This window comes from Poecilia reticulata, linkage group LG13, assembly GCF_000633615.1.
Source record: "Poecilia reticulata strain Guanapo linkage group LG13, Guppy_female_1.0+MT, whole genome shotgun sequence".
Lineage (NCBI taxonomy): Eukaryota > Metazoa > Chordata > Actinopteri > Cyprinodontiformes > Poeciliidae > Poecilia > Poecilia reticulata.
In genome coordinates, this window is record NC_024343.1 from 20,219,924 (window position 1) to 20,352,574 (window position 132,651).

Below are 132,651 nucleotides of genomic sequence, written 5' to 3' on the forward strand. Positions count from 1 at the left end.
CCTTGCTCCTTCTTCTCTCTGACCTTCAGCCACCTTCTCAATAGAAAGCGCCTGCGTCGAGGAGACGCACTGGGGGTGGAACAACTTGACCAGGAAGATGGGGCATCTTCATCACTGGATGGTGTGATCTCAATGGAAGGCAACTGCAGGTATTCCTTGGAGCTGGACCGGGATCTGGCTGTGAGCTGAATGCTGGTGAGCTGTGCTCTAGTGTTCTCCCTCTCGCTTGGCACATTCCTCATGCGTCGCATCTTGAAGCGCTTGCGTCGAAGAGTCGGGGTCGAGGAGCTGGATCGCACAGAACCATCTGATACGGCATTGTTCCCTCCATCAGAATAAGCCGGGGCATCTTTTGGGACACTCACCTGGAGCGAAGGAGGTCTCAGAGTGTCACCCATTGCTCCAAGTCTGACAAAGTCCAATCAGCCCCAAACAAAGTTCCTTCAAGAGACCTGGATTCTCTAGTTCTGTAGCTTGAAGTTTTAGTTTAGTCCTTGAAAGATCAAGCACAAGCCAGTTTTTTTAAAGTCCTCACATAGCCTTTTATATTCTTAAGTCCATCTTGAGTGCTATTCAGCGGTTATAAAACAAGTCCAAATATGTTAGACCAGACAAAGTTCTCTTCGTGCTCCTTAGCTGCTGAATATGCATCAGTTTGGCGTCTGGCTGACAGTCTGTGAAGAACAGTGTTGTTGCAATAAACTCATTCACTCAGGCTGGGAAGAAGAGGGCTAGATTAGATAACAAAAGGGGCTTCTGTTCTGAGAGCAGCAGATGAAACATGCATAAGGCCTGTCAGAGAGTGTAACACAACTCCTTTGCTGGTCCTCCCCAGAGACTGACAGGCCAAGTTACAAACAGTGGCTATGCTACTAACCAAGGAGCTGGAGTAGGTGCCTTAGCTGCTTTTTATGTTAAAGGCAAAGGCACCAGATGTCAGCCCTTGAATATTGATGCTGTGGTTCGGATTTGGATATTGTTCTCACTTGGTTCTTATTCTGGCATCCCTGAGGCAGAGAAAGACACAGTTGGGCTCACTTGTGCTTGTTCTGGTTGTTGAGGTCCGTCCTGGGCTCCAGCTCATTGCTGTTTCCACCAAGTTACTGCCTACGGGCTAGAGGAAGGTGATGGGGCTGCAAGGTACAGGTAAGGCTCAGGGTGATAGAGTTAAACAAGCCTCTCACACACATCCCATACACAAACTGCCACACAGACAGACAGTGGGACAAAACATTATGTACAGAAACACACACAGACACAAGCAGAAACCAAGATAACAGGCCACAGTAAACAAGCCAATCTTCAAAACATACACTGCACACTCACCACCATGCATCAGCCTAAGTTTATCCATTCTTCTGACACTCTTAGTTCCTATTAGGACTTTCCTAAGATAGTGTTAAGTCTATATACAAGACCTTTAAACTTTCTGTCAGGATGCACAAACAAACTAGGGATATCTGCAGACACATACAGCAGGTATCCAGGACAACTGTGCACATTAGATATTCGGCAGGAAGTAACTGGTTTATGTGATAATGGAAAATCAAGGGAAACCAATACACTTTTCCAGTCCTATCAGCAAGTTGACTGTATTTGTTAGGGGAGGCAGAGATGGTTTATGGTTTTTGAGTCAGGTTTTACTTTGACTTAGTTTACCTTTGTCTATCTAAGTTGTCAAATACTACTGATAGATAATCCACTATTTAAGAAATCGTTTTGCTTTAAAGATTCCTTAAATTGCTACACAGAACAAAAATGGTTCATTGCCATTCTTTGGCAAATCTTAAGAAACAGAACATGTTTCAGATTAACTGACATCTTTTCCCCAATAATTCATGGCTGCTTCACATGCAAAGACTTAAATTACTGAAATTTAGAGACTGTATCAATCAAAAATACTGATGTTGCTTGTACAATAACTGAAAATAAAAGAATGACAATGGCTTCTGTTTCAGTAATGGCTCTAATTGTGCACAAATTTCAAACCCATTATTGTTTATGTGCTGCTTTATGCAGGGTTGTACAAGGTGCCATCCCATCTTAAAGGTAGCAAAGCTCTGTGAAAATAGAAAATAACTGTGTGAGACTAATCAGCACAAATGCCTGAAAAATCTGAAATTGATCTATTCATACAGTTGAAGCATTTAATGTTATTAATGTTTTTTGTCACTAATTTCAGAAAATGAAATAAATATACTTTATTTTATTAGAAATAGAATAAAATAATTCAAACCTTTATTTTAAATAATTTAGATTAATTTGGCTTGTACATGATAAAACTCTCAAATTCAGTGTCTCAGAAAATGTAAATTTTGTGAAGATGTTATTGTGTAGTTATAGAAAATGAGTAAAAGAAAAAGGTTTGGGGAAAAAAGGTGCCCTATCAACAGGGATAACTGCAGCCATGACAGCAGTGCCATGCAACATCCTGTCAATAATTTGTAATTTGGGGGAGCTTTATAAGGATAGGACTACGGCTGGAGTCTGTGCATCAAGAGCCACTGCGCACAGATGGTCTACCAATGGTACACTTCTTCTATCAACTCACTCAACCAGAGACAATGTTAGAAATGTCTTTCATCAATGGAGAAAAAAACTGACCTTTCCTGCATGTCTTTCCCCTCTCTCATGCTCTGCTTTCCTGTATAACAGCTCTCACCTAAAGGCCACCACAGCCAATAAAAAAAAAAGCTACAAACAATGGCCTGTTTCTGTTTTAATGATAGTCCACAAAACAAAATATAAAAAGGCCAGTGCAAAATGGCGAACACTAAGACAGAATAGCTTGCTTAACCCTTGTGCATGCGAGGACTAAGGCAAACGTAGAGGACTGTGGAAAATGATACAAGTTTTACGTGTGTGGGGTCAGTTGGACCCCATTTCGACATACAAGGGTTAAGCGCAAAAGAGATGCTGCAAACATTTGACACCCGTCACACAGTATTAAGTTTACACTTTTATTTCCCACAAAAGTCCTCACTGGTAGTATTGCCTGTTTCCCTTATATGAGCCTAATGATTAATATATGTTTAAGGGCAAGTTTCTATAAAGGGACTTCATAATCTATTTTATTTGTTTATTTATTTTGCATATTTAAAAATTTATATTAATTTCATTTTAGAAATTAGTTCATTGATCTTAGAGAGGGTGCACTTGCATTATTATGCCATTACTGTTATATTGGTTCAATATGGTCTTAAAATGACAACGTTATTGTTTATCACAATAACTTCTTATCATCCAACAAAATCTGTTATCATGAGAAATTAGTATCCTCATACACTCTCGTAGGAAAGCCATGACAAAACAACTCAGAGCTTAGAAGACAATGTTTGTGGTGTGGGAATAAAACGTGCCAGAAAGCACAGGTGGACCATTGGGTGGACTATCAGAAAGGCTGCAAGCTTCACATCTAAAAACACTACTTTGTGCTGAAAAAGGTTTTACTGCGACATCTCACCAAAGATAAATGAATGCATAAGAAAAGCTGCATGACTCTCACCAAGGTGCACTTCAAAAGGCGAGTGGAGAGCCTCTTTCTCTTTTTTTATTTTACTATCTCATCCTTATGAGCACTCTGGTGCAAAGATTCCAAAATAGCTGGTTTTACATTAGTCTGGGTTCTGTATAACAGAAGAAGATTTATCCTTTAATAAATCCTTAAATAAAACAAAGGAACTTCCAAAGAACTGAAACGATACAGATATTAATGAAGATGCACCATGTAAATTATTTACTTGACAAGATACAAAATTTAGACAAGGAAGAAGTAAAGCTAGTAATAAAGAAGATATGAAATACAGAAATTACTGATAAATTATAGTAATTTCTGTTGAAATGTAAAGTTTTATTATATTTGTGAGTAAATACAGTAATATAAAAACATATGGAGACATATTCAATAAATTAGAATATTAATGAGAAGTTTATGTAGTTCAGTAACTCAACTCACAAATAAAACATATTGTAGAAACTACACAAACACTGATGTTTTACAGCTTTTATTTCTGTTGCTTTTATTTATGAATATTTCTTGCTTAGAATTAAAATGCAACATTTAAGATTAGAATATTACATTAGAGCAATAAAAAACTTTCTTACTCCAGAAATGTGGCTCTAATGAAAAATACGTTTAATACCTGAGTAAAGGTTTTTATTTTTGAACATGTACATCTAATCTGACAAACAGTCCCCATAGAAACGTATATTCTAATTTAATGAATATGACAAGGAAAAATGTATAGATCTAAATACTACCCTCGCGGAAAGATATACAACTATACAATTTATATTATGTATGTATGTATATGTATATATATGTATAGAATATATGAGTCATATTCTAGCATCTCTTATTCAAACATCTTATACTGTAGCATACATACAATATCTAAGTATATATCTTAGATATGTATATCTAAGGCTATTTTTTGTCCAATTCTTTAGGAATACATCAAAAAAATTCAGTGGCATAACTTCAAGATTACCCACACTACACACATTTCATATACTACACATATCCAGCACTGTCTCAAATTTCAGGTAACTGCCATGCCAACTTTGCAGCAATGCTCTAATAATATCACCATATACAAATGCTCTGTCTGGACTAATGAGGTTTCACTTAACCAGGCCTGTTGAATGACAGAAGTTGCTTGGCAAAGCAGGGTAGGGGAGGACTTCCCTTATATTTTCTGATTAGGCAAATAGCCGCCACCAGATATGGCCACTCATACACTATGAGACAATTTTGGGCTGAAAGAATTAATGTTCAATGCTTTTAATCCAAAATAGTCAAGTAGATAAAACAAATTATGTGTTTTTTCTTACAAATAATAATTAAATTGATGTAATCTGTCATATTAAAGATCATATGTTGTTGAAGGACAAACAGCAGAATGCTAAAAGAGGAACTGGTGTCATTAAATACCAGCTGTCATTCTATACAGTGTGAAGTCCGGCCTCGTTGCACACAGGCACAAAGACTTGGAGTGTGGAACATCATGGATTAATCATGAAAAGACAACGTTTCCTGTTACAGTTTGACACGTTTCAACATTAGCACATCGGGTCAAGCTCTGTCACTGCTGGGCTTAATCCAAGAGCAGAGTGAGCAATTGTTTTTTTTTTTTTTTTTTAGCACAAGGGCAAGACTGGGACTTTGTTTAGAGAGTATTGTTTCTAATAGATTATCCTACTCAGCTCATTACTGCCTCTAGTGTATTCATTAGATTAGTGAATAGACAAAATTGCAATGACACTTCTGGTGAGAAAAGGTGGGACACCATTTTTTTGCATGGTAAAACTCGCCGGTGACAGGAAATGTTTGCAGTTTAATATAGTTATTATTACTCTGCCAAATTGTCCTGTCAGCTATTGGGAGGTTTAACAGGATTCTAAGTTATGATCATAAACAACGTGATGCTTGGATCAGAAACGTCAGCAGAGTTTGTCCTGAAGATCTATATGCACAGGTTTGCATTGCATGTAACTGCATCATCTCAGTTACATGCTGCACCTGCCATTTGATAATAAACTCACATCCACACTTCTTTGATTCAGCTTCGGCATAAACATTTCACAGGTACGCATTATTTATAAATGACTTGCAATATTTAAGATTTTTTTTATTATTTTTTTTAGTTCTAGATTGCATTTATGATGTTTATCTGTTATAGTATTGCGTGCAACTGTCTTTTATACTAACAAAAAGTCTAGATCATTTTTTTTTAAATCACTGTCTGTTTAATGTTAATAGATTCGGCATTGAGCTTTCCCTTTTATTTTGCTTTACGTTGATCAATTTTAATTATTAAAGTGGCATACTCAGTAGAGATCAAGATCACTTGTGTCAGCTTTCATTACAGCTGGAAGGCCTAAAAACACAGTGGCTGGATGATTGAAATGTAATTTACAGTTAAATATCTAGAACAAAAGTTTTGCCCAACCAGAGTTCCTTTTTCCTATGCTGTGTTAGTATTTTACCAAAAACAACTATGTGTTGGCGGCGATATACTATATTGCCAACATATCGATACCACTGATATGTGGTATTGATACTGGATGGTAAATATGTTGAGACACCTGCAAACTCCAATGATTTAAAAAATAAAACTCAGAGAGGACGCAACGGGAAGGCCCAAAACATCTGGACATCTTTTGTAGGGTGCACTTTGTCATGCGTTCATTAGAGGAGTCAACAGATGGACCTACCACAGAGGGGACTCTGCTGTTACAGCTGAGACAGAGAGCACAGTTTTCCATCTCCGTAATGACTTGTACACAGAACAGAACAGCCATGTGATTGCTTGCCTTTCACGCATCATTACTGACAATCAAAGTTCACCCCTATTGTTCGCTGTATCTCTATTCTTAGCACCATGTCCCTGTCAGCAGAATGTCAAAGACTGCGGACAGATTACGGAGGAATGCAGATGCTGATTAACAAACTCTTAGGATAAAAATATGCAGCACAGATTAGTCAAATGAATTCTGAACAAGGAAGCCAATAACACAGCATGAAGGACATGGAGGGAAATTCACAATGGTTTACCACGCCTGAATTACAGACACATGTTTATGTCATTAGGTATCATTTTTCCTGTCTGTCTATATTATGATTCTGAGCATCAACTTGAGGCAGTATACTGTAGATCTGAAGTGCAACTGAAAAAATGTTGATGAGGCAAAATATTCTTGATTGTGTTTTGTTCTAATAACCGTCACTTGTTATACAATAATAGATGCATTGAAACCAAACATTGATCTCTTAATTATTGCACACATTTCTTTACCTCTGGCAATGCTATTCATTAGCTCGCCATGGCATGAAGAAAATTTGTCCACAATTCAAACAACTGAAGAAAAGAATGCTAACATAAACTGATGACAAGTACGGTATATGGTTATGGGATTACAAGATTTGGCATTTGTCCTTTCACTGCCATTTTATTCTTTGTCGCACATATATTTTAATATACTAGTATAAAACTGTGCAACAGTAGATCAACGAAGCTCACGAGACAAAACGATGCACAGGACTGAGTTGATGAGAATTAGACAAGGTGAGATATCTGCAACATTTTTTGGGAAAACTATAAATCTATAATTACTGTAAAATAATCCAGTTCAGGTTGGACTATAAATTTGTCCATGTAATTAAAAGGCAAAAAAAAAGCATTATTAATACCTGGGGAAAAAAAAAAAACTTTAATCTGGCTACCCAAACAAAATGTTATATTACTTAGGTCACTAATATCAGTTAATTATAGCATTATATTACAGTCATGCCTATGTTTTTTTTATTATTACAGTTTGCCTTCCTTATTAAACATCTATGTCTCCATTATAAACTGTGACACCAACCATACAATGTTGCAATCCTTTATAAGCCTGAGTCTGACTGAAAGAAAGGGAGTGTTAACGTAACACTTAGAAAAAAGCAAAGTGGCATTACACCCTGACAAAAATGAAAAATGTTTCAGGTCTTCATACATTTTTTTATGTGTTAATCAGCATAAATCCAACCAGTGCTCCAGTACAGTTGTAAGAATTACTGTAAAATGAAAAAAAAAAGGAAAAAGAGGAGCACTGCATATGACTGCATGGAGAAAAGACCAATCTTGTTGGAGTTCAAATCCTCCACTATTATATTCCACAAATTAAACTTTATAATGCTCTATAAATGACCTTCATGAATTTAAATTCAGAGGCAGGATTATCGTTTTGTTTTACGCTATTGAATATTCACACAAAAGTTGTACTAATAGCTACTAGGCTGAAAAAGCCTGCTGAACGTATCCTCTGAGGCATTCTCACAATGTTAAGGCATTTATTTGCCTTTCATAGCCAAACTGCATACGTCTTAACTGAAGCTGGCAAACAATCCTATGTCCCACAGCTATCATCATGGAAAATGGGTTTAATCCCTGTTCTCTTTAGAGACTAGCAGAAGTGATCAAAACCCAGGCTTTCATCTCTTATTCAGAAACACTGAGTCCTAAAAATAGCTTTGTTACACTATGGAAACAGGCGCAGCTCCACGGCGTGCTATAAAGAAAAAGCGATCACAAAAGGGTTCAGAGTCAAGAGACAAATGTAGACAAATTCATGCCACCAGCATCAAAGAGTGTGGTTTGTTTAAAAAGAATCATTATGTTAGCTATTTAGTGATAGTGAGTGAGCCGGCAAAAATCAGTCACACCACTGCAGAATGAAACATTAGAAGTCAAAGCTGGAGTTTTTAGGGATTTCCAAGCTGCAAATCAAAACATTTGAATTCAGTCCTGTTGAATTACTGAAGGATATGTTAGCATTCTATTAAATAATGCCACTGTGTAATTCCTAAGTAAATTATCCATTCATTTATGAATGTGACATTAATTATTTCCTTTACCATTTAGTCTATAAACCACTAAATTATTTTTACACTCAAAAAACCCAGGAGCTTTTGGGCATAGAGTGGGAACCCCAATGCACAGATGCATATTAAATCTTAATGAAGCCGTCTCGTTTTTTTGTTTTGTTTTTGTTTTTCAATTTAATTTATTTTACCAAGTAAGTGGGTTGAGAAAAATTCTAATGTTCAACAATGAACTGGCCTGGGTTCAGTTCCCAACCTTCGGTCTTTTGTTGCATGTCTTCCCCCACTTCTCTCTCCTGTCTCTTGTTAGACTACTGCAAATAAAGGTTACTCATGCCACAATTTTTTTTTTTAAAAAGGCAGAAAAGAAAGACCAGGAGACAAATCTGACTCTAAGCACTGTGACTTATTTTCAATTAGAGGTAAGAAGACATCCCGAGAATCAAAATGAGCTACCAACAAAATCAGAGCCTAAACTTAACAATCAACTAATACAAATCTACACAGTTATTGATTAGAAACAGAATTAAAAAAGCTATTCAACCAACAAAGAACATTCAAACTATAATCTACTGAGAAGCATCAAATGGGTCTGAAATAATGAGAGAATGTTCAAATGATTTTTGAAAAACAAAAAAAAAACTTTTATATAATAATACAATGAAAATATCTCCACTTTTCTGATTGGTATCTTGTCCAAAAAAAAATGAGACAAAGGGTTTAAATTTCTATCTCCCTCGCATGTGCTTTAATCCAGTTCCAAATAACCTATTCCCATCTGATGCACATGGAGACATCAGTTCTGATCTTACAGTTTTTATCTAGCCTTGGAGAGTAGCAGCACAGTATCTTTTCTTTCTCTCTTCTAAGGGGTTTTAGCTATTGTCTCCAAGACTGCCCTGGGTCATCTCTAAGGCGGGTGAACGGGCAGCAGCTGTCTAACAGTCAAGGATCTCTGGGTGGAATGGCTGTTTCGGATCCAAGTCTGGACCCAGTTTTAGTATCATAGCTGACAAATGAAATGTCATTTGCCCGAATGTGCACATGAGGTTCCCCAGTTGATAAAGACAGACAGTCTCTTTAGGAGACACATTAATCTAGTCTAGAAGGCAGAGGTGGGCCATCATGGCCTGCAAGGCCTTCTCTGCTGACCTAAATACTAATCAGAAACCCTAACATACAACCGTGCTTTCTCTTCTCTTCTTTTCTTCCTCTTCCCCTTTTAAAGTTAATAGCTCCACCTTTCTCCCTGTTCTTTCCTTTCTCCCTGTCATTTTCGTCTGTCTCCTTTACATTTGAAATAATCCAAAGCAATACACACATATACACATATAAATCATCATTGCATGTTCTTGCCAGTTGTCCATGTGTTATGTAAAATCACCAGAATAATGATAAACACAAGCCAATTCTCCATCTCAACTAAATTCATTTCCTGTGGGGCGAGGAAACATTTTTCCCAGGCCTAACAACAACTAACCACTTTAGGAGAAGAGGGATTGTCGGAAAAGTCGGAGACATGCGACTGTGAGCTGCATTCAAAGCAACTTCATTCAGAAAGAGCCGGGCGCCAGCAACTCAGCATATTCACAGATCCCGCTAGAACATGTTGTTCCCATTGAGCAGAATGTCGTTTTTAAGACTATATTACATTCAAGGTTAGAGTACAGTAAAAAAAAAAAAACATGACTGAAATACTAACACCTCTTTTGTTTTATTATGCCAAGAATGGTTTGTACATTAAGCAAGTGAGTTGTTGAAAAGTTTTACAATTACTGCCATAAGCAGCGATAACATTTCACCTGGCTGTTCACTTGGTATTGACAAAAGGCTTTCAGGTTAGGGAGACAAGTTCTCTTTAATTTGAACATGTCCAGTGTTCGATCTATGGAAACTGAAATATACACGCTCAAACTCACAGACACTGAACTGAGTTCGCTGTGCCACATGGGAATAAATTGCATATTCAGCTGCAAGCGCCCTGAAGATTTCCTTTCTCACATGCCGTCCTGCATGTGCACTGCACAGCAGATGTGTCCTCTCAAGAAGATGCAGCACCACATTCTACGTCCAACCAACCAAGGATTGTTGCCTGTCAGTGTTGGTTACACAACATTTTCACTTTCCACAACATGTTTATGTATCCAAATCTATTTTTATCCCCACTCTCACTATAGCGCAGCAATTTTTCAGCGTTGTGTACAGTATGTTGGTCCGTACGCATTTGTATCGAAGTTACACAGTCCTATCTTAAGACTTTACTAAAGCAGAAAGTTTACTGTATGCAAAAAACTAAAGTATGTAACCGTACATCCATCCAACCACATAACTTGTAAAACTGTGCATATTAGCAACAACAAGAGAGTATGGCGACCACAGAAAAGCCAGAGACTTACGACTCCTTACAATAAGTGGGTTAAAACATCCCACAATATATATATTTTTTACAATAAAATCACAATGACATTTCTATCACGATTTTCCTACACAAAAGCAGAATTCTTAAAGAAAAACAAATAATGGGACAGATGGCCAAAGTCCATTTCTAAATGTATTTGAGTGTGCACAATTTTGCCAAATTCTGTCAGGCAGCATAATTGACATTTGATAACTGGATTAAGAGTTATACAGTCTTAAATACTCTGTCTCAAAAAGTACTACAGTGATCAATGAAACATTAATCATTTTAATTGTGATACAAAAGAAATATGTTTATTAAGGTGAAGGAAAAGGAGGAAAACAAAACCGATGTTTCTCATCATCATCATAAAACTGGAATACTTAGCATAGAATAGATGATCCCATTATCTCACTGCTTTGAAAGACAAATAAAATGAACAAAACTAAAAAAAAGTCTAAGTCCAACTGCAACTCGTTGGTGATACATGGAAAACTGGATATTCACTGAGGTGGTACTTGTTGTGAAATAGTTTAAGAACCACTGTTCTATAAGTCCAAGACTGAGTAAAATTTTGTATAGACACATCATTTTCATCTAGCATTGCAAAAACAATCAAGACACACCATGTCTTTGCTCACTGCGGGCAGTGTTTCTATCTAACCTAGTGAGGCACTGAACATACCAAGGTTCCCATTTCCATCAGCAACTTCTAATAATTTCCCTTCAGAAAGCTGAATCTCAATCAAAATCAAAATTTCACTTTAGCACTTGAACAAAAGCAAAAATCAAATGTCTAGACATCAAGGATGCATGTGAGTTACAAAATAGATTCCTGAAAAAGTGCATGGAACAGTGGCTCAAAGACAGAAGAGAGCCAAAAGTAGCAAAAAGACAACAGAAGAACAACAGAAGAGGCCATTGAAAGACCCCAGCAAAGTTGCGAGAAATGTTTCCATGTGTAACACAACTTATGTAACAAAAAAAAAGTACATAACCAAACACATTGTATCAAGAAACGCAGAAAGGTTCTCCCATGAAGAAGCTGCTAAATGATCAGAATGTGAGAACAAATTAGAAGAAATTGCTCATAAATGATGGTGATCATGCTTATCTAAGAGCTGCTGATCCAACGTAGGTGCCACTCAATCATTAACAGACATGTTTCCGCTACATTAAGACAAAGGCTGACACACAGTGGCCTTCCATCCGTCTGAAGCGGCAGACAGCAGGAGGAGCTGGACAAGTGCAACACAGCCGCTCTCAGCGATGCAGGAAATTACAGCCCGCAACTCACTGCGAATCGTGGCAAGTCTGCGAGTTGGAATATTTAGAAAAGTTAATTGGAGCTTTACAACATCCTCAGCATCGTAAATGACAGTGAGACAAAGTTTAATCTATCTGGGGTTTTTTTATGTATCGACAGCAACTCACGTCGGTCCGCGAAAATCCGAGATTTGTTTTACAAACGCGAAATAAGCGGCGTTTCATTTCTCAACTGAGCGGCCAACATCAGAAAACCACTGTCATGGCTTCATCTGCTTAGAAACAGGATAATTTTACCTTAAATGGTGGGGGGGTTTTTTTGTTGTTGTTGTTTTTTTTTTGCTGTCGTCGCCACAAACTTCCACAAACTTAGTCGTCCACACGGATCAAGCATGGGCAGATCCAGGGAATAAGTTCATGACCTGCTTCCATCCATGATGGCAGATGAAAATAGATCCGATGAGGTCTGTAGCTTCGTTTGACCGAGCGGAAAAAAAAAAACAAAAAAACACCAACGTGAAATCAGTGCATCTTAGAGGAGGCGGGAGCCGTTACTTCACGGATGAGAGGCGCACACAGCAGACCACTGAGCGGTGACCTATCAGTGTCTGGACAAACACCACCAGTCGACTCCCCGCTTTTAACCTCTTACTGCCCTCAGTCGTGCCTCATGGTCGATCTTTATTTATTTTATGGACTACTTATTTACCTATTTGTCCTGGCTCGTCGTCAGTGGTGTGTTTTAATATCTAATACAGAAAGATTTCAATAAATAACATGAGAGAAACGTTCAGTAATTCAAGCAAAATCAGTCTTGGTATGTTTATTACACAGATGATGAATGAAACAAAACTTATTTTGTTGGTAAATTCTAATACTAAATATGGCCTAACAAAAAATAAATAAATGAAATGAATACTTTGAATCCACTATTGTTATTATGTCCAGGTTATGACCATGCTGGAGAGTTGTTCAGTCATTCACACCGCCCAGAGGACAAACCACAGAACAGCATTACTACTGTTAGGTTGACTGGTCACTCTAAATGTTCCTTAGGTGTGAGTGTGTGGGTGCATGATTGTCTTTCCTAACTGCCTCCCGTTGAGTGCCGGAGACAGATAGCCGCCTTTACCCCTCTCCAAGAGTGGATTGCTCCTGTTTGTTTTTTACCCCATTAAGAGCAGAAGTGCTGCCGCAATTTTCAAGAGGTACCAGTTTATAGTTTTTTGTAATTGTTTTAATTTGTCCAATGTTAGTAATTCGTTACAGTTCAGCTTACACGTTGAAAACATAGTTGCTCCATCAATTTATGAGAATCTGCTGAAATTTTGATAAAAAAAATTAACACAACTAGTTCGATTCATCAGTAGAGTAATCCCGGAAGTGTTCCATGCAACAGGAAGTGTTCCTCTTTTATATCATAACAGAAGTATTACAGCCTTCGCTTTAGTCATTTCCTCATGAATTGCAGACTGTGTTGGATTAACACTGTCTATTTGTACACATTTTGATGCTCTACATGACATGTATGTTACTCGTTCAGCACTGTAAACTGCCCAAGTTATTGAGGAACGATGAAGAGCAAATATATCAGTGCTCAGCAGCTTTTTTGTCACAGAGCATTAGTTCTGATCCTGTCAGAAATCAGATTATAGTTTATGGGCAAATTTTCAAGGAGCATTTGTGTACTTCTGCATTTATGTCAGTCAATAAGTGCAACATTTTCTGGAGAGTTTGTTCGGTAACTGTGCTAAAGACAGCTGTTTGGCAGAAACAACGTGCTTCTTGGTGTCTGCTTTGAAAAGGAACAGCATCTCTATTCAATGAAGCTGACAAAGAAAAAGAGGCAGACAGTTTAACAGATGAGACAAACACATCTGCCATTTCCATCAAATCCCTGTTGCAGTCTATCAAAAATATTTTTTTACGAGAAAAATATCTTCTGCAAGTCTGACTAAAGACAAAACACCATCATTTTTTGAGCCAAGCAACAAATGACATGCAATTTCTGTACAGCAATTCTGTGCACAAATTAGCCGAATGTTTTTTTTTCTTTTCCTTTTCGTACTTGAAGTCTCCCAACTCCTATTATCTTACGTCAAACATTGACTCATACAAATTTACAATTGTTTTTAAAGATATTTTTATTTATTTATTGCCAGGCATACAATTGTAGCTGTTATTGGATTTTCACAACTATTATCTATGTGGGCAAGGAGAACAAGATTATTAAATCAAATGAGTCAAATGTTTGACTTCAGTTCAGTCAGTGACACACAGCAAATGCACATTTAGTACTTGCAACCCTGCAACACAAACAAGAATCAGCAATACGATCACTGCATGTGTAAACCTTAATACTAGTAGTTTAAAAACTGTGACTCAAGCTCACAGTAAGAGCAAACTCAAACTGAATGGATGAGTTTTACAGAAAAAAAAATCACAAAATTGTAACAAAAAATATTTTGTTACAGTTGTTACACTCACTGCTTGGATTTAGAATCAGATGTACAGTAAAGCAAACCTGAATGCCAGGGTCTGAGTGAGCGTATTTTTGATAGGAAGGTTTGCAGCCCTTTTTCTTGTGCTCTAGAATGACGCAGCTGTTGTTTGATAAGAATCCAATTACGCTGTGAGAGTGCAGTGTTCCAGTATCTGTGTGGTTGGAGGAACAGGAAATCTGTGTAGAATCTCCCATTGCAGTGTGCAGTCATTGAATGTAATCCATCAGCCACACTCAGTGACAGCTCTACCATTCGTACACACTGCAATGTGTGCCAAATTGGTGGCCTGTAATGCGTAAAGGATTGTCTTGGTTATCCATTGACCCTTTCCCTGTCTCTCAGTGTTTTTGCTTATCAGTAGCCAAAAAGGAACATGTCTGGTGTTGACGCAAATGAATGACTAGAGTACTAACATTATTCCGCTCCCATTTTATTGTAATTGTTGGTCTTTTTAGATTGTAAGGAAATCCATAAGATAGGTAAAAGGAAAAAAAAAGATTTTAAAATAAAATTATTCTTAGAAACACACTTGTTATTGATAGGGAACAATTACGCTGGAGTTTTCTCTCAGAAAACTAAAAAATGCAATTTACCTTTGAAACACTTTTTGACGTAGACAAGCCAGTGATTTCTCAGATTCTTGAATCATGGAAACTCTTACGGATTCCATGATTTCTATTGATGTTTAACACTATTATTATCTATTGACCTGTATGCACAGGTCAATAGATAATAATATTCACAAAGACATATTGTGTCTTTGTGAATTTCAGAGTAGAATATAATGTCTATCCCATTACAAAGCCCTAATAGCCTAGCCCCCATCTTCTCTGAAAGAGCTTATTGTTCTCTATTATGCCACTTGAACTGTTCTTTCACCCTCAACTTGCCTACAGCTTTCAGAGTTTCAAGATTCAAAATTGGAGGCATTATTTTTTTCCTTTTTTAATGGTGTCCTTGTTCTGTAGGGGTATAGAAAAGAGAAAACTGCAAAGTTTCAAACTAAACTTACCAAACCTATTTGGTATCATAAAGGAGGAGTATTAAGTAAAATTTATTTTTTTAAGCCTTATATCATGCTTTATATCATGCTATAATGTTATTCCCTCATCGGCTTGTCTGCCTCCGGCTCATTAGCTGAAGGTAGAGTGTTGGAAAGAGCAGGAGCTTCTCAAAAAGACAGGCCAATTTCAAGGTGAAAATCCAAAGTCAATTTTATTTAAAAGTTAAGTTTGAGATATACAGCATTTTATAACAAGTGAAGGTAACATTATTGCTTGATTGTGCTATAAATGGCCACTGTGTGCCTGGAAAGAACAAAATGTTACCCTTTTAAATGTCATTCTTCTGTTACTTTTTGTATATTTCTAATTTCTCCTTTTTTCAAACATAACTCGCCACAATGTTAATCTGAAGCAATGACATACCAGGACAAAAAAAAAACAAAACAAAAAAACAACAACTCGAGCATGCCCACATGTCCACATGCCCAGTTTCCTGAGGACAGAAACATTATGTCAATCTGTTAATATGCGGTCTTGCCTTGCTCCAGGTAGACACTATGAGCATGAAATTCCAATATACCTGTTTACACGACCTGGCCTCAGGTTTACAGTCTGTTTGAATTGTAGTGCTGTATAGTTGAACAGTATAATATACCAGGCCTTCTAGAGTGCATGCAATTCATTTAACTGCTGCACACAGCTTTACTACTGTATGATTTAATGCAATGTAAGTGTAAGAATGGAAGTGAAGGAATAAAAGGAGTGTTAAACTGAAAGAAGGAAAATTTAATTATTGAAATGTTGGGAGAAAAAGAGGAACACAACAGGGGAGAATCCACAGGGTTTGTAGCAGACTTGGTGAGGTAATTACAGCGTGCTCCAACTTTACATCCATCTTCAGCTGCACATATGGCAGTTCTAGGCAAATGGACAGAATCTGCAGCTGTTCATTATTTTCTGTTTCTAGTCCTTCTGCCTCTTTTAGAAGAAGTCTTATACAGATTTGGAAGATATATAGGCCGACACATTTATTACAGAGACACAGAAATTCATAGCGGAGGTGGGAATATCAAGATGTAAAATAGAACAATTATTTTTCATAGTGCCGCAAATGTAACTTTACAAGAGGGTAGCAAAAAGGAAGGAAGGAATTTGAACATCCGGTTTAAAGCATAAATCATGAAAAGGACAAAGTACATGTGTTGAAGAAAGGGGGAAATATTTTTTTGAATGACAATATATGCAAAGTACTATATGCAGCAGAAAACCCCCCAAACCGCTTTTACCGCATGGTAAAATGCTGTGGTGGAAACACAGCAGATGAGAAGATGAAACTGACAAAAGCTGAACATACTTGAGAACACAATCTCACCCAGAACTTTTTCCACTTAGACCCCAAACAAACAAACAGCTACAAAGGAATGATTTAGATCAAAACGTATCCATGTTGAAATACGTTTTGACCTGAATACGATTGAGAATCTGTGGCAAGACTCTGTAAAAAAAAACAAAAAAAAAACACCGTTTACAGATGTTCCCCATCTGAGGTTGAGCTGTTTTACAAAAATGTAAAAAAAAAAAAAATTAACTTTATATATTTTTCTTCCACTTCAAAACATGCATTAATTTGTGTTGGTCCTTCACACAGGATCCCATAAAAAATATATCAAAACTTGTAGTTCCAACATGATAATATAAAAAAAAAAGAAAAAAGGTCAAGAAGCATGAATGCGTTTGTGAGACATCTCATTAAAAACAAGATTTGTACTTTGCTAAAATAATACAACACAATTCATAATGATGATTTAATTTAAATTTGCCATCATTTTGTCTCCAATAAATACTCATGTACTGTGACTGCACAAACATGTTTACACACACAAGACATGCAAATGAATGAAAATATGTTTCTGAAATCTGATTGTGACTAATATGATATTAATGTGTGAAACTCACAAGCAGTTCTGTGAGCGTGGGTTAAAGAAAATCAGATGGTAATGGTATTTCACTCACAGATTATCTGGATCAACTTGCCAAATGTCCTTATCTGCTAAATCTTAGCTGCACTTGTTGCCACTTTTCTGAAGTGGCAACAAGTGGAGATGAGTGGGCTGAAAGGAAACATGTAATTAATTTGTGCTGTAAGTTTTCAAAATGCAATTCGTTTATCAACACAGCTGAAACCTTGACAGTAAAAAAAAAAAAAAAAAAAACAGAACAAAAACAACAATTTCTCTTGCTTCTCAAAGTGAACAAATTTTTATGTAGATGATTCTATTATTCGTCTGTTCATCTTTTCGACATACTGTTAATCCTCCTCTGAGGGGAAAAATACTCACAGTGATACCAAACCTATTTACTGCAGAACTTAGATACCGGTACATAAAGTGAATAAAGCAGAAGTATCAAACGTGCCCTCCGAAACTTTGACCTCTGCTGAACAGCTGATATGGTTTAAGTAATAATGATTAGGGCATTAAAATAATCTGATGCAAAATCTTCAACATATTGACACCCATTTTACATCGTGGTCGAATTATGTTTTTGCTCATGAACAGAAGATGAAAATGAATATTCTTAGCACGTCATTATCTCATCAGCAGAACAACATGTACTGAATCAGTTGCAGATGAAATAGCACTCCGACAAATCCAACTGCATTTTCCCCAGAACAGGAGGAACAAACTACTTTATCACTTCATGTTCAGGTGTCAATGTGTCAAGGGTGAGGGTATAGCATGAATGACTGATTTATGTGTCGTTCCATATTTTTCTTCCCTTTGCACAGCACAGTGGACTGTAGATCATAAATCCTTGACATTACAGTAAAATGACATTCTGATGTTATGCCCTGCCATGGTTATAAATGAACAAGCTGCGTGTCACTTGCTAGCAAAAGAAAATCTATCACTGCTTCTGTTCAGTGACAAAGCCAATATGTTCTCACAGTGGTTTGCCAATGAGTCAGTGTCTTTGATGAAACTTGACTTCACAAGACCAAAACACAGTGACATGTCTTCAGAACAGCAGGAAGTTGGCAGACTTTAAACCCACAGTGTGCGATTTGTGCTTGTGTGACTTACAGCATCAAATCCCACAACTTGGGAGTAGAGATGTTATACAGTTATTTACAAATGGCGTGTTAACGTATTTTAATACTACATTCTTTGCTGAAAATCATTTTCACATTACTTTTTCTTTTATCTCTGTGATTAAATGGCTCTGAGATGAAATGCCTCTGCACTGAGAAGCTAATACTTACATGAATTCATCCAGTGTACAACACTGACAGTAGCAGTTCACACGTTTTTACTCATATCTATTCTGAGTGAGTTATTTAGAGAAGTTGTCTTTTAATTGGTCAGTCCATGGGACAGGCTTTGTATGTGTGTAAGTCTCAGTTTGATAGTCAGGGTATGCGAACCTTATTTTTAAGGTTCACAGACCCTTATTTATGGTTTGGATTCTTCTTACAACTTTGACTAAACTGCTGTAGCTGCTGCTAAAACATGATGCAGTCTTGCTACCATTTCCCACAGTGAAAATGCTGTGCATAGTTGATTTGCCATGTCAGGATCACATCTTATTAATTTTACCTCTAAACCAACGACTGCCATTTTGGTCTTCTATCTTCTATGACTAGTGTAACATTTTTAGCATGTTGGCTTTGTGCCCTAAAAGGCTTAAGGCAAACTGTACAATTCATGTATTTTTTCAAAGGTGGCTTTCTGTCCCTCTTGCCTTAAGTTTTGATTTGTGAATCAGACAGCTGTTCACAGATTTATTGTTAGGATGAAAATCCTAACAATAATTAGTTCTCTGCAGCTCCTTAAGTGCTGCCTTTTGATTGCTCCCTTGATTAATGCTCCCCATTCCCAGTTAGATAAAGGAGACGACCTTGTCTTGGTAGACATACTCGTTCATCTTAAGACAATGTATTGGACAGAGTTCTATGAGATATCACAAATTTTGCGTTGTCTGTAATCCATCCCACTCCAAATTTATCCACAACTATATCCTCACCTGTTTGGTGTTTTTTTTTTAACTTTACAAAATCTCTGAGACCTTCACATAACAGCTGAATTTATGCTGAGATTAAATAAGTAAAAGCATACAGTGATCTGAGTTTACTAAGACTCAAATTAGGGGATTTCTAAGGGCAGTTGGTTGCACTTGATTTTATTTGGGACTATCAGAGTAAACAAAACAAATGCATGCTACTTTTCTGACTAACTTTGTCAGAAATTTGGTATTCTTTTCCTTGTACTTCAAACTTTGATGGTTAGGGTTTAAATTATTGAAGTTTGTGTTTGTAAACAGATATTGAAACTGCATGAATCCCTTTGCGAGGTGCTGTGCATGGGGAGTAATACGTATTTATCATGGAATTACTTGCCAATAACAGTTTCTTAAAGGTTCTGACTTACTCATTAACACTGCTGTTAATGAGTAAGTTCAAATGGCATAGATTTAAAAACATATTTCCTGGACTTTTTTTGTGGAGAAAACAGTTTTCAATGTCTTCCGAGCAAACGTTATTAGCTAAGTTAGTCATTTTATACGTGAAATGTGAACTAGCAGCACAACTAAAAATAATCCTGTTTTTATACTTCACTTCAGATTTTCTAATACAAACATGGTAAATGCAGTTGTTCAGTTAATCTCAATGTAGTTTTATTTTCATTATCAGGTTGTTTGAAGTAACCCCTTGATGGTTCAGTGTGAAGAGAAACAGAGCTATGGCATTTCATTAAGAAGCAATCAGATGTAAATAGCCATCTGGAAACAGCAACGACTAGCTAATTAGTGCAAAAATAACAGACATTTCCATCTGACGATAAAAAAATAATGTAGAATTCAGCTTCTTTAAGGCTCGGAGCTCAAAGACTGTTTTGGCAATTACTAAAATGTTTTTTCTTTTTTGACACTATGGAGAATCGTGATGAATCTTTCTTAAAACTTTAGTAGGTAGATTAAAGTTTTAGGTAGATAGTAGATTTATAACACTATTCAAAATAGCTCAGGGCTTACACATACAGAGAATAGTAAAGAGAAAAGACAAAATTAAGCAACAATTAAGAAACCTTTTTGAATAATACAAAAGGACTTAAAAGGCAAGAAAAATCTACATTTCCCACAAACGTAAAAGGTGTCAGTAACATAATTTAACAAATCAATAACATTCAGTACTGAAGTACTCTAAGACATTATGCAAAACCTAAAGTTTAAAAAGCATCTAAACCTTTACTTCTTTTTCACAATTATTCATTAGTGTGTGTACTTCTCAGAGAAAACTATGAGGACGTTTGTATTTGCATCCTGATAAAAATCAAAACCAGAAAAGACGCAAGCAACACAAACGATTTAAAGTCATTCAACATTACGCTGATTCTATTATTTGTTTCTAGTTGAACACTATAATAATGACCATATGTTTCAGTCACAAATGTTCAGACGTGGAAAATGCAAAAAACTCTTGTTAAAATGTGTGTAGTGATGGATGCTAAGTCTAGGGTGGCCTTTAGGTTCCACGGGTTCCAAATAAAGCAAAAACATTTTATATTCACACGCCTGCCCCTACATTTGAGGTAGCAAAATGCTAAAACATTAAAACATTCTGTTTTTACACTACAAAGCCATGCTGCTTCCTGTTATGTAATAACATTGTTTTTGACCAGCCTCGGTCAAAGAGAATAATATATGATGGTGTAAGATTTTTAAAGGAAGATCACAGGGATTAGCCACAGGCTCTTTAACAAACATGATGGTCTGAGGTATGTCATTTTTAAAAGGTTAGTCTTCAATTATTACAAAGAAAAACTTTTCTTTCCCTGAATGAGTTGAGCAATTTTCCTTAGCTTCCTTGGGAGAAAGAAATTAAGAAATTCTTCATGTTTCATATAATGAGAGTCTCATAAATTGTAAACTCCAATTACAACCCACTGCACGAACTTAATTTGCTGGTACAGATCTGTCAGCAAAATAAATGCCCTCTGAGACAAAGTGAAAACATGATGATTGCTTCCCTTTGATCTCAAATGCATATGAATGCATCTGAACTGCGCAGTCAAGCAGAGTTTTCGCCCTACAGCCAGAGACATCCCATAGTTTTACTGTGATACTTTCATATGGTGTCAAACTTTATCGAAAAACAAAAATAACATCTATCACAAATACAAAAGTCAAAGATCTGTAGTGTTGATATTAAAAAAAAACAAAAATTCAATTTGCATTTGCTTCACAATTTTGTGAGCACACAGCACTAAAGATTTAAAGGGAAAGTTAAAATGAATCTGTCATTGTGGGAGTAAGATCTCATAATGAGTAATTTTGGAGAAGTTAACTCCATAATTTTCCTTTATTTAGTTAGGCAAGCAAATCTAGGTTGGGAAATGAATTGTTTTTTTTTACAGAATAAATGTGAATGAAGCATTTTAGTTTGTTCATGTTAACCAGACTATGGAGAAAATTTAACCAATATTAATCTGTCTGACTGTTTCTTTAAAATTATAAAGACAAGAGAACATGTCACTCAAATATGGCAGATATGTACTCATCAAAAAAATCTGAAAGTATTGTAATGAGGTATGACACTTGATTCATGCTTGATTTTATATGCACTTCACAATAATAATAATAATAATAATAATAATAATAATAATAATAATAATAATAATAATAATAATAATAATAATAATAATAATAATAATTTAAAAACAACTGGAACTGTGACAAACAGGTCAGGACAAGAAGTCACACACCGTAAAGAGTGGCTCCTTGCACTCAGTCTAGGTTACAACAATTTAACCTTTAAGCTTTTTGCACATCTTTATCAGTAATGGCAATAATTTGGAGAACACACAGATGTACATTACGCATTCAAGCTATATTCGGAAATTGTGATGACAAAATTAAGAAAACTGCGTTCTCGTTTCACTGTATTAAGTAACTACAAAAATAAGTCATTCATCGCTCCATGGATATATTCTGTTCTGATGAAATTCTGATCCATCTTGGTCTGCTTTGAGAGTTGCAATCACCGCACATCAAAAAGCGACAAACCAGACCAGAAACTGATCCTAATTAAAATGAAAAATATATTTCCCTTGTAGATATCATTAGTACCAATGGCAATGCATCATTTATCATTTATTCAAGTAGGCAAATAGTACTTTTGTTTAAGTATTAAAAATCCTAACAAGTACTCCCTGGTAATACTTAGAGAGTTATTAGGGATGTCCATGTCAGATCTTATGTATTGGCTTTTATGCAAGACGTATTTGATGGTCAGAATCCAGTCCAACAATTTTCTTAAACAATATTCTCATTCTTAGGTGTCTGAATATTGATTCTGATGAATAACAGTTCTGTCTTCACTGCATTGTAAAACCACTGACTTTTGAAGAAAAGTTTGTGGCTAAATTAAACTTGATATCCTTTTGTGTTTATATCAAAGTAGGCATCTACATCGCCTATTCTTCAATGACTCAAATCAGCATTTGACAAAAAAAAAGAAAAAAAAAACAATCTATCTCATATGTGATACCTTATGCAACATAAAAAGTAACAATCAAGTGGAAAAGGGAAAATTTAGAGCCAGCACTTCAGACATTATAGCACAGATGACTTGAGGATGTTTTAATATTTTTAATTACAAATTATTAATGAATTATATTGGAAAGGGATCCATAGGTTATTTTGAAATAATTTTAATTTCTTGATTAGAGAAAAGTTTTGCTAATGTATTTTTAAAAGTATATTGATGGCAATATCTTATTAATGATGTGAATGGCCAATTTACAAAATAGTACCTCTGTTAGACACGTTTTTATGTTGCATATCAACCTTTATCTCACTTCAATAGCACAGATATGTGCAAGTTTAAATAAATGATAGCGTTAAAAAGGCTATGCTGGAGCTTGTTACGAAATGTGTTCTCTAATTGCTGCTGCCACTAATCTGGAAGAGCTGAGTAGGGAAGGCATGAGGGAGGCAGGGAGGGAGGGAGGGAGGCAAGGAGGGAGGGGTGCTCTGTGAGGTGAAAGCCTCACTACAAAACTACAAAAATGTATTATTGTTGTTAATATGTCAACAGGAAAAAAAGGTAGCTTAGAGGAAAGAAAAATCTCTATATTTCTTCTGCCATGCAGGCATCATGTTGACAATTTCTAATTACTGCATGTGCTGCGCAAACCCCCTGCTTGTTGTTTTTGACGCCCTCTTTCTCTGGAGTGACAAGCAGGAAGTGACTTTTGCTTGCTGGCAGTTCTTTAATTTCCCTCAGGTAATGTAGTAAAGTGATTTCATTGCATCACCTAAAGAGTCATTATGTGTCATAACTTCTGCTCTAGTATGTTAAAGACAAGATTGAATAGAAAGAACAAAGAACAAGACACAGATCTGTGATCAACAAACCAAACAAAGTCCCCGATTTGAAAAGAGATACAGGAAATGCACCTAAATTAAAACAAAAACCTGCTGAACCTGCTGTGCCATGGATAAAGCAAATATACTGTTAACAGTACATATCACTGTTCTTTACCCTGTTCTAAAATATTTACACAAACTAATGTAGGTATTGGTTTTATAAGTGAAATTAATATGTCATTAACTGCACAAATAAAGCACTTTGTAAAAGTTTGCATTCTTCTTAACAAAAAGAAAATCTGGCTTGCAGTAATACCTTCTAATACCAGTGAAACATGCCAAAAATGCAAACCCCCTGAGTGCATGAGGCTTATTAAGAAGGGAGCAAGAACTTGGTTTTGAATTATGAAGGAATAACTGAACTGACAGGGACAAAATTGCATTTAAATCGTATGTTACATTCCTAAAAAACTAAGAAAGAACTAATCAGTCAACTAACCACTTCACTTAAGCAGAATACAAGTTTGGGGCCCTTCTTCCTGTTAAGAACATGACCAACTTCAACCAGGGGAGTCAGAAGCTTGGGGGTAGGGGACAGACTGAGTAGGACAGGAGTGGCTGTTCACCAGCCGCTGGTGCCTTTTATCACTCTCCTGTACGGCTTGTGGCGACTTGACTGGCCTGTCATGGTTCTTATTTTAACTGAAGATTGAGAAGTATTTTACTTTGAAAAATAATTTGTTTTGGAAAAAACAAAGTCAACTTCTGCCTCTGTTTGAATTCTTTCCAGAGAAAGTTTAAGAAAGCAGTCACTGATAATTGATTAATATTTGCTGAGACGTCTTTGTGAACAAACCAAGCACAAACACAAATATTAAACTAATTTTATGAATCTCTATCGTGTTACGAAAGTTTATTTCTAAAGAGCTTTGTCTCTTACATGTGCCGTCCTAAAAAGGTTCTGTGCAGTCTTCGAGGTAATGTGACTGAATAGGATCTGTCATCCTGTTTGCAGTTTTAACTAAATATTTGATAAGCCAAAATACCATTTTTGTCAAACTCCTTAATGCACTGGCTAAGATTCATAATGCTTCACTAGACTTTACTTTCTATAACCAGACATGACTAAAACTGAATTGGAAGGTGTTGAAAGTTGCAGTATGATTCGACATCCTCCTATTTACTAACAGCAGTTATTTACATAAGTCTCTGACCAGGAAATCCAGTTGGTGATTCATTTTATTACTAATCCTAATATTAATAGCTTAATGCCTTTAGCATTCATTACATTGTTATAAATTTTAATACTTTGGCATTTCAATATTTTTTATATATTTGTTGACTGTTGGTACAGTCAATGTTGTCCATTTTAAAAACTGGACCTGGAATTACTCACATGAATATATAATTTGACTACTTACATTGACGTTAATTTGACTCTAATTTATTCAAATGACTGACTCAAATGGGACATGCTAGTTCAGTATTTCAACTTCCACTCAGGAAAATGCCTCTCCCTACAACACTCTGAGAATTAACCTGCAAGAAAATCTTGAGCATGTTTTATTTATTCACTCAACTATCATTACTCTGTAGCGACAAGGACTATTTTTAGTGCATCAATTTTCATAAAGCTATGGAAACTTTTTGCCTTCATAAAATCTATTATTTTTATTTTAACATTTTACACTTGGTATGTCTTACATGAGATGGGATGAGATCTAAAATCGGTACAATAAGACAAAAACCTCTACTCTCTTAATGCCAAACTTACAAGGTCAAAACATTTGTTAAATCTGATATTAAACCACACAACACAGATAAAACAAACATTAGTTTGCTTGTTTCTTCAAGAGTTCAAAAAATAATTCAGAATTACAATTAACAATTATTTGAATCATGAAGACAGAATGAAAATGTGTAAAAAAAAAACAAAAAAAAAACCAACTCCCCCCCCAAAATACAATGCCTTATATAGTATGTACAAAATCCAATAAGCAGATTTTCATCCTTTTGCTGGCTCGTCTGACTAATCATCTGTCATTCATACATTAAGCCTCAGAGCTCTAAATCAGCAAATCCTCTCATAAATCTATTGTACCAGTGCTGTTGCAACCTGGTTTGCAAATTCAGAGACGGTAATAGCAGCTGGTTGACTTAAACCTCTTAACACATCAGACCTTTAAGAAATCATGGGTAAAAGGTATTAAAGAAGAAAATTAAGTAGTTTAAAGGTGCAAGTCTTGCTACATCTTTAATGTGTGTACTTTAGAAGTACTCATTGTAAAGTACAAAATTAAAAGTTTTTAATCTTCCTTAATATGTAATTTTTATCGTGCGGTCACAGCCTTGTACATTTCTTGTTTCCAGTGTCACATAATTCTCTTTGACTGCCCCCAACTGGGTAAGACAACTGGGCAAAAAATAATCAGAAAGCGTCATGTTACGCTTCAAGCATTCTGCATGCTCAGGTGAGTGAGGTTCACAAAAAAACCTCACTCACCTGCAGGTTTTCTGCACAGAAAATATTAAGTACATTTTGGATTAAATAATGTTCTCATTGGGCCTTTGTTCTCATTGACGTCTCAGACACAGTTGCATTTATTCTGCAGTGGTGGTAAACATCTGTCTTATACATAATGCAAGCAGCAACACTCATGGCACAGAACTTCTCAATATGCCCAAGACATCTGTGGCAGCGAAGCTTATCTTGTGAGTGGATGATAAAGTATAGAAAGCACAGAATCACTTTTGGTTGAGAAAATAAGGGACAACGTAAACAACTGTCTTGCGCTAAAGTTATGTAAAAATATTTAGAACAGCCTTTGTTCAGCCTATTTAAAGCTTGGGTTGTTACAGATGATGGAAATTCCTTCAAAACCGAGGCTTGATTTAAGTGGCCTTTTATGATTTCCCTATGAAACTATTTTAAAGACTGCAAATAAGGGATTAGCTACTCTGCCGCAAAAATAACAAACTGTAAATTGCTTTTAATGAACAACTTGATCTGAACATCTTCACTTTTTCTCATCATCAGACTCACGCTGAAGTCAGGGGGCCTGTCGAGTCGAGAAACTGCATGTTTATGTATACGTGTCAGAGAGAACAGCTGAGCGATTTATTACAAAGACCACACTTGGTTACGTGGCCATTGTTCCCCTGACAAACTTCCCTACATTCAATCTCAGGTTTTCACTAAGTATTACAGTCTCTCATCTATTTTTCAAAGGAAATTTAAACAATACAATCCCAACAGTGGTGGCTTCTTAAGAGAAGTTAGAACATTCTGTTTAGAGTATTAGTCTTGATAAAAAGGGCCTGTCCAGAACAAGAAATGGCCAATAACCAGAACAATAAGATACATACTACGGTACAGACACTTCAAGTGAAGAATGAATGTAAACAGAAACAAAATAATTTTGAAGTTCTTTCATTCAATTAGGGTTTTTACCCTAGAATTTTGGCTATTAAACTGAATGTATGAATATATTCACTACCATCAATCGTATAGAATCTAACGAGGCAGCAGTCAGGATATTTTTTTTTATAGATTGTAATTATTCAACCTCTCCAAGTGCCACAGCACAAATGCAATTTAAAAAAAACAAAAAAACAGCACACATCTATCAGTGTGCTATTTGGAACACAACACCTGCTTCTGTTGCTGTTTGTGGCTCTGCGATTTGTTAAGTCTGCCAGAGCTGGTTGAAGCAAAAAGAGGAGAAACATCAGTTTTATCTGGGAAGGGAAGCTGAGCGTGAGGAAAAAAACAGAAGTGCAGGTGGTTGCAGACGTAAGGGAGAAAAAAAAATGCTGGCTGCAAGTTACTGCCTGACTTCCATCACCAACCCTGGACCTTAGGCTGACACTCAGTCAGATAGAAAAATAAAGGCATAGCTCTAGTGAGGAAGACAACTGAAAAACTAAACTATGTTTAGAATTTTGACTCCAACTAATGCTGATGTGGTGGTGACTGAGCTCACACACAAACATTTCAGTCATACATGCATACACTCTGAGCTGTCGTTTTATTCACGCTCAATCACTCACATCCAGTGCAAATAATGCAGTAACAGTCATGTGTAAGCATGCGGTTTTTCTGCAAACAAAAAGGAAGAAGAAGTTGACATACGCTACCTCAGTGAGCGAAGTGAGGTATGGTTCCCGGGAGGGAGTCAAAGATCATCCTGCCGGTGCCATCTGTCAAGTGGGCTGGCTACAAAGGCTGTAGAGGGAAGTGTCCCTCTCCCTCCCTCCTCTTTATCCCCTCAGTTTCAAAACAAACTACTGTCTTGGATCAAAGCAGAAAGCCATGCTCCAGGAGCAGGGGTATCCTCCCCCAGCCTTGAAGCCAATCTGAAGCAGCTTAAATCCCCAAAGAAAAGAAAGAAAAATGCTCCTCCCTGCCCGACTTGCTCCTGTTCTATCTGCCACCGCACAAAACCGTCTGTCCGTGTGTTTCTCCCGTCTGCTCTGCTTCTTTCCCTCCCCTCTCCCCTTTCTGATCCCGCTCCACTCACACATTCCGCTCTCTCGCTCACTCTGGCAAAGCACACTGTACCCACTGAGGCTCGCACAGACTCACAAGCCCCGTCCTGTGCAGATAAACATATGCAAATATCACAGATAAATAAACACATTCACACAGACGCACACATTCAACCTCTACAGGCAGGGTTTTGTGGTCTGCGAGGTTTGCTTCCGCCCCCACTGTTGTAGTCACATAAAGCAAAAATATCATAGCTTTATATGTGTTCCTGTCAATGACATGATCTGGAAATGAAAACTGAAAAGCCTCTACAGCTAAGAGAAACACATGGTTGCAGCTTCGGTTGCCAAACGATTCTCACACATTCAACCAGGAGAGTTGTGTGTGTGTGTGAATGCATCTCAAAGGAAGTGAGGAAACTACTGCTGTGATGTAACAACCGATATCATGACAGACTTGAAAGATTGTGTTGATTTCTAGAGAAAATCCTATTTTTTGTCATGATTACATAAGACAAGCCACATTGTGTGTGTGTGTGTGTGTGCGTGTGTGTGCGTGTGTGTGCGTGCGTGTGCGTGTGTGTGTGTGTGTGTGTGTGTCTTTGTGTGTCTTTAAGAGTACAGAGTAAAGCAACACTAAGCGTAACTGCACGCTCTCTAAAGATGTTCTATTTTCAGCCTCCTGTCGTAATGCACAACAGAAGAAAGAGGACAGCAAGGCTCTATTATGAGAATCTCCCCTAAATCTGCCCCCTCCTCCTGACACCAGCGCTGCCTCCACCTTCTTATCTCTCTCCCTCCATGCTGAAAGCCTCCACACTTACAGGAGAACAGCAGGGGGTGGGGGGGATGCCGTTGTCAAAGAGATATAAATAGTCTGCAAGTGACCTGATCCATTGATGCTCAAGCAGCTAATGACAGGTAGAAAGTAAACTTTAAGTGATATGCTGGGAATAGTTTGGAGTCGGGGGCATAATCCAGTAACTTGTGGTGCCTTCATGAACAGATTTACTTTTTCAGTTTAATTAAAAATGGATTTGGACCAAGCTAATAATGTGACCTTTATCATATAAACTAACCATATTAGTGCAGATAAAACTGTGCAGCACACTGGCATTTTGAGCCACGATTAAATTGATAATGAAAATCCAGAGACTAACATAGTTTACAAAATGACAAATCCAAAACTTATTTTGATTCTTCTCTCCTTGTCCTCGTTCACCATGAATAACAATGACTATATACAAATATTTACTGCTTTGGAATATGGAATAAATGAAATACAGTAAAATATGCTTTACTGACGAAAAGAACTGATGACATAACCTACGAAATGAAACATTGGAGGTTTCTGACAGCAAATTAAATTGAACAAGTCAATTTATTTTAGCACATTGAAACTTAATAAATACACGGTCTTCCAATCTTGTTTTTCATTGAAAAGAGGTGTAAGAAATTCCGTATCTTTATGCAAAATTGTATTAAAGGAATATGTTTGCTGAGGTGTGACTGATGGGTCCAACTTTTTCTCTCAAGCTTTTAACACTCTGACACAATTTTTCCAGGAGGACACTAGAGCCTTATTACTGGCTCATGAGGGAAAACCTTGCTATAATGCCGTGCCAACTTGATCATGTGACCATTAAATAAATAATATTATGAACCCAGGTCCATGAGAGATTTAATGCAGATCATGTGCATAATTAGACAATTACCAATCTATGTTTTATTTCTCACACTACTTTGAAAAAAGAAAATGGTCTTGGCGCTTTGTGAATATGTTTAAAAATAAATTAGTTTCTATATTGTGTTTGATTTCAAGTTAATTTTTTGCTCCATTTCCTCAACAAATGATCTTGCTTCTGATTATCCTGATTATCAAGCAGTCACAATAACCCCATGCTTACAAATGTATTATGAAGCACAGACAACAACACTTTCGACAAACTCTGGATTTATTTCAATTGATTTTATTTATTTGGTGAAATTTCAAAGCTAATGGAAACCTAGAGGTCTAGTTCATGGTCAATTATGAAGAATCAAATGAGGGGAAATTCACTTAAAGTCAGTCCAATTGATTTACACAAAATCCTGACATATAGTCAGATTCAGATCCATTTATGCGCAGTCCACGTCTGTCCAAATGATGATGCGGTCAATTTCAGTTAAACTTGAATTGCATGTTGTTAAACGTTATGTAAGGAATCCATTCAGTTATTCTCTTTGTACCCATCTCTCATTGAGGGCAAGAATGCATTGATAATACTACTAACCAATAAATTGTTAAAACAGTCAATACACATCAACTATGTTGATAAGGTTCCATTTATTATGGTTCAAAAGCAACTCTGAAAAGAAACATCTTAAATGTATTTAAGTGCTAAGCCGTTCAGTGACTTATAGACTAATGGAAGTATTCTGAAGTCTTTTTGTTTCTAATGTGTAATCTACAAAATAGAGATTTGAAATAAAAATATCAAAAAGGGGCTAATATCTAAAAAATAGTGACCTTAAATTATTTCGGTACCATTTACAAACAGATCAAAGGTATGATTGCCTCTTTGGTAGTTTATATATGAGCTTGCAGTAGCACCTCATTTAAAAGGGAAAGAAGCATTTATTATGTCAGGTTGTTTTACGGTGAATGTTATTGTGGACAGAGATATATATACATATATATATATATTTTTTTTTTATTTTAAATAAAGATAAAATAAAGACTGCACAGAAATGCAAATGAAAATGTATTTTTAATATAATTTTGAAATTGAATATACTCTGAAGCAAGGCTGAATCAAACCATATCCATGCAACCGATTTTGTTTGGTGTGCAAACTTTAACTAATGTAAGAAAATATTGGTTCATAACACAAAAGTCAGTATCAGCTTGACTTTTTTCTGTGTGCTAATTTGAAAAGGTTATTTCAGTGTTTTTAGTAAATCTAGCAACAGTTATGCAACAAAACTGTTGCAACAAAAACTAACTACATTAGAGCCAACTTTGGTAGATAAAGTGGGAATCAGTTCAGTCAAGATAAAACTTATTTAAAAAAAAAAGTAAATATAAACAAGCTGTAGTTGCAGCATGTAAAGCTACACAGCTTTTGTGTTTTAAATATGAGTAAAAATCTGCCTTAGAAAATGTGTTAGCTAAAGGCAATAATAATACCAAGAGAAACACATTTGATTTGCATATGTAATTATTCTTTGACCAAAAATGGAAGCACAAATAAGAACCAGTAGAGACCTTGATGCTACACTTCAATTGACTTATGTTGGTTTATTAGAGTGATAACTGAAAACTGCTTGGAATGGTCATCCCAGTCTTAACCTCAGCTGTGTTTTGTTACTGGATTTCTGTGCAAGGCACTGAATGCTCATAACAAATAAACATTTTCAAGAAGAAGGGGCTTCATTAGTGAAATTTGCCCCAGGCAACCTTGGGCCAAACATTGGTCATTGATTTTATGTTGCAATACATATTGTATGCTTTGGTGAAGAGATGTGCAGAGATGCCTGGTTGTACGTTCGGCATGATGGTAAGGCAAAATGTCAACTTGTGTCACCTGGAGAGCAGAGAGTAGAGCCTGATATTGAAAAGAACGTTTTAACGTGGTTCAAACATCTGATTGGAATGCCTCCGGGGTGCTTTTCAGGCCACATCTTCCTGGGAGTAAACCATATATTATATATGATGGGAGAGAAATGTCTGGCTCTACCACCTTAGCTTATTGCCCCAAGCTGCTCGACTTTATATAAGAAGAAGAAAAACACATAAACAAACAGATGGTGTCAGAATAAAAAGGAGTTAAATGTAAATGCATGTAACTCTTTTGCAATTTTTAATTGTGAAAGAAATTGTAATGCATGTGTCACTTTTATTCAACTTCTAAATTGCTTGCACCTTTGTGTTAGTTTACTATATAAAATCTTAATAAAATACTTTTAAATTTGAGGCTGTAATGTGAAAAAAAAGGTTTGTGTATGAAAACTATGGAAAAGTATTGTATTTTTTGGGTGGGTGCACTAAATGGACAAAGCAAATTCTGAGCCACTGCAGAAAGGAGTTTTCAGGTTTACTTTGGTTGTATAATGGCCGCACACTTCCAAGCACAAGACAGAACAGTTAAATATTTTATATGATTCTTCCATGCTGTTGCCCGGATTCAGAAAATTAATAATCTGGATGTGATTTCCTACTGTAGGGCTTCTGACAGTTAAAATGTTCTGCTGTATTTTTATTTTTTTTATTATTCGGCAGGCATGTAAAACTACTGCACTTCCTTTAACTAAGCTTGCTTAATTTTATTTCGATTTATTATTCATGGCAACAAGGGAGTGCACTCAAAGCATCTTCTCATTTGTAGTCTGTGGCATGTCTGTCCCTTGTGAATGCGGTTAAAAAGCAGTTTTAATTTCCTTTTTGCTATTTTCTATTTATCCTTCGGAGCTAGGGTCCATACACTCTTCTCTGTGTGTGTGTATGTGCTGAGTTGTTTGGTTTAGCTAAAGTTAGGAGAGTATTTCTCAGACACATGAGTTAGACCCTGTCCTGATAACGACCCAACTTCCTACCTCTGCGATGAAACAACCCTTTTCATCAAAACCTGAGTTCTTACAACAGACAACCTCACAATAATTTATAGGAACAATGCATAGATCCATTGTGCCACCATGTGGACATCAAAATGCACCACACCACAGATACAAAAATGGAAAGAAATGAGGAATAAATAAGAACTTTTATGAACACAAAATTTTGTTTATTTTAAATACTTCCTGTTTAAAACTAATACGTTTTTCATTGGTTTCCACTTTCCTCAGTGGAGAGGAAATATCCAGAGAGAGTTTGACCAAGCCGCAACCCGGGGAGTTTTTTTTGTGTTTTATCTTCGAACTGCACCAGATGCAGAAAGCGAGGTGGAGACTAAATCAATTTTAGCTGCATCGTCTCATTAACTAGGGCCCTTGGGTGAGCCGGGCTCCATGGTGATGCCCTTGCAGGAACAATGTGGTGTCACTTACAGGAGAAGCGAAGCAGGAGACTAGAAATGTAATTACAGGTGTTAAAAATCCCTATCTTTAGCTTAGTTTAAAGCAAAATGTCATCACTTAATATAACCGCTTAATATTTATTGTAGATTGTTACCAACGTCATTGAAGAGTCTTGCTTTTAAATTGATCTTTAAACCTTCAGCCCCACCTAAGAAGGCTGCTGCAGTACAGCTTACAATTCTGTGATAAAAGATAGATGAAGATGAATATGCTTATTCAGGTTATTAACTCAAATGAATAATTTAAGGCTTATTAATAAAAAAAATATCCTAAAATAACTGAAGACAGACTTATTGTGCAATCACTGATTAACCTTCACCACTTGCTGCTGAAGAATATGCTATGCCTTTCCTGCCTCTTAGTACTCTTAGTATTGTGGAAACATAATTATATTCATCAAACTGATGGGCTAAAAATTTATTATAAAAGCCTACAAGTACTGAGATAAAGAATTAATGGTATTTGTTATTTTCTGATGATTCTGACATGTAATACAGGAGATTTTTTTCGTGTGCTCGTTAATCTGTAGAGAGATTTCAATAGCTACACTAAAACCATAGACAATAATTAAAAGATCTACCTATTTTCAATTTCAAAATAGTTAAATGTTTTGCTAGATTTAGCTATCCTGCAAACGATAGTAAGATAATTAAATCTTACTATCTTTTGTAAGCTTTACAAATGATAGTAAATCTTACATGAATCAGATTTTCTATTAAATCCATAAATCTGTAATCCACTGTAATTACAAACACCATTCTTGAAAATATGCATGTATTATAACTCCTTGAAAATGCTAATTTTGTTCCTTTACACTATTGTCATCATAAGGTATTATTTACTGAATAAGTTTGCTGGAATATTTGGCTACATAAGAGGCCAATGCATTGGCAGCTATTGAAAGAACTCCTATCTGATTCATCATGTGCCTAACGACTGGAGAAAAAAAACCATAAAGCCCTACTAGTAGTTTATTTGAAAAGAACAAGGACTTCAGCTTCTCCTTTTTATTTCTGGAGTGTACATGGTGCAGTGAACCTGAAGCTCAGGACAGGAAACTACAGAGTACAAGAAATCTCTGTGGCACTTCAGCAAGGTCAAATGTCTGCTCTTCTGCCTCTGAAGGCTGCAGTCCCTTAGTGTATGTGTCACCCTGCTGTGGATGTTTAATTAGCAATGGTGTCTTGTGCCTCTTTCTCACTTGTGTCCTGTTGGGTCAAAAGCCTGAAGGTGGATGAAGCCAGAAGAAGACTCAACAATCTTATTTGGTTATAGAAGAGTGGAGAATGTAAAAAAAAAAAAAAGAAAATTGGATACAACAGAGAAAATTCTTAATTTTACTTCATCATGTCTGTAACCCATCTTTTTACAGCTATGACAGAATGATCTGAAAGAAAGTCTAATTACAACCAAATGTGGAAATCAATTCTTTTTTTCAAAAATTTTAAATATATTACTCATAATATTTGAAATTTCTTTAGATTTGATGCAAACAACTATTACAAAACCCATAAACTCGTTTGATGAATAACATTCCAGACAGCAAAGTCCAGCATTGAGTTCTTATTCAGACATATGGCATAACATAAGTGAGGGTAAACTTGTTCCCAGTGATCCAATAAACAGCTTAGTTTTCTAACCTCGGGGCTTGCGGTTTGTAAACAGGTCTGCCAGTTAAACACCAACAGAGTGCTGTGAATTTGAGCAGGATTATGTTGTTTTGTTGCTTGGATTATCTGAATCTTATTATCTTGGAGGAGAGCTTAATGGAGTCTCTGGCTCATCGCCTTCTTGGTTTTCTGCCTTGCTTGTTTGCTATGGAAACATTTATAGACTAAGCTGACCAGTGGAAATTTATTAATTAAACTCTTTCATTGATTCTCATTATTATCTATGATTCTGACAATCCTTAATTCATGCACATGTCCCTGGCAAAGATTTAGAGTTTTAAGTGAATAGCACTGCTACAATCTGTTTACCTAAACAGACATTAACCAAGAAACATTCCTGAATTAGCCCTTGACACAGCTTCAAATGTTATAACAAATAGGATCAGCTATGCCAACACGCTATAGCATACAACCCCATGCAGAAAACAACATCACCATCTCTCTGTTAAGGTGTCAAAGAAAGATCTCAAAGAAACATTATCACTCAAATACATTTTCAACCGATCCTCCTGCTGTTCATTCTGACAGGAAGGGTCAGAGTAGACTCTACTTGCTGAGGAGTCTGAGGTCTTCTGGACTGCAGGGGGCGCTCCTGAATACCTTTTTGACTGTGGTGGCATTATACATCTTCTAATGTGCTGTCTGTTGGAGCAGCAGCTTATCTACCGCTGAAGATAAGCTAATCTAGAAGATCAGCTCAGTGCTAGGATGTCCTCCCCTCACACCTCCCACTCCCCCCAACCCAGTACAGGTGGTGGGAGATAGAAGAATTCATCACTTTTGGACAATGTCTCCCACCTCATGCATGAAGCTGTTGCTAAACTGAAAAGCTTGTTCAGTGACAGACTGGAGCATTACAGCAGGTGCTTCCTCCCACCAGTGGTTGGGCGTTAAAACTACCAGTTTTTCCAACAACTCTCGAGTCTAAAAAGCTGTTTTCTGGGATGTTATCTCAGATAACATTCCTTCTGTTATTTGGGTATCTCAGTTTCTTGCACCAGCTTTTTCATTTCCTGTGAAGTCAGATTTCTATATATTTTTTGCAAATATATATTCATGCATATCTTGTACATTTCTCCTACCTAAATTATCTTATTCAGCGTCACATTACTTTTAGTCTGAGTGTGGAATTTTTAATACCTGCACATTATTACTTTTCTTAGGTTGTAAATTTTACTTACTGTACAGCCTGTTATGTCTGTCAAACTCGGGGATAGTCAAACAGCAAATTAAGATCTTGATTTAATTATAAGTAAAGTGAGCCAGAGGAAGTCTGATTATTGTCATTCTGTTTTTGAATCATTCAAAAACAGAATGACGGATTTTTTCAGTTCATCTGAAATGGTTTTGTCTTCCTTCCTTCTTAGTATTTAATTTGCAAAAGGATTCAACTTACTGTACTGCTTCAGCCATTAACCCTCCATCTGTTTCACTAATTAACAGAAAAAGAAGTTTAAAGAGTAAAAAATGAAAAAAGGTTCATGGGTTCCACAAAAGTTTCACAAAGCATTCATGCAGGAATTTAAACGTCTCTTTGGAATAGGTGGGTCATCGGTTTGATCCTGGCTCCGTCCATCTCTGTCGACACTTTACCCACCTTACCTGCTGCCTGGTGGTGGTCAGAAGGCCTGATGGGGCAATATACTGTAGCTGCCTCGCTTTTGTCAGGCTGCCTCCGGGCAGCTATGGCTACAGTCCAGTAGCTTGCCATCATTGTGGAATGTGAACATGTGAGTGAATGACAATGACTGATTTTATATAAAGTGTCCTGAAAATCACCCTTTAAGTCTGACGTAATTTAATTTCATTCAAAGAAAACAAACACATCTTTGTGTTAGTTGAGATCGAGAAACTTCATACACGTTTTCCTTCATTGTGAAGTTACTGTTTGCAACCTCACAATGAACAGCTTCTCACTGTATCCAAACAATCTCAGAAACCAGAGCTTCACTGCTCAGATCTCAGCTGTTTGTGAATTATTACGGAGGACTGGATTCAGCTGGAATAATGAAATGAATACATTTGTGGGACTTAAACTTGGCTGTGGCTCATTTTACAGTCACAGCTTTTGGACTGTGTCCTCATTAGCATCCTCATACATAAGCTGGCATCCATTTAAGGCACTGCAGCGGAGAAGAAGGTTAGAATTAGCCACAGCACACAAACTGCCATCATTTAATAATTTAAATCAACTCTGTCCCCATTTCACACAAACACACAAACAGCAGACAGGTTTGTAATTGCAGTGCAGAGAATGCATGCAAGCATAAACTACATCATTTATGCTTGCATGTTTTACTTTGTACACTGGCACCATTTATCCGCCAACCATTGACAACAGGATTGTTTTAACTCTGTGAAGTCTAAGCTAAAGCATAGAAATTATTTACACAGATCAAACAGAATTCATGCATCGCAACATGTAGGCATTACGCTGGCAACAGCGTTTGTTCTAAAGTTTACTTTCAGTCATGATGGGCACAAATAAATACCAAAGGTTTGGCCGTTGCAATGATTCGTTTGAGCCATTGTTTTTCTGGGCAAGCAACAGGCTGAGATCAGAGTTGTTTCTGATCGTTAATGTTTAGCTGGTTCCATATTTCGGATTTTTTCCATGAACCAGCAAGGCTCAAGCCAATCAGCTGGAACACTGGCCCCCATACCGGAGTGAAGTGAGTTTAACGTCAACATGTTAACTAAAAGGGAGCCAGCAATGAAGAGCCAATCGTGTAAGAACTGCACCTTTAAGCATGAGTGAAATTTGCTGCTTTGCACACGAGAAAATTCCTTTTGGAAAAACATCTTTAATGTCAGATGACATGAAGAATTGGCAATATAGGCAAAATTGCATGTCAGTCAAGCATAGTGGTGGCAGCATGATACTGAGGGTCTGTTTATCATAGCACAAGGTGGTTGGAGAAATGAACGAAGAAGACTACCTCCAAATTCAACACTATTTTATATCAACTGCTAACTGAAGCAGGACAGTGTTGTGTTACATCAGGTCAGTGATTCTAAGTGCTGTTCAAAGCTGGTTTTTGGATTCAACCTATTAAAAATCAGTGTACTATGGCTAAAAGCTCCGTCTGTGCCAGGAAACAAACCAGCTTAAATTAACTTTACAAAATATTGGCCAGAATTATGCCAGTATTATGTTTCTGGCTACAAATGGTATGTTGTTTCTCTGCAATTTGATAAGAAACAGTTAAGCAAATACTAAGGGGATTGTATTTATTTACTAGAAAGTGGATGTATATTTTAGACCCTATTAAGATTATAGGAACTTCCTGAGAGTAAATGCAAACTTGTGCAGCCATTTCTTGTTCTGAAAGTTACTGGATACATGCATGTTGTATCATCATTTCAAGCTGGGAAAAAAAAGAAAAACTTCACTGCTTCACCCTAACTCTGCCCCATCCCTTTCGTGACAACCCAGCTTATTAAAAATACACCTACATGCACACTTTTTTTTCCATACCGGATCTACTGAAATAATTTTGAATCTTAAACAGCAGGACATCCATCTCAAAAGTAACTTTCTGGCTTTAGGGTTCATCCCCTTTGTAAGATTGCATGTTGCCGCATCATTATTTGGTCAGTGATAGCGCTTGTATTTGCGGCCAATAGATGTCACGGATATCCAACTTGCCCTTAGCGAGATACAGCAGCATTGTGACGTTCTGAGCTGCAGTGACATTTTTATTGCACTCTGCTGCCACAGACACTGCCAGCAGGGCTGGCACCACAATTATATACAACCTAAAATTATGCCCTCTTGAGACTAGCTCAGGCACCTGACAAGTGAGCCCATTCAGCGGAGCTCCCAGTGTCCTTCAGCTCACAGTTTTACAGCTAATGGCTGTCATCCACATTCCCTATTAAAGAGGGATTGTATGTTCTGGTAATGACAACCTTCTCAGTTTTTTTCCTGACGTTTGCAACAGTGAATCACACCACTATAACTTAGAAAATGACCTGATAATTCACTCTGTGCATTAAGGTTGTCTCTGTGACGTGAATGGAGAAAGAAGAGGCTGGTGTGTGACTGGTTTGATTAGAATAAGCTGCTGGGTGATGTGGGAGCAGTCATTCAAACACAGAAGACGCAGCATTGATTTCTGTCCCTGTTAACACAGTTGCAGAGCGATAGAAACCCAAACCTTCCACCAGCCCCTCAGGGCACACAGCAATCCTGAGAATTTCATCCCACACTGAGGGTATGACATAAGAAATCTGGCACATTTCACTCTTCAGGTCAATCTCATTTCAGTAAAGAATAAGGATTTTTTTTTTTTTTTTCAGAGACTGCTGTCTTTAGATCATACCACATCATTAGACAGATGCCCCTGGTTCTCGAAACACTTTCACTGAGCTGTGTAATTTGGCTCTGACACAGTTGGCTCTCATTGCTTGTACCCAGAGAAAGACAGATTCATGACATTGGAGGGGCTGATTACTGTTCAACAGAGGAAGACATGGAGGCCTAATCACCATACTGCTGTGGCAGCCAATAACCAGGTTTCATATTCTACAAAGCCACAATTAGAGACTAATTGTCCCAGGTGAAGGCTTCCATAGCAACAGGCAGGGATGTCTACTTTATCACAGCAATAGTTCACACATAGCTTGTGTCATAAGATCTGGAAACAACAGGAGCAGTGATAAGTTTTCCGACACTTGGAATGAAGAAACTTGGAATTTATTGAATTTTGGAAGTAGTTCAGAATCACTTTCATTAAAACTTTTAAATATATTAATGGGTTTAGTAGAGACTTTCTGTGAATTTATTAATTTTCCATTTTAAAATGTAAAAGTTAGTTCTGACCTCGGATCCCCTATGCAAAATGTTTAAAAATCCATATAAACTGGTTCTTTCTGCTGTTTCACACATATGGTGGCTCCACAAGTTTGTTCAGAGTCAACCTAATGTGTAGCACACACAGGTTTTACAAGAACCAACATGCACAAAACCTCTGGGCTTTTGGACTACTAGTTGTACTTGCAATTACACATTTAAGACTTTCACAAAGTACCTCTTAATCATAAAGTGAAAGCGACAATATAAGACGTTCATTTTTTTAATAAATATTGAGAAGGTGTGGTAGTTGTGCTCTCTGTACTCTGATGTCCATAAGTAAAATCAAACGCAACCAATTAACTGCCTTAATTTAATGCAGTTAATTGTCAATAAATAAAAAGCCCATTTGTTTGTAATTAGCAGCTGTTCTGTAAATGCATTTTGCTGACGACTCTCAGCGATCAAACAGCATCATGAACATACACATAAGGCTGTGAAGAACTTTAGACAAGGATTGGGTTATTAAACAAAATCTCAAGCTTTACGCATCTCACAAAACATTGTCCAATTCCTACAAATGTTCAAATGTGGTAATCTTACACTAATTGTTTGTTCAATAAAAAACAACAACAAAAAACATTTCTCCTTAACTGTTATGTGATTAATATTTTGGTCTGCCACAACGACGTTTGTTCTCGTAAACTTATTAATTGTGCAACAGATTGGAATGCTGTTGCAAGATATTGTAGTCTTTCACTGCAGACAATTGGAGGGAAAATTACAATGGCTTTGTTTTGTTTGCTTTTTTGGAAAACTACAGCTTGACATTCTTTCAGTGAATAGTGGTTTTGCTTAAAGTAAAAATCCATACGCTATGAGTCAAAGCAGGACATGCTTTGGGGTAAGGTTAGATTTTTGATTAGAGTGGCTGAGTTTTCTTTGTCAGGTGACAAAAGAATGAAAAATGATCACTAACATTTTGGACCTCAGACATATCTATTTTTTTTTTGTCAAAATACATTTCTACTTATACAACAGTCATTTTCTCAATTTAAGAAACACCACAAAATACATCAACTTACACTACTTTTTACCGTATTTAGTGCTTTTGTTGAAAAGGATGATGCAATCTCATACAGAATTTCATTCAGACTAGTTTTTGCCTGACTGTTACCTGACAGCAGCAGAACTGTACAAATGATTATGATGATGAAGAGGAGGAGAGAGGAAAAAACAAAGCAGGAAGATTACTCTGTGATGAGACTGATGAGGATTAGGTGTTGCAAACAAATTGTCAAGCTGGGATCTGGAGGAACACAGTCACAGAAATTCTCACACACATATATCTTAATATATATTAATATGATTAATATTACAATCACTTATATTATTCAACAAGCAAAACTAATAGCTCTCCCATTCTGGATACTAGCTTTATATTCATTTTCTTCTTAGTTTATACTGAGACAATGTGAGTGAGTGAGTGAATTATACTTTCTAGATGGAGCATTATTGGATAGACTAGCAATTATAAAAAACAGTTACCTGATGTGACATAAACACACATCTACTACAGGATACAACTCGCTCTTATTTTATGTTTTTCCTCCAAATGGGAAGTTCCACCAGGGGGCGCTTTAAGCAAAGCTTCACAAGAGCTGCATCCAAGGACAAGTTTCCACCTTTGTCTGGTTTGTGTTGCGGTTCTGTTCAACTTAGTTTCATTCCTTTGTATATTTAGATGTATGTTTTTTATTTTATTTTATTTTATGCACATTTAAGGTTTTACGTAATAATTAATTGTAGCTTGTCCACATAATCTGGGTTAACAAAGGTTTCATGAGAGATTTCAGACAACTAGTCTCAAGTGATGATGTTTGATATGCTATTCAGGATTTAGCCAGTCTCATTTAGATTCTATCTGCATCACAGATTACACGAGAGCTATCGCCAATCAGCACCAGAGGGTGCAATTATTTTGGCGACTTCTTTCACAAAAACCTTTGTGAAGCAATCTACTGTTATTTATTTTGCAGATTACAGAGGGACGCCTAAAGAGAAATGGAAATCTGTAATAACCGAGTAGAAAAGCCACCTCAGAGCCAAGAGATTCTTTATCTCTCCTGTATTTGGCCCTGTTAGAGAGTGAATGCCCTTATTTCTGACTTAGTATTAAACCTTTGAATGATTTTTGTAGCCAAACACAATTAGACTCTACTAAATGGGTGATCTAAGAAGACTATTTAATACTGTATTTTTTTTAAGAGTATCACAATATAATTTTATTGAGCTATTTTGTGCTGATCTGTAAAAATTAATTCTCAAACAATACAGCAACATTTGTGGTGGTAATGAAACAACATTTGAAAAGGTTAAAGGGATATGAACACCTTATTTGTCAAAGTGATAAACAGACGGTTGAAAGAAGAAGGTCGCCAATACAACCAGCCAAAATTAGTTTCCTCCTCTGGGTGTCTGGACTCACCCCTAGAGATAGGACGAGAAATTCAGTCATCTGAGAGGGACTCAGAGAAGAGCTGCTGCTCCTAATTGTCAAGAGCCATTTGAGGTGCTGAGATGCTTCCTCTACACCTCCCATGGTGTTCTGGGCCCGCCCCATCGGGAGGAGATCCATAGGAAGACCCAGGACACGTTGGAGGGACTATACTTCTTGGCCAGCCTGGGAAAGTCTTGGGATTCCCGTGGAGGAGCTGATCCAAGCGGCTGGAGAGACGGAGGTCTGAAGCTCTCTGCTTTGACTGCAGTGACCTGATCACAGGTCAAGTAGGAGACAATGAATGAATGGATGGATGATTGTAGTTGGACATGACCCAGGTGAAGAGGAAACTGTAGGTTGAAATCAAGCGATTTAATAAAATAAAGAACTTACAGAAACACATGGAACATGGAACACTGAAGCATGACAAGGTAACAGAAAGATCCAGTATCAAACAAAAATCCAAGAGCTGGAATACTGAAGAGGGGCAGAAATGACAAAATAAGCCACAAGAACAAAGCAGAGACAGAATGCAGGCAGAGGAAAATCAAGGGACAGAAAACAGCAGTACAAGGGAGCATATTGGCAAGAGGGAAGGTGAATAATAAACACTGGAGAAGAACAGAGAGTAAAGCAAACCACAAATCACAGGTAAAAGAATAACATAAATCTAACAGATGAAAATTCAAATGTATAACTACAAAGTGCAAAAAAAAAACTAAATGCATAGAAATGAATTTATGTGAAAAAAACTTTTTGAACAATATAAAATACAGAGGACTGAACAAAATATACAGATAAACTGATAAATGAACAAGAAAATAATCAAAATTCAAACACAGACGAAAATCAAAACCCAGACAGATAGCGAGTTTTACAGCAACTATTCTCTTAACACAGAAGGGCTGAAAAAATATACCTTATATGCTGTTAATATAACTTCTTAATTGATGTTTTTAAAGAGAATTTATAAAATCAGAACCACCACTTAAAAAAAGAGATTGCAAATTGGAAATCAAGTCAAACAAAGTTCTGAGAGCATCACCATGAATACAATTTCTAGTTGTTGTTTTGCTGCAGATCTGTTTTATGTATGTGGAAAAGACCCACGCATGTTTAGAAACAGCCACTCTAAACCTTTGAATTTTTTCTCAACTGTATATCTATGTTTGACATTAACATATCTACATATGAAATAAAGCTTTTTTGAAAAATACAACTTAAACATGAACTTGCTCACTGCACACACTTGGAACTTCATGCTATGAGGTCAATGCATTTGTGGAAATGACAATGCAGGAAATAAGGAATAATATCCAACAGAGACATGAAGGATACAGATATGAGGTTACAGAATGTCCCAATCTGTTACTAAAATGCCATTAAGGTAGTGCAGGCATTTGAGTGTGCACAGTGTCTAGGCATGCGAGAGAGTTTATGACAGTCTCATCACACATGGTTAATCATGTAGAACAATGAGAACAGAGGCATGAAAAAGAGGGTGGAGAATTGTGTTCTGGCCTTGAAAATCTGATATTGCTTTGGATGCTTTTTTTGTTTGTTTAAAAACAACGCACACATCACGTAGCCTGTAGCCAGCTCTTAAATGTATTAGCCTCCATGGATGGATCACTTGGCAAAGTGCATTATGCATGCTTTTGTGAATTCCTGCAACCTTCTCCGCATGTCCTTGAAACAGACAAAACCACCATTTTGCCCTTTGCAAGGGTTTATACATACTGTGTGTCTTGGCAGTTTGGTAGCTTGCCAATATGAAGAAAATTTTTCAGAGGAAACAGATGAATGGCAGTCAATATGTGGCTGACTGTAGAAGAATAAGAGCAATCTCAGTGCCCAATGATTTATCCTCACATTTTGAGAAGCATTGGGTCCCAGCAACTGAGCAGAAAAAAATGTAAATTGGCTTCAAAATATTATAGGTGTGAGAAATAGGCAATGTCTAAAAAAAAAAAAAGTTTAGTCTTATCTTTCCTAAGTTAGCTGACACATGCCAATTTTGAACTAGCTAGCATATACACTTAAAAGTTATCCTGAAGCCAGCTACACTAGAATATAGCTAATCAATCACAATATGAATGAAATTATGTGGAAAAGCACCTCCTGCCCACTGAGGTGATTGAAACATGTGATGCCGTGGGTCCTTTTTTCCACAAATTCCCAGGGAACATTTGAAATACCAAGAGATTTAAAATACAAACCTAGTAGACTCTACCAGAATCTTGAAAATGAGTCACCTCTGGGTCTTTATCAGGAACGTCATGAAAAAAATAAAATATTAATACAGACACAGACACCAAATTAATTATTTGGTGTCAATTATTCTCTCATTCCATTTCAATGGGAAACCTGTAGATAAGCTGAAGGCAATAGAGTACCCATGTCAGTGGTCGATTGTTCAGAGGAACAGTTAAAGATCCTGCTCTCTGTATTCTCCAACCTTGTGACTACGTGCTAATCTAATGTAAAAAAAAAAATGGGCTGCACAAAGCCAATGGATTCAGATTATGCTAAAGCAATGAAAGATTAACTTATTCTCAGGTATTTTACACATCTTTACAAGTGGCGACAACTGTTCTGTATTGTCACTGTCAAAAGCCGATATTTTATAGAGCACATCTTAAATACTCAGCTTAAAATAAAACAAAACAAACAAAAAAAAACTTGTTGAACTTATTAGTCAAACTGTATAATGCTTAAATATGTGTCATACTGAAATTATGCACTGCTAATATTCATGCTTTCTTAGGCTCTGCAGGTTAGATTCTCCTGATAAGCAGACAATAAAAGTAATTCTTTTTGACAGCTGTCAAATTCTGGTACAGTCAGCTAAGCAGACCAGACTGACCGTTTCATAAACACATACGTAAAGCGTGCAAGCTTCTACTAAGCATAAAAGCTCTGACCTTAACATTTCCCACACACCAGCAAAGGATGAGAGACTTTGGAGCACTAATAAAATATTCACGATTTTATAACTCTAGGAGTCTACCTCATTCTAATTCAAAAGGAAGATGTCACAAGACCAGTTAGGTTGTCATTGAATATTTTATTTGCAAATGAAAGAGTAATAACTCAGAAGTCGTAAAAATATACATTTTTTTTTACTCGTGATATTTACAAGGATTGTTTTCATCAAATGAACAAAGCAAAAAAAAAAAATCCCTTATTATTTTAGAAAACTAAAATGAAAATGCACATCAGAAAACAGATGAGAGTAAAGTAAACAAAAGTGTTTTACATTTCCCTTTAGTCGAGCCATGCTGAGCCTGTCTGCCCCTGACACTGAAACAACGCAGTCAAGAGGAAACAGCCGACCACACAGAATCAACACACACCGGTGATGAGCATAGCACACTGAAAAGTGCAAAGTACATGGATAAACATTTGGAAAAAAAAGCCCCAAAAAACAAACAAACAAAAGTAGACAAAAGTAAAGCTTCAAAAATCAATTAGTGTCGATATATTTACAATTTTTGATTATTTTTTTTTTGATTACTTTTAGTTGATTACAGTTATGTTACATCAAAGCAAAGCATTCCCGTTCATCTGCTCATTCTTATGACATGCAGGTACCTCTTACAATCTCTCTTCGACTTCCTGGAGGTTGAACCGAGCCTCGTTCATCTCCACTCTTAAAAAGCAATAATACATCACATTCTCTTATACTGACAGACAAGGCCAAACCACAGATTGCCCTGCTCAATAGCTTTAATCAGAAATAAAACGCGACTAATAGAACATAAAACACTGTAGCTACACGAGATTCATTCTCCCATCACATACCGCAGGATAACCATTAACCATTAAACTGCACCTTTGAGTGTTGGTAACAAGACAATGTGCGGTGCTGCTGACTGATAATATTGCACGTGGAGCCGACGCGCTGAGCTGTGGGGCGTGTTAAGACTTTTTCCCTCCTGCGCACACTAAACTGACAAAAAGCGACTTAGAATTCATTTGTTGGAAAAAGAGCGAGTTTGTTGGGTCACAAAGAAGTGTGCAGCGCAAGGGCTCATAAACTGGGGAATCTGCCACCTGAGACTTGCCGACGCTGGAAAGCAAATCAAAAAAGCTTGGAGGAATTTAAAGCTGGAAGACTTGATTCCCATCCTCCACCATCACTGCTACTTTCATCTGTGGAGGAGGGAATTTCAATGACAAGAGCCCACAGCCCTGGCTCAGAACCAATCCTGTTATAACTCTCTTGTTTCCCGGTACCACTCTTGTAAATTCCCAAGCTGGGGGGAAAAAATCTTTCAGCATATGCCATCGAGATCTTTAAGATGCATAGCAGTGTCTGGTTTAGCGAGTGCTTCCAAGTGTGTGTGTGTGTGTGTGTGTGTGTGTGTGTGTGCGTGTGCGTGTGTGTGCGTGTGTGTTTTCTTACTGTATCTTTTTTTTTTTATGTAAGTGTGTGCACATGTCCTCTGAGTGATGCCACGTCCCATTCTGTGCCGCATTTAGTATCCGGGCTCCATCAGTCAGCCGTAATACCTCCAGACATTCGATCCATCAAATTGATTCTGAAGAAGCAGAAATAACAGGGAATGCTTGTCTGGGCTTTTGTTTGTGCAAAGGGTGTCAGTTTCTGTGAGGTGTGCTTGCGTGTGCACACAACTGCATTGTCATATGCATCTCGCATACGATACGTGCACCTGTTGATGTGTACGTATATACAACTTGTAACTATGTGTGTCTGTTTGGTGAGATGCCACCGAGACAACCTGGGCAAAGTGCATTCTGCACAGAGGCAGCAGGAGCGTACCAGTCCCCTCCAGAGCTGAGGAGAGTTATGAATTATGAACGCTCTTTGTCTCGAGACGCCGCCCCCACAAGCAAAAACATGACTGCTGCCTGTGAAGCAAAGTTCAGTAGGCATATGAAACTAAGCAAAAGCTAAAATCAACACTGCCAGTCTTCAGTCATGTACATTTAAACAGAGGTTCCCTTGCTTGACTGCATCCTTCGCCCTCATTGAAGGGGTAACATCAGAGTGTGTGGGTGTGGCCCAAGGGCAAATACTGAATTTACATGCATACACCCACGCATACACGTTCACACACAATTACAAGTGTATTCGCAGACATGCCAGTACGCAGGTTCAAAACTGCTCTATTACAAACATAGAGTAGCCTCCTTGGTCGAACACGACACGCTGCTTTTAGTGAAACGATACGAAAAAAATAAAATAATAAAAAAATCCCAATTACCTCTGTGGTTAAGTCATGTGTGAAATCCAATGTGCGAAATCAAACAACACATCCTTTCCTGGCAGATGTTGCAGATTTAGACTTGAAATATGACCAAATTTGCTCTAATGATGCAGAGCCATGGATGATGGGAGTTCTAGGCTGTCAAATAGCACAATAGGACACAGTGGCTCTAATAGCTACCCTGGTAAAAAAAAAAAAAAGAAAAAGAAAAAGAAAAATGTAGAAATACAGGACAAAGATAAATGTAGCTTTGTTTTATTTTATTTAATTTATTTATTTATTTTTTTTCACAATTCTGGTTGTTTGAAATGTTTGAATTATTTACCTGACTACAGATGTGAGCAGGATAAGACTAGAAATTTTCCAAAGGTTGAAACCACAATGGTATTTGTGTGTGATCACTAAAAGGTTGTACACTTTGTATACTGAAACTTCACCTTTCAGAATTAAAGTTTAATTGTATGTTGAAAGGACTAGCGGATTATGTCTGGATGGAAATAATTTTTCAAATGTAGCAAAATAAATTGTTACAATTATATTTGGATTTGTGCAGCAATGAAAACAATCTCCTTTGTGAACACCTTCTACATGTACCTGCCAAAGTTATTGAGAATAAATGTACAAGAAATTAGTAAAAAAATTACATATTTATATATAATATTTATATATGTTATTAATATGTTAAGGTCAATGTTCCTTTTTTATAACAAGATGACATTTTATTTCAATAATTAAATTGTACCTTCAAAGCAGTTTAACTGTCACTGACTCATGTCATGTTTGAACACAATGGTGGTCTGGAAAACGTGTCTAAGTGTCTATAGATGTAGTTTTTTTCTATAGTTTGTTTTTCAGAAACAGAAAATATATGGTAAGTTGGAAGTGGTCATATAAAATGTTTGTTTCACTTTAGGGTCACTGACAATATCATTGTCATTTGTAACTTCAGGAAAAAAAAGGCAGTTTGACTTCACTTTGGATTTCTCACTTGGCATTATTTTGTGAGGAAACATTTTCCTGACATACCCTAATTTTTAAGTTGAACTGACATCATGTGCGTATAAGCTATCTGTATGTACAATATAAAACAAGACTGATTACAGAATGTACAGTAAATAGTCTTGTGGCATGGGATTGCTTTCTCACCACTCACTCTGCTTGGTGCTTCTTCGGCTGCATCCGTTTCTGGAACAGTTCTTGTGACATCGAGTGCTTCCTGCTGGTGACCCTCAGAGTTTCATGTGAACAGAGACTTAACCGCTGGTACACTGAAGATAAGGACCAAGGGAGAGGGGTGGTGAGGGGTTTAGAAAAGAGAAACGAAAACATCTAAAGGGAGAGGGATTGCAAAGGCACACTAGATAGGCTACTTGCCCTTTTTTCAGCTACTTTCAGTCAAACTGCACTTTGTCTCTCAGAGGATACAACAAATAGGTTTCTTGCTGACAACAAGCATTAACCAAGCAAGTGATTGGGCGAAACAACAATCAAGTGCCACACTGCTGTTACGGATCCAAGGAGAGTGTTGGATTTATCTGAAGTCACACTCCTTGTTCCCCATCTTTACACAAGCTAAAGTAAAATTTGAAAGTCATGTGCCTTAGTTTGATATTGTACCCTGAAGGAGGCTGACAATAATGGACTCCACCATCTTTGTAAATCACACATTCATCTCAACGAATTTTGGCTTCAGTTCAGAAATGTAGCAGGTAAACAAAAACAAAATAATAAGAAAAAAATACCAATCATAACCCATCCTGGGGCATTGGTGGCACTTCTTAAAATGAGGGACTGGACACATGGCTGCCTTTGACATTTTGTAACCCGCACAGGAAAACGAGACAAAAGAAAACAGAGACAAAACCAAACAAAGATCCTAGCTGTTCTAATAGATGCTTACCTCTATGTTTAAAGAATCGCTATAGGCCTAATAAATGCTACTAAAGTACTTAGGAGAATATTTGGTAGCAGTACAGGAGTTTAACAATGTAGACGTGGGAGGAACGATAACAAGTCCATTGATTTGACTGTCAATGCTACATCCTTGCTCCTGAAGTCCCTTCCGCCCCGTATGCCGTATGAACAGTGAAGCAGATGAGGCGTTCACGAGCCAGCTGAGTCAGTCTGTGGTTTCTCACGGGTTCCTCTGCGAGAGCACAAAAGACCGAAAGCAACGAGGCGGATGATGCACACGCTGCGCACCGTGTCTGTCCACATGGATGGGCAAAATCGGCCAGGCCCATGGGGGGAGGCAAAGCGGTTTGTGGTTTTAGAGCAAGTAGTTGGAAGCAGCCAGACAGAGGTGAAGAGTGATATGAATCAGAGAATCACCCCCTCCTCCCTGGTCTCCAACTTTACAAAAACAAAAAACACCCAGCTTCCCAGACAGTCTCCCACTTTTCCCCTCTTTTCCGCCCTACTTATATTCATCTTGTTTAACTGATGGCGAATGTAAGTATGTTTTTAGTTTCCTTTTCTCACTCCGACTGCATGCCTAAGCCTTTGATTTGATAAATAAATAAAGCTCTTCAAGGGGGCGCCTTCCACCTCAATGCACATGGTGCTTCTCTGTGCCATCTGAAGCAAAAAGAAGAAATGCAGCAAAAAAGTTCTACCTTCAGCCATGGGATCGTTTTGCATCTCAAGTTTCAGCTTTTTTGTTTGTTTTTTATTTTTTGAATCAGTAGGGGCAAGCATGTCTTATATTTTACCCTTTAAGTTATGCATTCATTAAAAGTACTTTTGGAATTATAGTATTGATTTTTTTTAATTACATCCTTTAAACTAGTTGCATTTCTTTGTTTATGGAAGAGTCTCAGTCTTTGGGAGAGAGGGTTATGGGGCCTCAGGGAGGGGTCGGAGTCTTACATGGCTGCAGGAAAGGGCGTGGCTTTCAGTCCTACACAGTCTGAAAGGCCTTGGTCTGGGCTGGGACCATGAGAGTTGGGGGTGTGGGTCCAGACATGTTCCTGGAGTTGAATTTTGGAGTGACAGGGGGCTCAGGGGTTTTGGGGGGCACCACTGTGGTGTAAGCAGGAGGGGACTGGGGGAAGCCTGGAGGCTGTCCATTTTCCTTGAGAGCTGCCACTGCAGGTGGACGTGGGCGGTGGCCACGTTGGGTGCTGTTGTGCACCATTGATTGGGTGGAGGAGGCGCCGGAGCGTGAACTGCCAGAGCGGGACGAGGACAGCGAGTTTGGCTTCACCAGTTTGGCCTTGGGAGCCTCAGCGTCTTCCCTGTATGTTGGGAAACACAGCGCATAAGGACAACAATATTTATTTGATATAAAACAAGCAACTCTGGAAACAGAGAAGAGAACCCTAACACAATAACAGCACAGCAGAGTGTCCCTGCATTACACTATTCCAAGGTCTAAAGCACTGGGGACTTGTAGTTTGCCAGAGTTTCATGTGATTCATGAGATACCCCCTAGCCGTAGAGTTTTCTGAAGCAAATTTGCATGGAATAATGAATTCTGCTAGAATCACTGGTTCCCCAGATGCAACTGTTGAAGAAAAAAAAAGGCACTGAAAATACAATGAAAACCATCCTAAATAAATCAACTTCTACTTGAGTTCTAATATGACATGATAAAAGTCTCAGAAAAATGGTACCTGGCTGCCCTGATGTTATTAAGAATAACTGACTCAAAGCAATAATTCTTGTTTTTGTTTCAATTTCAAAAGCAACCTATTATAAGAAAGAGTGTTAAACATACAGGAAGTTTGTGAAAAAGTTCTTGGTCTATACACAAAGTCCAATGATGCTTGTGAACATACAGAGTCAGAAATGCACATTTTAGGCAGGGATATAATTCTAATGCAGCCAAAATTATTATTATTATTAACAAGAAAATGGAATGGATAACATTTTAAGCTTTATCCATTACAAATTCATACAAAAATATCCACACAGCTCCATGCAGAGAACAAGGTTCACGTGCATAGTGTAAACAGTTCCAGAAAACTAAAAAAGTATTTTTTTTTCCAAGCAAAAATGAAAATAAGTGGCAAATTCAAGCTTGAGATTATACTACATTCTTTCATAAATAGGTGTAAAGATTTCTGCATTAGGACAAAATTTCCAGCTGATGTTGACAGAAGCATAAGACCTATAAGCTAGGCAATGCGGTGGCATGGTGATCCTGAGCATGAAGAGCTGTTTCACACTATAATAGTATTTATTTTAAAACATTTTGTGTCCCGAATTTTAGTGAGTTATATTTTTAAATGGTAAAAACGATAAAAAAAGAGAGACGGACGACAAGAATATGACTGAACCTGATCTCATTTGGGGTCTCCTCCTCTTCGTACTTCTTTTTTTCTTTCTTCCAGAAGACGAGCCAGATGATTATTATGACAATGAGGACACCCAGGGATATTCCCACCACTACTCCCGCTACCGTCCCAACATCCCTCACATCTGTAGATGAAAAAAAGAAGAAAGCGATTAGAGATATATTCTGCTTTTCTCTCTGGTAAAATACTATTCCATTTTCCCTGTTAGTCTTCAATTTATTAATAATCATTTTACATGCACGTTCACCAGAAAAAGACTCGCTTCTTTCTTTTGAGTCCCTCCATCCATATTTAATTTAAGGACATTAATTTACCACCAAAGACTAAAAAACATTTATGCTGAGCTGATAGATCTGTCGTTTTTTTTTTCTCCCCCCTCCCCATACATGACCCTGTCAGGAGACTCTTGAGGAATGCATCATTTTGACAGTGAAACGTGGCATTTAAAACAGAGAGGCCATCGCCACGGGTTTACTGCATTCGATGGGAGGGTAAAGGGGAGTAGAGGCAGGGTGAAGAATAAATGTATTTGCAGCTGTAGTTTTAAAACAATAACCATCAATCAGTGTGGCAGTTTGGTGTGAGGTGAAGACTGCGAGGTCAAGTTCCCCTCCACAACTCACGCTGCATCGTGACCTCAATGGTGCAGTTTTCCTCTCCCACGTCGTTGCTTGCTGTGCACCTGTAGACACCTGTGCTGTCCATGGTAAGATTCCTCAGGGTGACAATCTCTGGGTTCTTCAGATCTGCCCCAAAAAGCATAAGATGTCATTTATGAAAAAAGGGGCCTATTCAACTAGAAAGAGCAAATAGGAGTGGAATCGGGGGAGGGGGGGTGTTTTCCAGTGGAGGTCCATCACAGTCAGGAGGATCTGAGGAGAGAAGCTGGAGTGTGTCTGACAGGGTGACTGAGACCCAGAGCCCTATGGGATATTTAGTCATCTGCACCACTGACAACCATGTGGTATTAGCTTTCACTAGACCCATAAATAATGGCTGCTGATGCTGTGTGTTATTGTCCCATGAAAAGTAATTATACTGAACAGGTGGTGCTTGGTTGATGCCACTAACTAGAGGGTTTTTGGCCGGACATGTACCACTATTACAGTAAAAAAAAAACTAATAGTGGTACTTTATTTATCCATCGTTTGGTTTGTTGATTGGAATATAGAAAAAAAAGCTGAAAAACCTTTCAGTGTATTGGATTTGATCTGTATTTTTCCCACTTCAGCTTCACTCCCAGAAAATGCACACACTGCTTTAATGTGTGTGCTCGCAACTGTGATTCACTTGAGGCGGCTTGACATTTCAAATTCACTAAACCCGGTTTCAGCACAAATTCTCGTAATAATGCAAGTAATTCTGACTGAATAAAACCACAAATCACAATGTTGTGCCATTGGATTTCCTGAATAAGAATAAATAGAACTCATTTTCATGGTTTTAGGCTTATTGGTTGTGTGTGGGCAAAGAATCAGAACAATCCAAGCATATTAACTGATTGAAGTATCAGTGGATGAAACTGGGAAAAAAATAAACGCATGTTCCCTTGAGCCAAATGTTGTAACTTTTAATAATTATTGTGAAGCTGCTAAAGGATCTACAATGGGAGAATGAGGTTTGCCTCGGTAGATTTAGGTGCCGGTGTTTTACAGATGTTTAAGATAATAGAGGAGGCAGGTTTACAGTGGTGTCCTTTGCAGAAATCTCTCTGGGACTAATGCAGCAATAAAAAAGAAAGAAAAAGTCATTAATATAAAAATGAATTATCATAGCATTTCTGCGAAGAGGAACTGAATCGTGAATCAGCACATCATCTCAGTGTAGTGTTATCTCTTTCTCTTTTTTTAAAAGTCTTTCTAAAGCAGTATTATTTCTTACCTATCAGTGCCAAGTTTGGAAGCTTGCCCAAACTCTTCCCTTTGTCAAGCACTCGCTCCCACTTGTAGCTAATGGGGTCTGAACCATCGCTGGATTTACAGCTCAGCTTGACATCCTTGCCCTCCAAGAGTTTTCCATCCATCCGGCACCTTGGCTTGGAGGGCTTTTCTGTGAGAAACCAAAAAACAAAAAAAAATGTGCCACAGAGAAAACAGAATTATTTCTCTTTTAATGTTAAAAATAGCAGATACAGTTTTCAAAAGATTGCACACTTCTTAGAATACTAAGGTTTTTGTTTAAAAAACAGGCAGGCAGGCAGCTTCCCCATTTAGGGGAAGCTGCCTGCTTACATGAGCCAGGGTAGTTTTGCTCCACAACCAGGATATCTCAAGAGGGAATCCCAGTTGTGTTATTGACTATTTGATCAAGACATCATGTAACATTAAAGCAGACAGGGCACATTGCTGAAACAGGCCCCTGTGTTTTTATGACCTTCAACAATTTGTCATCTGAAAGTGCAAAACTGATAGAATGTTGAGAATGGTGGAAAACTTGCAACCCTCAGCACCCAACAGCGGCAAAGGGCAGGTAGACACAGCTCCAGGAGCAGTGGAGAAAGTGCTGAAGCCCGCAGTTTTCTCCATCTGCTTAAGACATGGCGCTTCAACTGAACTGAATTCAAATCGAGTTCATCAAGGACAACTCAGTAAACAATGTTACATGTGAGAAACAAAGCAACCGTTGTTTTGTGGAAAGGTTTTCTAGACACAGGCTAATTTGTAAACCCAGTCCTTGGCTGGACCGCTATTAAAAGACCACAAAATTATAAATTCCTGTCACACACACACACGCACAACCCTACACTGAATTTGTGTGATTGTAAATAAGAAAAACATGAAAATGTACAGTAGAGAAAGCTAATTCTCCACAACAAAGTTTGGTAGTAGTTTGATCTAGCTAAATGGAAAAGTAATTACAGTCTGCTGCCTCTTATTAGGGTTTTTGCAGATATCTACATGATGGCAACATCTGCATACATCTCAACATTGGGTAAGTATATAACTGTCCAGTAAGTCGTTGTGTATGTATAAACAGAAATGAGTTCACGGTTCTTCAAAATGGTAAAAAGAGGAAAAAATACCCCTTAAGTGAAGCACATAATGTCAGACAATCACTGCAAGAAAACAACTTGCTTAAATGTCTCCATAACTACAGTCAGAGAAATTTTTAATAAATGCAGCTGGATGAGGACTTTGGTCACCGTGCCCTCACACCTAGCGACCAAGATGATTAAAGAGGTTAATTGTGACATCTGAGGTTCATCATCACTTTTTGAAGATGTTTTAGATTACAATAAGGCAAATACCAGTAACGATGGTGGGTACTATTACAGTAGGTATTTTAAAACATAAGATGTAGTCTTTTTAAAGTTAGTTGGCCATTTTCTGTTTGCTTTCTGCAAACTGGTGACACAATAAAAAAATGGCTTTCTGCAGGGAATGGACAAACGGGGCCCCAGACCAGGCCAGAATGCGTGTAGTACCATTTTTTCCACAGGTCAATAGTTTTGGTCATAGTCTGCCACAGCTGGAGGCACAGAGCAGTATAGCTGCAGCCCTGCTGAGATCTGTACAGCTGCTCTGCTTAGATTCTTGCTGTGAGGCACGACTTCACTATAAAAAGAAAATGGAGCACAGTTGTCTCCCTCTCTAGTGACATAATTTTAGATGATTGGTCGACTAAATTTATATATCCGTTTTGTGTTTTGTGCAACTGTCAAATTAGCCATGTGAAGTTGCATGTGCTTGCTTGTGAGCAAAGTTGGAGAATAAGTAACTCTGACATGGCAACATAATTCGAGAGTATGTCAGAAGCAGAATGGCATTGGCTCACACGCTCTGTGAGCAATATAACGAGAGCGGGTGATTGCAGAGCACTGAGCATCTGTCAGCTCTGTCATGGTGAGTAAGACTAAACCGCAGAAGAAGTCCCATAAAAAAAAAAAGTTTATCAAATTTGCACCATCAATCCATATCTCTTCTAAAGCCCAAAATCTGCACATGAAAATGCCAACATTCGATCGAGCAGACAGTAAACTCCTTGGCATGAGTGACCAAGTTTGCATATGATGCTATATGCACTGGCAAGCAAACAAATGCGACCACTGACATTTACTGTTTCATGCCAAGCCAGTTGTAAGTCATTATCCGAACGCGGGGGAGCAGGAGCAGGATCTTAGACGTTTGTCCCTCTTGGAAGCAAAAGTGTCGACGCAGAGCTGAAGGCAATTTGTGAAAATTGAGGCTCTAAGTCACCACAATATCTTCATGGAAGTGAGAGGAGAGTGAGAGCGAGAGGATTAACAGATTGCTCCATTAGAAAACCAATAACGTCTGGTTGAACTAATCTCCTGTGATGTTTTATTAATTCGCCTGCTCTTCTGACACTTTTCTGACACAGAACAATCTTGCTCCTCCCACCAGACTTTGTGTCAGACTCATGTGGCAGAGCTCCTCCTCTTTTGATGTTCTTAAAACACCATGAGGTACATCTGCTGTCCAGGCATTATAGATTACGTTTAAAAAATAAATAAAAAATATATATATATACAGAGAGAGAGAGAGAGAGAGAGAGAGAGAGAGACAGAGAGAGTGTAAATTTAATTTACACAAAATATCGCAAACTGAGAAAAATCCATGTTATAGTTCTGTGAAAATACATTTGCCCTCTTCAGCTTTTTTTTTTGTCATACTTAAATCCATAAGATCATCAATTTTTAATATTGGATAAAGATGTTGTGACATTAAAAATGTGGTTTATGCTCAAAAACTCTCCATTAAGGATGAGTTCTGCATAAAGAGTGGGGGAAAATAACTCCACAAGAAATTATTACCATTATTATAGTTGCTGCCAAAGAATGTCAAAAATCAGCTTCAGGATTTACGGGACAGTCACTATTTTACACAGGTCGGTTTCCATAACTTTTTTCTTATACAAAGAATATAGTGGAAACACAGAGAAACATTTCGGGAGCAAATGCCTTTTCAGATTGTTGTTTCATTTGTCTAACAGGGGATGTTAAGTATTTTTGAATTCACTAGCATATCTGTCTGTGTTACTCGGTCCCTGAATTCATCTTCCCGAGCCCATTTCTATGTCCTTCAATGTTTTTCCGTCTCACCTCATCAAGAAACCATTCCAAACGGACCCAAACAGCATAAGGAAAATCAAATCACACCGTCTGCATCAAATTGAATCATTAGATCAGTCAGCATGATGGAGGAAATGTGCCAGGCTAATGATCTTCTGATTAGGCCTACATGTGTATGTGTTTGATAGTCTTTGTGTGTGTTTTCAGTCCAAATGAGTTCCGTCATAACCTGATGGCATGTCTGAGGATCTGAGTGTGAATTCTTCTGAGTGGATTTGTCATCTGCATTTATTTATTTGTTTGTATGCTCACTATGAGAGTATCTCTGAAAACCCTTACCCAGAACAATGAGGTTGACCTGGCTCCAGTGGTACTTTCCCCCAGTCTTGACTTTACAGTAGTACTCCCCGGAGTCGGTCAGCAGCAGGTCACTGATCAGCAGGGAGGCATCGCCGCCCAGGTACTCCCCGGCGAAGGACAAGCGGCTGGCGTCACTGCCAACGGCCTCGTTAGTGTAGACCTGTCCTCCGAAGAAAGTAATAATCTGGATGTGGGAAAGAAGATGTAATTGTGTTATTTCAACTGTATGTTAACTTTATGTTTTCTCTCAGTTTTTTTCTACTTCTCTCCATAGAGGCTACATCTGGTCTGGCATTCCATGCGACTGTGATGCTTTCCTGGAGGGGGCAATAGGCTGAGATAATGCTGCCAACAACTAGACATTCTTCCTCTCCTACTATTAACTTTTTAAATTTCATTAACATAGAAAGTATTCCTACATCAGCTCTTCTGTTTCTTTTTGTGTGTCTGCTCTGTCTCCTCAAGCCCCTTTAGTCGGGGCAGATGGCCGCTTGTACTGAGCCAATTTTTCCTCTCCACTGTTTCCACATGGATGAGGGACTGCAGTGAAGTCAACGACACAATGGAAGACTTTGTCTACTTTCATGAAATGCTTAACCATGAGTAGTGAGTGCAATCTGCTGAGTTTCCTTAGAAAACCTTTTTAAACTATTCAAATAATAAACTGAATTGTTTTATAACTAGCTTCAACTGAAATGTAAGTGTAGATGAATTGAAATAACTTTTTATGTAAATTGAGTGTAGATGGTGTTGTGGATTGACTATGTAAGTAACAGGAATTTATTTAAAATTCTACTAAATTTGACTGTGAAATGCTTATTTCTGATTTGTCTGAAACAAGCTTCAAATGTGTTATGCAAAGACTAAAATCAGATCTGCAATTTCTAAAAAGTTGTTTTCCTAATTTTAAAAAACAAAACAGATTCTTGTTTAATCTTGCATTTACGTTTGAAATACCTGTTATTTTATCATTCCAAACGTTACTCCAATTCATGCTACTTACAAGTACATTTGCCCTAGTAGACTTTTATGTCTCACAAGGAACATCCTCAATCTGCTTAACTGGTAGGCAGACAGGAACATTAAAACTTTCATAAGTCCAAAGGTCGTACGTGAATGACTGGTACATAAGCATAGTGTTACCTCACTGTCTACTCACAATGCTGGAAAATTCACCGTTCCAGTACTTACAGTATGAGTAGCAATGCTAGCGATTATTTTATAATTAACCCCTGGGATATATAGAATATTTCACAGATGAACGCATTTGCTGTGATGCTACAGTGCATTCAGCTGATTATCTATGAGGACTACTATCTTCTTATGGTCTTTGTACAAGCAAAGCTGTCAAACTGACCATACAAAAAGACAGAAAAATCTATTTGGTTTGCTGATAAAAGATTAAAGTACCCACTGTGGCACAGATTAGGTGTTGGCACAGAATTAAAAACCACACAGAAGCACAGTGCACTGCATAATGCAACGCTGTATTTTCAGATGACAAAACATTGCAGTTGGCTTGTAATAATATTAAAGCTTTAGTTTATTTTACTGTACAGTCAAAAGTTGTTAAAAATAAATAAATATGATGGATAATTCCACTGTAAGCATGGTCATTTATTTTCAAAGTTTTTTTTTTCTCAGCTTAGAATACACGTGTTCCTCTCCTTTTTCTCTTACGCTCTATCCACATGCACAAACACAAACAAACGCAGCTGTCACAGTGGCCTATTACTCAGGGCAAGTGAGAGCCTGCAGATGGGGGCCTGCTAAATGCCAGTGCCACAGCACATCAGTGCCCAAAGAAATGGGGGCACCTGCTGGGACCACAGGTGACCACTGGCCACTTACACATGTATATATCTAGACTTCACACGCAGCAGATTTTGAGGACACCTTCCATAAATGCAACAAGACGTACATTACAGTGCAAACGTGAACAGCCTTGGCACCATGAAAAGAATATTTTACAGATATTTGCCTATGGGCACGTTTTTTTTTATGAACTGTGGGCATTTATTACTCATACATATGTGAGCGCAGGCTGCGCCATATGACTATGTGTATTTATGCCTCTGGTTATGTCTGGGTGTATACTGCAAACACTTATGGGACAGAGACGTGGAAAGTACTCATGAGTGTGAGGAATTGTGGGAAAATTGAGCAAAATGACCACAGGCTGTGGATAAAGTTTCCAATTAAAATGAGGTGGTTTGTTTATTCAGCACGAACTGAAATACATGATGAGATATCCCCCCAAACTCCTTAATGTATTCTTCAGGTTTAATTAAAACAAATGTGAAATCAACAAATAGCATTTTAATCTTGCATTGCCAATTATACCTCCAAAAGAACAAAAATGAGACCATCATTTTTTTTTTGGTTTCGCTTTTGTGTTTCATTTATTGAACATTTTATTCCATGTGTCTGGCTACGATTCACAATTGTTTTAAGAGTCCTTCTTTCAGTGGAGGTCAATAAATCTACATATAATTTTGTTTACTTGAAATTACAAGAAATTCTTGAATGTTATAATGGCAATACATATTTTTACTATTGCTGACAAAAGTATAAACAATTTTCAACATGCCATATTTTAATAAAATCAGATGAAACATTTATCAGCTTTTTACAGTTTGTCTTTTTTCCCATCAGAAACAAACTTGAATGACAATAAATGCAAATCTTCCAGAGGCATGACTACTTCAGTGTTCACAGTCATTAATGCATGCATCTTTTCTATTGCTAAATAGTGGCTAAATGTTGACAAATGCCCAGTCCTTCCTCCCAAATATTGCCTTTCAGCAGAAAAAAAAGAATGATTCATTCATTCAGCTGCACACGTGGTGTCATAACCACATCTTTGGATGTTTGATTTTAATTAATGGTGCCTTCATTGTTTTCATCCTTTTAAATATTCATTGCAATATGGCAGCCTATTTCTGAGATCATTAAAATGTAACATTTGATGTTTTTCTTTTTTTAAACACATGCTCCTTTTTTCTGCTCCAGATTCCAGTTTTCCACTCTGCAGTATTGTAGTTTTGTAGTTTTGTTGTTGTAGTGTGTCTTTTTCACTGTAGTTAAACAAACAAATACCACAAAAGTTGTAAAAATGTTATAAAAATGTTATAAAAAGTAATAAAAACAAGTTGTTAAGGCACTACATTAACTTAATTTGATTTGAAAGGTGGGAAGTTTCAAACTGAAAAATCATAAAACTGAGGAAAGCCAAAAATATACACAAAAAGCAGAAACTTTTCTTTGATTTACCATTTAATCAGCCAATAATTTTCCAAATACAGTTGAAAGAGACTGATCATGAGTAAATCAGCTCAACCTGATTATCTGAGAAGTAAGCTTTCATTATGTAATGGAATACATATATTTTTAAATAAATATATTCATATTTAAATATATAACGTTGTTGAAATAATATATAGTTTCCCATTAATTTTAGCTGTTTCCCACAATTTCTATTTACTTTTTCCAATGTGAAAAATTCTTAAAAGTGTGCAGCATAACATTAAGGTTGATGTTAAAGGCTGTGAATAAATTCAGCAAAATCTCCCTGCCACTTTGCAGGAAGAAAACTGCAATGCCAACATAAACAATTTTAGGACCAAATCAATTTAATTTAATTTGATCAAGTGAAACACCTCATTGTATGGCAATTCTATTTCATGTGTTCCATTCTAAATAGCAAAAAGTCATTTCTAGACTAATTTACTTTGCACCGTCACAATTTGTGTATAATTTTAGAATGAAATAACCTTTGTGCCAACAAAAAACATCAGAAAATGTTTACACTAGTTCTCATTTAAGGACAATTAAAGATCCCTCTTTGAGAAAATATGTTTTTTTTGTTGTTGTCCATCATCTAGAAAATATATTTTTCTATTTACTGTGGAGTTGCTAAAAGCTAATAAGTACATCTATTAAACTAAACAAAACATAAACTTTAACCAACAGTTCTTATTTCTTTGCTTGAGTCATTACTATCAAAAATGTTGAACTAGTTGTCAAAATCTGTCAATTTTAAGAAATTCTTCATCAGTCTATTGTCAAAATGTTTCCCAAATTGAACAGTTTCACTCAAGTGAATCTCAGCTTCCACGTGATTTTTTTTACAGTTGTGCACAGTAAAATTTAAAGCACATGTATTCTGTATAATTTAGTGTATTTGTTGAGTTCAGTAAGCAGTACAGTTTCAAATGGCTGTGCATGTAGCCTGTAGTGCTTTTAATAACATTTTCAGGTAGTATTGCTAACATCAAATTTTTTTCATTGGAAAATTCTTCCAGACTGTACTGTAAAAATGAAAACATGGGAAAGTCATTGGACTGTCCTGTTCATAAACATGGTGGTCAGGACTTTTCATTTTGAAATCACTGACAGATCCAGCCATGGACACAGAAACCTGAGTCCAAAGGGCACACCACACCACCTTCAGCAGGGTTTCGTGTGAAAGAACATGCGTTCAAAGATAGATAAAAACAAATAAGATAAATAAGTTAAAGATGTTGACACTGATAATGAAGTTCAGGAACAATAAAAAACAAGTACATTTCATGTACATCACAGGTGTTGTATCATGTTTTTGACAGTGTCATACCAGTCTTATGTACCTTCACATAAGGTGTTGCCATTTTTTTAACCATCCACTAAGATGCAGTAGCAAGAGAAAGCCATACAGAATACAGACTAAGAAATCTTACCACTTTCTGCTTTGAGTTAGGTTTCTGCAGCAACCACTCAATGTCAAGAGGGCTGGAAGCTGGAAACTGGTGGTGGCACGGTAAAGTGGCATTGTCCCCAACAACCTTCTTCATCTCTGTCTGGGCACCCACTGACAGCAGACCGAACAGAACTGTGGAAGAGAGAAGGAATGAAGAGGTGAAAAAAAACCAACAAGCAGTGTCAGATCAGAACAGTGGGCTAACCCTAGAGAGGCAGGTTGTTTCATCAAAGAAACCACAGAGATAGAAAAATTCAATCAAAGAGGCAAACAGAGATTTGTTAGAGGACCTAAATAGATTACATGATGAGAAGCAATATGCTTTTCACATTTTTATAGAGGACAATAAATGGCCCAAAAAATGTATTTACAGGAGATTAGTATCAGCATAAGTGGTTCAACAAATGTAATAGAAACATTTCATCATTAGCTGAAGTTTTGAGTAGCATGTGGTCTGGCATTCTGCCATCGCATACACATATTCCTACTAAGAACTAATATCAAGGTGGAGCCAGTTGGAAGATTCAACCAGATCTGGCCACAATTTTAGGAAGCATTTACACAAAAAGCACAACACCTCACACACATATGCGCAAACCCTCCACATTATTCAAAGTTAAAGTCTCCGTTACAGTGAATTTGAAGAGTGTGTGCACGTGATTGTGACTTCAGGCACTGACCAGAGAGAGAGGACTTATGGAGGATATCCAAGGCTAATTTACTGGCGCATACTGGACAGCCTCCTGGGCTTCAGCAGAATTAACCAAAGGCGTCACTGGGGTTAGCTGGAACCTGAAATTATGGATTGTGTGTGTGTTACTGTGCGATACTCAACATCCAGAAGGGGTAATGCATTTGTGAGGTATTTGCCTCCCTCCAACGTGTACAATAGAGTGCACAATACTGCAGAGCCCAGCTATTCTTAAACGCACAATTGTGATGTCTATTTTTGGATACATGACATTACACTTAGCAGCCTATCTTTTAGTTACATACCAAATCACCCATCAGCTTAGGTAGTTCTGAAAATAAAATATATCAAAATTTCACATCATCATCCTCGCTGGGATTGAAATGTGAACCAGGTAATAGGTAAACATCATACATGGGATTCATAAGATGTTTTTTGAGATGTCTACATCTACTGTGTGACTCAGTCTGGACATACTGACAGTGAAAATGCCTTTGTATGCAGTAGACATAATTATGGGCTGTCAAATGTTCCTCAGAAGGCCAGCCCTCACTGGGCCCCTGTCCACTTGTTTACTGGTCCAACCCCACAGGAGCCAACACCCTGCCCCATAAGTGATCTCTGGGCCAATGAAAATGTCAGCACTGCACTTTGAAACCAATGAGTCAGTGCTGATGAAGGACACAGTGGAAAAGAACAGCCTAAAAGAGACCATCTTCTCTTGTCTGCACAGTTGTCAACAGTTTCTAAAGTTTTGTTCAAATTCTGTCTTAACTTTGTAAGTTAATAGTTAACCACTTTAATCAAAATTATAAATTGTTTCTTTGCTTTGCATGAAACAAAAAACAAATGTTTCATTTTAGATTAACTCTGACTGGTGACCTGATTTGGCCTATTTTCAGCTTGACTTGTCCTGGCTAATGGCTGACCAGTCATAAACTAAAATAAAAAAAATAAATTTTTTTAGATTCCCATACCCAAACTACATCATGTCATACTGGTGACAACTCATTTCAGTGTTGTTGCTGCAATGGGGATAAAAAATAATAGCTATTTTCAGTTTTAGTAGAATGAGTGAGAATAAGTGCAAAACCTGAAAGAACTTCATGAAAATGAAACTGTGTTTTCTGATGAGGTATGTATGTTGTTCATTAAGGCTGCAGTCATGGATAGACCTCTGTCACAAAACTGCAATTAGTACTGGGACTTTTCATTTAAGTAGTGAAGAAGAGAATTGACTGTAAGAGGACTTTAGTCAATATCAAGAAAGGTGAATATACAAAAAACCTGATCTGTTTCATTGGTTTGATTCTTCACTTTCTGTCTGTTAAAGCACATGCTAGATTTAGAAATGTTGGCAACTTTTTTGGGAATCTCCAGGTTAAAGATCTAGGACCTCTTTGAAATACACACAGAGATTGAGCTATATGGTTAATGCCAATTGGCTTACAAAATGCTATAAGTTGAAAAATGGCTAAAAAGTTTCTAATTGGTGGAATAAAAGTTTGAACACATGCTAAAAATGCTTCTCAGTCTATTTTGTAACACAAGAGTGATGTAATAAATTACTGTGGTTCTTCTTTTGCCTTGATCCACCTGTTCTTAGCAGTTCAAGCATTAGTAAGCAAAAAAATAAAAAATAAAATATGGGCCAACCCCACTCCTGAGCCTGAAGGTATTCCCGTTTATGACTTTTTAATGTCGCATTTGCAGGGTCATTCATCTTGTGGGCTCCCCGCCGATATTGGTTTGGATGTCAGAAAAAGAGAGAGAAAGCTTTTCAGTGATAAGAACTCTGGGGAGTGAGAATACCCAGACCATGTGTGTAAGCGCAGCTGGTTGGACCTAATGGTGCAAGTTAATGTTTGGTGGTGGCACAGGGGTCTGCTGGGAAACCTTTACCCACAATCTCCCTGCAGCGCTTTACGCAAGCCTCTGCAATCAGTGGCCCTGTACCAATTAGCAGCCTGGGGCTTAGCTCACTGCTGAGTAGGTGGGCTCATCTTACCTTATTTCTCATGTTCTGCTGCCTAAGCTGTTGATTATGTGCACTCAAGTGTTTACATGACCCAGGAAAGTTGAAAATATTCATCCAGTGTTCCTTCACAATCTGATCAGGAGCCTTGGCAGGTGAATAATGACTGCACATCCTTGGGTGGTGTAAAATGAATGGTATTGTGCTGATATTGGGAATAAAATGAAAAAAACTATTTGTTTTCAGGTAAAGGTGCTTTGGTATGATGAAGAGGATAACGTAGCACCTCTTAAAAAAAGGCTGGCTTGATGCAAGTTTGAGACTGTATTTGAATTGGCCCCATTCTCAATGTGCACAGCTGGGCTGGCTGGACTGTGAGACCCCACCATGTGTGTAAACATCAGTAGTGTAAACCAACAGAAAACATTTCTGCGAAATGCTTTGCATACGTGCTGTAAAAAATGTGCATGGGCTTTATGACCTTGGCTTTCAATTTGCAGCAAAGTAACTGGGAGACAATAAAAAACTGGAACTGTTTTAACAGCCGCTAGGAAAATATCCTCGTCACAGTTGCATGTATGCATTCATGCATTTTTATGGGATTCCACATGGAGTTGAGAGAGGCCATCAAAATGAATGTGGCCATCTTGAAGGGGAGATAATGTGGAGAGGCCTCGCGATAGGGTATTGGTGCCACATCCCAGCCCAAATCCTACATCCCACTTTCTCTCTCATTGTGTCTTTCTTTCTCCCCGCTTTTGGATAAGCTTTGTGCTTTATGGAAAGTTTCAATCTTTCCCCTCAGAAAGAAAGGAAAGCAGCGTATCATAATTAACAAAAGTGGGAGCGGACATCAGAGGTTTTAGAAAGAGAGAGGGTGTGAGGGGGGAAAGATAGACACATTTGACAAAGCGAGAGAGAGAGAGTGAGAAGCTTGGGTGAAATATGGAGGAACCAATTTCTATGAAAAGGCCCTAGGGGGAGTTGTGCTCCAGTAAATCCGCCTTACAGAACCCTGCAATCTCATTATAGTGTAGCCAGCGAGACGGACAGACAGACAAACAAGACAGGCCTGGATCTTTCACACTGCCCCAAAGTCAAGCCTCATATCCCCCCAGTCAGCACATCAGCCTGGCTGGGGCCTTTGCCTTGTCCAAAGCTTTATGACCTCTGGTACTCAAACACAGCAGATCAGAAAGGGAGAATGAAAGGACAGAGAAAAATGGGCTAAGGGAGAGGAGGGAGGAATGGTGCATTGCCTTATTTTGAGCTCTTATGCTAGGCTAAGTCACTGGTGTGGAGGAAGGATTATAGAATCACAAAGGTGGTTTTAGACACAGGAAGCTGAAAGCACAAAAATAAAAATAATAATAACAAAAAAAGGTTTGAGATATCCTAGATCAGAATTTTCTCTATGGACGCATAATACATATAGGACAAAGTATACATCCTGCTATGCATGATGCATGAATAATGGGAACATGCTCTACATTGCAAGGACAAATCAAGAACTGTCCAGGAAAAGTTCAGATACAAATAATTTTCTGCAACAACTAGTGTCTCAGTACACATACCTACAGTAGTTTCAGGCCAACATTGTGATGCTTAAGTGACACCCGGAGTCTCACTGCAACGTGCAAAACAATTATCTCCAATTTCTGCCAGAACAGCTCATTTTCTGTAATTACCAGGCTGCTCAGGGAATGGATCCTAACACAAAGAAGCAAGGGGACAGAGTTTGAGCTGGATGCATGCAACCAGAAATAATTCACATGGCACATGCAAATGCAATCCATCCATTCTTACTGCTGACAACAAGCACAATTTTTTTTTTTAGCTGACTTGGGGACATGCTGAGAGGAGCATAGGGCATGAAGCAGCAGTGAAATAACTCAGAGCTCAGCGTGTTGTTTCACAGCCTTTGTTTTACTTTATTTATCTACTGTTGTGAGGCCCAGATGGCTATTCAACTGTACAGCAACCGTGCTATAAATACACACAAAGTCAGAGGTTTTCAGATAGGAGTTTTTGCCTCTCTTGAAGAACACACGCATACAGTTCTTCAGATGTTTCAACCGGAGAGTTGCTGGAAAACATTAACCAATACTCAGGCTATTTTCATGTTCAGGAAATTTGTTTTCACTCATACAGTCAAGCGACTTCTTAGGGGTTCAACTCTTTAATGTCATCACTGCTCCATTGAAATGCATGTTCAGTATATGGGTTACTACCCTCGTCTTTAGTTTCAATTTCTACTCATTGCCTTTATTTTTAATCTAGGCTACGTCTTTGAAGAGATAATAAAAACTATTCCTTGATTTTCCTGCAGATAGTTGTCACTGGACGACCGCTGTCTGCTATTTTTTGATAGATTTCTCGGTGGAATTGATCTACAGAATCTGCTTTTGTATGTGCTATATCAGTTTGATTAATTTGGATACAGGGTCAACAAAGTAGCCCATCAGCTTCATGATTTAAGTTCATAATATCTGAGCCACATGATTTGAGTTTGGCATAACTTTCAGTGCAAACATGCACATGCCAAGGTAGTGTTTTTATTCCTTTGTTTCCCTGAAAGTCCAACACCTGAAAGGGTTGGGTTTTAACTAACTCTACCTTTTGGATAGAACAGTGACTACAGACTAGGCCAAAATAAGGGATTTCACATAATAAAACCTGCATATTGAAACTAAATGACACCAAAGTGTTGGGCTGCGATGCCCAGCTTTCCTGACAAATTTACCTCTTATAACTTTTGCAATGAGTGAGACTTCCTGATTATTTTATCATTAACTTCAGTTTGAAGGATCAGGACATTTACCTACATGAAGCTACAACTCCACTATGTCATCTCTTTGCATTCTAAATTATCTGAGAAAAATAACTGATCGAAATATGAGCCATTAGTATAAAACACTTAAAAAACAAAGTCCTACTTTTGTTCTACAGAATTAGGGCATTCAGTTTTTGAACTTCTATAATTACTTGAAGTATTAGAGTCAAAATATTAATTAATTTGCTCGTATTCTTTAATGTTCATCTTTTGATGAGAAGATATGTGGGGCCAGAGGAGAGATGCTTGGAAATGTAGATGGAAAAACAGAGCAAGTATCATTTTCACACTAATCCTTTGAACCTGGAAGGAAAGCAAATTGGAAAAAGAGAAGGCCCAATGGGAATAGGAAAAAAAGATGAATACCATGGAGGCCTGAATAATGTAAGCCCCTGTGGTAAATGTTCACCTTGTGCTGCTTTTATTGCCTTCATTAGCATCCCTTTCATGGCCTTGTCATTGCCGTCATGTTGAGCGATAGCAATATCATTCCGCTGACACATCCCCAAAATAGATCCAAAATTAGTTTTGCAACAAGCACTTTTAATTCCCCCAAAGTATTCTCTATTTCCCTGTGCTAAATAGGGATGCAGGGACAATGGGGAGGAAAAAAAAAGCTAATTACACCATTCCCCATGGGAGTGAAGTCGGCAATGCAACCTGCTTACATAGCTATACATATCTTATCAATGCTGCATCTAGTGGCATCTCCTACACTCACGGGTGTAGCTGTCCAAGGCATTTTGGCTGCTCCATAAATCTCCCTGTTTTAGCCTGAAACTGTCCAAAGAACACAAGCATCTTAACAAGAACAACCGTTTTTGGCCAAAAAGCTACAGGCACAAATGCAACATATTCACCATGTTTGATGGCTGATCATGAATGTGCAGATTGTATCAGTCCTTTAGCCTTCTTTGCATGCGTCAAAATAGGGCTAAATAATATGCCTGAAAAACTTATGATATAAGCGTTTCATATCACTCAAAATCTATAGTTGTTCATTTGCTTTCTTATTTTAAATATCTGAAATACTACCAAATTAGTGACGTGACCTTTCCTGTTTTAGCCATAGTTTTCACTCCATGCTATTGTTTTTTTTTAAGTAGTTGTGAGGCACGGTGATGAAACCCTGCCGCTGTGCATGTTGCTCAGCATGTTGTTACTAGGTAACTTGCATTGTTATTATTTTTTTGTGTCCAGCCCTATGTCAAAACAACTACAGCTGACCAAATAACCAAATAGAAAGGGTGATAGAATACCAAAAACCTCTATACTTCAAATGACAGATTTCACTGTCGCTGGCTATAAAAAGCATATCTCTAGATTAAAAATAATCTATCATTTGAAAAGGATGGTGCTTATTTTAAATGTTAATTACAGTAGCACATGAACTTCTACAAACTTGAATGAATGAGCTTCTGCGTATTAATGTCCAGAAGTGTATGCTGCCTAGACCATTCCCAGGCTTACATGCACTATAGAAAACAAAATTTTCCTCCCTTTAATGTCTTTCCAGTGAACAAAAAGTCCAAATGTCAAGTGGTCTGCTTTGTACCAGATAATACGCCTTAGTTAAATGGGGCTTGGACAGTGACCTCTCTTCGAAACAACAAATCGTCCCAACATGTGGCAAAGCCTAAACAAACCAGCATGTATGGAGAGTCAGTTTGTTCTGCTTGAGCATCCCTGTAGCTGTGAAACAAGCAACAAATAAGAAGGAAAGCTAACATCTTTATGAAACGTATCGCCAAGGTGACAAAAGACGCATGTGCATGTGTGGATGCATGTGTTTGCATGCGGTGTGTGTGTGTGTGTGTAAAGGGCAAATCTTCCCTGCAGCACATGCACACAGCCTTGACTAAACCTGCTGTTTCCCACTGAGAACATGAAGTAAAGGAGGACAAGAGAGAATGTTCTTTCACTTATACTTAAAAAAAATATAATAAGACTCTTTTGTTACACTGCTGTCGATTACATTTTTGCTGAATCTCATCCAAATCTGAGGAACAAAAACAATTGCTTCATTTCAAAGTAATCAAATACGGGTTATCAAAAGAAAACAACTCCAAATCCAGTGTGGAAGATTGTATTTGCTTGGACAAAATCCCATTTGGTTCACAAATAAAGCTTTCTTCTTTTTTCCTATACAAAAAAATGTTTTCCAATATTTTTCATGATATAGGCAATTTTGGTTTGTGAAGATTTCTTTGTTGCAATAACTTAAACTTATGGAAAATATGAAAACTCCTGAAATTTGTTTTCATATTTTCCTACAATAACATATTGGAAGGAAAAACATGTTTGTTTGTTTGTTTGTTTGTTTGTTTGTTTACAAATGAAAATCTGAAAAGTGCTCCCAGACTTCTAGAGTCAATATTTTTGAAGAATCCATGCTGCACTGACAGCTGCAAGTCTTCAGAGCCTGTTTTTGTTGAGCATTTTCCGTAACTCCAACCAACTTTATTGTCCAGCCCAGGTCAAAACAAATACAGCTGACCAAATAACCAAATAGAAAGGGTGACGGCTCAAGAAAAATAATTCCCTACAGCATGATGCTGCCACCACCATCCATCAGTGTAGGAATGATGTTTTAAGAGTAATCTGCAGAATTAATTTTCTGTGACACTGTTTTTTGCATGTGGGCCAAAAAATGTATCAGAATTTTTAAATGGTGAATTAAATGTTGCTTTGAGTGACGTTCAAATCTGCATAGAACATCTTCAGAACATTTGTTTGTTCAAAAAACATTCTTTACCAACCTCTGATGCCTTCAGAGACTCTATTACCTTGAGATTAAATTACATAACTTGTGAAGGCATTGGTTTTCGTTTAGGGTGGTCAGAATAAAAGGGGCAAAACATATATGCTGGCCATCCTTATTAGAATTTTTAAAACATATTTTGAAGACCATTTTTTCCCATTCATATCGCTTAGGGGCCATCAGGTAAAATCCCAGGATAAAACACTGAGGTGTGCTGCTGTAATCACACAAATTGCTGAAAACTTTAAGGTGTCTAACTGTACAAATATTTGCTGTATCTCTTTGGTACTTTAGCGAACATGTGTAGAGTAACATGAGATATTTTAAGCAGACTCTCTCAAAAATCTCCTTTTACAACTCAGTGGAACATTGTATTTTGCTGAGATCAAGCTCTGCCTGATCCTGCATACCTGACAGATGGCATGGTGAGAAACAAGATGAGCTATGTTCATTAAAAAACACTGCAGAAGACAGGTTTGCCTGCTGCTGATTGGGTTAAATCTTTCCAGTTGGGCACTGGTACCGGTGTATATCAAACTAGCTAAGCACCACTGGGGTGTGGACAGATGGGCAAGCAATGGTAAAAAACAGCCTTAAAGCCCACACTGTGTATATATGTACAACCTCTCCCTCCTACAACCTCAGATAAATGTGAGCGTCCTTTGCTGTTCACAAAATGTACCTCAATTTCCCCAGTTATTTATGTGGTCTAATCTCAATTTGTGGCTGGCAAGCATGTGAATGAACTTCTCTCGCATTGTTGGAGTGCCTGGACATGGGCACTGACATCAGCGGATCAATACTTAATAAGCTTTTGTGCTGCCAAGTCCATTTTGCTGCAATATGCAATTTTTTATGCCCATTAGGTTGAAAATAGAGCTGACTAGGTGTATGGGCACAGGAAGTGGAATATATCGTGGTCATCCTGATGATGGATGCTTTACAATGGTGTGAAACTGATGGAAACTTAAAATGCTACATACGTCTTTACACTACAAAACACCACACCTTTTGCTTTCATTAAACACAACTCAATATCCCAATGGAGTTTCAAAACAGGCGTTAACTTGTGGAAAGACGATAAAAGCTACATTGGGGTTTATGGTTAAGTATAAAGAGACTTGAAAAACAAGATGAACAGCAAGAAAACAAGCCAAGAGCTAGAACTAGATTTGAAGCCACATTAAAGTTGAGCTTCAGAGGCAGTGGGAGATAGTTCCAGTCTGGACATATAAGCATTTCATTTTGTGAGCTCATACAGTGTGTGTGGATTGTGCATGCTTCCCTTCCTTTTCTCCTCCGCAATCTCGCCTCTCTGCACACATAGATTTACTTCCATTATTTAGGTCACTGCGATTATTTGTCACTGTCTAAAGTTCGAGTTCACCTGGGGTTTGATGGTAAGGTCTGTATCGGCGGTGACACTAATTTACTCCTCTGGATTCAAGGGAGAATAGAAGCGGAACGCGACGGAGCAGCTCCAATGTTGTACATTTCATTGGCTAATTGAAAACACACGGGGCTCTGACTCCCTGTCTCCATCCATCCAGGCCTGGTGTGCTACATCACTGACATATTAGTGCTGCTGTCAGTCCTATGGCATGTATCTGATCACATCCTTTTACTTGATCAGTTAGGTAAAAAAAATACTAGAGCGGATGCCATTGTCGCTGCTTCTACTACTGCAGCTCTAAAGCACAAAATTGTTATTAGGATCTATAAACTGAAAGGTGTAGACTTTTTAGAATAGCTGTCAGAGTCAAAAGTGCTGTCTGTATGATGACCGAGGAGGTCAGCGTGGGCTGCAAGGCTTCCAGGAAAGGCCTCACTTAGACTCATTTATGGGCGCTAATAGACCAAGCTACCATCTGTCCTTATGATTAGGCAAGTCCATTCATGCAAGACCCAAAGCTTTTTTTTTTTTTTTTTGCTTGCTTCAGATAAACAGCAGCCAAATTACAGTGCATTTCTGCATGTAGTGCAACAAAATATAAACATGCACAGTGTGTTGTCCCACTGCGACTTACCTAATTTAAGATAGACTAAAGCACAGGTCATACAAGTGCATCTGTTTTACTTTAAAAAATAAAGTAGGATTTCAACTTTTAAAGATCAGCCATTTGCAACTTGACATTTTTTTATTTCAGGATGAAGAGTCTAAAGTGCTATTAGATCTCACTTGTTTCATGTTACAGCTACAAAACTTCAGTGTATTTGACTGGATTTGGACTTTTATAACAGAAGAACCCATAGTGTAAAAAAATTAAACCTGGTTTCAAAATTTTTCTCACATAAAATTCTAAAACGTCTGACATGATTTTGTATAGTTGTCCAGAATTGGACAAGAAAGAAAGAAAAAAAGAATTATATCGAATAACTCAAACCTAGTCAAATAATATGAATTCTAATTTAACCTCTATGTGTCATTCTAACGTTAATATGCTTAAATCTAAACCATTATATCATAGCTCTGGTCGCATGTTTATGATCATTGTCTTCCTAGAAGGCAAACCTGCATTGTGTTTGCCATGTAAAGGGCACATGTGATCGAAAGAGAAGGATAGTAATCGTGTGACTGGAAAGTTGTGGGTTTTAATTCAACTTAGCCTGGTAGAAACCAGCCCCTTGTCCTGCACAATTTAGTTTGTGCAAAGGGTCTTGGCTGCTGAGAAATAATTGCTTCTTAGAGGTGTGGACTGTGTTGAAGTTTAAAATTTTACCCAATTGTTAACATTTGCCCATGACGTATGTTGGACGTAAGTAGGTTCCAGTTTGACGCCAAGAAGCGAAATCCCCCACGCTGTAAACGGCCGTCCTTCCCTGCGAAGAAAGAAGAGCCGATCCGAATGGGGTGGCTGTTCAGGGTGGCCAACATGGACAGAACGGCTCCATTCTCTTCCTCTGTTGCCATTGCTAAAACTAGAGTGGATGACATTGGACTACAGGTGGACCACAATTCCAAAACAAGTCAGAAAAACAACTTCATCATTCACAACTTCTCCTTCTTTTTGAATATTTTGGTTGTTTAAGTTACAATACAAAGCACACAAACTTAATAAGGTGACTTTTGAGGGAAACTGATTGCACTAGATTTTATTTGGGATTACCAGTGATGCAGCAAACAAATGCACACCAAAGATTTTTATTAGTAAAATTTTGAAAACTATTTATCTTTTTCTTTTACATTGCATAAAAACGCTACTGTGTTGGTCTGCTAAAATCGTTTCAACAAAATAGACTTAAATTTGTGGTTATAGCCTGAAGACATCTCATGAAGTCTTTACTGTTATCACACTTCTGTTGACCTACTAGCCTAATTACAACTACTTCAATTTTTGCAAGTTATAAAAAGCCATCCTTCTTTTATAAGTCGCAAGCCTCCAACAGTGACACAAACACACACACGCACAAACAAATAAGCCTGCCCTTTGTGCTTCTCAGCACCACGTCTTCCCACCCCCACGTCTAGAAAAGGAATGCCCACACGGCCACATCCGAGGGCGGAGAGAAGATTGAAACCAGATGAATGGAGCTTGGTACAGAATTCTTGCCAAGGCTATATTTCACTCTCAGAGCCTGATTAAAACGAGGTGTGGCACTAACTGAGGCCAAGGCAGGCAAGTCTGGCTCAGAGAAGAGAATTTGCTTGCACTCACATTCTAGGCAAAAAATAAAACAGGGGAAGGTTAGTAATAACGAGCCTGAAAGGGTCTCGTGTATTTGAGGTAGAAAATCTTTCTGACAAAGGCAGTCAAGTTTGCAAAATTTTCTCTGTTTATTTAATCCATAATATTTACTAGAGATTGATAGGACAGGATCCAGCCTTGACACACAAAGTGCTTTATGAAGGATGCAGTGGTTGTCAAGGAGGATGTTTAAAGTAACGCATCATATGAAATGAGAGTGAAGAATTTTGGAGCAAGGACTATCACTGTTGTGTGTAAGTGGCATGCATGAGATAAAAGACCTAATTGCGTTGTTAGTTACATGTTTGTAGAGGTATTCACACCTCTTGAATCTTTCCACATTTTCCTCATTTCACCACTACAGACTTTGGAGTATTTCGTTTTTTAATTTGCGTTACTGTTTTTTAGTACTAGTCATTCTAAAGTGGAAGGAAAAGGATACTCATTAAAGAATTGCTTACATTTACCTTCACCATTCCTGATTCACATTTCTTTTGGTGCTTTAGGGGTTTTTAATTTCTAGAGACTGAAATTTCAGCCCATTATTTGCAAACTCAATCAATCTCGGACAGAAAAGACAAAATAAGAAGTTCCCCCTTCCTTAGTTTGACTGTTTTGTCAAGCTATGTCTTCTTGACATTAAAAGAGTATTACATTTTTTCTGTCAGTTTTTCCTGTACAAATCTTTAGCGGTGAGCAGCAACAGAACATTACAAAGTAGGGAATCTAGATAGTGTAGGTCTCCGTTTGTTTCTGACTGTAGCACCTAGCACACTAGGTGTGAGCGTGACTGAATGATTAGAGGCCCGTTTTCACCGATTGCCTGCAGCCGGCTCTCTAGAGATAGCCAGGCAGAGTGGGAGAATTTGGTACTATTTTCCAGCGACGGCTGCTTTCTCTTTCCTCCCCACTACAGCTGGTCAGCCACACTCGCAAGTTGAAGCCAAGCACACTCCCCTCTATCCCCTTGATATTTCAGTTATGTTACCACCAAGAGGGTTGCGGCTCGACTGCTTGCCGCCTTGCCTGTGCACACTAGTAAACAAAGCTCACTCATTTCATTTGGCTATAATGTTTAATCTACATTTGCTTGGTCAATGAGAGGTTAATCTCATTACCTTGTGCTAAATGGCAAGCTCGGGCATCCTCTGACAAAGAGAAGGCTAGACATGAGTTAATTAAAAGAGCAATTAAAAGAAGACATCAAGTTCCACTAACAGTGGTAATATGTAAGCTCCCTTGACACCAATGCATTGATGTTGAATAACTCTATTCTCCTGCAGTGTGTCACAACTAACAAACCACCTTTCATAAAGAACAAAGGAGAGCAGTAATAGTCGAGCTGACGCATCTTGCTTGAGATCCGCTTGTTTTGTGGCCGAACATGTGTTTCAAACTAACCCTCAGAAGTCACTGTGGTTTACGCACTGGAAGTCAGCTTGTTAAAAGTAATCTTCGCCACTATACACACGCTCCTATTAAAAAATGTTAATTAACTCCAACAGGTTGGTAAATTGGACAAAGCTTGCCAGCATTAGAGGTAAATTCCCTAGTGGTGCCATGCCATGCATCTCCTTCTATCAGACACGATGAGGCGCGCACATTTAAAAAAAAACCCAAAAAGAACAAAAAAATGAACCTGCAAAGTAAGATCTGCTGGACTCAGATTAAAAATAAAAAAAAACTTAGAACAAATTCTTATTTTAACCATAAATGCTTTGTATGTAGGTCGAAATATTGAGTTTTACTCTTTTTTTAAAATTTTTTTAAACTAATTTAGTGTCCTTCCATGTGGCTTTTAGTAAATCTAATACTGGACTTCTGGAACTTTGTGTCAACAATGTTTTTTTTTTTGTCTTATGTGTTCCTTGGTCTTCACAATACGGTATGTTCAAGAATGTTCTCTATAAAAGCCTGAGGCCTTCACAGAACAGCTTAATTTATACTGAGATTAAATTACACACAGGTGGATCCTCTTTACTACTGAAGTCGCTTCTAACCAGTTCTGCCCCAGGCAAATTTGTCTCCATTAGATCGTCGCTGTTTTCGCTAACCATTTCAAGGGTAGTAGAAGTCATGTTATGTCATTGCATTGCATGCAAAATCATTTGATTGACAGCAGACTGCATTCATTGACTGATCAATTATTTACGTCGTTGCACGAGTGAAGGGCGGACCTTGCAAACTCAAAACAATACCTCAACCGCCATAGTGGACAGGTGGACATGAGGTCTGCTATCAGAGAGCTGCTCAGTGTGGAGGAATTATGTGTTTAATCATGAGCAGCACCTGGAGCAAATGCGTTACTTTTGGAGTGGAATGACCGTGATTTAGAAGTCCTGCAAGGAGCAAATCTCTGAACAACTGGCCAGTGAGAAACACCAGAAATACATAACGTTAGCTTGCTGTGATGTGCACTTCATCCTTCGTCTTTTTTGTTTTCAAAAAAATGCATGCATAAAGAGAGTTTATGCATTTTACACAGTAAGACTCTAGTTTGTGTTGGTCTATCACATAAAATCACAATAAGAGAATTGTGTGGCGGCGATGTAAAAAAAAAAAGTAAAAAATAAAAAGAAAAACGGTTATTTTTGCACTGCACTGTATATCAGGCAATGAATCGGCAAAGAACAATTCACTTCAGCTTTGCCCTTCCACAGATAGAACGATCATTAGGAACTTCTTAGTGTTCGGTGCTCTGTTAGCATGCAGCCAAGTGAGGATGCTTCACGGGGGAAATAGCCTGTTAGCTGCATGCCCTGTGGGTATTCCGGGCGGCTACAGCCTCCCTCCAGATGAATCATAAACAAGTCCCTCGGCCTCCGTGACTTAATCCCCTGTGACATCGCCATGGGGAGACAGCGAAAAGGGAGCGTTGGGTAAAGGAAAACATGCCCTCTGCTCAAGTTTTAAGTGAATTAAACATTAGGTTGAATGTGAATGAGGTGTATCTGAGGGTACGTCATCGAGATGAGGCACTAATTTGTCAAATGCTAGAATAAGGATGTGAGCATGGATATTTTTAGGGGTGTTGGAGGACGGAGCAAAGCTCTATATTTAATATTTGGTTTGTTGACGCAGCAGTCACTTCGTTTCAAGCTCTACCTTGAACCTCTCCCCTCCCCAGCCGGAAGCCCCAACCCACTCCCATTCTTCTTACATGTGAGTATAATGCAAATTCATTTCCCACAGTGCTTTCACTTAAATTTGGCCCCACTGCTAAAGCTTGGGCAGTCTACAGCGTTACAATCAACATCATGCAAAGAAAACCCAGCGGGAACCAATAAAACTGGTATATTTTTGGAACCTGAAAGGAGGATTTGAGTTAGGATGAGACACGTGAAGTATTTTGAAGCCCTCAAGGAGTGTTTACTCCCTAATTAAGAAGGAGAATGTTCCAGGCTTCACCCGAAGTTGCTGCAACGAAAATTGGTGATATATTTTTCTCTGGAGGTTTGGGATATGATTTGCCGACGCTGCTGCTTCTGCTGATGCGCTGAGAGCTGCGCTGAGCTTTTGTCTTGAGATTAATGAGAGACGTTTCGTTCTCTGGCATTTTAGATCCCACGCAAAGGTTATAAATGGCCTCTGACCAGCAAGAAGTTTATGTGGCACGCCCATAAAAAATGTTCTTCATCCAGGGAAGCAATTATTTTAGCCTATCCCTAATTTTCGCCAACATCAAAAAGTGGAGCTCAGTTCTATGAAAATTACAAACCAATATTTTTACGTGGCTTACAAAAGTATCTGTACCAAATGAAATATTTCACATTTTGTCATGTTGCAATCATAGATTCCTGAGTGGCTTAGAGCCAAATTACACTAAGAATCATTTGTCATTGTATCAACTTTACAAAACACTCAGGTCTTCTGGTTCAAGTTTTCTTTTTCTTTTTTAAATCATGTAAATTACTTTGAACGGCCCTATTGCTGAAATGTGTTAAATTAAATTGTCTTGCCTTCAGTACTTGTACAAGCACGTGAAAGTCACATCCTTGAAATGTCAACAGAGTTTTTACTAATATAAATAAAGAATATCTTACTGAGAACTCCTTTGCTGGTTTGTTTATTTTACTAATACTGATACTGCCATCACCGTATCTCACAGTGGAGATAGTGTGTTGATGTGTGAAGTGCTATTTTCTCTGCACGCATGCTGTTTGGCATGTTGACCTAAATGTTCACTTTTGGTCTGATTTGACCAGAACGCATTCTAGGTTTGCTGCATCAAAATATAAATTATGGATTCTTTTCCTACTCACTTCAGTTGTGGGTAAACACAAATAGGATATTTTGAAGACAAAAAAGTATAAAAGCTCAAGAGAATGAATAATTTTCCAACATGTCAGTTATTCAAACATGCTGACAATAAGCTGGTTAGTATACAGTTTTCCGATGACAGAAGAAAGCACCAACAGCAGCTGGATCTTGCTCTACAAGAACCAGGTGTTAGGAAAGCTATTATTATCTTAATTCAGACAGCCAGATGGAAATTACAGGTCACATCTGTCTGGTACACATGAGGTACCTTATAAACATTCTGATGTATTCTTAAGTCCCTGATGTTTGTATAATAGGGGAGAAAACTCAGAGCCACATTTTTTTTTTTTTAATTCAGAGATGACTAGAAGTGTCTGGTTGGTTAAGCTCTTAAAAGCTTCAACGCTTCTCCTTATCTTTTGTAGCCGGAAAGGTTATATCACTGATGTCCTTGAGATAAACTCTTTAAATTTGTGGTGTGGACATCAGAACTAATCTTTACACAACCTCAAGATTAGTAAGAATCTTTATGCGAGACTAAATAAAATCAAAGCACAAATATCACACAGACCTTAGGTTAAAGTGGTACAAAAAGGAAAAAAAAAAGTCAGTCCTGTCAAACTTCCTGCTAGCTCTGAAGGAAACAAATAATACCCCATACAGCATCCTTTCTCCTCTGTGGAGAAAGGATTCTGCGTTACATTACACAGGCACCTCAAAAATCTTGTTCTCAGTCTCTGCTCTTTGGGGAAATAGAGGAGTCTGGCAGCCTAAAGCAAGAGGTTACCACCACCATCACCAGCAGGAACTCAACTTCCCCTCACCCCCATCACCATCTATCTCCGTTCTCTCTTATCTCTCGACCTTGATGTACGTCAGACCCCATGAAGAACACACACGCACACAGTAATTGCCGTAAAAGTATACTTTTTCATGTGCCTGCATGACTACTGGTCAGAACAGAGAATCCATAATCCCGTCTGTCACGTTATGGTCTAAGAACATCTTCCTTCTTGGGTTCATAAGACAGTATTGTTTTAGATAGCTTCAAAACACATTAAAAAAATAAAAAATCTGTATAAACATCTGAGCCGCTATTCTACCACTATTATCACAGCAGTAGAAACTCACTGATGTCCTTGAGATAGACAAGGACATCAGTGGAGAAGTGGTGCCTCACTCCTCCAAGTGAGGCACTGGGAAGAGCATCGTTGCTAATTATTGAAAACCAAATTAGGTTGTTGGGTTTGCTCGAGTATTTTCAGATTTTAAAACATTTTGGAAGAAGACTAAATCAGGGTTATGGTTTACGACATTATAAGTTAAAACTGTAACATGCAATGTTCATAAAAATATATATTTTTTACACATTTGTTGAAACTGGCAGATGCCGTGACAGTTTGGGATGAGACCGAATGGGGCTCCTCTGCCTTCTCCCAGTGTTCCCAGTGCTATCTAGAAACAACCAATAAGAGCCAGGAGGCTAGTCCTGCTGTCAATCACCGCTCTGTGTGGTGCTGCTCTTTGTTACACTAATAATATTGCCTTAAAAGTAGAGAAGGCCTTGACAATAGTTACTAATTTTGGTAAATTCAAGCTGGTGACGTCATAGTCCGAGTTAGACGACAACACAACGGGACAACAACCGATGGAAATGAAATGTTTGTCACAAAAGGAGCCCGGAGGGACGAAGGCTGCTAAGTGTTGCTAGCTGGTGGTAAGTTTGCTTATTAATTATCTTCATTTAATTATAAACAATGCAGTAAAGATATATAACTTACATTGGTTTCATAAATAATCATTTTATCAATTTTATTGTGACATGTATGATTATTACAATAGGAATTATTCAGCTTCATGTTATAACTGCATGGAGGCTGTTTGTTGTGACTTGTACTTTTATTCATAAACTTAACCTGGATTTAATTAAGCTCCATAAGACAGAGAGACTTTGATATTGTGAGGTGGTTGTTCTAACTCGTTCATCAATTATTTTATCTTCAACATATGTTTGCAGTCTAAGCAAATGAAGATGAAAGAGGGAAGCCAGAGAAATCAGGTGTTAGGAAACTAAAGACTTTTCTGTCTCAGAAGAGGTTCTAACTCCACCAGATCATCAACCAGCTCTGAAGATGAACCTCCACATTGTCTTCATGATGCAAGTTTGTTTTTGATTTTTTTAATGAGGGGTTAGCTACATTTTTAACAACAAAAACTGGTGTGTTACCAACACCAAGTGCTTAATAAACATGATTTAATTTCAAAACAATTGGACATAATTTTTCTCCTTGTTAATCTCTTTCATACATTTTATTTGTTGTTGGCTTTCAGGGCCCTGTGATGGACTGGTGACCTGCCCAGGATGAACCCTGCCTCTCATCTGATGACTGCTGGAGATGGGCACCACCAGCCCCCCTCACTACTCTGCAAGGATCAGTGCTCGTTATTATAAGGGAGAGAGCTGCGGTTAACAAAAGTGATTATTGGGGTTAGGTAACCGTGAGAGCTACTCGGTTAATTGCCTTAATAATCGAAAAGGGTGATAACTTTTGGACTGTAGGCAGTCAGAGGCTAGACGAGTCCTCCTGCCACCAGATTAAACAGAATGTTTTCTAGACTATCAATGGAGTAAAAGCCCTAGAAACTAGAGACTTTCCCGACCCATTAACTGGAGAGCTGGTCAATAGTCAGTCTATGAGAATTGAGAGGGTTTAGGTGGGGCTGACTATTGCGCAATAACAGACTCTATATATATATATATATATATACACACGCACACACACATACCACTCCACTACACATTATAATGGTCCAGAATTCAATTATCTAAAGGAGAGTAATGTTTTATCACTAAACTTTCAGACATGACTTGATAAAAATTGGCTGGTGTGGTATAAATCCACTTACAGCAGACATGTGTTTATTTATCCCAATGTAGCCAATCAGGACCATTTTATCTTTCCTATTCTTGGTGGATTAGGCACTAATCTGTTCGCTGAGGGGAAAAAGGAAGAGAGGGAGTGGAAAAAAAAAGCTTTTCTCTATCATCTCCCCCGCATTAATGTTTCTATTAGTGGTGCCTCCCAATGATGCAATGTGACACTTGTGGCTCTGCATGAGAAGCCATGCTAATAGGAGGAAGAGAATAAGAGGTCAGAGACACAGAGAGAACACGACAGATTAATGCTGTTCCTGCGTGAAAGATTGCATGTGTGCAGAGGCGGTACGAATGAACATCCACGCCATTTTAATAGGTAGTGACATACACCTTTTGATGGGCAGTTTCTGCATAAATAAATCCAATATAACTTGTATAAAGTAATGGTGTAACAGAATCTCTTGCCACAAGATCTGGTTAAGCACTATCTAGTTGCTGTTAAGAGTGTGACCATCTGGAGAAGTAAGCCATGAGGAAACAAAGGATGTAGGTTCTTTTGTGGTTGCTGTGTTGCATTGAAAGAGCCAACTAGAAACTTCTCAATGTGATTGCCAACACTGCTTCATTACATGTCACAGAATGAACCTTCAAAACTTCAGTTTGTGTGGCACCATGTAGGCATAGTGCAAAAGAGTAGAATACCATCACCTTCCTGAAATAATGGCCTCAGTCATTTGACAAAAATAAATAAATAAATAAATAAATAAATAAATCACCACTTTTTTTAGGTGAAAAAAAAAAAAAGATTTAGACCATTATTTTTTATATTGTGAATGTCAAACTATCAGATGGTAACAATGCAAAAACTAATACTGCTTTAAAGCAGTATTAGTTGCTTCCAATGGGTGCAAAAGATCTGTTTCATGGATTTTTTTAAAAGTTGGTTTACCTTTAGTTCAAAATCTAAATCTTCTGTCACATTGTTTGTAATTCTATCACATATTAATTAAACAGGCATATGAAGCAGGTCTAAATATGAGGAAAACCAACTAATTTAGCGAAACATCAAGTCCTCTCCTGTCTTTGAAGTAAGCGCTTCACTTTGATCAGGTGCCTTTTTAACTAGTGCGTGTGTACTGGGATCAAGAGTGTGGAAATCACATTGTTCTAGCTGGAGAACATGGGACTCTTTTGTTGTGATGTTTACATTTCAACCAGCATAGGGCGACGTTTTAAGAAGCAAATACACATCTTGCTCTCTTCCTATAAACAATCTATAGAGAATACATACCTAATTAGCCATTTGACTCGCATAGACATTTCTTAGGCTGCATCTTCATGGCTGTTCACAAGCACATGGGTGGATGCGCACTTGAGTAGGAGAGTAAATGCTTCCCTCAGCAATGTGTTACCGACTCCATGGTGTAACCTTTCCAGCCCCAGTGTCCTTCATCCCTAAGGTCTACCTTATTAAAGCCTGGCCCCACTATCCTTCACTAATGCAAAGCAGGAAGGGTAGAATGAACATCCATCTGAGGCTGAAAGCGAGGATATAAAAAGAAAACAGGATTGGAAGGGAACTCCCTATCTTTTTATCCTTTAAGTACTCAATGCATGCTTGTCTCTGTGATGATCAATCTCCTGTACTTATGTGGAAAGAAACACAATCATGCACTGCGCTGCATTGTATCTGCATGAAATGTTAAACACGTGCATTAAAAATGCATTTAATTTCTTCAGTGAAACAATGTGCTTTAGATCCTTATCACAGCTCCAAGCAGGCAGTGTCCCTGCCCATCAATCCCCAGGCTACCCTGTACAGTATACGTGGGTCATCTTTGCTGCTAAAAGCGCAGGAAAAAAAAGTCTAATGACATTTGAAAGGCAGCTCATAAAGTTCCCACTGGCAGTTTTCTTACACAGTGCCACATTCTTCACTGTGTAACGCAGTAGATTAAAAAGAACAGTCTCCAGTTGTCTGACTGTGGATGTAATGTCACTGGGCTTTAAAAGGAATTAGCTCTAATGTCACTCTGTCTTGCACACCCGAATGTCACTGGCTTGTAATTGGTCTGCTTGTATGGCTACAATGCTGCTTGTGTCTGGGAGCGACGGAAAGACACAAAGTTTGTTTAAAACGGCCTACAGCAATAGACGATGGGCCAAATACCCAAAGACTTTGACCGTGCTCAAATACAAAGTGACCTGCTTTGGTGCGTCTTTTTTCCACTACTGCCTGGACTTCATAGTGATGCAATGCAGAAGAAAAAGCAGAGAAGGGAAAGTTAATTAGTGCCAAACAGTAGTCAAATATCTGTGCATATAGTAATCTGCAGAGCCACTGCAGAGTACTCTTACCAGTTTTATACTGCCTCACAGCGCTTAATGTTGTGATACAATCAAAATAGATTTTACTGAATACTAAGAAAATATTTGATTGTCATGCAGCCAAATAAATGCACAAATATCAGCATGTGGAAGCAAACACAGCAGCCTGGGATTCACCCTGAGAGTAAAATATTCAGAGGTCAGAGGTGAACTAGTCACAGCTGTTCTAAAGTCCGTAGCCGACAGGGTCTGAGGACGCAGAGATAAATCGCAATATTTTGCTTTCTCTTTGTACACACACAAACACACCCTGGCATAAGTGAGAATTAATCAAAACTACAACATCCCCTATCACAACACAGCTTCCAAGGACGACTCGCCTGACTTCACTTCTGACACTAATATTTGTTAAAATGCCTTCCTTCACTTATAAAAGGGATAAATTCCTAACTTAGCGATTGATTTGATGAGGTCAGTGCTGTCGTTTCTGTATTTTCTTAATGTGCTTGACAGAACACATTGCACAAGACTCAACTTTTCAAAAACCTTAATGGTATTTCACCAGTTTTCCCCAAAGGAAAAACTCGGCGTCAGCGGTTAGTTTTGAAATGCAATAGGAATGTGAGAAGAGAGCCAAACAGGAATGTGTTGTGCAAATGTGACTGGATAGGAAAAGAGGATATAAGTTGCTTTGTAAAAGTATTTCTAAAGCATCACTGTGAAATAAAAGCAAACGATGCACAGGTGCATAAATATTTAGTCCCTTTTAATACGACATCCCCAAATTACATTCAAAACAGTTCAAGGCATTTTAGTATAAATATACCTGTTCTGCAAAGGCCTCAGTTCAGAAAAACAAGCTCTTGTATACAGCATAATGCAGATCATGTAAACAGAATGGAAGAAGGAAAAAACGTGAACTGTGACTACTTTTCTGTTTATGTTTGTAAATTTGTTTACTCTGGAAAGTTTGTCATGTTAGGACTGCAGCTGCATTCTGCCTAATTTCAGTCGAGGGATAATTCATTGCTTCTCTGTGATTACACAAAGTTAAGTCAGTTTGGGAATGGGAGAGCTACCACAGCACTCTTACGCAAACAAATAAAAAAAAGTGAAGAAAAAGTCACAAAGCTGGCCCCCTTGCCTCTTTTGCAGACCGACTCTCACTCGTACTAGTTGACCTCTTTGCATCTATGACCAACAGCCCAGACATTCCTCATTCTGGCTCCATCTGAGCTTTGTTTGGATTAGCTGAGAGAGAGCAAAACCCTTTTGGTCCCTGTGGCTGCTCGGCACACGTCAGCCTGCTGCTGGGCTGAACTCGCACAAAAACACACACCCACACACGCTGACATGCTAAGCCTAAGCGCACTCTCCCTAATGTATAGTCGCATGTAAAAACTCTCGAACACGCAGCAGTAGGTACTTTCTAAAACCAACACAGACAACACATTCACTCTCATGTATGCACACACACAAAACTCACATGAATGCAACTGTGACCAGTCATCTGGCCTTATACAGGCATAGTGGTTACCCATTGCCTTTCATGGGAGCTGGCTTCTTAACATCATGTCCTCAAGCTCTCTGCTGCTCTACCAGTTCACAGCAGGAGAGGAGGAACGATAGGAAGATGGAGTGAAGAGAGAGACAGTGGGCTAGATTAGATAAAAAGCTAAGTAGACTGATAATGGAAAGGCTAGAGGAAAGTAAGAGTAAGAGAATGGTTCAAGGAAAGGAGTGAGAGCAGGAATGCAACAGGGAGCAGGCCAGGGAGGGAGGGAAGGGGAGAGAGAAAGAGAGAGAGATGAGAAAACAAACCCGTGGCATGAGACAGATGGGATGAAGTGTGCTCTTTCAATGTTTATGCTTTAGTCCCTTGGAAAGAGAGTTTTCCCTTCACAGAGCCTCTGGTCATGGGCTCAAAAAACACCCGTAGAGACAATATCAGAGCTGAACTGAAGTTTTCTCTGACCACATACACATGTAGGTAAAAACATTTTAACAACATAATTAAATCCACACAGTTGTCTTGATTTATAACGGACTTTCGTTCTCGTACAGAAAAACTTTTATTTGTTTGAGTTTGACAGTTAAATCAAAGAGCTAACTGACAATGGTATGCTGTCATAACACATGTTTCATGTTTTTTTACATTTTAGATATGACACAGACAGTGAGATACAACCCATCACTTTACAAATGCTTTTGAGCAAAATGGGGAAAAAGTGGGAAATTATATAAGTTGTGCTAACATGCTAAAACTGGAATCAAAAGTAAGCTCGGGATCTCTCCAATACCAACTTTCAGGCAAACTGAGAATCAGGTTTTCTTAAAACAGATCTGATGGTTCATAAAAAATAAATAGTTCTATAATCTTGACATTTCCAAGCCATTGTAATTATACAGACCAGACTGCAAGACGGACCTGAAGTATCCATGTTTATCATCACCACAAGAGGTACAGATTATGAATCGGTAAGGGCATGCTGGGGGAGGTGCAGCTCTGCGACATCTCAAACGTGCAGCTGAAAGTAGTTAAAAGAAAAGCAGCCACAGTGCGGTTCAAAGACTTCATGGGTTTGAGATGTTTTCTAAAAACCCCTGAGTTTCACAGGGTGTGCGCTCTTTTGCTGCTGCTTAAGGCACTTGTGGTCATAGAGGAGAGCAGTAACAGCCATGATGTTTATGAACTAGAACTAAACCGAAAGCCAAAAAAACAAACATCAAGATGATATTTGACTGTGACTTACATTTCTGATGTCTAATCTGAAACACAAAGCTCCACTATATATTAAAATCCAATCATTATCACAACATCAGTGTGTGCAATATCTTCAATGCAAAATACTGCATGCAATATTCTGTAGGCTATTATTTTACAAGTAATTCAGATTCAATTTTTGCAGGCTAGTTACAGAGGCTTTTCCTGCACCTGGGGCCAAGACCTGCTACAGGTTTTACAGGCAAATATGGTAAGAACAGTGTAAAATGGTTGTGAATCTTATAACATCATAACAAAAACAGATATTTCAACCACATTTTTTCTAATGTCATGAAGCTCTGCTCAGACAGCTTGAGATGAACAGACCTTTATTCAAATGTTTGATGCAATTGAAAGACATGATGGGCACAAAAAAAATGCTAAATTTTAGTTAAATAAAATCCAAAACAGTTGACTTGTACTCTTGCATTTGCCCCAACTTTTTCTCCACTTGGATATTAACGTTGCAACATCACTTCTTTGCTGCTGTGTTTAAAAGAATGTCTAGCTGAACATCCCTGTTTTTCCATCTCCAACAGTTGGTTCTGGTTGAATGAACATTAAGACCTCAGTCCACAGTGTGACTCAGGGGAGTCATAACTCAGTCATTACAAATGAATGAGCTGGGCTGAGACTTTGGTACATATGCGTGGCTTGACAGGCACAATGTAATGGAAGCGACATTTACAGACTTTTTTTTTTTCCTTTCTGAGTCACTGGAAATTCATGGGACTAGAATATCGATCTTGAGTGAGAACCCAATGACATCACTTGAAGAAACGGCAGGAACGGCCAACTGGATAATTTGGATACTTTTTAAAGGTTTTGTTGGTTCGGCAATGTCGAGGACTGAGATCTCCATAGGATGCATCACCCCCATGCCTATGATAGTTTGTTTTAAATGACTTCTCCTAAAGTGCTCACCCTGGTGACTGATAAACAAAAAAAAGGAGAGTTCAAAATGGAGGTGGCCCAAAGTATTTATGATGTATGACGGTGAGGTAGTGGTTGGGAGATGATGTCCTATGGTAATAGTGACTCAGAGGGTCGAGATGCAGCAAAAGCGTAGCATTTGCAGGAAACAAACTGCACTGAAGTGGAGCAGACCAATGGTTGTTCAATAAACCATTAAGAAGTAAATGTTAAAATGAACTCACACCAGCAATTTCCTTCTGCTGTTGCTGCCAACACCTATTCCAAAGTGATAACCAGAGGTGCAAGATTCAGGATAACAGAATAACCAATACAAATGAAGCCTCATGTGGATGCTGCAGGTTTCTTTTGTGCAGTACTGCTAGGCTGCACTATGGCCCTTTATGGTTGAGCCCTCTAGGAAAATAGTGCATGTTCCCATCAGTCATGCTACACTGCAGTGCACCACAAGCCCCTCTCTGCTTCCATGACCCTTCCACCCAATCTATCATTCTACAGCATGGTGACCTACAGACAATGTCCAAGAGCAATCTCCAAAGGAAAAATAGGAAAAAGCGGGCAGAACAAAAAAATGTGCAAAACAGAAAAAAAACACACACAAAAAACAGTTTCCACAGAGAGAAACTTGCAGGCAGTGAGGAGCTGAAGAAGACAGGGCTGGATGTCTGTGAGGGTGTGGTGCATGGCAGACTGCAGGAGGCCACTCCCATGCTGTTACTCTCTCTTCGCTTTGCAGCTTTTTTGAACTAGAGCTAACTGAGTGTTATATTTAACTTTCTTGGAGCCTCTCATTTGCCTTTTGTTGTATTCCTATAAGTTCAATTCTCTTTTCTCTTAACACCACTGTCTTTTTCTTTTCCTGCTGATACCCAGCTCTTTTTTTAATCCTCACATACTTACCTGTTTTTCGCCTTTCTCCTGTCCTAACACCATCTCTCCTCTCTTTTTTCCTCTCTGTCACTTTTTTCCATCTGCCCTCTGCTTCACTTGGCCCCCTCTGCTGTCTCATTAGCTGACAGCTACGGAAGTACTCCTGAGAGAGGGCCAGATGAAACCCAGAGAAGAGTACTGTGACCTTCGTTTCACATCATGACCACTATCAGTGACAAGCCATCAGCTGCAGTGTCGTCTTAGGTGCACGTTCACAAGCACCATCCTGCCCAAATGCACCTATGAAAATATACAGGATACACTAGCAGGCTGAACAAACCGTCATGAGCACCCAGTCGGACAGAAATGTGCAAAAATATACCCACGTACATTCAAACCACGCTCCAAGTGCATGTCAGTAGGCTTCAACCCTAAACTAGCATTTCACCAAGGCTAAAGAGGTGACACATCAGCCAGAAAAAAAAAATATTACAGCTAAGTGCACTGGCTTCTTTCTCATCCTCCTAGCATGATACATTGCAACTGTGGGTGACGGGAAAAGGTGATGGTGCCAGAATGCAAAGTCCTTGAGAGGTGTGCACATGTAAACAGGCCACACAAGACACATACAGAGGGGTTATGCTGTAAATAACACCCATTTGCCTGTGATTTAATCAACTTCTGGGACACATGGGAAATCCCCATTATCTTAACAGGCCATACAACCGCTGGGGGGCAGTTAGCAAAAATGCTAATCTGTAACATAGGCATAGCAATGATGAAGAGTGATACAAACAACTTAGACAGGCTTTTCCTATTTTGGATCAGTTACTGAAAATAAACCCGCCTGCTATTACCTGCCACCAGTAAAATTGCTTGAAGAGAAATAAACAATTAGCATTATGGCAGAAACTCAGCTGGGAAGATTGCAAAGGCTTACAGGATGCTAATTTATCAGGCTGTGGTAAAATCAACATCAAGATAGCGTCTGCTTGCATCCCTGATTAGATACCATGTGATTGTCAACACAATGAAAACTACATAACAAGATGAGGAAAAATTGTCAGGGCCTGGGAAACAGGCCACTTATGCTAGTTTGACTTTGACAATGTCAGCATGTAAATGTGCTGCAGAATTTGGTGTGTTACAGTACATGGAAAAAAAAAATAAAACAAAAATGCAATTTTGAATAAACTTCAATGCCTAACAATACAATTTTAAAATTAGGTAACAAATTGCAACTCCAAAGTGTATGCTGTTTGTATAAATTAAGTGAAGGTACTCCAAGAAAATTATCACAAACAGGAGGGCTAACTAATAATTACAGCTATTTTTCTTAATCATTTGGTAACACTTTATTTGAAGGGGGTGAATAAGACTGAAATGACACTCTCATAAACATGACATAACACCTGTTATGAACATGAATAAGGCTTCATGAATATTTATGACTATTGTCATAAAGCGTCATTCGGTAAATTATGACACTTTTAATACAAAGTTGACATTATTCAAAAATGTCTTTGCTATGACAACTTGACATTGACCAAGAAATCATTACCGATATAAATTTTTTATAAAAGTATTTTTGATTGCACTTTAAAAATTAGGTAACTTTATGTTATAAAAGGTCAAGTTTAAACAGTAATGATTTCTTGGTTCATGTCAAGTTGTCATAAAGACATTTTGAATAATGTCAACTTTGTATTAAAAGTGTCATAATTTACCGAATGACGCTTTATGACTGTTGTCAAATATTCATGAAGGCTTATTCATGTTCATGACTTGTGTTATGTCATGTTTATGACAGTGTAATGACAGTCTTATTCACCCCCCTTCAAATAAAGTGTTACCAATCGTTTCTCTATTGTGTTTGCGACTGAAAATACAGTAAAACAACTGCCTTCACAAAAAAAAGGTAGAAATGTTTTTTCCATCTGCTGAACTTTGTCACTGCATGTATTTAGTCCAAACTGCTATGTGAAACATACATGAATAGATTAGACATGGCGCTACTTTTACAGACCTTTACAGATCATCTCTCCATTAATCCTCAAAGACAGTCTTATAAACAACATGAGTTTCTTATGCCTTTACACTGTCTATTTAAAAAAAAAACAATTTCTATTCCGGCTTAGGCAGCTTTTCCAATCTGCTTGTTAACTTTTGTAAATTGATTCTACATTTTTAATAATATAATCTCATGAAAAATAGATGATTTATCAATGCAGAGCTGAATAATGCACTCAGACATCTCTTTCACATAAACAAATCCAAAGCACTTCTGTTTTGGACTAAAATGGCATTGTAAAAGGTGTTGAGCTCAATTTCAGAGTAATGGGGGAGGTGTCTCTCTTGCTCAAATGGATCATTGCACTCCAGCTCCCAGGGTGAGCCAAGAGATAATTTGTAGGGACAGGCAGAGTCTCAAAGTAGACAATGATTTAGCTGGGTAGCTGCAAACCTGGACAGATGCACTTTAAACTGCATGATGGGAAATAGTTAATAAAATCCACCATAGCCTCTTCTATAGGAAGCAGTCAGTTAATAACTACTGGAACAACTGAAAGTGCTTCTAAAAAAATCTGCAAATCTATTAAAAAAAACAACAACATTGGTTTACAAGTAGGAGATCGGGTATTAGGCACAATTGGCATACATTTCCAATAGTCCATGAAGATGTGTGGAGGGATAAAGTTTGTCACTCTGAACTATTAGAGTCCTCATTGAAAGCTGAAGTTTCTTCTCCAATGTACTCTGGCAGAGAAACTGACACCATGAGCTCCATCTGGCAAACACAATGGGAGCTCAAGAGATAAGGATCTGCTCCCATACTGGCCACTACCAATGTTGATTCATCATTGAAAGAAGTCACCCAGAAAGCAATAAAGAAAGAGTGGGGTGGGACTGAGCTGATCCACAAATGTTTCTTTTACATTTTATTTAATCTGTCTTTGAAATAAAATGCATTAAAGTGGGATATCACGTATATTCCAGGCATATGGTGACATTTTATACCACAATTAAGCAACTATGTCACCTTCAGTTGTTATGAAAAAACTGTATACATCAAAAACAGTGTAAAAGAAATTTAACGTCATATCAAAGTCATATGTGACAAACTAAAATTTGCCCTTAAGAACCTCACAACCTTTCTGACATTCCCCCTTCAGCACATCATTACAGCAATACTTCTCCATTTATGCCATTTACCAGTTTTCAGGAGTGCTGTAGTTCGTGTGCTGGTTCAGCACACACACACACACGCACACGCACACGCACACGCACACACACACACGCACACACACACACACACAGCTCTACCAAGTGTTTGTTAATTGCTGCTGCCGCTAGTCTGGTGGAGCTGTGTGGCGGAGGCAAGAGGCTGGGGTGCTCTGTGTGGCAGGAGTTCAGCTGTGAACTGAAGCTTTGGGGAAATACGTTCATGAGAGTCAAAGCAACACATATTTGATGAGGGAATCACAATATAATGATATAAAGCACAAAAATGCCAATTTTGCTGAATACAAAATTGGCATTTTGTATTCAGCAAAATACAATCCCTCCTAAAAGTCTTTATACTGTATACAATTTTGAAAAATTTTCAGAAATTAGCAAGCTGAAGAATCCTCTTCCTTGCTTTAAACAGACAGTCCACAGACAGTTCAGACTTGTGCAATTTTTAAATTTTATGATTGATTATTTCCTCTCCTCTTTGGCCCAAATGAGCATTAGTTCGAAAGGTTAGTTATGTTGACTTGCTTTGCCAAAAAAAACTTTAAGAGAAACCCTGGGTGGTTCTGTTTAACAAAGAAGAAAATGTTCAAATAACAGAAGCATGGAATGCTGTAGAGTTTTGTTGTTCTTAGTTTGGTTTACTTTCAGGGGTCAGCAACAGAATGCTAATGTTCTGAAACTGTACTCCACACACAAACAGCCCTGCATATGAGCTAGAGTAGCAGGAAACACAGACAAATATTCTACGCAAGTACTTTTGTGGCTTTCGCAAAAAACCTTCCCAAAAGCAAGTCCAAGTTAAAGCCATTTCATTCAGAAGGCTGCTTAAAGCTTAGAGTGCAAACCAGGAGAGGAATTTCAAAAAACTGACAATTGTACTCTGCTGTTTAACCAAATCCAGTCGATTAACTGCTTGTTTCTAAAATATCTAAAATCAAAGCACCAGATGACATACATTTTCATTTTCACAAACAAGAAGAATATAATTTTAATTGTAATAGCTACTTAGAAAGAATACTAATTTTGCCAGTGCATTAACTCTGCCTGATGTGCATCGAATCCGAGTACATTGAGTGAGTGTTTGAAATGCTCAAACACTCATTTGCTGTAATTTGCCAGTAAAAGTAGCAAAGAAATTAAATGTGTCACTTATAAATTCCATTGCCAATTAGCAATCAAGTGTTTTCTTTGTTAAGTAACCATAATTGTTCAGCGTAGGAGTCAGACTTGTATTAGATGACTCAAGGATGCCGAACACTGTGAAGCTGTGCAGTTCTCTGTAGGGAAGATTCTAAGAAAATCAATAGTCATAATTTTAATTATTACTACAAAACCGTGGTCATAAAAATAACTATTATACTGTTTAATATAGTCTTTGTGAGAAATGCCTACTGTTGTGTTTGTTCTGACTGGAGATAAATCTTATTCTGTTAAGGTCACACTTTTAATTTGCAAACATGTGGAGCTCAGACATGGAAGCTGGAGAAAAGCACAGGTAGAAAAGAAGCACTGATTGTAATCTTAACTCAGTTGGTTATGGAGGGGCTCCAGGTGTTTCCATTTGTGCATAATATCAATTTATTATGACTCACTAAGAGAATAAATGGGATCACAATTTTTCAATTAAAACTCCTGGTTTTTTTTTTTTTTGGCCTGATCATCGATTCCTACGCAATTCCGCTCAATTCTCATCTCCTTTAAGTGCTCTGCCTAGGATTTCTCCCACTGAGCTTGATTTCTGCAGTTGAACTCAACCAAGCCAATCAGCAAACAGAAGGAAGAATTGTGAATGATGACGTTGATTTTCTGCACTGTGTTTGAACTGTGCATGTAGGGTTGTAGTCTGGCGATGGCAGCGGAGGAAGTGCTCAAAGTCATTCAGTCCATGTTGGCTAGATATGGCTTTCAAATATTGAATTAACATCCACAGCCATCTAGTTTGGCTCAAGTATTCTCTCTTAGCAGTGGGGGATAGCTGTTTAAACATCATAGCATTTCAATGGCGCATCACATACGCACTGGCCAAACATTAGTGATTGGGTAAAGTTTAAAACTTCAACAGAGTCCAGCAAGCAATTGATAGACAAGAGCCCAGACCCTCTGTATGAAGCAAAGCAAAGAACAAGGGGCTATTTTTAATCAGGCTACTGTTTTTCTCAGATTTTATTTCTCTGTTATTTCTTTCCATCCCAGATTCCCCGTTTCATCTTTAACTCTTTATCTCCTGCCTCGTGCCTTTCAAAATCTTTTATATGACATTTGAAAACCGTTACCATCTTTGTGACTTAGTTAACACAAATAACTCAGATATGAACTTTCACCAACAAGAACTGGTATTCCCCTAATTTCAGTCCATGAACAGTTAATATAAAATGCCCCATACGAGGCAGCTCTTTTTGTGGAAGATTTTGCCACTACAATAAGCACCAAAATGAGAAATAGTTAAACAAACCAGTATTGTAACCACTGATTGATATGTTTTGGAGACGCTTATCTCACAAACCATTTTCTTACAGCAGAATGTGGGTATCTTACAGAAAATTAGCTTAAATCAAAAGTCAGCACACAAAGACCAGCTTGAGGTCAGTAAGAAACATATACAGGCTTCTTTCATACCTAAAAGTAAGGTACAGTGTGACCTAAACTGCAAAAGTACAAGACGGCAAATACAATGGTTTAGTGCTCACATAATCTGAATTTTATTTAAGTCAAATTACAAATAACAAAAAAGTAAAATTTTATGTTTTATTAATACATCATTAATATTATAATATTCATAATGAAATATTCAAAAATGTAAAGCAACATGCAACAGCAGAAGACACACCAACTATGTGTAAGGCACATACAGCATGAGTTAAAGTTCAAAATCATTTATCTCGATTGCAGACATTTTCACACAATAACACAAGTCTATAATTTCATCTCTTCATTCATGCATTGCATTTAAACATGGCTTTCTCAGGATTTATCATGGATTCAACCTGATTTGTTGGCAGAAGGAACACAAACAGCCTTTCCCCTGTAACACACACTTACTCACGCATACACACACCTATTTGTACATGTCTAAATCTCTATTGTATATTATCTGTGCAGCATCTGTCTTTGCACTGTGCAGAAGTAAATAGCCCATTCCCTTGAAGGGAGGGACCTGCTAATGAAGTCAACTGTATGCCACTGCACTGCGTAACTTACTGAGGCTCGCTGGCCGCAGCATGGACTCCCACTCCTCGTGGCAATGTGCTTTTACTTGGCTACTGGCTTATGCTGCAGTGACATATTGATTTCAGAAAAGAAGCGATCATGTCGCTTTTAACTTGCGTGTCCCTTCTTTTCTCTGTCATTCTGGCAATAAAAAAAAAGTTGGCACAGAGAGCTTTGGATGCAGTTATTAGGAAACCACTGATAGAGAACTGGGAAGCAGAATGTGATGCAGATGATGAGGGTAGATAGTAGAAGGCTCTCCGGTGTAGGGGTCCTCCTCCTTAATGCACACAACACTATCATCTTGATGTCGTTGCGCTGGAACATTATTCCCTAGTTTGGAAAATGAGGTAAATCGGATTCACAAAACAAGTGGATTAACTTAATCACCCCTCGGCTTTGACAATGACCTTCGCTTCTGAGGCATAATAAGGATTAGTTAGGAGTAGAAGGACATATGCCATGCAGAAGAAAAAAAGAGATTACAGTTCTCCTGTGACAGCATGATTGAAACATGCTATTGCTTCATGGTGAGAGGCTGTGATAAGAGGCTATCGAGCGCTGCGTCATATTGCTGGGCTATGGTTACAAAGGAAAATTGTAATGTAAGCTATATACATATATGCGTGACGTGAGGTCAGGGGAGACGGGGAAAAATAATGTATAAAATAATTTATATTGCTATATTCACCCTGTGGTTTGTACTATAATGTATTTAATTTTCATTTAGATTAACCCATTTAGATTTTTTTTTTCTTCAAAATCACTGAATTTTCGCAATTTCCCATTGAAATGCTCAGAAGCGCAGCTGGCGAGGCAGCAGCGAGCTGAGCCTCACCTTGGATTGTGCAACCTCTTGCTAACTGCGCTGGCTGCCATTCGATGAGAACATGTTCCTCCTGTCTGTACGTCGCCAATGAAATGGTTAGAAAACCATATCCATTTAATAATAAATAATAATAATAATAAACTGATTTTCCATAATTTAGCTTATTTATATAATGTACAGTGATTTTTGTCACCAACTGTGCATGTAACATGCTTCGTGTGCGGATCATAAACTGCAAAGAACAGACTCGAGGCGAAACAGGGAGTTTTCTTGTCTCATGGCAGGGGGCGCTCATGATCCCAGACATTGGTTTTGTGACTCCACAACTACAGCGTAAGGGACAGCGAGCTAGGCATACAGTTAATAAGTGCAGCAATATTTCTATTGTTTTCTACTCTCTTCTGACGTCAACATGGATGACTACATTTCTACACTTAGTTTTCTAGAGAGGATTTTCAATTGAACCACGAAATAATAACAAAAGGAAGACCAACACCAGAGCTGAAAGGTTTTCTTCGAGACAGTTTGCTGATTCTCAAGCAGAGTGGGATACAAGAAAAAACATGTCGAGGATAGACTTGGCTTTGATGGAACGGATATTTTTGTGCAGAATGAGCTACGCGTGGACTTCGTTTACAAGTAAAGGTAAGATTGCAATAACATTTTATTGTTTACTTTTTTAATCATATGTGCATGTTTTGGGAAGTAGTTTGTATGTGTAAAGAATTCAGCAAAGAAACAACCCACTGTTAGATTAGCTAATAGCATCGGTATCTAATTTAACACGGCAGTCACTTATTAATAAAGCACTAAGCCTAAAAACATACTACTGCAACTGACTGAATGTTCTGTAAATTGTGCAAAATATTTGATTGTTTTTTTGGTGTTGAATCCTAAAACATAAAGTGGCATTGTTGTCAGTTGCTATGGAAACGAGTTTGTGTGTAGCTTGGCCGACACAAAGGGGAGAAAGAAGTGGTCTTGAGTTGTACTTTGGTTTTTCTCTTTGCTGTGGAGCATAGCTTGAATTTAATAATACCTGTATTTCCAAGTTTCATTGCGTTAACGCAGTTGTACGCATGCGCAAAATTTCTGTACGTAAACAATAACATCCAAGGTGTCTACATTTGTATCTGATTAAGTCAGTGCCTCACCAGCTATGAAACTCACCGCATGTCACTAATATGTAAATACAACCTTCAGGGAAGCTTTCTCAGACACAGATCTGCATTTATTAAATATATTTGAATAAACACACTAAATGAGGTAGACCAAGACTTACATTTACATTACAGCTATCAATTCCAGCCAAGCAAACATACGTCCTCTAAGATTCCTGGCGTTATTTCAAGGGAAACTGAAAAAATATTTCTTACAGACAATGCCACAATATTGATTTGTGCACAGGAAGGAAGTTATTTTCAGGACTCTACGAAAGACAATACACTCATGTCATTGTGCAGTAGCTCAATAGGACATTACAGTCAGCAAGGTCGCTCAAATTGATAACAGCTGTTGACCTTTGGCCTGACTTACCATTACAGTGAGATCAGGTGTGGATGTAAAGTTGCTAAGCGTACTATGAGAGGTTGTGATGGATGACTAAGATGGCAGATGACATTGAGACAACATGCTGTTTAGCAACCAACAACCCCTCAGAACGCTTATGGTTAGCAAAACCAGTCCCTCCTTAATATACTATAAAAAGACAAGAGCTCTGAAACTTGATATTAGTTCAAGGAGGGATACCGCTGCTCACTTGGATCCAGGTTTATGTGATTGTAGCAATTTTCAGATATTATCTATGAAGGGAAGGTTGCTGAGAAAAAGATATGCGTCTCAGCCAACGTATCAGAAGATCAATTCACATCTCAAGCAGTTTTCTGAGTGTAGATGTAAAGTAGAAGGATGACACTGAAGATAACATGTTATATTAGTGCTATTGTACTGCCTTTTTTTCTATCCCCAAACCTCTCACTGTCTGTGCCCTTTATGTACGCTGTATTTCTTTTGTTTTTTCCCCTCTCTTCGTAATGGCCTCTTCTCTGACTGCACGGTGTCATTTGCAAGTAATGACAGTAAAATGTGCTGAATGATGTGATGAAATAGGAATAGGTGACTGAACTACATCTTGATGCATTTTTATGTTCATCAGTTTGTTTTTGCGTAGTGGTAATGTCAGCATATTCAAGTGTAAAGTTGAAACATCACAGTAAGTGCAATCTCAAGAGGATAAATAAATGAAAGAATAAATAAGAATGCTCTTTGCTAAATGGCCAGTATGAGGTTTGGGTACAAAGTACAAAAACCTTGCCTAAGTATACCACCTATTCATGGTGCCATGGTAAAATCATCTGATTACATGTATTTGTTACAAAAAAACTTGATCCTGCTGTTACAATAGCGTTTGGATTATTATAGTTGATATAATTCTATCTATACTTATTGTTACGTTGATTTTTATGTATAGATTTTAATAAAAAACAAAAATATTGCCAGCTGCACAGAAGATTACACATTTTTTTCTACTCTTTACACAATAAAAGTAAAACAAGCTAGTTATTTAGTCAGCGTTTGTGAATTCATATTGGACATTCAGATATTACCGATGTAATTTAATATTGTTTAACGACAAAATTTTAGCAAATTGACATAATTTTTCTCTAAACTTTTAAATATATTACTGTTAAAAAAAATCTCGAAAAAGACTGTACAGTGTGACCAATGTCACAATTGTGATAAAAATAAAAATAATTTTAAAAAAACAGTCTGTCCAACAAATTATTGCATTTATGTTGCACATGCCAACAAACTTGTGACCAAAGTCTGCAGTAGTTGTGTCAGTCTTGGAGCAGCTTAAGGTGAGAATTGGGGAAAAAATATCAATTGGGATTTAAATCCATTTCCATGGTAACAGCTTTCTTCAACAGGTTTCTACTTTTATTTAGCGACTGAATTAGTCTGAGGTGATTTTTTTAATAGTTTTCTAAGAATGACTGTCCGAACCTCATGGTAGAAAATATTAATGTACAGTGTATATTATGCAAATGTTATAAGTTCACTACAATACCCACAACTAAATAGATGAATATCAAAAACAAAGTTGTTTTACAGTGTTATTAATTTTTAAGAGTGGTGTTAGAAAGTAAATATGATTTCATTATGCTTAAACTTCAGAAGACAAATGACCGACTCAGTTTAATAACATAAGCAGAATTTGGGAATCAAGCCAGAAAAGGGACTGAAGTAACAAAAAAAACTTGTTTTCCTGCATCTAAAACAAGTTAAAAAAAAGAATTATGCAGAGTTAACAGTGTATGGGTCCTGTGAACTTAAAGACAGGTAAAGTAAACCACCTCCTGCTCAATCCAGCACCAGAAAGAAAAATATACCACACGTCTTGATGAAGGTAGTAGATTTAAATCAAACTGAAAATGAATGAATTAGGTTATCTACATTTATGCATTAAAGCATTTGTTTCAAACCCCAACTTTTATTTATTTATTTTTCACAAAATTGAAACAAGTGCAACAAAGTACATGCTATGAGTTGATGTGTTTCAAAAACAGAGGGAGTTTTTAGCTTAGAGGTATGAAATAAATTCAATAAAAATCAGATTTTTCAGATTTCAGTTACTGTACAGAGCCAAGCAAGGGGAAATTTTCAGACTTACATCTCCGGCCAATTGATTGGTGCATCTGTGGGGTTTCATATCTTTTTAACTGTGCTCCATCTTTTCCCAAACCAGTATTTAAAAATTCAACAAGTTGAGTCCAGACTCTTACATAGGACTACTGGCACCACCCACTCTGTCTGACTCCTGATGAGAGACAAAGTGGCACTGCATGTTGCATAAGGCTTGCCATAGTGCAGCGACACACTTTCCTGCAAAAGAAAAATCGTACCCTAACCCTCCCATGCTTTTTAACCCCCCCTTTCTTCATTTCTTCGTCTCATGCCAGGAATGTTCTCCCTCTCTACAGAATGTCGCATATCAATCTGGACGGAAAGCCTGTCCTATGTTTGTGGGTATGGGTAGGGGGGGAAGGGGATCTGTGAGGAGAGGTGGAAGACATGCACACTGCAGCAGTGGCTTGGCAGTGTGGCACTGACATTGTCTCTTCCGAGGCAAGTGTAAACAGATTGATTGGGAGGCTTTACTGCAGTTGTTCATGCTGACTCACCTCTTACATTATCAGTGAGGGAAAGATGCAGGGCACGGAGGACGTGGGATGCTCATGAAGTAGTTTTGTCTGTCCCCTTCTCTCCCTCATTTGCTTTCCGTCCAAACCGTCCAAGGTTATCCATCAGAGAGGAAGGGAAAGAAACATGCTAATGATATGGGTGAGGTGGGTGAGAGAAGGTGAAATCCCACCTCAAGCTACTTTATGAAGCTGCTGTAGACATATGAAGGCCCTTCAAAATAAGACTCAGATTGCTAATCTCTCCCTGCGGACACAGCGTGTAAACCCAACAGCAAGTGAAGTCTGGGACTGTTAAAGAGGGATTGTTACCAAACTATCCAAGCCGGATGGCTAAAGGGGAAGGTTAACGTTGTGCGCTGGCAATGTTGGGGTTGGATGCGCCATTTTTCTATTCTAAAATGAGCCCAATGTCACCGTGACAGAGCAGCGCTCCTCTGAGGGCAGCGTGGGCCAGAGGGGAAAATGATGGATGAGTCGCCAAGAAGTCTCTCGTGCCTCATCACTGTGTACATACACACGAGAGTATCACACAAACATAAAACATGCATTCAGTCAGTCTGCGACGATGCAGTGTGTTCACACACACTCCTCCGATCTGCACATACTGAATACTTTCTCACACAAACACCTGGCCAAACATAGACAAACAAAATTAAGCTAACCCAAGACTATGTGAGGATGTAAACACCAACATATGTTACACATAGTGCCGGCTCTGAGTGATGTTTTTTGTGTCAATACAGGTTATAATTAATCACCAGCTTAGAAACACTCCAAAGCAGACTGAACTTCACTGGAGTTCTTAACGGCAAAAACACATTCAGACTCGCACCTCGAGCCAACACAACACTGGCATCTCTATGACTGCAGCTAAGATTAATGCCACCAGATCAATGGCAGAGGCTTATCTGCTTCAGTTCTTTCCCTCCCTTCATGTGTTTGGCCCAAAAGCAGCAGCGAACGGCCATGCAAAGCAACCTACGGAATTTAGGTTCAGTCTCATTCTATTTCTTGCCCTTTACACTGTCGAGACAATATTTATTGGAAATTTGTGTTGTATAAATATAATGAATTGAATTTAACTGAAAGCTCAAGGCCTGCGTTTGTAAGAGGCAGATTTATTGTGTCCAGCAGTAGGAGGGCTAAATGGCATGGCTCTTTAGCCCTAAAAAACAGAAGGATTTCTGTTTTTTAACAACAGAAATCCTTCTGTTTTTTAGTTGTTTTTTAGTTTAACAACTAAAAAATCCTTCTAAAAACAGAAGGATTTTTTAGAGGCACATTTGGAAATAAAAATGGACAGGCATCAACCAGTTGCCAGTATCAAAGTACACCAAGGTTTAAAAAAAGTTAGGATATCAAAAAGATGCTAAGGTTTTCTGTCACATTATTCTTACTACTTAAAGTAGTAACAGTTTGATAGCTTTTAATGAGACGACAGAGTTGTTTTTACCAGCAGTTTAGAATTTTTTACCAGGCTAAGGTATAAGGTGCTAATAACAATTTTAAAACAGATGAATAAGATGGGAAATTACTTTGACAAATGCAGCAATTTTCTAGCATTTTCATCCATAGACTTCGGCAAAAATACAGCATAAAAATCCACTGATATCTACATTTATAGAATGGAGATTAATATGTAACTGCACATTTATATCAGTGTTGTGCTAAATGAGAGTGGTGGCTGGGATTTCCGCCACATGTGCTTTTTGTGACTGGAAATAATTTCAAACAGCCAAAAACAATTTCATTTTTAGTAAGTAAGGTTATAGCAGCCGTCTTTCAGCCTGTACAGCTGTGGAAACCAAAGCTCTCTCTGACACTTTCTTTGGCAACTTAAAAAAAATAAAAAATACAGGAACTGCTTAATGGGACCTGTAACTTGCATCAAAATATTGGGAGTTCTTGATAGGTAGAAGTAATGACTCAATGCATAATAAGCACAAAAAAATGCCAAAACCACAATTAATAACCACGCATTGTGTCATGTGTGGTTACCAAAATATACCAGGAAACGGCAACAACTGATGATGAATCAGCTTCTTGAAACAGTGTTCAATTTCTCAGTAGGATATTCTATCCACTCTAGGGGCAAATCTAAGAGTGGAATCTAACCCCCACCCACCACTGCCTGAGGAGAGAGTTGCTATAAAATTAGCTACTTGCAAATTCTGCACTTCAGTGTACATGTACGTATAGGCATCCCTTTCAATTCAACCTACCACAAGGAGACAATCATTCACCGCAGCCCAAGATATACACTTGCAAACGATTACATTTAAAAAGCAATTACCCAAAGTGCTGATTACCTGCTGAAAATCACAACCACTAATGCCACTTGAATAGTTAATTTATGCCACACTCATGCAGTATCATTCAATTAAATCTGGCTCTTTTTTTTCTATCTGTGAATCTACACTACATATAGAATTTTCACAATTTGGATGTCACAGTTGGGACATCTAAGCTGAGCAAAGCAATAACTCTGGAACATCACAAGAATCTAATCTGATCATTGCATATTTACAGTGACTGCAACAGATTACAGATGTCATCTTTTTGGAATGAGATTACTCTAATTCCATTATATCTAATCAAATACTTGTTCTCGGCCCTGCTGAGCTGACAGAAAGCAGAATTCCTGACTATCGTTGCAGCGGAGGAGAAATACGGTCAGCCTCTGGTGAGCAAGGGGCGCAGAGCTGAGTGACCATCTATCACAACCCTGCAGCAAAAGGCTATACTGGTGCAGTTGACTTGAGCACCCCTAACTCAGATCTTAAAAGAATGGGAGGAGTGGGTGGAGAAAGGATAGGACAGTAAAAGAAATGGTTTATAATATTAGTCCATCAAGATGGAGGAGGAAGCTGTGTAAAATCATCCAACAAGGAGGTCAGAAGAAGAAAAAAAATCCATGGCCTCTTGATTGATGGAGAAAGTGTATTCGATTGTAGTGTTTTTCCTGCAGCTCAGTTCACAAAGGTGTACAACTATGATTACTTGTAGTCCAGCCATGGCAAGGAGTGGATGGCGGGTCCACTTTGATATTAGGATTAATGACCATACTGATCAGTCGCTTGGAACATCTTTCATTCCTCTATTGCATTTCATACCCGGGCAGGCAAACTGTGGCAACTTGAAGAACAGCTCTCCAGTCCCATATAATGAAATACACTACCACAGAGACGATCAATAAGCAATAAGTGGAATTACTTCAACTCACGTACAGGTGACGTTTTATAAAAATCAATATGGAAAATAGTAGGGGCTTTCTGATTCTGTATTCCACAAGCCATGCAAATGCTTTTAGACTGAACAACACGTAAAAATGCACGTGTCGGACAGATCGGATCTCCCTTCTTAACCATTATTAAAAAATGAAAGACAATGAAGAAAGTGACTGCATGAAAACACGAAAGTGTAGCCAACAATCCATCCATGATCTTCCACTTAATCCAGGATCAAGTCGCAGGGGCAGCAGCCTAAGCAGAGAGGCCAAGACTTCCCTCTCTCCGTCCACTTGATCAAGTTCCTCCAGGGGAATTCCAAAACGTTCCCAAGCCAGTCAAGAAACACAGTTCCTCCAGCATGTCCTGGGTGTTTCTCTGGGTCTACTCCCAGTGGGACCTTCAAGAAGAGGAGGTGGCCAGGAGGCAGCCTAACCAAATGCCCCAGCCACCTCAACTGGCTCCTTTCAATGTGGAGGAGCTGTGGCTTTACTCTGAGATGCTGTCAGATGACGGAACTTGTCACCCTATCTCTAAGGAAGAGCCCAGACACCCAGAGGAGGAAACTAATTTCAGCTGCTTGTAAAGCCAAAGTCTCATTCTTTTGGTCTCTAACCAAAGCTCGAGACCAAAAATGAGGGTCAGAATATATTGGCAGACCTGTAAAAATAGTTGCTGATTTTGTATTTTAAATAATAGCTATGCTTTAATACCATTGTGCCATAATGTTTCTACTGATAGTTGCCATGCTTAGTAGGATACTACATGTTTATGGAGGGTCCTAATATTTTCATTATTTTTTATAAGGTACAAAAAAGAGAACTGACAGAGTGAGCTCAATGCCAGAATTTAAATCAACAACTAGCATGTGATAGCTCTCAGAGTAGACGATTACTAACTGGGCAGTTAATCTGGCGCCTTTGCCCCATGCACCTTTTAGTGCCCTGTAACTGAAAACTATCACCTCTGTCACCGTTCTTGCTACTTCAGAGGAATCTGTGATGCACACAAAGCATAGATAATCACTTTGCATCGATCTGGTCACGTTGCAAAGGCAAATAAGTAAAAGTGGACAGTGAAACCTGCACAAAAAAAGCCGACATCTGATGCTAAAAGGTGTCATGGTGCTTGTCCTTTGTTCTCTGTTTCTCTGCTGTCACTACATGCGAGGCTACCTGAGTTTCTCTGAATCTTATCTGATGACTTGTGGCAGCCGAATACTGTAGAGGAAGCTTCAGAAGACAAGCATTGATTTCAAACAAATCTGCCTAGACATCTTCCGTTTCTGGTTCGGTACACCTTTCCACAGCTAATGAGCAGCCATCTTTATTCCCTACAGGGTAAGATGTCTTATTTCATGCCTTGTGTCAGAATTCACTGGCGATTCATTGCCAGGGAGCTGAAATAGAAGAGGGGAAATAAATAAAGAGTGTAGTGGTAAGCCTGAGCTTTGAGACAGACAGCTACGTATAGTAATCCCTTCTGAGCAGCAGTAAGCCTTCGGATATCACTCGTTAGAATTGTGCATCCTTTAAAGACATTAACTAAGGTCCAAATGCTGGCCTTTTTTGTATGACACAGCATCTGTTCATAGCAGACAACCACTAAGCTAAGAAGGAAGAAGCATGCTAATTGCTGTCAAGCTTGTTTGAACAAGTAACTGTTTTTTTTTTGGGGGGGGGGGTTATTCATCAGCATATTTTAAAGCCATCTGCCTCATTCTGGACAGCACCTAATGCAAATGTAGTAGCCTTTAAACGTGTGTCTGGGAAGAGACTTGATGAATTAATTTATCCTGAGCACTAAAATTTAGCCTAAAATGCAAGTGTTCATATGGTTATATAGTTACTCTTTGAGTCATGTATTCATGCTCATCTGATAATCAGATGAAAAGGCTCAAACTTTATCTCAAAAGTCTTGTATATTAGAATAATCATAACACTGTCACTCCTGTTTTCTGGGTTGACCTCAAGCTGATTCCACAGTGGAAACTAGCTGAGCCAAGCAGTCAAACATTTTTATTTAATCCACACAAACACTCGAAAATTAAACAAGCAGAATTGCTAAAAGTCCAGTAGTCTCTTGTGAAATACTAACATGTAAATATAAGCCATGGTGGCTCATGGACACTTTTTAAATACTTGAAGAGACAGCTCAGGATGTTTGAAGTTCTGTTAAAATATCATAGGATTTAATATCTTACCTGCAGCTGATAATGCTTTTGGTGTCTTTATATAATATTAATCCAGATTAGTTGGTTGCGAATGCTGAAGCTGACAGTTAGTCCGAGAAGGGGCAAAACCAGCTTCATCTTAAAACAACTTTGGTGTCAATGTCACATTTGCATTGAGTGATTATTTCCAAAAAAAGCTGATGATCATTTCAGCAAGAAACTGATTTATGAAGTAGTGCACACCCAGTAGTATTTCTGTCAAACAAAACTGAAAAAAAAGGCAATTTAAAAATCTGTAAAATAGCATTCAGAATAGCTTTTAATATTCTATTCTCAGCACTTGTTTCACTGGAATGACATTGGCGGTACACTATACTCAATTTTATTTATTTTTTTGTGAAATGCGTCAGTCAGCTTTTATGTAAATAACTGTCCACTGTAAAGATTTAAACAGGTTAAAAGTTCATAAAGTGACAAACCCCTAGGATGTTTTTGAGACTGGAGTTGTGTTGGGACAACAAAATTTGTTTGGTATTGATTCTCTTTGATTAGCTGTTAGCTTCAGTCTCTGCCACAAAAAAATTCCCCAAAATAAAATCCCCCTGAATGTAGTAACTACAAAGTGTGACTTTTGCTGCCTGTGTCACACATCACACTGACAAGGGAGAACCACAAGGACTGGGATGCCACGACATCAAGGGGGGGTTGGGGGGGGTTATATATTATAACTGCTGCTCAGCTGAGGTGCTTGGTGTTTGCTGAGACAGCAGATGACTTGCCTGTCTCTGTCTCTCTCTCTCCGTTTCTCTCTCTCTCTCGGCCCCTTGCTCATTCAGGGCAGGGGAGACTTAATTGCCTCATTAGGAAAAGGGCCGAAGAGGATTCGGTCTCCTCCACATTGTTCAATGTCAGGAGTGCAACTGAGAGGAAAGGTTAATAGCGTAAACAGTGTTTCTATCTTCTAAATGTAAAAATGTTTATTTTCCACTATGATGGGTGAGTGCTAAAAAAAAGCCTAATTTCATTCCACTCTACCAAAATTATGCATTTGATTTCGTCTTATCAGCCCGCTGCATATTCTAACTTCTATTATTTCTCATTTCAGAGTATAACGCAGCCTGCTGCTGCTGCTGTGTTGCAACTCCCAAAGCTTCCCCTTTTAAGCTTGGATCCGTCTAGGAAGCAGAGTCATCATGCCAACTTTAATTATTTTAAGAGCTTTAATTTGCAAACTCTGCTATTTCCACATCCGCAGCTGCTTTGAGTCCCAGACAGCAAATCAAGCCAAAAGGCAAACACTCTTGATTTGCCTCTAAAGAAAGACACACAAAACAAAAATGATGTCTGCCGCTGAGAGAAAATGCGATCTAAAAAAAGCCCAACGGTTAATAACTTTTGAGAGAGGCATTAAATTCAGAGAGCGCCACAGTTTTCCTCTTGCAGCTGCAGCATTCACACACCGAAACAGATCACTATCTACCATCTAGAAATCACAGTGAAATTATTTTGTACTGAACATGACAGTTTGGACAACACTGCCAAACCATGAAAGGCATCTTGAATGTTGTCCTAAGCCCCTGTCTGCCTCTTGACAAGAGATGTGCTGCTGTGTAAGTTCAGTCTGACAAAATCCATGACGGGCCAGGCTAAACAGGCAGAGTATGACTCAAAGAGCGAAATGTGTTGTCCTTCTCTTACAAAGACCTTCCAGTCCTGTAATGAATGCAGCAACTGTGCAGGAACACAAACACATCCGACGTTTACTTTAGGACTATAAAAATCCTGCGCAGCCTCCCCGGTCTCAGCGGAAATGGGTCCCATTTTGGAGAACACCGTATAGAAACGGTGCAAGATATAAGCGCGCCGTTCGTACTGCAGGTAATTCAGGCTGCGCTCTCTGCTCGTCGTCACTGCAGGGGCAGTTTACAGCAGAGGCTACAATAAAAAATGAGCAGCTACACATCTGCATGGGCAATATAGCGTAAAGGCTCCATTTCATCAACAAGTCAAGTCTAACGAGTTGGAAGAAAAAAGGTGGTGGTGCCATCTGTTCCGAACCACTTTGCTTGGATAGGGAAAACAAAGTAAGAGGACAAGCGAGGGGGAGAAAAGCTTTCTCAGCATTGAGACTACCAGCCACAGCCCGAGTGCTGGGAAAAAAAAAAGTCCTTATCTCCTGTGATAAAAAATGTCCTCAACCTTCCAGGCCTAATAAAGACACTGTGTTCCTTAATGTTAATACTGGAGGGACGACTGAAGTGCAACTTCTGACGCTAGGTATTTAATATGTGGGAACCTTGAATCTGATTAGAGATATTTACTATGTGTTTTTTTTTTCTACTTTGCCTTTTTTTTGCTGTGCTATCTAAAGCCAAGGAGCTTGCAGTGTGGTTGGATAATTAAATCATCCATCACACAACATCCGCAACGAAACACGACAAGATGGGAACCTCAAGACCAGACTGAAATCATAGCATTTTACAGTTTCTGCTAAATAGTAATTATGCAAGGTGGAATTCTGATGACAAAGGACTTTGGGACTGTAAAGGAATGATCAGCAGAAATTGTGGATGTAGTAGATACTTAAAGGTCAACCTCAATGGTTTGTTACAGAATATAAACAGATAAAGCCCACTCTTTACTGTTGCAGCGTAAAGCACTTTATGCTTTTACTGCAATACAATACGATTTATGTTTTGTTATGGGAATAGAGTTTAGAGGGAAATGGCAACATTGTATTAACATGATCACTCAGTCGGAATTAGTTAACTGTTAAAAAGTTCTAAGGACCTAACAACTTAGCTGCATTAGATAACTATAATGATATTTGCATTTAATCTAAATTCAGATTCAGATTAGAATTCAAAAGTAAAAAGGAAAAGGTTTTGTTTTTGGATAACTTTCTGTTTTGGGATAATATTGTTTTAGATCTGTGTAGCTTAAATGTTTTGTATATAGTTGAATATTCTGTTTCCTCTTTGTCTTCTCTGAAAATATTGCACAAGCAGGTTTCAATCGCTCCATAGACATAAAGAACCTGCAAGGAATCAGTTAGGTGTGATAAAAATCTTTGTCCCATCTCAATTTATCTGTATTTAGAGAAAAGCATGCAGATTTTCCTCAGTGTGCTTGGAGAATATATTTTTTTTTCAGGCTTAACCATCACAAATTCTCTTCCGGTCAGCTTCTCTGCAACAACAGGAAGGCTGCAGCTCCTGCCATGCCACACGATAAAATGACTGTAAATGTTCATGGTTAAAGTCGATTCAAAAGATCCAAGTCCAGATTTTTTTAATCTGGGGGCCCGCCGTTTGGAAGATTTACAGTTTCAAAGTAACTGCCTGGTAGAAGAGAAAGGCAGTCAAATAATTTAAATAATGTTCACTTAAACGACTACGACTTATCTTTTTACACCTCTTCATATTTAAGTCAGATAGTGACAGTCACTGGAAAAACTTAATATGTACCATTACCACTACAATTTTTTATTTCCACACTGGAAGGTCATCGGTGACCTGCCACCATGTAGCTGCATGTAAAAAGTCTTCACCTTCTCTGTAAATCAGTCTCGACTGCAAACATGTTGCAAACAAAATAGAGTCCTATGAAGGTGTTGAAATTGTTTTTAAATGTTCCAAGTTCACTTCAGACTTGACCCACTAGTTGTTGGTCTCCACCGTCTTATTCTGCTACTCTAGGTCTGTACTATATGAAGACCCCCAAGAGGATCATTTAGTGCAGGTATTCGTTATCCTTTAAGAACGGAACAGATCTTCCTCCAGATAGTCTTAGATAACCATTTTTGTCAACCAAGAGTGTAATAAGTGGATACCAAATTCCCTTCATTGTACACACCATCCATTTGGAGGTCTTTCCTGGCTGCTCTGCGATGACCAAGAATGACAAAGGATGATTGTTCAAGGGACGAGTGGAGCCCATGTTGATTAAAGCCTCAACTGGTTTAGGAAAGCCTGGTGAGCAAACGAGGAAATGGAGTGAGACAAAGGAGTGTGAGGGTTCAAAACACCTAATGGAGTGGTCTGCTTGCTGAGCTAATAGACTGCTTCAAATTGAAAGGAGCAGCAGGCGACTAAATAGAACGATGAGGAACATTTCCTCCTGTTCATTCCAACAGCTCCTGCAAGGGAAAAAAATGGGGAAGAAATGGGAGAGGACAACAATACCAAGTCAGCTATTGCTTTGCTGCAGCATCGGCTGCTTTTATTCATGTTTAGTCAATCCTCCAGATGGAATTATGGAGTGAAAAAAAGTACTTTTTTTTTTTTGTTCAACAAACGGTTGGAGGAGAAGAAAAATGTCTTGTGTTTTCAATTATTTTTTCATGCTTTGTCAATGCTAGTCAAGCCGTGAGCTTTATTTTCTCGCTGATACCAGTCTCGGAGGAAGAAAACAAATTGTCCAAGCTGAATTCTGAACATAATAGTCAATAATCACTGTGTGAGATGAGGCATTGCAGAAGCAGGGGTCTGACAGGTACACTAAAGCGACCAATTAAAGTGCTAAACAACTGCTAAGAAAGGATCAATTAACAGGCAGCTTGTAGGGTTTGACACTAAAAAGCAGGCAAAAATATGTTTTCTCTAACAAGAAAGACATCTTTTATGTTCAATTACGAGTTTAAAGCAACCAGTCATGTTAACCTGCTTGCAGCTGAGTGGGAGGCTTGACCTCCTCTTTAACGCAATGGGGTCATGACTATGCCACTAATTAGCTATAAATTGTTAATCAATAATAGCAGGTTTTCTTTTTGGTTGCTCTGTCACTGATGCATGCACTATCCCAGCCTGCATCTTAGTAACGGGAATTTTGCTATTTTAGCAGTTTATTTTCAGACACAGTTGGATTGCACAGCTGCATAGAAAACAGGAGATATCCCTGGTTTCAGAGACAGAGAACATTGATCAAAAGCATGTTCTGCTTAGAGAAGAAAAACACGGCAGCTTTACTCTGCGCTGCCAGTTTTCACTGAGGCAGAAAGCACTTGAAAGCACCAAAGCAGGGCTGGGGGCTCAAAGATGATAGTATCTCAACCTCTCCCCTGATAAACAAATCATTTTAAATGGTGTTTTTGCAAGGTGTCTGAATTTTAATCATGTTTGCACTCACCATTAAGTTCTGTTTTGTGTCCTGCCAATATCTGCAGAGAATTAAGATGGACATCGAGTGGGATGAGTCCATGCAAGACTATTTCTTTCTCCGCCGCAGACATCAGCATTTATCTCCGTTTTGTTCGCTTCCTGATTTACTCACTAATTGCATAAAGCGATCCTAGCACTTGATTAAAATCCAGAACTAATGCTTACATGGAGCAAATCATTTAATATTTTCTTAGAAAAGGGAAAATTGTAATTGTGCCAGCACTGTTATTCGTTACAGTTACTTTTGGCAAAAAATAAGTTTGGCACGTATAGTTTTGGAACAATGACTGAAGCTATTTTTATGTAATACAACATGACTAGAGGTTTAATAAAACATTCATCTTATGCGATGAGATGGCACATGCTATTAAGTTAATGAGAATGAGACAAAGGCAGATTTTAACAATAACCCTGACTTTTTTTGTTTGTGCAAGGTTTCGCTAATCAAATATGTTTTAAAGAGTCTGTAGCAATTAGAGACTTCTTTGCATATTTGAATTCTCTAATTGTCATCTAATTCTTCCAAGTTCAACTTATTTGAGTCATTTGTATCCACATGCTTGTTCTTTCAGTCACTACTCTGAGCTTGTGACCGTAGACGAGGGTTGGGTTGTAGATTGACTGATAAATTTGAGAAGCTTCAGAAAGAACAAATTGAATTTATATCAGAGGTTCCACTGTGCATTTTTTTTTCCTCAAAGATGGTTGAAGTAGATGAGTGTCAGGCAAACAAACACATTTGTTCATATCCAGGTCTCACAGTAATAGCTTGCATTTATTCTACTAATTAAAGTTGCATGCTGACAGTAACTGGATAGCACTTCACTTTGATGGCATTTTATTATCAAGATTTCTCATATTACACTCTCTCTTTAATGAAGCTGGGAATCACACACTAGCATTTAGCCTTGATTTTTTTTTAGGGTTTTCAGAATAACAGTTTGCCAAATTGTACATATTGTGTAAAGTATTTTTAAGAAGTGGAAAAAAAAAGTTTAATTAGTATTTTATGTATTAACCCCTTCACTGTCACCCATAAAACAATTACATGTTATCCAATTAGTCCATGAGGACACCAGTGTTCTCGTAATAGTTAACTAAACTACTGATGACAAGAAGTGTGGGGAGCAAACTACAATGGATTGGCATATTTTTAATAGTCTCTTACAAATCATTCTCATTCTGTCTGTGATCACAGTGTTTCTCTCCCGAGTACCGTATTTTCCGCACTATAAGGCACACCTTCAATGAATGGCCTATTTTAGGGCTTTTTTCATATATAAGGCACACTGCATTATAAGGCGCATAGAATAGACGCTTCCGTTTGGGTTGCCAATTTGTTCCGTACTCTATTATTACACACCACATTTGTAAAGAACTGGTCCCCGAGTACACAGTCATGTGGCAGACTACTACCCCCCACCCCTTCCGCCCCCCCTTCCGCCCCCACTGACTTTAAATGTATTATCAAACTTTATTAACAAACCAGCATTCTGACAACTGTCCCAGCATGCACCGCGCACTTCTTCTTCTACAGGGGAAAATGAAGTTGGCGGCTGCTTACCGTAGTTGCTAGACCTGTTGTGGCTCAATATTGGTCAATATTGAAGGTTTTAGGTGTGCCTTATAGTGCGGAAAATATGGTACCCAAAATGCTACCATCATTTCAAAGTGGATCAAGACTTCTGTAAATTTAACAAATATTAACTGCGTTGCCTGTACTTGGATGTTTGGTTTGTGAAAAACACTAAGAAACACTAAGATGTTTCTTAGAATGTTTTAGCATCACAAGATCACCTCCATAAGACAATTCCAAAAAGAAAAAAAATCTATTTTTATGATGTCAGCTGAACAGTGTGACTAGCTGGATGGGTTGCTGCAAGTTAAATTCATCAAGACAAAACTAAATCCAGTAGTAAAAATCAGGATTGGTGCTTGTTGTTACTTCCCTCTTTTAGAATGGTTATACAAGAGTGGGCACAAACATTTCCCATCCACCGATTCATTACAAAAGCATACAAACGTGACCATGATTAACTTTCAGTGTCTGTCTGGTTCAAATGGAGTGCAATCAAATGAGTTATAAAACGGTTATAAATTACAATTATAAATTAGAATCATATTGTGGTTGCTCTCTTGTGGCTCTCTTACAATATAGTAAATCATAATCAAACTCATCAAAATTACAAGAATAAATGTTAAGGCTTACAAATCATTTCAACATTTAAGTAAAGCATCAATTTTCTCTGATTAAACTGATGCATCTATTAGTGTTGACTACTTTGTCTGACCTACATTAAAAGCAAAAGATGGTAAAAATAAATGTGGCAAACCTGGAAAATGGTCATTCCCTGCTTTCATTGTTCTGGCAGCGCATCTTTAGATCTAATTATATTCCACAGCAAACTCTTGCATTTGCAGTCCATGTCCAATTAAAGCTCTAAACAACTGCTAAAAATAAACACAGGCAGTGAACAAAGAAAAAGCGGTAAATCCTTACTCTTCCCTTGTGTAAACGGCTCAAATCATGTGAAGCACATATTGTGGACAGCATGCGGTAATGTCAAATATTTATCTTTATCGCTGTGAATACAGGGAATAGAAGAAAAAAAGATTGAAACTAAAGTGAAACCAAAATATAGCAGCAGCAGGCATTTTTAGGTTTAGTCACTTGAAATCAAGCGTCCAGATGAAAAGCCCTGAACATATTTTTCCATGTGGATCATTTTGGAGGTTAAAACTCTGCACCATGCATGAAGGAGCTGTAGATCACTACTACCTTGTGTGTCAGAAAATGCAGCTAAAGCACTTCTGAAGTATCAAAAAGATAGCAGCCCGTAAAAAACCCTCATCATGGTTCAGTTCACAGAAAGAAATATTGCTTTGAGAGAAGTGCAGAGTTGGAGGATTTTATAAGTTGTTAGAGAGGAGCATCTAAGCAAATGAGTTATTAAACTATAGATGTTTATGAATTAAAATGTATTCTGAAAACATTCCGTCAGCAAAGAGGCTGCTGAATTAGATGCTGTTCTCATCTTCTTTAAATCAATGCGAATCTTGATTATCACATGTTCAAATTATTGTGAAGAATAACAATTATTGTACAAGAACTGCCTTTTATTGTTTCCAACACTGTTGGACAATGCAGCATACTTATGTGGAGCTATGTCATCAGCAGGCTGCGCATGTGGCTCCAGTTAATGTGAATGTGAGCCTCCGCAGAACATCTGTCAAAGATTAGCAGTAAAGTGAAAAAAGCAGTTCCTGTTAATACATTCCCAAAAAAATCTGGCAATAATTTTCCTTCGAGAAGGATGGAAGGGGGAGGGGTCCGCAGGTCAGAGGCACCATACAAACGCAGCTCTGTTAAGGCATGTGTCTTGAGTTTTGCGAGACGCAAAAGACAAAAGACCTATGCAGGGAAATGTCTGGCTGTAATGAAGGAACTATATGATTGGCCATTTTCAATCAACAGATCAACAATAATCCCTTCTGCAGAACCGATATCTTAATGTAAAACAAAAGACAACACTGATTACTGCTTCAAGGAGAAAAATATCTTTTTGTACCTGCAAACATTTTCAATTTAAAGTGCAACAGTCATTTCACTGTGGTGGCGTAAAAAGCCCCTGTGTCTTAAAGCGTGACATTCGATGACGCATCTCTCAGGAATGGGGAAAAAAAAAAGAGGATAGCTCCTTATTTAGGCAAACAAGCTATAATTCAAAATCCATATGCATCAGTAGGAAAAGTGCTTGGCAGGTAAAATGGTGTTTACTAATGATATTTGCCATTTGTTTTAACATTGGCTGAATCATTGGCACTCATCTGAGAGGTGTGCTCCATCACCGAGTGTTTGACGTTTCATATTCCATGTTGCTGTGCCTTTGCAGAGCCGTTCGGAATGAGCACTTTTTGCTCTGACTTACACAATCGTTTCTGCATGGAAATCTGTTTACACTATACGCCGCATGAGTAACAATTGACATTGAAAGGTGGAAGGAAAGTCACATTACTATGTGGAGAAATGCGCGAAAAATATTTGCTTTTCTTGTTTTAATCCATGTCCTAAAATGTAAATGCAAGACAGACAGGGATACGAGTCAGGATGTTAACATTTCCTACGTTTAAATGAATAGTGAATCTATAATATGTGCTTCAAATTAGATTTTTACATGGCAAATGATTTGCCAGGTGTTGTAGAGCAATAGAAAAACAACAAACCCAAAAATCATAACATGCTTGCAGTTGATTCTGTGTTGCCGAATCATTAAACGAGAGAGGTGTATTTAAAAAAGAGGGTGGCTGGGTGCTGGGTGGCTAAATTGGAAGAACAAGGGGTCAATGTGAGGAGGCTATAGTCCTCAGCATGGTTGTTCTGGGTTTGATGCTCGGTGTTGGGCCATTAATTATACATCTTCCCTTTCTCTCTAAAACCAGGAAGATTTTTGAAGAAAACAAAACTATTGGAATGGTTCAAAGAATAGCCAGCATGTTAAAGAGTCAGTCAATAATCAGCTACAGGGTGATCAAATAAGGTCTAATGTAACAATTAGAAGAACGCTATGTAAGGACAAGCTAATGCCAAGAAGATCCCAAAAAGTCTAGTTGGTTTTTTGTCTTTTTCTAAGTGGTAAAGATCACACTGATCTGTTAAGTAGATATAACATTTATGAACTGAAAACATTTGTAGGACAAACCCAAAACACTGACCTGGTGTAATGTCAAGCATGGTGGAGAAGGCACCATGTTATGGGGATTCACTGTTCATCACATACCAGGAGTCAAGGATCAATTTGAATCCAGTAAAATACTTGAAAAGGATGTGGCCTTATGTTGTTTAAAAGATACTCTCCAAAATGGCTGATTTACCAAGACAATGACTCCAAAAACAATACTTAGTCAGTCGCATTGTGGTTCCAGAGCAACAACATACATAATATGGAGCAGCCAGACTTATCCCCAAATCGTAATGCAATCGATAATTTACGAGGTAACATCAAAATACTGCATCACAATCAAGAATTGCGGAAGAAATATGAAATGTCAAATGGGACTTGGCTGAAAGAACTATTGGTTGACTTCATGCAACTTCAAAATTTTTAATCAGATTTTTATCTGTGAACTAAATGTATGACTTTGTAAAAAAAATGCAGATATCCATTTTTTTTTTAGCAATATTCAATTCCCCCCTCACTTTTTTTAACATTTTGATTTGGTTATGAATGGTTATGGTAAATGTTACCAGAGCATTTTGGTGTATGAAAATGAATGTTGCTGTATCTCACATTTTTAAACACACTGCTATTATTTTGAACACAACTTTATTGTAGTGCACCATATTGTTAAGATGAACATTCCAGAGGTTTGGAGGTGACATTGAAAGTCTGTTCTTACAATGTGAATGCACAAGACAAATACCATCAACACAGCTGTCAAACTCCTGCCGTATACTCCACGCACAATACTTTCAAAGCTGGGAATATACATAGGGGATGCCAACTGACAATGCGGAAGAATAATGTAAGTCAAAACCAAGATCAAAAGCAAGCCTGAATGCATCGTAACTAAACGTCAAATATCAGAAAAGTCTCTGGGTTGGAATGTCAAAAGTCTTTGGCTGACTGTGTGTGTGTGGGAGTGTGATTCAGGCACAAGCACATCAAGATGTCACTTCATAACCTCTGGCTCAGGAGGCTCCTGTCATCTTCACATTTCAGAGATCCTCTGCCTGCCCCGCCAGACATGCTAAATATAGAATGGGGACAGAATTTCTGTTCGGAGCCACTGCTCTCTTTATCTACATGTAACGCTAGCTTACGTGTTTATGCGCACGGCCATCTTCCCACTGTTATTCAATTATGCATGCAAACATACACGGATCAGCATCAAGTGGTGCTAAGACCCTTATTGCCCTCCAAGTGTAAAGGTTTCGATCTCTTATAAGAGGTGCTCACACTTTCCAATTACATTTCTGTCTGGGGCCTCGGACTATGTTATTGTGCCCCGGATAGTCACTTTAAAATTCCTTCATTCTGCCCAGCGGAGCAATCAATCACTCGTCTTTACCTGGCCAAATCTCCAAATGCACAGCTCTGTGAGAGAGAAAGAGTTACTTTATTTGACCTTGTTCTGCTTCTTACTTCGTCTGGGCAGAGTTACCGAAGGGAGCAGAAGAACTCTCTGTGGCAATTAATTGTGCTACTTATCTGTAATGTGAACACTGGATATTACATCTCCAGCAGATATTAATTTAAGGATGTCTCAGGATGGGCAAAGCCAAAGCTAAATATAAAGAAAAGGCAGCATTAACCAATATTGATTTTTTTTTTTTTGTAATGTGATAACCACGTTTTTGGCTTTTTATTTTTTATTTTTTACTTAGTCATTGTTCTCATTTGGCGAAGCTTTCGGAAGACATGCTTCCTTTGTGTGATTTTGTTGGGGAGAACAATCAGGCAAATTATAGTAATTAGCTAAATAAAATTGACGACATTCAATCTGAAAAGTATACAGGGAGGGAAAAAAGCATCACCGTGGCAACAACAGCTCTATTAATACTCGAGGCACATGCGTGTGGTTATTTTAAGAAAGCGGGAATTCTATTATTAGCTGCAAAAATGCAACTCCAGTATAATGTAATAAGTAATGTTGGGACTTTACTTGAAAATACTGGCTGTTAATTCAGGTTATTTTGAAACAAGTCAACACATGATTTTGGGTTTATGAAAAATAGAGGCAGATTTGAGTCATATTCTTAAATAACCCCATGTTCTCTTGTTTGTTTCCTCAAGCAGAGTAAATGTTCAGAAGATTAGTAATGTAGTTTCTAAGCATTCGTAATAAGTCTGGACTATAGTCTCTGTTATGTAGTTTTAATGACTAGACAACCAAACAGACTAAATAAAAACATGATTTAGCCTTGAGGTAGCTAGTGTTTACAAATCAATATCATCCTGTCTGTTTCGCAGTCATGTTTTCTTTTTACACAGGTGCAACAAAAATACTGTCATTCAAATGGTTGGAAAGTTGTAAAAATGTTCAAAATAAACATGATGTAAAGAAAAATGAAGGTCTGATATTTAAATTACACAAAACTATTTTTTCTTCCTACTTATCCTTGTAGTAGTTTTTTTTTTTTTTCATTCCAAAGGGGGAAAAAAAGACTGTCACTGACAAGACTTCTGATTTTGAGTTCATCAAGTTAATCTATTAAAGTATAAAATGCTCCAGAAACAGGAAAATACACATCCTTGTTCTTTTGCTCTGGGTCAGGCAGCTACTCCATCACTAAAACTGTACCTCTCATCTCTGTGTCCTCTGCTCTAATGTCGCCAACAAACTCAGCAGTTTCTGTCAGAGATGCATTCTGCACCTTTCCCGGCAGAAATTCTAATAAGAATAGTTCCAATTCTTATTGTTTGGAGGCTGGTAAACATTAATAGTCAGGCTGTTTTGTAACTATAGCTCTAGATGGATGTGACTACGTGCCACACCCTCACTACCGCACCTGCACACTAACAGAGAATCTCAAATGCTCTAAACATGTCACACAAGAAGTAGCCTATAATTCAAATGATTGGACCAGGTAGCCTATGTGGAAAGCCAAAAGTGACACAAATTAATAAATTAAGAAGTCCAAAAGTTGTTATTTGTACATGGGAACATTTGTTGTAAAATTAAAGTTGCATGCAAAAAATTAATTAAGAAAATAATAAGTCATTTCCTGCATCACGTCATGAATTACTTTTTGTCTCTCAGCCTTACTAATCAAAATTTACATAAGCATGGGTTAAAATGTATTTAATCAGACACAGTAATAGTTTAAATGGGTGATGTAATGTAAGTTACAGGTGTATAGTCCCAAAAGACAATCAAATAACCCTGTTACAATTAGTTATCATAACAATGCTAAATATAGAACATAACCTAAAAGAAATTTGACTTTGCCATTTGATGTCTTGAAATTGGCACCTGTCTCTTGATGAAGATCAACCATTTACACTTCACTATTTACAACTGTTCTTAGGAGCATGATCTGTGAAGTAGTTTGTATAATCAGCTCAACAGACATGCAATTCCACCAGGTGTGCCAATTACTATACTGGTGGAAGGAGTTGCGGGGGAGGGGAGCTCCGGACTGGGGACTACAGCTCCAAGGGGAAGGTTTGCAGAAATAGGTGGCGCTTTGCATGAGCAACCTCCAACTGGCTGCCACAGGACATTCAATGATAAATAATATTTGTCTTTAAATAATTCCATGATGTAGCTTTGCACAGGAAGCAAAGTAGTAATAAAAAACCCGGCATTTTTCATACCATAAACAACTATATATGAATATACGTTCTGATGCTTGTTTTAACATTAAATGTGCCTTTAGAGCAGGTTTTAAACATTTTTTTTAAATTTAGCCCACATTTCTTAATTAAAAGGTTTTGTTTTGTTCTGATCTAATATTCTACATTCTATTGTAATCATTGTAATTAACTGAAAGCCTTAAAAACATCTGTCTTTAAGCAATTTACATTGCTTAAAGACCTTCACTTAGTCGAGTGAGTTGCTCAAATAAATGAACTTGTCAACGATATTAAAATCTACTGAATGTGGCTTTATTTGATTTTTTTTTATTTCTCAATTATGATCCATCTATCTAATGAACTCTGCAAAAAAATATTTAACATTAAGAATTAGACAGCAAGAGGAAGGAAAAAACAGGGAGAAGGTGGGAGGAGAAAAGATAAAATAAAATGCAGAAAAAAACATATCAAATGGTAAATATAACATCAGTTTCTGCTAATACAGAATTTTGTGGGTGGGGGGCCATCTGAAATGATTTTTTCCAAGCCCAGACAAGGCAGTCAGTTGGCCTGCTGGCAGCAACTGAACACAAACTACTCTGACGACAAAAATCCTAGTGTTTTAATTCTGTGAAATCTTGTGGCAAAAGACTTTGTTGTACTACCGCTGGCTTAATTATATTTATGTCATTGTTACAAAAACTACATCTATGTATTTACTATTATTAGATCACGAAAGGCAAAAAGCAGACGATGTGCAAAATGGAGTCAGAACAGGTGAGCATCCAAACCTTTTCCAGGTCAGCATTCATCCATGTCTGCATAATATGTGTATTGTTCAGTATTTTATACTGGGTCATACAGTGGATGTGAAGCTTTGCTGTATATATTGGTATTGTACACACAAACACACACACACAAACAATACATCTATTTATCCTCACAGGGACTTTACTTTGATTTCCATTTGTTTTCATTCATTTTTCTATAGCTGTACCCTGACCATCGCCATAAATCTAACCTCTAATCCTAAACCTAACCCCTACCTCTAAAACAGCACTTGTTCTTATGGGGCCTGGACTTTGGGCCCCATAAGGAGAGGTGGGCCCTCACAAAGCAGCTGGGAAGGGAAAAATGGGCCTTACAATGTGAGAAAGGCTAAAACACACAGGCACAACCAGAAACGGCAACCAAAGAGAACAAACTTTCATAATCCCTAAAAACGTGTTGGGCTCAAGCCAGTAACAGCCTCTCCACTCTATTATTTTTTTTTTAGCAAACAGCACAAAACCTTAAAGTCAAACCCCAAAGGATCAGCCCATAGGTGAAGAGCTGCCACTGTGAACCTCTTCACCCTCAACCACGACACAAAGAGCTCTAAACTTTTTTTTTTTTTATGCCGGCCACTCTTATTCAAAGACTATTCCACCCAGCGTGGGGGAATTGGGATTTTTTCCCCCTCTCGGTTTCACTGCAGGTATTAGAGCAACAGTGAGGAGTGCTGTGTGACGCCACTTACTGGAAGTCATTTTAAACCTCTGGCTCGCACTGCAACAGAAACTTCCAGTCAGTGGAGTCACAGTGGAATCGAACAGTCCTCGTTTAGTTGGAAACCTGAAAATGCCTCTGGACCATTCCGCAGCAGAACTTGGCATCAGCACAAGAAACATTACACTTCCTTTCATTTCTTGACATGCGATGTGAATAACAGCTGGTGGTTTATTACCATAACAAATTGAAGTCTTATTTTTGGGCATTTGCAGAGTTGCAACCCTGACAGCTATGACTATGCAAAATAGGTAGGAAGTACATGCATATATATGTTTACATTAGTTCAGAATATCCCTTATGGGGTTTTTATTACTCACAACAGGCCTTCCTCTGAAGAACATGTGTCAGTACATGCAGGGTATGTGTCAGTACATGCAGGGACTTAAAAGGAGGGGTCCAGCAAACTTTTATCCCTATATTTTTTTTTTTTTTTGCCTCATCTAAATAGATCCTCTTAAGAGAAGAGCAACAAACATGCGCTGAAAATTAAAGCTGACCTCTGCTTTTTTTTTTTTTTTTTTTTTTCTCCACGTTTTCCAACAAATGTGACAGGCAGCTTCTTTGAAACGTAACGTGCCATTGCCTACTATAAGGCAATATATTCTGACATCATTCCGAAATGAAGCAGTCAGATGTGCTGTTGTGACGCCTCAGACAATAAAAGATTGGAATAAAAGATGTACTCAGCCAATCCACGTTAGACTGCATTAGAGAGAATTGTGACAGGAAGGCGCTCCTGTCTAATTAGCCTAATGTCTGATCTCTTAAAGAAACACAAAGTGACTTACCGAGAAACAAAGAGCGCAAGATTGCAGACATCACGGCTGGAAATCCCAAATGCAACGGAGCAGGAAACAAAGCGCTCAGACCGCCTTCGGATTCATTCGGCTGACCTAAGCGCAGGCACGGCGAGGCGGCACCATCAGCGAGCTGAGCAGCGAAATCACAGAGAAATAAATCTTCATTGAGCGTCTCAGTCCAAGGACGTAGTAGTATGTTGCACACGCCTGACGCATCTAAGCCTCCCAAGGAGAGGAAGGGGTAGAGAAAGAAGAGGAAACGTGGCTCTTTCTCTTCATTGTCATGTGTCAGTCGCAGGCTATCCGCGGCGTCCAAAAATAAAAAAAATAAAAAATCAAAGTTGCCCACCGGCTGTGTGGTTCTGGCGTGGGACGTGTTTGTCTCGGGCTCCCCTCTGTCTCCTCCTCGGGCAGCCTCTCCTCATCTCCTCCTGCGCTACACAAAGCTCCCAAAGAGGAGGAGAGGGCGAATAGGTGGCTGCTGAGGGGATGCTGAAGGATGGAGACCTCTAGAGTCTGAAGTTCTCTTACGCAGCCAGAGCATCCTGCAACACACACTGAAAGGCTTCATGGGAGGGTGTGAGTAGTTGTCTTATGCACGCTGTAAATAAAATAAAAATAAGAATTCAAAATGCTTGATAAATGAATATAATTTGATTCTATTCGTGGTTTGATTTATAAGGGCAAGATCATGCCGTAGTCACGCAGCAAGAATGATTTGTTTACCGGTGTGAGAAATTACCACTACAACCGACACGTTGATTTATGTGGCCACTGTTATGGTAAATAAATAATCCTTCCAAATGTGATCTGGATATGGGTAAATACGTGTGTATTTTCATGGGACCAAAACCATGTATTTCATGTCATAGAAGATTGCAACGTGATGACATTTATTACAGATTTAGTTTTCTGGATTCAGGAGATATTCAAGCATAATGTGCATGAATGTCTTATGAATTGTGTGGTTTTCAGGTAGTTATTTGCACCCTTCTTTTTTCCACTCTAGATTATTTGTATAACACTTTCAGTCATTTCAAAAACAAGAATTGGGCGAACACAATTTTAGATCGGATCAAAACCACACATAAAGGAATGATTAGCTATTGTCTACATGTATACACTCCACTTATATTTTACATTTTCCCCAGCTACGTTACACCTCAACCAGATATATATTGTAGCCATCAATACACTTGAGACATCTTTAGGCACAACTCTGATTAATCTTGGCAGAATTCATTTAAACTGGTTAATTTTCTGGCACAGACCCAGCTTTTAAACATAGTTCATGCATTTTTAATAAGTTTGAAGGGCTTTGGGAAAGCCATTGCAGAAACCACAGCAGAAGCTTAAGTTAGCCTGCAATTATGGAATCTAAAACCACTTTTAGAAAGCTGTTTATTACAGGGGAGATTTGAAGAGGAGTTCTTCTGGAACAGTCTTATTGTTCTTTCTAAAAAGCGCTTTATAAACACGTCATTGTTAAATTACATGTGTCATTTAGCAAGCCGAATGATGCTTTGGCTTGCTAAATGATGTGTCATTTACCACAAACTAACACTGACTGTCCTGTATACCACATTGTAACTCAATCATTAAAAAAATAAGAAAAAGAACAAACAAAGCATGACGCATGTGCCAAAGGTTTGCTCGCCGCTGATCCGTTTGGCCAGGATTGAGGTGGGGCAACAATTATCATTTTATAATCAGATATTTGTGCAATGGTTAGACACATGATGATGCAACAAAAACACCTCACCATGATAAAATAAAAAAAGGTGTTTTCATAAAATCTATTCATTAAAGGTCCGCTATTATGCAAAATGTATTTTTTGCATGTCTTTGTTCTTCCATTTGGGTATCTCCTGCTTTGAGAAACGGTCCAGAAGCAAAAAAAAACAAAACAAACCCAAAAAATCCCACCCCCAAAAAACACCCAATCTTTTTTGGTAAAAAGTAAATGTTCTGTTGGTGTCTGCAGAACATCTTTTTTCAAAAACGTCTGTGTTTTTGTTTTACTTCCCCAAACCAAGCCAAGCCCATCACATGGCAACTCAAGTGGAGCTCCACCTACTTCAAGATGTTAAGTTTTTTTTCTGCTGGATTTATACAATGGCTCTTGGAAAAGGAAAATCTTTTGCTGTTGGCTACAATACAGAGCATGTGTCCCAGTCACAGAAAACAGAGCTTCATTTTACTTTTGCTTGCAATGTCTCTGCGGTATTGACAAAGAAATTTGTAGTTTGTACAGATCAGTTTAGGAAGGGGTCCTTTGAAAATTACTCACACGACAGGATTTGCCAACGTATTTCAAGAAAAGGAAGATTCCGTCCCTACTGTTTTTTCAAAAATTTGCAGATGATGGCAATGTAAGTACATAACGTGTGCCATTTGTATTGTTGTTAAGCTTGTTAAATGACAGTGTGTCATTTAGCATAAGCTAACATCAAATGATAGCACCTGCTAGTCCCACAATATCTGTGCATCAAAACACTTTAGTGGTAGAATTGTAGTAAACTGAAAGTCTACACTCTGAGAATCATTAACATGCCAGTAAATTAAAGAAATGAGAAATAATTCCATATTTTTAAGGATTTGTTCTTGTGATGCGATAGGCTGACACACTAAGTGGCTTCTTTGAAAAACAGCCGCGTTGTCTTTTGCGAACATCTCAGCTATGTTGATGTAATGTTAAAGCTAACCCATGTTGATGTTATTGTGTCTTGACGGACATACAATCTGCGTGCTTGATCCAGCCGTGACTTAATTTTCTAACTTAATATGCAATGGTAGATTAATTTCTGGAAAATTCATCTAAACTAGATCTACATCTTTTCTTTCAACATAACAGAATTTTCAGAAGAAACAATGGAGGTGAAAACAAACTCCAGGAGCGAGGACATGGCTTTGTGCAAACTAAACCTTTCCAGTGTTTTTTTTTTTCTTTTTTTGCTTCTCATCAAAATTGAAACCTGGTTTCACAGAATTGCAACCAGTCAGCATGACGTTTCCAACAGCACTGTGTGTTGGCTGCACTGAAACAATCTCAGTAGTGAGTCGACTTGATTCTTTGCTATAGTGGGCACACAGCTCTCCTTGTATTGTTCCAGATTTTCTCATTGAAATAGTGTCATAATGTTATACTGAATAATTCCGGAAAAAAAACCAACTGCATTTTATTAGTGATCATTTTATGAAAATTTAATTATTTTTGGCAAAATCGCCAGTGCCACTACTATTAGTACCTAGAACATTTATTTCATTTATACATTTTTTTTTATTAAGTTAATCTAAATAAAGTTTTACTGCAGTTAAAAATTCAGGGTCATTCTGTCTTCATGAAAATAAAGGTATGCAGATTTGGATTTTTTTTTCTCCCTTTGTAATGAAAACCTTCAATTAACCACTGCATTTTGAATTCATTTGCATTGTCTTTGCCTAATATTTAAATAGTAATAATGTTCTGGAATACTTCAGTGTGACAAACATGCAAAATAATAGGAAATTAGGAAGGGGGGGCAACACTTTTTCACACCACTGCAAGGCAACATGAAGTCTTTGAATTTCCAGAAAATGTTTAATACAAATCAGGGAAATACTATCAGTAATATGTAATTCCTTGGTCCAAACCTAAACAATCTGCCTCCTTCCCAGGCTGTCTGAGTCGCCAGATTGTAATCCTATTAAAGGCCTATTAGGTCAGCTGAAGAAAACAAGAAGAGAGAGAAGAGCCAGAAATTTTAATTATCTATGTTTTCAAAATTCTAATTAATGAAGTAAAGCTTAAAGTGAAGAGATTTCAGTTGTATGTATTTTAGAAGTGTTGATCAGGGTACTAATAATTGTGCCATCAGTGATTTAGTTTTATTTGCATAGTATTTGTGCTTCCATGTGTGCGTGCGAGACAATACTTCTAAAAGTTGAATAATTCATTTTCAGTAAATGTGAGCAGTGTGACCAAGGCGTTTTGTTATTCTCAAAAATATTTTTTGTGCTAGTAGAAATCTACATGAACTGAATCACATGTCGAGTTCGAAACGTCATGTTTCTGTTCTATTTATATTTTGTAAGCTACAATGATTCATGACTGTGATCAAAGCCGGTTCAAAATCTGTTTAGATCCAGAAGGCATGTTCGTATTTGCTTAATATCTTTTTTTTTTTTTTATTTGTCCACAAGCTTCTCAATCTTGGGATTATTCAATCAATCTTTTCAAACCTGCCACACTGCATTTATCTCTTGAGAGGATTTTTGGTGGGATGTTTTACAAGAGCAGCGTGGTCCAAGTTGGGTAAACAAAAAGCGAAATGAGAAGTACGGCTGTGCTCTGACGGCTGCTCTCGGGGCCCGGAGACAAATTAATCCTCCGCTCTTCCCTGTCTCAACAATCAACAGAAATAACAAAAGGATTTTAACTCGCCTGTGGCTAGTCTGCTTTCTCGCACTCTCTTTCAGCCCTCAAGTGGCCCACTCTCCAACACCAGCCTTGCTCTTTCCCTTTTCATTCAATAACTAGATAGCTTGAAAAAAAAAAAAAACATTCACAAACTGACATGCACGCATACTCGCTCCTCTCTTGATCGGCTGTAGCACAGTAGTACACGGACTCATGCATATTGACACAAACAGCCGATGATAGGCAGAGAGTGCAACAAATAAACAACGTAATTCTGGATGTTGCAAGAAGCAGCAATGCTCAGTGAGTGACATACTATTGGTCTTGTGTGGCTTGGTATTTTGTTCGTAATTCCATTCTGTTCCTTTTTACTTTCCTCATCCTGTCTGTCTTTATATTTTTTCAGCAGAATGTAAAAGGTCACCGTCTCATTGCAACTCTCCTCCATGGAGGTTGGTATTCGCAGAATGAGCTGTAGAACAGAGGAGTGAAGTGCAGCTGTGAAGGAACCACGAATGGCTGAGTTTCAAAGACATGCTTCCCTCTTCCTGTCATGACGGTCGCATTGTAATTTGAGACGCAACAATGCCACAGTACATAACCAACTACTGACCACTTTATTAGGTACAACTCGGCCAATTACATGGCAGCAACTTATTGCATTTAAGGTTCAAACTAAGCATCAGGATGGAGAGGAAAAGGGGATTTAACCATGACCGTGAAAATGGTGTGGCTCTTTTTCCAATAAGTATCACAGAAACTTGTGCCTCTTCAAGCACAACCATCTCCGAGGTTGACAGAGAATGGTGCAAGCCCACTTTTCTACACAAATTCGAAGTTAGATTAAACACTTCACAGCACTGAGGTTTTTAGACTTGCTCTATTACCTATTTAGTGGATAACAGGACTTTAAGCCCAGATGCTTTTTTGATTGTAATGACTGCATTATTGTTCACTTGTCTTGCAGACATTGTAGATGGGGCCACAGGAGGCAACCTGTCTGCATTTGGTGGTTTGGCCTTGGTGCATGATACAGCACCCTAATGCAGATGGCCTCACAGATGGTTGATATTTATACCACAGGGCCTTGAAAAGTCACCAGTGTGGAAACAGCTCTTCCCCCCCCCCGATTAGTTTCACATCACTGAGAGCAAAGCAATATCAGCACAGTTGCTTTGCAGTGGACTGAAAAGCCTGTTTTAAGCAGTGAAAATCATTACTAAGGCCAAACTGAGAGTACATCATTGTGTTTGAAAAAAATATCCTTTGCTTCTTCTAGACTTGAAGGCAATAATAATGTATCAGAGCTCTGCCACCTCTTTTGTGCATGAAAATGTAATCCTCCAAAATGCAGTTGCGCACGATTTAAAAGAAAAAAAAAGAAAAGTATCTGCCACGACACGGCTTGTATTTTAGCTGACGACACATCTGACCCGTCTACTGTAGGTGGATTTGAAATCTAAATCAGAGAAACTAGTTGCACCTCAGACCTTTAGACGCAGACAAACTGCTTCACAGAGACGGTTTCTTCTATCCTGAGCATTTGTATCTCCTTTATCATGGCATCACAGAGATGTGTTAAGGTTTTTGTCGAAGCACAGACAACACCCTGCAAACACACAAGTGCGCTGAGATGTCTCGACTTGAGGGAATAAAAGAGGCGGGTAGTTAAAAGGATTCTTGGTAACAATGTGGATGAGAAGGAAAAAAAAATCTCTTGTTTAGGCATCTCTATTTTTAGCAACCAATGTGATGCTGTTCCGTTAGTGCTTCACGCCTCGCAGATCCTTTATAATTTAATGAGGGAGATGACAGCCCGCCGAGATATATGGCGAACATCTCAAGGCGGCGCTGGTCAGCTTATTGATCCCTGTGTGGGTCAGTAAGGGCGTATCCCGTCTATGCTCTCTGACTCTGCCGCAAGAACAAATTGTCACCCTCTTTTTAAGTCAGTAAAATAAATTACTCTCTCTATATTCTTTTATTCTCTTTTCAAATAACTCTCTGGTCAGAGAAGACAGACAAAGTAAAGATAAGAAGAATTATTCTCCAGCAGTTTGCTAGTATATTTGTGTGCAGAGAGACAGCCACTTGCCTACAGTTTCTTTGTTGTTTTTTTCTTTTCATTTTGCGGTGTTCAATACATTTCTATTCTGGTGCTCTAAGGCAATGGGTGTCTAGAAACCAGCCAATGGAAGCAGGAGAACAACAAAAACGTAACAACTTCCTCACATCTCTGTCTCCTCCCTCCTCTCTATCTGCATGCATCTGCTGCACACACATAAAAAGGCTCCATTAGCAGAATGGATTCTCTTGCTTGAATAATGAAAACGTAACACTCCCAATAAGGCTTTGTTCGGCTGGGAAACATGGTGCATCAGGTTAAGGTGTTCTTACGCGTGCCTGTCCTTGGTGCCTTACTGTAACATAAGATTTTAGCTACAGCTGAGTTATATGGATATTTTTCTGAATTGGTATTTTTAATTCATTAAAAAACTTTAAGAAACTTCTACGAGACATTCTGCTTGGAGTACCTTTATGATCCTTGGTGCTATCTCATTCAAGCATGGATCTAGATCTAAGGAGGCTAATGGACAAATCTGAGGAAGTAGTGCCCACTCTGATCTATATATCTTTTTGTTTGTTCTGTTTTTTGATGAATTGCAGATCAGGACAGTGGATATTATTTGGTTGTCAAAGCAACACTTTAAGAATCTAATCTAATGTGGTCGCTATTCCCTCAATGAAGAAGACAATGTCTAAGGATTCTGGGGAAGGCAAATCTACAACCATGGCAGAAATCACAAACATATGGAAACAGCCTCATAGTAGCCTGGTTTCAGGAGTGGATTATATTTGTCTCAAGAAGGCTCTAGAAATTATAGGCACTATGTGTCTCTCCAAGCTTTGTGTATCACAAAGTATTCAAGTCATCCTGTAGCCTGCAGAAACTCCTACTTGTGTCCATGATATTTCTTCATGACAAACCTTGAAATGATTGCATGAATTCTTAATTTATGGTGTGTCTTTAAAAAACACAGTTTACTCACTATAATGGTGGAAAAGCATATTTCATACCACTTTTTATCCTTCGCCAGAACCAAACCAGTTCAAAATGTGATATTCTGCCTCAATTTATGGTTATTTGGGAACAAGAAGAAGCTAGGGACAGGGTATTAAAAAAAACATTTTCCATGCTCTAATTAAAGGCAAGGTATGCAACTGAAAAGCATCAGGAAGCCAAGTTTTCCTTCATTCCAATTAACAGGTATATATAAAAGTTCAAGAAGGCTAATTTATGCAAGAGTGGATGGGTGAATTCATCAAGCAGCACGTGAATTAATGACTGATTAAACCAAACACTTTCCAAGTTGTAGTTTGTTTGAAACAGTTAAGATTCGTGGCTATTTAATTCAAATCACATAATTCCATTTTTTTAAAAAGGGAAAAGTTTTAGTGCTTGAGTCAAGGGAAAAGAGATCAATCACATTGGAAAATAATTTCCACATCGTTGCATTTAGCATTAGAATTTATCTTCCTCAACACTAACATTTTCCACACCAGGAGATATATTAAAATGCTGGATCTCGCCTGTCCCTGTAAATGTTCCAAAAAGAAAAATCAGCTACATCTTTTTAGTAAGAGAAGGCTATGAGAGTTCATTTACAACAGTAAGGGCGTGGATGCACAGCAGCCTGCTACGATCAAGGTGTCATTTGTAACCTCAGAGTGTGGCAGGTCAATCAGTTATCTACATTGCCTTGGAAAACGTATATATTTACCACATACAGTTTTAATGTTGTAATTTCCAACATGTTTTATGTGTACTCCTTTGTGAATCTGCAAAAAGTAGAGCAAATCTTGCTTTTTTACATTTCTAAGTGGGATTTAATTTGTATTGAGGTCAGGGTTCTCCCTTACCAAGTTGATGGCTCATAATAATACCTATTGGTGATTTTACAGCTGAAAGTCTTTTGGTCGATACATCTTTCAGCTTTGTACATCTAGAAAATGACATTTTTGTCATTCTTACTCAAAGTAGCAAAGAGGCATAGTAAACCCATTCCTCTCATCAGGTGTTTTTCCCAGGGGGGAGGGAAAAAAAATCACCTAATTATTTAGATTGTAATGTAGTTTTATTGCATAGTTTTTCAGTGCTTGTGGTGCTGATTTTAACCACAACTACAGCAAAAATGTAGATCGGCATGTTCCTGGTCTCACTTTTGGATCTCAACTGTGCCTTCAGCAACTTAACTTCTGTGGCCACAATTAACTGACTTAATATGCAAGATAAAAACTACAGCCTTAATCATTATCGGGGCATTTGAGGCCCCTTTGTAGGAAGGGTCGGATCCCACTTCCAGCAAAGCTAATTATCTGATTAGCCTGTAATTTAAACCTAAATTGAAAGCCCTGTTTGTCATTGATCGCTTTGCCTCTTCAGCTTTGCAAACACAGGACCGAAAGCTTGCGAGCCCATTTTGGTTTGGCAAATAAACAAGGCTTGATTGGAGAATAAGTGAGTGGAGGAGGGGTGCCAGGATAGTGCAGATTGCTTGATTTGCCTAATTTAGAAGCTCCTGTGTTCTTTGTCCAGTGTAAGCAACCACGGTAACTGTCCCCTGTCCGTGGTGTTCGATAACGTGGTTGCCATCTTGGTCGCAGGGAATGAGTAATGTGAGCCGTATGGTGGTAAAAAGCCAGCGTAAATCAATGGACTCTTTGCATCAAACTGTATGTCAGGCAGTAGTGTAGCTGGAGGCATCCATCCTCAGTGTGTCTCCATTCATCACTGGAGGGAATGACCGAGCTGTTGATAAACACTTTCAGAGTAACAGCAAGGAGAACGTTTACCAATCACCCCGAGTCTAGCCGAGTATATTCCGACCACTGTGGAACCAATTACTTAAGTGGTGCTATCTGCAATAAAGCTGCACTCAACAGAAACTGAAGCACAAAAAGACAGCACAGCACCTTGTAGTGAAGGACAACAAGGAATGCAGGCACCACAGTTGTCTGCGTTAAAAGGTAATGTTTTCTTTGGTGATGAAAGAATTGTTTGGTTTAAATAGAGAAAGCTGGTTCTTCACCACTGAAAGACCTTTCACCCAAGAGAAGCTGCAGTACAGCGTTTATGTTCATGTTAATGGAGTCATTGTTTTCTTCCTTTTGTTACTCAGGTCTTAATTTGGGTCACAAAAGTCCTTAAAAAATACATGAAAATTGATCATGATTAAATTATGCTGTAGTTTGAAACGTTCTTCAACTCTCAAACATACACTGGGTTGGTTGCTCAATGTTAAAGCTAGACTTGTAAGTTTGCTTTACTGATTGATCATTAATAAATAGATTTATCATTTTCAGTTTTTGTGATTAATCTTTAATTTTTCATAGCTAACTGCATCTTGGCATGGACACGCTTCAGTTCTGAAATGGATGAGATGAAAGGCTGAGTTACTTTAGCTGTTTTGTTTTTATATAGCTATTTCATGTGGGCCGCACAGTAGCGCAGTTGGTAGCACTGTTACCTTGCTGCTAAAAAAGTCCTGAGCTAATTTCTCGGCCTGAGGTCTTTCTGCATGGAGTTTGCATGTTCCCCCTGTGCATATGTGTGTTCCCTCTGGGAACTCCGGCTTCCTCCTACAGTCCAAAAACATGACTGTCAGGTCAATTGGTCTCTCTAAATTCTCCTTAGGTGTGAATGTGAGGCTGTTTGTTCTGTCCGTCTCTGTGACCTACCCCACCTATGGCCCATAGAACACTGGAGATCAGCACCAGGATAAGCATGTAAGATAATGGATGGAGGGTATTACATGAGTTTGTTTTGTTCTTTTATTTTCTTAGTCTGTCTCTTGTCCACTGTTCTATGTACTTCCTGTTTTCAATGCAACATGTTGCCAAGATGCTTTTCACTTGTCATCTTTTGTCATGTTAGTCATATGTAGCTGAATTCCATGTTCACCTTGTGTTTAGCTTTTTCTGACTGATCCTCCTCAGTTAATGCTCAGCATTTACTGAATCAGACACACCTATTTTATCTCCAAGTACTTTGTGTAGCTTCATGTATTCAGGATGATTTATTCATTCTTTTTGTTCTGTCAGACTGCCCCAGGGCAAGGCTGCCATGCACCAATGCCACCGGGCTCTCTGACCACCAGCAGCAGCAGCCGAGGCAGGTGAAGTGTCTTGTCATTGTGCACAAGGACACAATGACAGAGGCAGGTTGAACCAGCAACCTACCAATTGCAGGGCGAACTCCTACCACTGTTGCCAACATTGTCACAGAGAAATAAATGTGTGCAATTTTACTGCCTCTGTAAGTAGCTGGAATATAAGAAAGAAAAAAACAACAACTTCAACATATGGATGGAATATAGAAAATAGTTCAAAAGCCAGTCTTACATAAATAAAAAGCCTAGACAGCATGAGAAAGGAATGAGTCGTCATACTTTCTTAATCCGTCATAAACATTGCAATAAACAAAAATAAAGCGGCGTTCTATTTGCTCTTAAGGTTCCCTAGATCATCCCAGGGAACCGTAAGAGCAAATAGAACACTTCTTCAAGTCATGACGAAAAATACAAATCCAAAGCATTTGCTTTTCCATGGCTGAAGACTAATATGAAGTAAAAGGCAGTTTTCCAGAGCAACTGTGGGCTGAGGACTGACAGAGACCAGTGATGCACAATTACTTATGTGACATGGACTACTAAGAAATGGAATAAAACAGGAAACAGCACAAAGTTGTGGCACTTCCATTGGCCACTATAGACTATGGGCTTTTCAACATTCAGCGTACAAAACTACAGATTATGCAGAAAGGTTGTTTTATGACCATCTGTGGGAAAGGATTTACACACAAACCAATCATTCAATCTCTTTGTTCAATTAGCTGTCCAAACTGGATTTTGGTGCTGAGTGAATCCAGCTGGAGGATCCTTCAGCGCAGAAGTACATTTGTAAGATCTTTGTTTAACACAATACGAGTTATGAGAGGCGACTTAGGTATTTTTTAAAAATAAAAATAATTGTAATGGATAGTGAATCATTTTAATTAAGTTTCCTAAATTATTCAAATTTGTAATTATTCATTGTAAATTATTTAAGTATGTTGCAGATTGTTTAATGATATTTGTCTGTTTGATTACCACTGATGGTTTGTATTTTGTTTATTTGGATTGCACTTTGTAAAGTTTTTTTTTTGTACCTCACGGGCTGCCATAGCTAATGAGGGCAGGCCTATAAAAGCTCGCAAACAACTTGAATGAACTGTCAAAGATGTGCTTGGCACAATCAACACTTAGTGTTCCCCTGTGAAAGCAGCGAGGTACGTTTTATTTTGTTGTTTGTGTTGTAAGTTTATGTTTATATTCTAATAATTGTATATGTTTTTAGTTTTCACGGTGACTGAGATGGGTGTGACGTCTGATGATCCAGTCAAAGAAAATAAACAAACCTGGAAAATTCACCCGTCGAGACCGCGCAATTCATTCGAATGCTGGGGAGCAGCTACA

The 132,651-nt window shown here is 38.1% G+C and overlaps 2 protein-coding genes and 1 long non-coding RNA gene across 10 annotated transcripts in view; 1 reads left to right on the forward strand and 2 right to left on the reverse strand.

Moving 5' to 3' along the window:
- The window catches only part of gramd1bb (GRAM domain containing 1Bb), a 97,726-nt gene extending 69,360 nt beyond the window's left edge, over window positions 1-28,366 (reverse strand). For 3 of the 8 annotated variants that reach the window (XM_017308233.1, XM_008425943.2, XM_017308231.1), the window contains exons 1-2: window positions 28,042-28,359; window positions 1-1,133 (exon numbers count right to left, since the gene is read on the reverse strand). The exon at window positions 1-1,133 is cut by the window's left edge and continues 12 nt beyond it. In XM_017308233.1, coding sequence (XP_017163722.1) covers window positions 1-398 — 398 coding nt within the window. In that variant the 5' untranslated portion in view covers window positions 399-1,133; window positions 28,042-28,359. Of the gene's footprint in view, window positions 1,134-28,041 lie in introns of all 8 variants that reach the window. The other 5 variants (XM_017308230.1, XM_008425941.2, XM_017308229.1 and 2 more) reach the window with 4 other exon arrangements.
- An 18,460-nt stretch (window positions 28,367-46,826) lies between these two features.
- Window positions 46,827-121,302, reverse strand: clmpb (CXADR like membrane protein b). The gene is made up of 7 exons (XM_008425954.2): window positions 120,727-121,302; window positions 62,055-62,206; window positions 57,316-57,520; window positions 53,826-53,993; window positions 52,568-52,690; window positions 51,927-52,068; window positions 46,827-50,882 (listed from the first exon to the last, which is right to left on the reverse strand). Exons 1-7 carry the CDS (start codon window positions 120,755-120,757, stop codon window positions 50,546-50,548), a joined length of 1,158 nt encoding a protein of 385 aa, XP_008424176.1. The 5' UTR covers window positions 120,758-121,302; the 3' UTR covers window positions 46,827-50,545.
- Window positions 95,560-107,376, forward strand: LOC103474753 (uncharacterized). The gene is made up of 3 exons (XR_535218.2): window positions 95,560-95,971; window positions 105,768-105,927; window positions 106,037-107,376. It is a non-coding gene; the product is annotated as an uncharacterized LOC103474753 (long non-coding RNA).
- Window positions 121,303-132,651: the final 11,349 nt, after the last annotated feature.

Coding starts and splice junctions, on each gene's coding strand:
- clmpb (XM_008425954.2), bottom strand. CDS start 120,757: ATGTCTGCAATCTTGCGCTCTTTGTTTCTCG. Junction 62,207..120,726: donor CTTGCGCTCTTTGTTTCTCG/GTAAGTCACTTT, acceptor TCTCTTCCACAG/TTCTGTTCGGTCTGCTGTCA. Junction 52,691..53,825: donor TCCAAACTTGGCACTGATAG/GTAAGAAATAAT, acceptor TTTTTGGGGCAG/ATCTGAAGAACCCAGAGATT.